Consider the following 132,859-nt stretch of genomic DNA (forward strand, 5'->3'; position numbering starts at 1 on the left):
TCATATTAACCGACCAACCCATAAAGCAAGTTCTGCAGCGGTCAGATCGCGAGGGGAGAATCGCAAAGTGGGCGGTCGAACTCGAAAAATTTGACCTCGAGTACCGCCCGAAGCCTTCGATCAAGGCACAAGTGCTAGCTGATTTTATAGTAAAGTCCACCTTGCCAGACGACCCCGAGACCGAGCTCACACCAAAAAAGGATACCCTGGAGCAACCATGGATTCTACACATGGACGGCTCCTCAACCTCGGGGGGTAGCGGTGCAGGCCTTATTCTCACCAGCCCAGATGGGGTGGTCACGGAACAAGCCTTACGCTTTGAGTTTCCTGCCTCAAACAACGAAGCAGAATACGAGGCGCTCATTGCCGGGCTTAAATTAGCAAAAGAGCTCGAGGTCAAAAGCCTGAAGGTATTCAGTGACTTCCAACTGATCGTGAGCCAGATCTTGGAAGATTTTGAGGCAAGAAATTCGTCAATGCAAAAATATCTCCAAAAGGTGTGAGATATCACCTCCACATTAAACACCTTTGATATCCAACAAATCCTCAGAGCAGCAGAGAATATGAGGGTTGACCAACTGTCTAAGCTGGCAACTTTCCGCATGAGCGAGCTCCTGAAGACTTCAACGCTCGAGTACCTCCAAACACCAAGTACCGAGGAGCCTGAACCAGTCCTCTGCGTCGAAACCGAGGCGAGCTGGATAAACGCATTCGTCAATTATCTGCAAAATAATATCCTCCCTAATGATCAGGTCAAAGCCCGCTGAATTAAATGCCAAGCTTTCCGATACCTCTACGAAGGCAAGCTCTATCGCAGATCCTTCACGACTCCGTTCCTCAAATGCCTCCGTCCCTTGGAGGCGGACTATGCCATGCGAGAGGTGCATGAGAAAATTTGCGAAAACCACCTAGGAGGTAGGGCCTTAGCCTATAAGATTCTACGTCGGGGATATTATTGGCCTACACTTCAGAAAGACACAGTAGACTTTGTCCAAAAGTGTGACCGATGCCAGCGGAATGCCAATATTCAACGCCGACCCTCAGTCCCATTGACCTCGATCAGTGCCCCTTAGTCGTTTGCCTAATGGGGAATCGACATCTTAGGACCTTTTCTCCAAGCCACCGGACAAAAGAAATTTCTCATCGTCTCCATCGATTACTTCACCAAGTGGGTCGAGGCTGAACCAGTGGCCCAAATCATTGAGCCAAAGATGCGAGACTTCGTTTGAAAATCGATAATCTACAGGTTTGGGCTTTTCTCTATCCTTATATCCGACAACGACCGATAGTTTGATAATGCCTGCTTCAAAAAATTTTGCTTCGAGCTCGGCATCGACCATCGCTTCACCTCAGTCGCTCATCCCCTGACTAATAGAGAGGCGGAGGTGACAAATCAGACAATTCTTCAAGGGCTGAAAGCCAGACTCGACAGGTTCAAAGGGCAATGGATCGAAGATCTCTACAATGTACTCTGGGCCTACAAAATTACATTCCGAATTTCTACCGGCGAAACCTCCTTCAACCTGGCTTATGGAATGGAAGTAGTCATCCCCTTGGAAATCGGGCTTCCATCGACAAGAGTGGAGAACAACGACACGGCCTCCAACTCGTCATGACTCTGAAGCAACCTAGATCTCCTTGAAGAGATGAGGGAAGCAGCTTGAATCCGCATGGCTAGGTACCAATGGAAAGCGCCACAATACTACAATTCCAGGGTAAAAGTCAAGCTCTTCAGCGCAGGAGATCTCGTCCTGAGGAAAACTGAAGCATCTCGACCTACGGAGCAAGAAAAGCTCGCCCCAAACTGGGAATGACCGTATCGAGTTGCTTGGAGCAAACAAGTTGGAGTCCTTTGATGGGACCCCCATTCTCCGAAGTTGGCACTCCAAGAACCTCCGGATGTATTATCAGTGAAGCCCTCCTAAGGGTCTCCAATGTTAGAAAACACAGCCAATAAAGCATTTCTCAGGAATTTCTCTTAATTATTCAACGCTTCCTCTAATTATGATCTGCTTGTGAACCTCAGGGTGACCCTGAAACGACTCGAGTCCTTAGGGAAAACCTAGGGATGCCCCGACCAAGCTCGGGATGCCCCAACCAAGCTCGAGATGCCCGACCAAGTTCGGATGCCCGACCAAGCTCGAGATGCCCCGACCAAGCTTGGGATGCCCGACTAAGTTTGGATGTTCGACTAAATTCGGATGCCCCAACCAAGATCGGGATGCCTCGACCAAGTTCGAGATGACCTGATACAATAACCTCGGGTACAACCTAAAGACGTCCGACCAAGCTCGGGATGCTCCGTTGCGTCGACCGTGAGCCCAGCCTCCCTCGACCTCGGGTCCTACCTAACGATGCCCCGACCAAGCTCGGATGCCCCGACCAAGCCCGAGATGCCTCGACCAAGTTCGAGATGACCCGCTATGACAACCTCGGGTACAATCTAAAGACATTCCGACCAAGCTCGGGATGCTCCGTTACGTCGACCGCAAGCCAAGCCTTCCTCAACCTCGGGTCCTACCTAACGATGCCCCGACCAAGCGCAGGATGCCCCGACTAAGCTCGAGATGCCCTGACTAAGCTTGGATGCTCCGACCAAGCCCGGGATGCCTCGACCAAGTTCGAGATGACCCGCTGTGACGACCTCGAGTCCTATCTAATGACGTCCCGACCAGGCTCGGGATGCCCCGCTATGTCAACCGCGAGCCAAAGCTTCATCGACCTCGGGTACTACAAAATGGAAACCAGGGCTATAGTCCGAAACTCCTAAGGCAGAAACTGTGGATCGAAAAGTACTCAAGTCCCAACGACTAAACAGCAACCCAGCCTCAACTCGCACTATAACTAAATCCGAGCCTAAAGACTTAGTGAAATTCTTAAAAAATCTAAGCTCGAAGACTCAGTAGAATTCTCCAAAAAATGTCGGAATCATATGCGAATGATACACGAAGTTCAACTCAAACGGTCAAAGACAAGGGTTCGTTGAAAGCACAAGTGGAAACAAGTCCAAAGACACGATGAGATTGAAGAAAACATGTATTTCATTAATGAAAAACCGTAAGGTTATGTACAAACTTTCGGCTTTGAGGCCAACCCACTTGGTTGCACAATGGCCTCGGTGGCCGAACTCGTTTACAAAAAGAGAAAAGAAAAACTAAGTCCTAAGATATCTTTAGGTTGCCGGTGGTCTCGACGTCGACCTCGGGATCTTTCACAAGAACCACCTCGAAATCTCCTGCAGGAGCAACCCCGGAATTCTTTGCTAAAGCAGCCCCGCGAGCATCTGTTGCGGTCTCGGAAGCAGACTCAAGAGCCTCTTCAGGAGCACCCTCAGCAACTTCTCCAGATGGGGCCTCGCGAGCAACCTACTCAGCCCCCCCAGTCTCGGCCTCAACGACCGCACGCTCTATCTTGGCTTCAGGGCTCTCGGGCGCACTGTCGAACATGTTGTCATCCTCAGGGCTTTCGGGTGCGTTGTCATCCACAGTGACCCCTAAACGAGGCTGAAGACCGTTGAGGTCGAGCTTAGGGTAAATCCTCCACATCTAGGCCCGAAAATCTTCGAATCCGTGGATGAGTCCTTCAACCGCCTCCTCTTCCAGCTCTTCCTGAAACTCAGCCGACTCACGAAAGATTTGCACGGCATTCGAGGCTTGCTCTAACGCCTTCATCTCCCAAGCTTCGAGTTGTTCGATCTTTAGCCAGAGAACTCCCGCCTCATACTTCTGGCCCGCGAGCTCGGACTGGGTGTCGGCCAGGCATGCCTCGGAGGCACGAAGTGTCGACCTAGCGAGGGCATGCACGGCCTCCTCCTCCTCGAGACGCTCGGCTGCAGACTTGAGCTCGAATTCGGCGGCCTCCACCCTCACGGTGGCCTCCCTGCATCTAGCATCGGTCTTGGTGAGCTTCTTCTCGGCATCCTCCTACCCCTCTGGCTCCTTTGGGTCTGGTTTTGACACTCAGCGGCCATGGAGACCAGCATATCAATTTCATTGAGGTGCTGTAGGGAAGGAAAATGAAAGTGAGCCGAGATCGAAAACTTAGAAGGATATGAAAACGAAAGCAAGAAAATAACTTACTCGGACAGCAGAGCAATAGGCCTGGTCGACAAAATTGCCGACACCACCAGCTTCGAGCTCGGTGCGATCAGTTGGAAGCAACGCGTAGCGAACGACTTTGCGAGCGACGTCACCATTATGGAGGGCCGAGTCATTCTCAAAGACCGACCACTCGGGACAGAAGGGTTTCCTTTCGGGGTGATCCCCCGCTCCCGACAAGCTCGGGATGTCAAGCCTCAAAGAGTACGGCAAAGGGGCATGAGAAGAACTCGGGACCCCGAGGTGGCTACCCGGCTCGGGTCCCGAGCGCCGCAGACAAACAACTTTGTGGACTTTTGAAGGGCCCGCGGACAGGCAAGCTCGGGCCGACGGTCCCTCTACGACCTCGGAGGGGGTCACGCGCTCGACGAGAGGAGCTTCCTCCGGTCTACGCTCTCCGGTCTTCTTCTTGTTGTTCTTCCGAACGAGCTCGGAAGTCTCAGCTTCAAGGTTCTCAACCTCTATAGGAGCAGAGTTCGAGGCCGGCCTAGCCCTCTTCTTGGGCACGGGGCGAGCTCCGCCTGCTTCGGCCGCCCTCTTATTGTCTCTGGCAAGGAGGGCCTCGCTGCTGGTCACCATCCCTGCAATGTCTGAAAAGAAAAAAGCACTCAAGTGTCAGACCGACTCCAAAAAGAAGGGGAAAAGGAAAAAGAATAAGAAAGAATAAATAAAACAAAGGATGACGAAATAAGGGAGGAGTAGTACAACCGCTCTTACCCACAGGGTGCGCCGAGCTCAGGCCGACATTTATCAAAGCCTCCTCGCTCAGGAGGTCGTTCAAAAGGATGTCCCTCTTTAGACCGCGAAGAGCCGCAAGGATCTTCTGCTCGCTCATGATTAGTTCGGGGGCCTTATTGTTGGCCTTGACTATGGGCAAGCCCCACGATGGGTTAAACCCCCATGGACGCTCGGAGGAAAGAAAGAAAAATTTCTCCTTCCATCCACGGATGGAGGTAGGAGCACCTCGAAACAACGGCCTACCTCTCCGAAAGGCGAAGTATAACCATCCTCTATCCGCAGGGTTAGACTTCAACATATAACACCCGTAGAAGACATTCACCGAGGTCGGTATCCCGTGAGCGAGGCAAAGAGACAGGAATCCAATGATTATCCTCCACGAGTTCAGGGCGAGCTGTGCTGGGATGAGGCGATACCTCTCCAAGAGCTCGTTCACAAACCCATGCTAGGGGCATCTCAGGCCGGCCCGAAATGTCTCCATATACACTCCGATCCAACCTGGAGGGGGCCTAGTAACTCGGTCCCACGGCCCCGCGAATTCAAGCTCGAACTCGAATGGAAAGAAGAATTGGGTTCGAATTGCGCCCAATTCTTCTTTAGTCAGGCTTGACCCACCCCCCTCTGGACCACGGCTCACCTCTGGCCTGAGCTCCATCCCGCGAGAAGAAGAAACCCCAGCAGTGGGAGAAGTGCTGCCCGACATTGTCTCTCTCATAGTATGAAAAGGAAGAAAGAAAAAAAATGGAGGAGCAAAGAAGAAAGACTGATAGTCCTCCAAGCAACATGAAAAGAAAAACCTACCATGGACCTCGCTAGAGAGGCTAACGGTCAAAAGCGAAAAACCAAAAGGAATCGCCAAAAAATACCTCGAAGCACCTCCGGGGAAGACCAAATAACGATCGGGAGAAAGGAAAAATGGAAAAGGAAGAAGACAAAGGCTACGGCGACCAAATAAAGGTCTTTAGGGCTAGCTCGAAGCTTATATAGACTCCTTCGACAGACCAGATCAACGAGAGCAGACCGCGCCGCCCATCGAGATCACACCACGTGCCAGCCTTAGGAATCGGACCAGTGTATCAACCTGAATCTTTGCTTTAAAAGCAGAATCGAAGCGGCGTCCTTTCAAAAACTGAAGCCTCGTCATGAACCCGCGGCTTGAAATTATCTCAAAAAGCAAAAAGCCGCTGCCTCGCGCTCTCATTGAAGACGCCCAAAAGTGCTTTTTCCCCTCCTTTCGAAATGACAAAATGATTTGAAGACGCTTGATCTCTTCAACATGACAAAAATGACTACTTCCTTCGTTCGAGCTCGAAAATGGCTCGAATTCGAAAGTCGGAGGGTAGTGTTAGGAAAAAAATGGAACACTCGGAGCACATGATCAAATCACCGAAGCCTAGTGACGAACGTGACGATAACAAACATGCTCTCAGCAACCATGACCTTAAAGCACCCGACCTTAGAGCGCCCAACCTCAGCGCGCTCGATCTCGGCACCAACGACCTCAGAGCGCCCGACCTTAGAGCGCCCCACCTCAGCGCGCTCGATCTCGGCACCGACGACCCCAGAGCTCACGACCTCAATCTCGGCATGACCCTGGCAGGTATGGTCTCGGTTGAGTCAAGCCCAATCGACCTCAAGGCCAAGAAAGATCCAGTTAAAAGGAGAAACTGACCCCCACTCCACTAAAAATCAAGTCCTCCATATCCGGAATCAAATTCCACAATCTCCGCCTCAACGGCTTTCAACGTTTGAATTCACACGATCTCAACGGATCGCCAGCTAGCCCGAAATCTCGGGCCATTTACGGTAACACATTGATTCACACAATCACACCCGATTGCAGGTAACCGCTATACCCCCTTCCTATAAAAAGGAAAGGGAAGCTCTAGGCGAGGGATCTTCTTCTGCTCCATGGCCAGAAAATACATCTCCTCTATCTCCATTATCTAAAAAAGCTCCTCACTGAATTAAGCATCGAAGAGCTTGTGCCGGAACCCCCGACCACAGGCTTCTTGTAGGTCTGTCGGAGACAGCCGTCCGCCGCCGCACCACAACCAGAGCTCCTCTTCCTTGGTCCGCGCTCGCCCTCAGGTCCAATTTCTAGCAACAAAAAATAAAACAAATGTCACCTGAAACAAAGAAAGCATTGCATCACAAAGCTGAAAAATAAATCAAAACCAACCCATATTTCAACTGAAGAGTGAAGAGAAAGAAATCATGTTCTAGATGGATAGAAATTACATCAATAAACACAAACTGTTTTCACAATGATTTTGCAAATCATATATTTTTTGCATAAACAGATACACAATCACAATCAACAAGTTTAAATCACACAAATGACAGAAAAATTACTTGAATTCCAGAGTTATGCATCAAACAGATTCACAAACAGATAAATCGAACTCCACGGTTATGCTTCTCTGTACAACATAACTATTAAACAGATTGGCAAATATTAAATATAAACCCTGTTCTTTCATTTGAAAAAACGGAAATGATAACCCAAGAAAAAAACATGAAATACATTTTTAAAGTATGGGATGCCTCTAGTAATGCATATTGAATTTTAGCATCTGGTTCCAACCGAAAGAACTAATGAAAGAGCAGGGTTTTCTGCCAACCGAAAGAATTAATGAAAGAAACCAAACCCACCTTCAAGAAGATTGGATTTTGATTTTTGGAACAGGGCTTTGTTTCCCAAGAGAGATAACAGCCAGATGATGCAATCAAAGTATCAGACCTCCAGTCACCAGAATACCCAGAATCACAAAGAAGTCAGCTCAAACAACGACAAAAAATTCGGAGGCGGAAGCCGCGGAACGGGGTTATGGGGGGACTCGCCGCTCGCGCCGCGCCCTCGCCGAGGAAGTTGTCGCCGAGAAGAGAAGCAATGGGGAACAGGGGAAGACGGGGTTTGGGACCGGCTTTGGGAAGTGGGAACGGCTGCGGGCTGCGGGCTGCTGCCTGGGAACTCAGTGCGAAGGAAGAACAAGAACAGTGCTGATAAGCTGATGAAGTAAAAAAGTGATAAGACAACACTTTATCAGCTTATAGCCATAGGTGATAGAATAGGTTATTAGGTTATACCAGGCTTACGGCTCACTAGCTTTACAGCGATGGGATTTCTTTCCCAATTCCCACGTCTCGTCGTCTTGAAGCCTGAAGGACAAGGAGCTAGCTTTCAGCCTTCCACGTCTTGTAGGTTTAGCCCTCCGAACGTCTTCTTGAGTTCTTTTCTACAGCACTTTCCCTCCCAGGTCCTCTAGTCCGTAGCGACCGGAGGCCTTTCTTTGGGCCGGGGCTTTAAGCAACTGCCTCAGTCTCCTAAGAGTTGGGCCGGCTCTGCTTGGTAATTTCCTATTTCAAGCCCTCTACATCAGCCACCCCATGTTCTTGGGCTTCTTCATGGCTTGTTGTTGCAGATTCTATTGTAGCATCCTCCTCTTTGCTGCAATCATCCGGCATGTTTTCTTGGCTGGTGGCTTGATGCTTTTTTCGAGAGAGTTTCTCGACCTCCATGGACTGTTGGTTGCATATGTGTCCAATACCTTCTTTGCCACTTGTGTCGCTTGCGATTGCAAGAATTTGGTGTCCTTGCTGTTGCAACTTAGAAAGTCAAGTGTGGATTTCCTTGGCCCCCTCTTCTGAAGCCGTGAACTCCTAAAATTACCCTCACTATCATTAGCCATCGCCCTCTCCTCCACCTATCCATGTAGTCTCTTCGGCTATAAGGCCTTCGAGCATGGAGAGGCTCCTCCTACGACTCGGTCTCCTCATCATAGTAACCTCTATCTCTCCTCCTCTTATCCATATGGTCTTTTCAGCCATCAGGCCTTCGAGCATGGAAAGGCTCTTCCTCAGACTCAAACTCCTCTATCCATCTTTCTAACGCCACTCTTCTTCCTTCTATTCTTCCTCGCCTCATGTTCTCCCTCGTGTTTTCTCTCATGTTTTTTCCTCTCATCCCTTGCCTGGCCCTGCCGTGAGGCGTGCGACCTGAGTCTCTCACCATGAGTCCTCCTAAGCTCCCTCTCTCTCTCTTTTACTCCACCAACTCTCCATCTTCTCTTCTCTTTTCTTCTCTATCTCTCCTTATATTATCCCTCAAATTGGTAGAGTTTCCCTTCCCCTATTCAGACGGGTTGTACTTTTCTTCATGAAGTCAAACCTTCGTTGGTGAGCGTTGGAGCTTGCACCGTACTCCATCTCCAAACTGCACTGCTGAAAAATTCAGACTGCTAGAAGGTTCTGTCCTTGCTAAAATCAGTCCCTATTTGCCACCCAATCTAACTTAATTAAGATCTTTTAGACTGTTGTAGGTCTGCCCCCTCTTGCAGGCCACTAAGTTAACACCAGCCGGACCCAACCCAAACCGGCTCACAAGTGTGCTGAATTTTAAATAACCGCAGGCTCCAACTCATGCAGAATTTTAGGAGTCAATAGACTCAACAGATTCAAATTCAAAATTCAAACAAATGATGTGTAGAAATCCAAGGCCAGCAGTTCCTTGATTTGCGGAGGTTAATCTCCAACTATCCCACTTAATTTCAAATTTCAAGTCCCCCGCTGATTTGAAGGATTTAAAATCTGGATCTTCAGCCGCAAATCCAGAATATGCAGAATTTTCAAAATTCAAATGGATCCCCTTATGCTGCAGAATTTTTCAAAGCCCGACAGATTTTCAAATTTCAAAATTCAAAATTCAAATTTCCTTCGACCCGAGGAATTTCCAAATTTGGATCACCAAGTGCCGATCCGGTATAAATGCAAAATTTCAAACTCCAACAAAATTTTAAATTTTAAATTTCAAACACCCACTAATCTGATGGATTTTGAAATTTAAATTTTCAAACTTAGATCCACTGCTCACCAAGCCTTCCGACCTACGGTCATTACTAAGGCTGCAAATGGATCAGGTCGACCCGCGACCCGACCCGACCTGACCCGCGTAGACCCAACCCGACCCAAATTTTAGGACCCGTGGGTCCAAGTCAGGTCCTAAAATTGGATCCGAATCATTTTCTGGGTCGGGTCTGAGTTACCGAACGGACCGATCCGACCCGAATAGACCCAGAGAGAGAGAGAGAGAGAGAGAGAGAGAGAGAGGGGGGGGGGGAGTAAAAGAGAGTTTTTTTATGTGTGTGTGTGGGTAGTGGTACTATTGGAGGAAAAGCCCTAAGGGGAGTAGGGTTCAAGCGTGGAAGGATAGCAACAAGCATAGGTTCACAGAATCCAAAGGAACCTCGGCCCGTCAGGATTCTCTCTCGATCTATTACACTGTTGATACCTTTGGTGTCTCGGTAGCTGGCTTTTTCTTTTTCCTTCTGTTTTTTGGTTTTTGTTTCTTTTAACTTTCGAAGTGAGAAAGTGAGGGAACACTGCACAGAATATGGCTCATGTGCCAGTTTTCTGCAATGGAATTGGATTTTGGAAGGTTTGGGATTTTTTTTTGTCCTCGTGAGAGGGGAGCTGGGAGACACCAAGTTCCGTCCAATCAGTCATATAGATAAAAAATAGTGTGATATGAAATTTGGCTTGTAGACGGACTTAGTAAGTCATGGGTCATCTGTTCCGACTGGAGGCCAATTGCAAGTCTTTCAAGTCATGGGTCACCCAGCACCTCATAATTATGATATGACCAAATTAGATTTGCCCAAATTCTTTCCCAAAAGCATTAAAAAAGGGACCCGATTAGGACCCGAACCCGACCCGACTCGGACCCGGATCGGATCCGGACCCGACCCACCCGACCCGATCTTCAACCGGGTCAGGCTGGGTCTAAAATTAGGACCCGAACAAAAACCGAATCGGATCGGGGTCGCTCAGGATCCGACCCGACTCATTTGCACCCCTAGTCATCACCCAACGGATGAGCCAACCCTGCCTTGGCTAACTCCCAAATCTACCACACACCTCCTGCGGTCGTCATCCAAAGGATGAACCGACCCTGCCTTGATGACTATGCCAGTTCCCTAAGTCAGCGTAGTTGGAAAAATAGCACAAGGTACTACCAGTAGCTTTCCTTTGTGCTATTCCTAATATTTCGTATAGCAAGAGTGTTGGGTCAAATAGCACAAGATACTACCAGTAGCCTCCCTTTATGCTATCCCTGTGTGAACTTACCAAAGTCAAAGATTTGACCTGCCCTTCACTTTGCAATCACAATCGGACCCCAATACAACTGATTTCAATGGCAAGCCAACATTCACAAGCAATTGATAATGATGCAGATATTTTTAAATCTCAACCTACTTGCAGAAATTTAAACAACTTCGAGTAGTCTACTTCAAATATTCAGATCTAAAGTATGCAAACTACTCCTCCACGCAGATCCAAATAATTGCAAATGCAAGCACCAATAGATCTAAGATCTGCCTCCGACTTATCTTAGCAAATCTAAAACTGAATTTCTTCTTGGTAGGGTGTTACCTCTTGAGAGATCTTTCTCTCGAAGATCTCAACGAAAGCACTAGATTGGTGGGGCGCATCGGTCGGCCGCTGCTACACCAAGCCTTTCCACGCCTTGGCCGCTGACCTTGGCGTCCTTCTTGAGTTTGGATGATGCCCCAAACGAACTTAGGCAACGCCGATGGATTTGCTGATCGAAACTCCTTGAGATCTTTGTCCAAGGATTGGGATTACTAACTGTAGCTTATCCCGAGGCTTGCACAAAAAGATCGGTAACCTTGGAATCCTTGTCTAAGGATCGAGATTACTGGTTGCAGCTTATCCCGATGATTGTACAAGTTGAATCAACACACAAGCACGAACAATGAGAGAAAAGATTATTCAATTCAAAATAAAACAAGAACAATCTAGTGGGGGATTGATTTATTCCGACACTAGCCCAGGATTGGTTTATCCCACACTAGCCCAAGCCTTAGACCAATCTAAGGCTGAAATACATAGGCACAAAGGCCTCCCAAGCCAAAAAGCCGATACACTCTAAGGTGGAAATATAAATGCTTAAAGATATCCTCACTAGCCCTATTCTATCTCTTAATTCGAAATTCAAATTCAAACATTTAAACAGAAAGGGCATAAATTCAAATGATGTAGCCTTGAATCACGCCCTCATGAAGAGTCCTTGTTGGATGACACTTGGCCCCTCCGAAGTGCTCCATCCGGCACACATCAAGGCTGCAATTTTGAGCGCCCATGATTGTTGCCCTTGAATGGAGTGGTCCATGTGCGTGGTTGATGACGTAGCTTGTACGCATGGCAGCCATTTGAATTTGAATGGTGCCCATGATTATCACCTTTAAATGGAGTGGTCCATGCACTTGTGCGTGTGGCGGGCATTTGAATTTGAATGATGCCCATGATTGTCGCCCTTGAATGGAGTGGTCCATGCACGCGGTCGGCTGATATGGCTTGCGCACATGACGGGCATTTGAATTTGAATAGCGACCAATGGTGAATCTCCATGGGCATAAAAAGGGCTGAAATGCTAGCCATCCAGCAGGATGATGGGCGCGTTGAGGTTGCACCTGCCGGGGCTGCCTTCGGTTTGGCTGAGCTTGGGCTAAGCTCCAAAGAACTCAACTGCCCAAAATATGTCCCTCACCCAAATTTAACTTACTTGACTTGGGATGCTACAGTAAAATTTAATAGGGTCATCATATTGCACAGATACGAAGTACTAATTTGAGAGGAGCGTAGAACCTCACCCAAATTCAAATAGGTAAATTCAAAGGACTCAATTGATACACATAAAATGCGAAAGAAACAATAAAATCTTTATTATAAAATCTCTAGATACTTACATGACACAAAACATGCCAACCAAACAATACTCAGATGTTACCACATTCAAAGATTTACAAATAATAACAAAGACCGGTTCAATTGAATTTGACATCCTTTGTTCTATCCTTTCCTGTAAACCTACTGAAATCCAAATGCTGACAAGATGGTATTCTCAGCCACCAAGTAAAAGAAAAAGGAAAACTGTGCATAGTCTACAACGGGTATTCACCGATGCTGCTGGTGAATGCCCTTCCTCTTCGATGCATTCCCAGTGTCAGCCAAACAACAGCGCCTCAACTCCAATGAGAAACTGAAAATAAGATGGCCTTCTGGAAAACCTTCTGAATAGAAATATAACAAATAAATTTAAGGCCGAAACCCCTCCATGATTAGCTAAGCACCTTCTAAGATGCCACCTCGGTACCAATCACACAGATTCCAAGCGCTAAAGGGTTGACTGTTAAAGGCCTAATAAGTCAGCAAGGAGCAAAACTGTATGGAAAAGAATGAAGGGCTACACATTGAACAGATAATTCAGATCTTCTACTGTCAGACGAGTCTGGCGGGAACCCGATTTATCTTCTCCAAATGCAGAAGCCACCATTTCCCTCTTTTTTTCCTAGAAAAAAAATTGATTTACACGTGATTACCACCATAAAAATAGAATGGAGTAAAGAAGCTATTAAGGGCCATATTTGAAGATTCCTGCAGAAATTGGGTCTGTTGGCCTGATCAAATATTGTTGGCCTGATCAAATATTGTACGTTCAAAATGGTAGCCATATCAACAAACAACTAAAAAACAAATGGCATACCTCCAAAAAATGCTAGTATCATTAGTATGACAACATGGATTGGGTTGTGATAGTGATAATCAATGTTAGCTGCACTCAAATATAGAGCACTGCCTTCAGTATTCCATGCTAGTGATTAAGCATTTTCATCAACCTGGTTGGCCTCATCACATATTCCACAAAACAGAATAGGAAAGAAAAGGTAAAGAAAGATGTGAAACATGCAGGAGATACCTGGAGAGCTAAGATGCGATCCTCAACTGTGTCATTCACCGTTAAGCGAGACACGGTAACAGGACGTGTCTGGCCAATTCGATGCGCTCTATCAATTGCCTGGTCTTCAGTTGTAGGATTCCACCATAGATCTAGGAGTAGCACATGGCAAGCTGCCACCATGTTCAGTCCAAGACTTGCCGCTTTCAAAGACATGATCATCACAGTTACCTGTAAAGTAATAAATTAGATGGAAAAGCGCATGGCACAAATCAGAATTTAGATTCAGATAGAGAAATTCTATTAAGTGGACATATTTCACAGGCAAACCTCTGGGATAGTGTTAAAATCTTTCACAGCTTTCTCCCTAGCAGCAACAGACATTGTCCCATCAAGTCTCCTGTACTGTATACAGGAATCTTTTAGTGGAATTTCCAACAAATCCAGCATTCTAGTCCACTGAGAGAAAACAATGGCCTTTTCTGTTATTTGACCAAGCAAACCTTCGATTGAGTCAGAATGTCTTCTATCATTTGTACCAATAAGACTCATTGGAACAGTATTATCTGCATTTTGTACAGAACCAGTGGCTGCATGACTAGAGTTGTTGAAATTACTATTTGAGGAGGAATGCTCAGATTTCGGCAGTGATTGTAAAATCTCAAGAGCAGCTTTTATTTTAGAAGAACCAGACTGTGAACGATTCCCACACAGCTTAGTTGCATCTACCAATTCAGGACCAGAATCACTGGAGCAACATGTATCGCCAGGTTGATCACATAGAGAGCTTCTTAATGTCCCTTTTGAAAATACTGAAGCAACATTAAGTCGGACATTGCAGTGGGCCAAGGGGCAGATATTATCATCCCCCGTAAGATGCTCACAGATGCACTGCTTGCAGAAAGCATGCCCACAGATAGTAACAACAGCATCTTCAGGTGGATCCTGCAGATATTGGAAGCATTTAAAAAAAAATGGACAAAGAATATATTTGCATTCCATTACCAAGACCATCAATCTTCCAAGCAAAACATCAACAAGAACAGATTTTTAAAGGTGGTGACAAGATAATAATTTAAAGAATTTGAGACGAGTAAAAAATAGCACAGAAACAAAATCGCTGGATAAGGAAGAAACACTTGCAAAAGGCAGAACATACAGGCTTAGATGACAAAATAAACTCTAATCAGCAGAGTGAGAGAGAGAGAAGGGAACGTGGGGAGAGGGGAGCAGGCCAAGATAATATTATGTTGTTGTTAGTCTTAGACATATCAAAATAAGCACATTCAAAACCAAGGTTCACTGTCTCAAAACCAGACCCCTTAGCCCTACCATGCTGGTGTAGTGTCAGTAGGCCCAGTACAAACGTCAGTTCGGTGTGACCAAGCCTTCGTTCAGCACCAGTATCATATTGTATTGCCCAGTACAGGGCCATATGCACTGGTATGGCGAGCCTTGTTCCAAACAACAATTGCTAGGAGATACTAAAGAGTGTCATTTTTTTTTCCAAGGGATATTACATTCCTCCCGCATCTTCAAGCAAAACTTCAGCAAATATATAGAATTTACTTGCTTTGATGTCTATCATTCATAGAATCACATGATCCGTATTTCCTAAAAATTTCTAAAATTTTACTGGTCAACAAATTTTTCAAGTGTCCAATCGCCTTATGAGCGAACAAGGCTGTTGGCAGTAGAGCTTTTAGAAATAAAGCTTTTTAAAATGGAGCTTTTATAAAAAGCTTTTTATTATTTGGTAACTACATTTATAAAGTGTTGTGAAACTTTAATAAGTGTTTAGCTAACAAACTGAGAAAGTACTTTTGGTATGACAAAATGACCATAAAGGACATAGCATAGTATTATACAATAGATCATAATAAAATATATGTATTAATGTATAAAAAATATGATATAGTATAATATTATTGTAATATAATATAATATTATTCTAATATAGTTAATATAATATTGCATATTATAGCATAATAATAAAACATAATTCGATATTATATAACATAACATATCAATGTATTATGGCATAATGTAATATAATATTATATTTATAGTATAATACAATATTTTGATATAAAATATTATAATTACTATCATTATTTATTAATATTTTATTAATATAATATTTTTAGGAACTAATTTTTGAAAAAAATATGGACACACAATCATACTTGCAAATGTGACATTTTACAATTCTTTTCTTTCCAAAGCTTTTCTTGTTCAAAATGATGGATAAATAAATAAAGAAAAAAAATAATACCTTAATCACGTGGCAAGGGATAAAGCCCAGGCCGATTAGGATTCCTTGTTTGTTGGGGCTCCTGCAGATTTTTTTCTTCGTGCATTATGATATAAAGGAGCACTTTCTGTAATTATATGATTTTATCGTGAATATTTTGGTCTAAAAAAATTATAAATCTAAAACAACTTTCCGACGCGTGCTAAAAGCACTTTTCTGAAAAAGCTCCATTTTGGAACTTTTTCCAAATAAACGTTTTCAACCCACCAATTTTTTTGCCGAAAGCTTTCTGGCAAAACTAAAACAGCTTTCCAATTTTTTTACCAAACACCCCTATTCCATCCAAAAGTACTTTTGGAGAGCCAAAAAGTGCTTTCGGGCCCACCAAAAGCTCTACTAAATAGGGACTATCTTTATCAAGAATTAGAAACTTATAGCGATGGAAAAACTTTGTTGCAAGTCTAAGAGCAAATATCTTGTGAATGCATTTTCACCATGTTGACTTCAACTTGATACAATGCTACCTCAAGTGGAGGAAATTTAACAACTGCATTCAATGTTCTTTCTACTAGCTTTCTCTCCCCATCATTTCCTTTAAATTCCTTTGAGAACAAGCATGTCATTCTCGCTATCTACACATACAACCCTAACATAAAATTAAAAAGATATTCCTCATCATGACTCACATTATGGAACCAAGTAAGAGCATGTATTCTCAAACATCTTGACTTTGCAAAAAATCTCTCTCGCGCACGCATGCGTGCCATGTTTGTACACAAAAACAAAGCCACGCATATATGTACATGTATCCAGACACACACACACATACACACACACACACACACACACACATACACACATATAAACACAAGAATATAAAGAGAACCTCTATGAATCATGAACACTTAGAACGAACAACTAGTGCACCTCCAAGTTGGCTCACATAAATTAGCTGAAGTACCAACTTATATCATACCCAACCCTACCTAAGCTAATCCCCCTAATACACACCTTACCAGCACTCTATTATTGAACCCAATAATGGTTTGGGTTAAGTTAGATTAAATCTAGTCAATCTATGAGCTACATGATTTAGATTATGAATTGAGAGCTTTGAGAGTAAATGATTTAAACCATTCACCCAAACACCTATAAAAGAGGTTTCCAAAACTTTGAAAGTACTAACAGTGAATCGCTGAGGCTATCAGATGTCAGAAGATTATTTATATTTGTCATTTTATATTAACTAAGGTTAGTTCCAAGGTTGGCCATACCACATCGAACCGCCCGATTTAGGGCGTACTGAACCGAACCGACGAGGAACCAAAGCGGTTCCACCCTGCCAGCTTAGTAAACAAGCTGAACCCTCACCAAAAACCCCCTCTCGGTCCAAGAGAAGCCCAAGCCTATTCGATTAAATAGGCCACCCCATCGCCTCTCGGATCGTGATCACCCCCCTGGCGGTCCTCGAAACCCCTCCTCTGACCCCTCTCCCCCCCCCTCCAAAACCTCACCTCTCTCCCGCCTCCACTCGCCTCAGTCAATGCTCATCTCCTTCCAACCTTTCTCCTGCTCCCCATCGTTCCCTAGCTACGGCCGCCAAACCTAAGACCGACCAATGGTGGTAGGTCGGTGGACCCACACCTCCAGGCATCTCTCCGGCTTCTCTACGAATCGATTCGCACCTCCAGGTGAGCCCCTCCTCTCTCTCTCCTCCCCCCCCTCCCTTTGCTCTCCGACCCTCTCTCTCTCCCTCCCCATGGTTCCAATACGCCGTGGTTCGATACGGCATGCAACGGTACCATACTGTACCGGTCACTAGCCAACATGCTTGTCGGTACCGATTCTGCCACCCTTAGTTAGCTCATCATGAGATTTTTCCTAGTTGGATCAAGTTATCCAACTTGACCTAAACCAAAACCAACTTAATGTGATTGGCATTCACAAAAAGCTCCAATATAATTTGAGTCCTTCATGTGCCAAATTCAACCACATACCAAGTGCAGCCAGATGTTTGGATTAACCCAACTGAAGCCATATCTAGAGCTAAACAAAGAGTGGGAGTGTGAGACCATGATAAAGCTTTTAATCTAATTAAATCATGGCATCTCAACCTAAAATTTACAACTTGTTATTGTGTTGGTGTGTGCTACCCAAGCCCAATTGAAGTTCATTATATCCTTGATTTGCTAGTCTAAACCCAGTCCAAGTTCATAGATTCGACTGCGCAATGAATTGGAGAACTGAGTCAGATCACATTTGAAATAACTCAACCAGAGTTGCACCCATTTCAAGCACAAAATTTCCATTCATCGATTAGTTTTAAATAAGTGGACCAAAAAAATAATTAACAAAAAGCTTGATCAGCTATAACTGAAGTTCAGTACTATCCCTGTGCTGGATAAAAAATCCAAGCAACAATGGAACAGTTTCCTTGAAACTATTATCAAGTCAAAGATAAGTAGAAAGAACGCACGCATGCATGTATTTATGCACATGCATACATGCTTTTTCCATTAGGAAATTTAAAATAATGCATGTCTTACATGGATCAATACTAAAAATTAAAAAAAACCATGGAAAGAGCATTCAGCAAAAGAAAAGCATCTTGCGAGATTAACTAACACTTACATTGCAGATTGTACAGATTGTCAAACAAGTTTCTAAACATTTCAAGAGATTTTCTATTTTCTCTCGGGGAAGTTTTTTTGCCATCTCCATAGAAGACCTCCAGATAGAGTCAAAATCATATCCTTTTACCAAAAGAGGATGATCACAAGCCTGCCGAAGCCGCAAGAGCATAAATAAAATATTCACATAATTTTGCTTAACAGTCCCAGCTGCTGCATATACCTAAGCAACAAAAAATATTTAAGTCTCGAGAAAATTCAAATTCAGTATTACAAATTTATACATAAACTAGACCGTTGGTACATGAAGGCTAAAAGTTACAAAACTTTGATAACAATGAAATTGGGCACAGAAAATAAAAGATTTGACCCAAGACATAGAATAAATGCGCAAGGCAGAGTATAAAAACTCTTCATGACAAATTGCATAAAAGTATATGAATAAAATAAACCTAGAGTTCAAGAGCCTTGCTTTCTGTTTGCACAATCAACATTAGCAGTAGTCAAGACTATCCAAATCCTAGATCAATTATATGTAACCATCCATGACCAGGCATAGATTAAAACTCAGTTCAATATATGTTCAGAAAACGTTGGCCACCTTGAATTGTTCCCGAGATTCAGCTTCTAAAGCAGAATAAATGGCCCGTTCCTCCTTTGAGAAAGCCACCTTCTTTAAATTGACCGTCTTTGGAGGCAAGATAATAATTGGTTTTCCATCAATAAGTGTGCCTATCAAAGAATTTACTGAAGTTAAAAGAAGTTGCAGAATATGAAACAAAAAGCAAATCCAAAAAATACTCCTTTGACACCAAATACATAAAAAAAAAAAAAGATTCAACCACTTACACAAAGGAATGGAGAGTAAGCTTCATATGAAAGTTAACAACTTTATGAAGCAAGAAGGATATTATAAATGGGACAGATACACCTAATCTTTCTGTGGGTATGATGGCGGCTATCTATATATTCATTAAGTTGTAATGATATCAAAAAGCCATATAAGAGCTTCTCCTTAGAAAAAGACCAGAACTAAATAAATGTAGGCTCTTATGAAAAATATTTGGATATACATGACCGCTCACGTTTCACGAAATGTATTTGATACACTACTTTGGTAAACGATGACAAAGATATAGTAGCTCTAATCAACAATTTGCAGTACATGGAAGGTCATACTAATGCACCAATTAGACACCTAAATCAACATGTGGCACGCTCAAAAAAAGTCAAGGACTTAGAACTGATCTTCAGCACATGCTATTCGCAGATAGTGCAGTGTTGGCCGATAGAGTATACAAGGTTGAGTATTATATTGGGATTACAAAAGGTAGCTTTTCGGTATAACAATCAAATCAAAATTTATACCAAAATAAAATTCATGAAAACCAAATTGGTCAAAAATCGTTTGGAGATGCAATTGAAAGATACAGACAAGAAATCTCAGCAAATAGATAAATGGGCATAAACAAGAATGTCTCATATAGGACTATTGCATGGTAAACAAAATGATGCACCTTTGTGACAGACAAACACCTCAACCAAAATGGTGACAAGAATTCATAGGAATAACTATGTTGTATAAATTAAAACACGAGGCATTGAAGAAACAATAAAAATTAAAACATAATTAGGGTAAGGAAGAGATGGGGGAATTATGAAAGATAGAATAAATATCGAGTGGAGAAAGTTTAATACTGGTGCTAATATATTATATCCCTAGGGTTAACTTTTTAAAATGTAAGACAAACCCTGAGGCCAAAGAGGGGCTTAATGGACGTTTACTAGAAAAAGGAATCTTCACAAGAAGCCAAAGCAGAGTAACTCTATATCTATTAGAAGCTCAGAGTAATACATGTTTATGGGAGTGTGTTGCTACATCCATTCTTGGATGCATGAGACAGCAATAGATTTCAATAACTATGTTTGGAAGTAAGTATTGCTAGCAAAGTGAAGTTTATAAATGAAGATTAAAGCTGGCAAAGAAGAAGGAATATGAAAAGAATTCAATGGAAGTAGTGGGAAGGGATTTTAAACAAACATAAATGGATTTAAAACGACAATAGGGTAGCATTCATATAGCAGAATTAATTAGTCAGGGCATGTTGGCTCATGAAGCAACTGAATAAATTTTATTATTTGTGAAAAAGGAGGACAAACTTTTGAGTTGCTTCCAGAGATTCGAAAGGATATCACACTTTCTCTGAGATACTCTGGAAATTCAAACCACTTGGTTCTAAGAAGTTTGTGAGTTGACAAAAAATTAAACAATGACCAGATTTACCAAAATTAAGAAAAGATAGAAGGATGCTTGAGAAAGGAAAGTGTTATCTTTTCTTTTTAACAATATAATACATGATCCCATAATTAAAGAAACTTGCATAAATTTGCAATATTGAGAACAGGAGCCATGTCATTCGCATGCAACCAGATGCATTCCTAGGCCTAACTCTTCATCAATCGCCCTTTTGGGCTTCCCCGTCAATATTTTAATCATCATCCACATCAAAAGCTGTCAACCTGAATGTTTTACACTATTACACCAAGCAAGTGAGCATCCAGCAGGTAAACAAAAGAAAGTTACCAGCATATTCATCTCATACACTTTTTGACTTGTGTAGAAATTTAATAGTTGATTATATCATTTTTGATTCAGATCAAACAGTAAAGCACCATGAATGCGGACAAATAAAAAGTTGTATGGTTGATAATAAAGATATTTACAAGGATTTCCCCATGCACGACATCCTGCAGTAGTCCAATTCAAATTCGAACATGAAGAGACTAGAAAGGGGTACATCCCATGGTTTCTCAAGAATGTGAAAATGGATATAAGAAGAGTTCGTCAAAGTGGGCCATAAATGAGCAAGTGCTAATAGTCAAGATTGCAAGAAATATAAGTTGAGCTGTTTAACAGCACCACTCATTTCCCTGCTTGCAGCACCAGTCCCCTGCGGCAGTAAGGGATTGGTGCAGTACAAAAAGTCACATGGGTGACAGGCAGGCCCCGTGTACCAGTCCACCAATTACAGTGTGGGGACTGGAGCAGGGAAATGAAGGATGATAGGAAGCTTCTTCCTCATAAGTATAAAGCTATTAAGATTCAGGGATGAAAGCTCTAAGTAGATCATAGAATTGAAGTTGCTCAAAGATTTGATATTTCATTTGAAGGTCAAAAGGAATGTATTATCCATGAAAAATACCAGCCCATATAGACCAGGAAATATGCTTTCCTGAGTTCACCTTTAGTGCGGCGCAGCATTATTGTCTTCAGAACAGCTTGGAGCTTTTTGTACCCATTAGCTGGATTTTTACTAATTGGCATCTTTATTGTGGAGCAGAATGACTTATAAACAGCATATGGATCATATCTGAGAAATCTGAAATAGCTATAAAGATCATCCACTGCATTCTGGATGGGCGTCCCAGACAAACACCACCTTCTTTTGGCTCGCAGACCCCAACATGCCCCGGCAACTTGAGTTCTGTGGTTCTTGATGCTTTGAGCTTCATCCAGTATAACTCTGAACCACCCAACTCTTGCAAGAGGTCTGGCACAAGACTCAAGCAACGGACTGTCCGTTGTGATACCATCCTTCAGATTTTTCATATTGGAACTAGAACTTTTCCTCTTTTTACTGGTTGTAGGACCTGTGGACACGGCTGACGCGTCAGGCTTTCCTTTCTCCTCCTCATCTTTATCAACAAGTGGCTGCTTTGGGACCTCCATGCTTACAATAGCATATGTTGTGAGAACAACATCATACTTGGTGAGTTCATTGGGATCTTTTGTACGATTACTTCCATGATATACAAGAAATGATAAATTCGCTTTGCTGGTGACTTTGTTTTGCAATTCTTCAGCCCATTGTCGAAGAACACTTGTAGGGCAAACAATCAAAGTTCCAGCTGATGGCCTGCTCTTCATCACCAGCACAGAGTTCTCTATTTTCACTGGCTTACTAATCACCACAGAACTTGAACTGCGAGGCTGCTTGATAATATTATGCTCAGAGACATCATCGTCATCACCAGTATCATCATCCAGATTCAAAGCTTCAAATTCATTTTGTTTATCTGTTGTGGAACAAGATCTGGATGATGGAGATCTTTCCATCAAGATAAGTGCTATAGCAGATATTGTTTTACCCAATCCCTGTAAGATAGACAGCAAGCCGATGAAGTCTATATGAAGTTCCCCAATATGATTATACAAAACAATGAAGCAAATCTTCCCAAAAAATAAACTATTGAGCAAAACCTGGTCATCTGCAAGAATCCCCCCAGAGCAGTGCAGACTAGTGGTCTCCTTTTGAACCATCCATGACAAAGCTATACGCTGTCCAAGAATGTTGCCTTAGTCAAATACAAGGAAAGGATAACACCAATAAGTTAACTTAAGAATTAATGGAACTAACAAAGCAACCCAACCCAGACCTGGTGCCTCAAGAGAGGAACAGCTAAAACTCCTTCAGGTGGGCTAGCTTCAGATTTCGGCTGAGAAAGATCCTGTCAGATAACTAAACTCCAGTTTCATCATGACTGTATGAATCAAAAGATACCATAGTAGAGACTAAAACAAAGGTATGAGAAAGAAATAAAAATCTGCATTCTTAAACACAACAAACAAGAAGAATAGTAGAGTGGTCTGGATTACAAGTACCATTAAATGGCACAGATGGGAAAATGAGAAAATTGGTGCAGGATGATAATAAAAAATCCCTCAGTTTTAAAAATATAAGATGATGATACGGCTCAAACAAAGTATCACCAAATTTGATCTAATCATTTCTTTTCTAACAGCAGCAACCAACTGAACAAAGTTTTTCCATTTTCCAGTCATAAGGACACATGTATGTTCCACATCCATTCCCCTTCAATTTGAAAAAGCGAATGTTCCATCAACCATTAGTAACTGAAAAATTGAGCATTTTAGCATTTAATGTAGGAATTAAAAAATTGCTCCTAAATCCTTCTCTTTCTGAGTCCATTAAAATGAGATCCAGCTGAGACCTGAAGTACTAGAAATATAAAATCCAAGTCATCTGGCAAGAAGAAATGGCATTAACCACAAGTACTTGATTGTCTGTTGCAAGTACGATAACCTCAATGAGAGTCCAATTAATAATTTGTATCACCATGGGCTGATATTTTCATATCAAGCCATCAAGGGGAAAGGTATTAACAGCTCATATATAGTATGCTATTTGAAAGTAAATGACCAGATAACCATAGAACAAGCAACTATAAAAGAGATGCCACTGAAAATTATATCATGTTCCATAATAAAGATTCCTGAAGATACAACTAACATAATCAATCATTTTTGGCACAAGCTTGTGCTATAGAGCATAATAAAATATAAACACAAAAAATTAAGACACATGCACAGGGTCAGATTACACTGACATATTCCTATCGATTAAATAGGTTTTCTGGTCTTCCTTGAAATACACCAAAAAATTTCGATCAATTTTCCACATATCTATTAATAATAATGGAAGATTACAAAAAGGAAAGCTTGGTCAATTTTAATAAATAGATGATTTAATGATTAATGAGATGAGGGCAAAGTAAATTTACAAATTGAAGCACATAGAATTCACAAAGAATAAGGGTCAAAAAATCAATAGATGAACATATGTATACAAAGTGCACTTGTAGTAGGATTGAAAATTGAAAATAGGTCCTCTTCATAATTGACAGCAAAAGAAGACCATAATCTAATTAACTTAACCAAATTGAGTATAATATAGTAAAAACAAAGAGATAAATGAAAACAGGTCTGAGAGAATTAGAGTTAGGTGGATAAAGTGAAGAGACATATCTGACAGAGAGTTGGGTGAAGAGTTGTTTTCGGTTGTTTCTGATCAACAAATGCATCACAAGCAAAAGAATATTTTAGGGATGAGAATGCACAAATATGATAGATATGTTGCAAACCTTAGAGATCTCTGTAAGGAATCAGCATATTGAAAAAAGGCACTCATATTACATCTCTTAAGGACAAAATGACAGAGACAGAGAAATGGTATTGGAAAGTGTAGAAAAAATTTTGAGAAGGCCCAAAAATGGAGAGGTCATTGATTCTATGTTGAAGATACAGGACACAAGACGGGAAAACAATAAACTGACATAATAAGTTGTGAAAATGGATTTGGAAAAGCATGCATTGAACTAATAAATGGTGCGGAGACATTCATAAAGTCAATCCAAAGCCTTGGAGCAAAGCTACATTTTTTTTGGTTATGACAATTCAAAGTGAAAAATAAGGACCCCGTGAAGAGGACAATCAAGATTCGGCAAAGTTTTAAGATTCCATCAAAAATGATTTTTCTGTCCAAAAATATTGTGGTTGTTCAGCATGTAAAGCTGAAAAAAGCCTGGTTGAAACAAGTAAATATCTACTTCATCTTTTTTACAGTTACATCATATGAAATCAGTTTCCAAAAAAACGTGCACAGATTTAGACCAAAAAAGCCAAAATAAACCTAAGACATTTAATTACTACACAAGTTCATGTTCCAGCATTTTTTTTCTAATTAATCGATCATTTTTACACATCACTTTAGTTGTGTTTTTTTACTTCACAAATCCATTGATTTGCCCTTTAGAGAACTAAGCAAGTCAGTATACACAATCTGTACAAACATACATCATAAAACTTTTCTAAAATTTTCATTATTCCATATATAGCATGTTTTAAGACCTCCAATATCCTCATATTTTTTATAATAAAATTGGAATTATATTCTTGATCTCAGTTAAATTTCTGATAATACCAAATCACCTAAAATTTGCAGATAATTTTGATTAAATTTTCCGAAGGAAGCAACAATGAAGTTATTAATTTGTGCCTAGATATTTAATTTTTTTTAAAAAAAAGAAAGAAAACAGAACATCTTTTAAAATAAAGTCGATTAAATATCTTAAAATAAGCCACAGGCTAGTTTTTAGGATAGCACTATCAGTAAACAAAAGAATATTTGGAAACCTGTAATGCAATTTGGAAAGTTAATCTCTCATCATCTGCCTTAAGTCTCATCCCTCCAAACCAAGGGAGATGAGGATCAGAAAATCCAGATCGCTGTGAAAATGGATGAGGCTCTACATGCACTGCTTGTACAGGGGGATGGGCAGGATCACTGATATCATCAAGAATACATATTTCGGCATCATCATCCACACTTATGCTGCTTCTTGAGAGATTCTTTTGGACAGTATTATAACTTTCTTGGGGAATATCCTGCTGTTTGTGATAAAATGCTAGCATCTGATCTTCTCTTTCATTCTTTGGGAAAGCTGTTTGCTTTTTATTGTGCAAATTTATCTTAGAATCAGGCACCAACTGCTTTGTTGTATCAACAGCAGATCTACCAACATTATCAGAGGCTGAGTTTCTGCTAGAGGGTAGTGGAGAAGAATCTGTGCTAGATTCACTCCTGAAACTCACATCCTCAAAATGATTGTCCTCATCAAATAGTGTGTCTTGCAATGATGCATCTAATTCTATGACAGAGGGTTCCAACTTTGGCTCGCTAGTTCTGCATGAATTCTGAGATGAAAACAGTTGATCTTCGATGTTATCCTTTATATGCCCCATTATTTCTTTTTCATGTGATGGAAATCGCTGAGAAAATTCACCTGGAAAGAACTGACTTAAACCATATTTAGCATCACCTGTTGCTTGTTCTTGATATAATGGTGGACAGCTCCCTCTTCCAGTGCCTATGATACCAGTTGTGTCACTAGTGTGCAACTCGACATGTAACGCATCTGGTAAAGTTGCATCAGAACCCATAAACGAATAAATTGAGAATGATGGACAGAGACTTCCTTCCAGCACAGAAGAATCTGGCACAGCAACTGTATTTATATTACTATGCACTGCATCACCTAAGCCAGGCTTTTCCATCAACATTGCACGTGATGAATCTGAAATAGGAATAGAAACATTTTGGTGATACAACAAAATATTCCAAACACAAAAAGAAGTTCATTGAGAAACAAGGATTTCACCAGTTCCACCATTTTGCAGCATATAAAGATATGGCATGTTATCTGCATCAGATTCAGACTCTTTGGCCCCCGTTAGGAACAAAATTTTACCTCTCATTTGCTCAAAGTCCTTCTCTTCGTCATCATCTGAGTAGAAACCATTGCCAAAGTCTGCATATGGTGAGTAAAGTAGTTCCTCTCCTTCGGCATTACCAGAAGGGGCATTACAATTTGATAAATTGTTCTGCAACTGTTGGTGGTCAAAATTTCCTGTCATCAAACTAGCAAAAGAGTTCTCATCTAAATCCATCAAACTAGTGTTATAGTCTGAAGTTGAAACACTTAACCGGTTAGGTGAAAGATTTGTAGGAAAATAGCAATAGTTCTCTGAGGCAGAGTCAGCATGCTGTATGGCATGACTAATCTCATTATTCACGGACAGTGGATGACAGCTAGAAAGTAAGTTGTTAAAGCTTCCTTCAGGCTTAAAAAGCAGCTCAGAGCCAGTTTCTTGCTTAAAATCAGGTGCCTCCATACACTTCGAATTATCCCACTGAGCTGATCCCAGTTCTCTACTGAAGTCTTCCAGAACTGCTGTGGATTCTGGAAAACGTTTGTCAAACATAGAGAGAAAGTGGCAACGGGAGTTAAGTGTTGCATATGACCTATCCTTTAGCAGGAATAACAATTTAACATAAAGATGCCAGATTCCACCGCAGGCAGAAAGAATAGTTAGATTCAACACAGTTACCTGCTTGAGTCTGAAAGGCCTTCTCAGGATAGGGCAGGCCAGGAGACGGTTTGCCTTGACCCAAACCTTTTAGAGTATCCTGAGGATACTATTCAGCATTTAGAACTGAGAAAACTTGTGAAGAAAACAAGCCAAACCAAAACAAGAAAGAGTATAGTAAAAATACACCTAAAAAGATTGCACAGTTCAAATTTCAATTTTGTTTTAGGGAAAAGGCCTTGTGTATCTGCAACCCACCCAAAAAAACAGTTACTAGAACTTCATAATTCCCAAAGACAAAAGTTTATCTAAAATAGAATACTGAAATAAAGTTGATGACTTTCCCTGGTTCTACTCTCAAATCTTTATCTGCTGAATCAAAATGTTTACTTCCAACAATACTAGGATAGCATTTTAATCCAGGGTGTTCTTGGTTGCAAATTTTTACAATTTTATGGGTTCCGTATGTTGGAGTTCGTATTCATGCATATTCAAATGATGCACTATACAACAGTCCCGATGCGTTTGCTTCTGCACAAAAAACATAATAGGAGAAATGATCTATATTGACTGGCACATTTAGAAATGTTATCCAGATGATTTTGAACAAGAAAATGAGTTAACAGAGTAGGGGAGAGTAAACAATTTTGCCATGGATAGGCAGAGGAGGTGGTGGTGGCAAGAGGTGGGTCAGGTCAAGTTCAAGTCTAGACCTAACCCAGTAAGACCTATCTAAAATACAAGTCAGATGAACCAAGTAATCAAATCTCAGGAAAAATCCAACTTCTGTAAGTTAAACCTTGATATTTGAACCATTTCTTGTAGCCTCTGATATGATAAGGTTGGCTCCAGTTTCCCATACTAAACCTAGTTTCGGTTATAAACCCCTAACTGACCCACTTATACCTACATATCATATTGGGAATGCAAGGTGATGAGAAGAGCATGCAAAACTAAAGAACCCTACATATGAACTGCAAAGGATGTTCAAATATTAAATCTACAACTTACAGCATTTGATTTTACAAACTTCCCCAAAAGAAAAATCGCAATGTCAAAGTACTACTAGAAACAAAATCATACAAATAATTTCCAGAACCAGTTTTGCACGCAAACACACATAATCAGGATCAAGACTATCACCACCCTTTTTTTGTACCATATGTAAAAACTAGTCATTAGCTCTTGGTCCAAAACAATGCATAGATTTTTGCTGTACCACAGAATCATGATATTAGCATGAGTTTCCAGGTATTTGGAACTAAAGATTACAATATTTCTGTGTTGCTAAAGACAGCCTAGGCACATAATTTAGCTAGGATGCCTGGGCCCCCACTTGCGTCCTACCTCTTTAAGGATTTCTTTTTCCATTTTCTTTCTCTATTTAAACCCCACGCGGGACACAGGGATGGTAGCTTAGGCTGCCAAACCAACCCAACATTGTCTGTGGGCTAACCAATGGCTGCTGATAGGTAAGCTGACAGTCGTAAGTAGCAGCAATGGCTACAATGAGCAGCACATCTCTTCTTCATCCAGCCATTTTTCTTCTTTTTTCCTAAATTTTCCCTTTTGTTCTACTTGCTAGCCTCTAGTTTGTTTGCCTCCTCCTTCCACCTCTTGCTAGGTGCTAGCTGCTTGGCTATGTTTTGTACCTTGCTAGACCCTCAATGTGGATTTTGATCTTTGGACTTTTTAAGTGTGAAAAATAGGCTCATGATCGCACATATCCTGAAAAAATAGTGAATAAGGAAGACATGTTTATTTACGTATATGATTAAAGTATGAATAACAAAAGCTTAGAGAGCTTTCCTCATTAGTCAAGCCACCTAAGCGTCCGTCTAAGCCATACAAGGAGTCCACCATCTGGCCTCACCTAGGCAATTTGACAACCTTGTGATATTTATACTGTGTATGATATTAATACCATGATTTTACATACATTGCAACTTTGAGTAGAAGGTTCCAAATCCACATTTTCTCTGAATATCACCTAAGCTTTTTCCATTATTGAAGCTCAACTTCTTTTAGCAACCAAAAAATTACTAAAAGGATCGCAACTTTCAAAATTCAAAAGTGTAAATAGAAAAGGAAAAAGGACAAAACCAAAATTTCAAATTAAAAATATTTAATCAAAGAGATAGTTACATTTCACATTTTCTTTAAAAGAAACATAATTGTGTGCTATGACTGCATCGGCTCCAAATTACATGTCTTTGAAGCAATGCTTCAGCAGTTGATGTGTGGAATATCACGACGAAAGAGGTTTTAATTGGATATAAATTACTGTCAATCATTTCCTCATTCAAACTCTGATTTAGATAATTCTAAATGTGTTCGAAGCTTATTTATCTCTAGAGGCGCCATTATCTTCCTTAATTTATAACATGTAAACCTTCTTGGTGAGCCAATCTTCCACGTACTATTCTAGTAGACAACCTACAGTATGCCTTAATCACCAATTTCTCAGAACCTTCTTGCCTCTTCCACTTATTTACGGCACTATCTGACTTTGTGTCAACTAGTATTTTTAGCTTTTCTATGATTTAATATACTCTGCTTACGCAATCACATCTAGATGCCCTTAATATTGAACAAGAGAAATGTAACTGCTATGGAGACAGAAATAAGAAAGTTCGATGAACCCGGTAGTTTTTGCCAACCTTTGCTTAAACAGGTAATTCCCCGACCCTAAAGGATGTAAAAGTGTAGCAAACACTAGCTTACAACTTAAGCTATCTATTTCTACGTGCTGAAGGTGTTGCATAGCAGTCATACAATCATGGCATGCCAAAAAGGATATGTGCAACATACTCGTTGGCCCATAAGCAGCCCTATCTAAAGCCTTGTCTCCGTTATCCAACCATGATAACTAGCAAGGGTTTCATCAGCTTAGTCTTCTGAGGGATAAAAGTGGAAAAGATATTTTCTAAAGTCCATTATCAAACAAGAAAAAGTAGGATTGTCAAAGCCCCTAAAAAAAGAGTCATGTGAAAACCCCCTTTCTTGTTCGTCAATCAAGAAGATTGTTATACTTTTCGACGAGGGAAAAAAAACCTCTCGATATTTAGAAACAAAATCATTGAAGCGAACACCGATTTACAATTCCCTGAGTCTAGATATGGCAATATCATGAATAGAGCATGAACTTACCAAAGGGAGGTCCACACGCGCTTTTTGCAGGTGACCCCTTTGCAAGAATTTTTCTTTTTATTTTTTACTTCACACTGAGCATGTACTCGATCCCGGTCTAGACTCGAGAAAATAAAGATAACCCCAATATGGAACGATGGTAAATGGATTCTCTTGCAAGAGATAACATAGCCGATGATACCAAGAAAACAGTTTCCCCCAGTTGGATCAAAAATTCAAACTGAATCCCAGAATTGAACTCCCAAGGACTCCAAATCAGAGACATACAAATCGACTATCAACAAGGAGAGATCGTACTCACCGAGGAAGGACCCTTCGAGGAGGTACCGCGGTCCTCGTCTAAGCCGTGCGATGGGCCAGGGTGCTCCGCGAGGATCTCGAACAGCTCGCCGATGGTACAGGAGAGATGATCGGAGTAACTGCCGTCCACGGCATCGGAATCGAAGAAGAAGGCGCCCATCGGATTCTCTACCGCGTCCCCCATCAGCGTCGCACAAGATCATGGGAAAGCGAAACCCTAGACTCCGCCGGCCTCCGCCCCGCCCCGCCCCCCACCGGGGGGTCCAGAAGCCCCAGCCCCGTCCCTTCCTTCAAGCCCTAATTCGTCCGCCGCGCAGCCGCACGGGTCCGAGGGGGTTCTCGTTGGCCGTCAAGAATACAAGAAGAGGAGAGAGGAAGAGAGAGAGAGAGGAGAATTAAGGGGTTGAAATGGAAGGGGGTGGGAAAGTTAGAGGGGAAAATGAGGTGGGTGAATGGGAGTGAGGTGGCTTCGGCGGAGGATAAATAGTGGGGAGGTTGTGGGAAAACAAAAGAGGAAAGGGTGGCCACTTGAGAGCAGAGGAGGTGCGATGTTGTGTAGAATTAACCATCGACTTCCATCCAGTGCGGGCGTGGACGCAAGAGCCAAGTCGTCGTTATCTCGACTGGGGCGGAGGACGAGTACGGGGGCGTGGAGGAGCCGTGTTTATACCGGAAAGCCACGCATCTTTTACTCATTCTCGCACCCATGATTCCGGTGGCCAAAAAAAAAAAGGGTCGCCGAAACTGAAATCCAGAGAGCCGAGGATTTGAGCGGCATTTTATTGTGGCCGTTGCCTTGTTACAAATGTAGCTTCTTGTGATTACTGACTTTACGGACTTTAGTTACGAAGAAAGTGCTGACCGTTGCATGCTCAATTCAAATGGCATTCCCCATTTGAATCCTTAGATTTCAAAAAAAATAAAAATAAAGGTAATGATAATAATAGGATGATGTTTTTACTTATTTTTGATGCATAGTAGAAAAAAATAGGAGGTTGCGGATTGAGTGGGGCTGACCACTCCAATGGAGTGCTCTAATATGATGCTTGCTTCGAGGATTCTTTAGAATTTGCTGTTTTCTAATTTTTGCGAATGTATTCACACTAAAATAATATGAAATGCATGATTTAGTATTAATAAAAAAATAAACAAAAAGATAGAATAGCGATGTCATAATAATTATTGTAAGTTATGTTTTTTTTTTTGTTGTTGCTTTTTGCTTTCGGTGGGTAGCTTGGGGGGTTGATGCGGTGGAGGACAAAGTAACATAATTCCAATGGCATGTTCATAATTATATGTTTGCTATGTTTTAAATGCTCATCATGTGCATGCATAACATGAAAGGGGTATGCTAAAGTTGTCATAATGGACACAAAAATGCATACACATGTTTTTTTGGTAAACCATTAAATTGATTTTGTGGCACTGGCATCATGATTAGATTTAAACCTTTTAATGTTATATACAGTAGCATGTAATATTTTACACTTTACAATAGTTGGAACATGCTGTGTCGGGCAATACTTGCTAGGACCTTTTGTTGATTATCATTTGTGATAAATATTTTTTATAATAGAGTTGCAGATAGATTTGTTCAAGGAATAACTTTCTTGATCTGTTAATATGAATATAGGAAATAAATGATGACTAAGTTTCCTTAGTATAATGTGTTGCATATTTAATCAATTTAATGTTTTAATTGCAATATACTCTTCTAGCTGTAATAATTAATCCATAGGAGCCTCATTAAATTAAGTTGCAAAGCTAGTGCCATTTACTTTTGCACAAACCGACAAAAGTACTGTGGAAATTATGCCACAACGTGTATCTGCCTAATGGAAACTTTCGGAGTTGGCCGCACAAAGAGGGCCTCCAATAGTGAAGAAGGAAGGCAAAAGTCTTGCGATGCCATTTTGAAATGTCCCGGGACAACCATGCTTTCCCCCTTCTCTCTTAGCGCTTGGCCAGCATGCTCCTACCACACCCACTTTTCAAGAACATACACATTCAGGTCCAATTAAATATTAAATAATAAAAAATATTATTTTATTTTTTACTTTCTGGATTTTTATTGGTCATCGATAATTTTTTTTTGCTATAAAGGATAACTCATATAATTTTAATATAAATATATCAAAAAAAATTAAAATATAACATGCTCTAGACAGCTCTCTCTCATCAATTCAAAGAACTCTCTCTCAGAATGATTAACTATAAAATAAGCCATCTAATTTGCAGTTCTATTGGCTTATTTATAAACATAATTAGCTCGAAAGGCAATATCTTTACTTACCATGCTCCACCTAGATGCAGTATATGCCTATCTTTTCCTTCCCTCTGTGCATAAGCACTATGTTTTCGGATGATATCATCAAATACAAAACTAGTATGCATTCTGACCGCATCATCTTAATTGTTGGCGTCCATGGTTGGTTCGTATTTATAAGTAAATGCACAACAAAATGTATTCATTTTTCTGTACTATCAAACTCATGTGCCTATAGAGTTCTAAATTCATGAACACCCTACGTCACTTTGTTTTGCAATCAATTTCAAACACTAGATGCGGAAAGTCTCGCTTGGGGGACCAGGGAGTACTTGTTTAGGTATTTTACCGAGAAGCGTTTAACTCCCTCCTGTAATCATCATCGCTCACCAATTTCAAGACATTCACGTTAAGCGCCACTCCCTCCTTTGTATTCTCCTCCCGCCTCTTTCCGATTTATTTTTCTCTGGTTTCTTGCTCTTAAAACCCTAGGAGAATCTTGTGAGAGGAGGCTTCTCGACTATTAATCAGGGTCATCCAATATTAATAGCAGGTAACTTCAATTGCATTATCGATCCCCAGAAGAAGATGGGAGGAAAACCCTTCACTTTTAAAAGAAAATTTAAGGAGTTCTGGAATTTTCTTGATTCGAATGGATTGGTTGATTTGGATTACTCAGGTCCGAGGTTCACTTAGTACAATAATCAGCAGAGGCAGGCCCAAGTATGGGAGAGACTGGACAGAGCTTGCGCTACGGCCGGATGGGTTCAATGCTTTCTAGATCATCATGTCAAATACTTGCCGAGGATTGCGTTCGACCATTGTCCATTACTGGTGAGCACCAAGACACTTATTATTGTTCGTTCTCCTTTTAGATTTGAGAAGTTTTGGCTCTGTTACCCGCAGTCCTAGGAGATGGTTAGGGAGGCTTGGAGTATGCCAGTCAGGAGAGATGCCATGTACCGTGTATCCCGAAGGCTGGAATTGACTTGTAGACGGTTGAAGAGATGGAACTGTGAGGAGGTGGGGAATATTTTCAGGAGGATTGAGGGCTTGGAGGAGGCCATCACCGGATTACTGTCTCAGGAGGCCCAGTGTAATAACCCAAAATTTTTTTTTTATATAAAAAGGGGATAGAATAGTCCTTTAAAATTGATATGAGGGGTAAAATTGGAAGGAATCAAAATATAATGGCATAGTTGTAGATGCGTTGAAGTGATAAGGGTAAAATTGAAAAGAAATCAAAAGTTAATGGCATAATAGTAGATATGTTGAAGTGTTAGGGGCAAAATGGAAATTTAATAATATTAAAAAAAGGGTGAATAGTATCTTGTGATTTAATTGGAGGGTTTGAGCTAGCTCACGGGAGTGAAACAGAGAGGAGAGGGGGAGGGCTCTCAGACGACACAGAGAGAAAGAAAAAGAGAAGGAGAAGAAGAAAAAGAAGAAGGAAGAGGGATTCGAGGTGGAAGGGAGTTTCGGTTGCGCTGCCAACTGAAGGAAAAAGTGTAGATCTCCTTCTCCTCTACGCAAGGACCTCGATTTCCAAAAAAAAAAGGGTAAATATCCATCCCTATCAAGTCTTTTGATGACATTAGGCTATACAAAGGGTGGATGTAGTCTAGAGGGGTCGGATAAGGGTTGTAGAGGTGGTTAAAAGAGGAAGAATCGGATTTTAACAAATTTTTTGGCACTACGGAAAAACTGTGCCGAAGTTTCAACTTCGACGAATTATTTAGGGGGTCAAACGGCCTCCGATGATGATGCATGTATCTCTTTGGAATTCTCTATGAGTGTAGAATGTTAGGTAAAAATTTCATCAAATTTGGAATCCTGAAAGTGGATCAAAATCGGGATGAAGTAACCCACTATCAGTCCGGGTTACTGTTCATCCGGGTAGAAAATAAGGGATTTCATGCTATAATAGAGTATTAAGCCTAGATCAAGCTAAAAGAGACCTTGTGCTCATGCAAAGGAGTCCCTAATACACATGAATGGTGAGCTAATTAATTAAAAAGAAAAAGAAGAAAGAAAAGAAAAGATTTAGGGAACGGGGGAGTTGAATCAATTAAAGTTCTCTATATTATAATTGGCACGTAGATTATGACCCTTGATACAGGACTAAATGTATTATAAATGCATGTCACAGTTAGGCAAGAAGCTAGGGGACAAGATGAAGAAGTTTTCCACTGCCAGCTGTAGATTTTTGGAGGCGTATCAGGGCTGTGCCCAATTGATAGGTGAGTGGGAGTTTGTACTTTGCACCATGAGCACATTTCTTATTCATTTTCATGAATGTTGCCAAGTGTGACTTGATTCCACCTGAGCTTATTGATTAATTATTGTAGTAGATTCCTCTATAATCTTGATTCTCCCTGCTTGATTATTCTGTACATGCATTTGAGGGAACATTGAGAGAAATTACGAAGAGTTGATGAGTAATCAAATTGATTCTGAATTGTGAAATGATTTCTTTTGTAAATTGATTTCATTTCCTCTATTTCAAAGATTTGTAGAGCCCTTTTCAGTGGTATATTGAGTTGCATTGCACTTCCTTGACCCTCACTCCTAACCCTGATGTTAGTTATGATTGGGTCGTGGCCGAGTGAGTGGTAGTCTTGATTATGCTCCTTTTTAGTAGAGTATTGGGAGGGTGCATTATGGCATTCATGCATGGCTTGGCAGTATCTGCAGGACACCTATAGTCGATGGGGGTTGAACATCGGCCTTTGTGCACATAGTAGCCTTCTGGGTGGGCGGAGCCCAGTCCCTTCCTAGGGGGGACACGGCCCTAGGCGTAGGATCGGCCGGTCCTACGATTTATATTCTGCTTGCCGCCGGGCATAGTAAGACCCCGCGAGGTGCAGTATGGCTTTCTGCGGATGTAGAATTCCCGCGAGGTGCCGTTTAGTATATAGATGTGAGATGGATTTCTGTTCTGGATACTGGCCGGCATTTACATCATCAGTATGGTGTCTTATCTTGCATATGCATGTGACAGTGGGGAGTTGTTGCTGGTTCGCCTGGGGCGTAAAACCCACCTCCCGACAGCTGTCTAGCATTTACATGATCAGTGTGGTATCTTATCCTGCATATGCATGTGACAGTGGAGAGTTGTTGCTGGTTCGCCTGGGGCGTAAAACCCACCTCCCGACAGCTGTCTAGCATTTACATTATCAGTATGGTATCTTATCCTGCATATGCATGTGACAGTAGGGAGTTGTTGCTGGTTCGCCTGGGGCGTAAAACCTACCTCCCGACAGCTGTCTAGCATTTACATTATCAGTATGGTGTCTTATCCTGCATATGCATGTGACAGTAGGGAGTTGTTGCTGGTTCGCCTGGGGCGTAAAATCCACCTCCCGACAACTGTCTAGTGATGATTTACATATTGGTGTGGTGTCATATTCGATGTATGCATATGGCAGTAGGGAGCTGTTGCTGGTTCGCCTGGGGCGTAAAACCCACCTCCCGATAGCTGTCTTGTTGATGATTCAGCCTATTGACACCTGATTTATATGATTCAGTACTATGACCTGTTGAGCATATTCATGAGTAGCATATATGTTGACTTGATTATTCCATATATGCTTCAGATGAGTTGATATTGATTGTGGTGATATTGATGACTTACTCCATATTCTCTATGTTGAGATCATGTTCATCTTGTTATTGATCTTGAGATTTCACCTCAAGCCATGATTATATCTGGTCTTATGTGCATAGTACTCTCTACTCCACTCACTGAGTATTTATATACTCACTCCCCAGTTTGGTGTTTTTGATTGCAGGGCAGGTATTGTATAGAGAAGAGCAGGGTTAGAGATTGCCTGCTAGCTGTGCCGCTCCATAGTATAGTATAATGTAGATAGAGGTTTATACCTTTTGGTGTATTATAAACCTTCTATTGTATATAGTGCATAATTACAGTCATAGATCCTGTTGTGGATATGGGTTTGACCATGGATGGATTGGGAAGTAGGTATATATATATGTGTGCAGATTAGTTGTGTGCCTGTGATAATGTATTGCTATATATTGTCCAGGTTTATTATGTGACAGATTATGTGATTGCTGCTCTGACAGGTAGTGTGTTGTATGTATTGAGAAAATCCTGACAGGTCACTATAGGAAAAATGATTATTTTGTGCATGCATCATGCCAAATTTTTTAAGATTTATTGATGATTGATAGATAGTAGGGTTCTACGCGGTGGCTGGTGGCCTTATGCCTATCCGAACCCTAGGACCGTCGCGGCGGCCCGCCGGGAACGGGGCGGGGGTCGTGACACCCAGAGTGGAGGCTTATCAGAGGAGGAGATGGGGGAGCTCAAATCACACTTGGCACTGCATGATTCTCTCCTCAGACAGTAGGAGATATTGTGGAGACAGAAGTCGATGGTTCAATGGATTCTAGAAGAGGATCAAAACACCAGATTCTTTCATTAGGCGACAATGATTAGGAGACATCAGAACAGAATTAGAGCCATCAGAGGTGAGGATGGGCTGATGACGGAGGATCCGGACATGATCCAGAGGTGATGACCCAAAGATTGATTCATAGATTGATTTTGATGATCACAAAACCTTGAAGTATAGATACTAATGTTTATGTTGCAAGGAGAAAGATATTTATTTTGCAAGGAACATAGCAAGTTGGAAGAACACAAGAAGGCCTCCAAAGCTCTCAAGTTGGAAGAAAGCTACAATTTATTGGCCCAAGCTTAAAGTTCAAAGGATTCAAATTGGAGGAGTAAAATCAAAAGAAAAATTCAAAAGAACAGTCTTCGAGTCGACTCCAGTGGAATTCGAGTCGACTCCAGAGAAGTATGAGTCGACTCCGGAGAAGTATGAGTCGACTCCTAGGAGTCACAGGCAGAAAAGTCAGAGAGCAGTTTTCGGGTCTGAGATTCGAGTCGACTCCAGTGGAACGCGAGTCGACTCCGATGGTTGGTAGGTCGACTCCGAAGAAAGCAAGAGTCGACTCTCAGCGGAACACAAGGAAAAAGTCAGAGAGCATTTTTGGGACTCTGAGATTCGAGTCGACTCCCGCATTGCACGAGTCGACTCCGAGACTCCGCGACCATCAACAGACAGAAAACCAAGTTACTGCCTCTGAGATTCGAGTCGACTCCCAGACAGCTCGAGTCGACTCCAAGGCAGCGCTACACCAAGATGGCAGAAGGTTGTGTTTCACAAACTGAGAGCCGAGTCGACTCCAAGGAAGTTCGAGTCGACTCCAAGACTGGACGAGCCAAAAGACAGAGGATCGGGAGTTCGGGGTCTGAGATTCGAGTCGACTCCCAGGACAGTCGAGTCGACTCGAGAGGACAAAATTCAAAATTGGATCCACGGACTTCAGTGGATGAGCCGACTCCGAAATTGCCAAGTCAGCTCCAGAAGTTGGCGAGTCGACTCCGGGTTAAGACGAGTCGACTCCCAGTCGAGGATGCACCATAATTCAAATTTGGAACAGTGGCCGAGTCGTCTCCAGTAAAGCACGAGTCGACTCCTGCAACAGGCGAGTCGACTCCTGATCGCGCGAGTCGACTCCGATCCCAACGGTAATATTGTCAGGAAGTGCAGACTGTGTCCAACGGCTCTATTTTTGTCTCTAACGGCTAGATTCTTGTTTCCACGCCATCTAAAGCTATAAAAACAAGAGGAGAGCTAGGGGAGAAGGCATGGAAGTGGGAGAGAACTTTTAGGGAAGAGATTCCAAACAGATTACAAGGGAAATCTCCCAAAAGCACAAAAGGGCCATTCAAAGTGAAATAGAGGGAAGAAGAGCATCCAAGTGAATCCCAAAGCTTCCTCTCCATCCGTGTGCTGCCTCAGTGATCCTCCACTTCGTGCCAAATCAGAAGAGGGTCAAGTAAAGAAGAAGTCGAGCTCCTTCATCTTCCAAACTCGTTTGAGGACTTCACTTTACTCTATTTGCTTATAGTGTTATATTTGCTTGTTTAAGAAGCTTTGATTTATCTTAAACTTTGTTATAATATCTTGTAACTTGATTCAATCACGGGATTGAATCAAGGGGTAAAGGTTTGTTGGTGAGCCAAAGGGAAAACCAACGGTGTAAGGTTTGTTGGTGAGCCAAAGGGAAAACCAACGGGGTTTAGGTTTGTTGGTGAGCCGAGGGTAAAACCAACGTGTAAGGGTTTGATTGTGAGCCCGGGAAAACAATCGGAGTGGTTCTAGTCGGTGAGCCTGGGAAAACCGACCGAGTTCGTTGTGCGCTCGTAAAACAACAAGTTGGGTTGTGAGCTTGTAAAACAACCGGCTGTAATCGCTAGGATTATAGTGAAATTCCCAAGAGGTCTTGGGGAGTGGATGTAGGTGCTGGGGTGCACCGAACCACTATATTTTTGTTGTGTTTGTGATGCTCTTTGTTGACTGACCTCCTCACTCACTTACTTAGATATTAAGCTTGCTTAACTCTTCTTCGTGCATCCTTTAGTTGCAAGCATAATCAATTTACTCAATCATTAAATTGAATAGCATACTAGGGCAAAATTAGACTAATCTTTTATTGAACCCACTGCTTAATAGTTGATTAGATTAGAATCATACTCTTGCTAAGGTTAAGCTTCACTAAGCATCCATACAACTTAGCATAATTAATCTAAAAGATTAGAAGTAGTTTAAAAGGTTTTAAAAGACCCAATTCACCCCCCCCTCTTGGGTTGTCACCTTGGGCAACAAGTGGTATCAGAGCAGGTGCTCAAATATTATTTGTAGTCTTAACCGACTAGAGCCAAAGATCATGACAACTCAAATAGATAGTTTTCTAGGAGAAGGACAATCAATTGATACACCACCACTATTTAATGGCATAAACTATACACATTGGAAAATACGCATGCGCATCTTTATTCAATCACAAAACTATTATTTATGGAAAATCATAATAAATGATCTTCACACACTCTCTCAAACTTTTAATGAAAAGGATTTAGCACAATTGAATGCTGATGCCATGAACCTTTTATATTGTGCATTAGATAGGAATGAGTTTAATTGCATATCTTCTTGCATGACTGCTAAAGAAATATGGAATATGCTTGAAGACAAATATGAATGCACTAACAAATCTGAAATATCATGTGTAGAAGGAGAGCAGTATCATATTGAAAATCTATGCTTGGTGGCACAAGAGGTACATGCTGAAACTGAAAGCAATTTTACATTTGATGAACTCCATGATGCCTTTTCTGATTTGTATTTAGAATATAAGAAACTTATTTGTAAGAACAAAAACTTGAAGATTGAAAATCAAATTCTAATAGATGAAAAACTGAAACTAACCAGTAAAACTGAAATCTTAATTAAAGAAAATCAAGAACTAAATCAAAGAGATCAACTTCTCACTGAAAGTCATGATAAACTTAAGAAAAACAATGAGTTACTTTCAGAAGATAACAGAAGATTAACTAAAGAAGTTGACAGATTAAAACCTGTTGTTGAAAGATTTACCCTCAGCTCTGAAAAATTGAACCTAATGATAAATGATCAAGGAGCTGAATTTGATAAAGTTACATTAGGATATCAACCTTGGTACACCCAAAAACCTTTTAAGAATATGTTTGTTAAAACAGTTTTTAATTACTCTAAAACAGATTCTCATAAACAAAAGCTAAGTAAAATCTCTTCTGTTGTCCCTAAATCTATACATTACAAATTTAATGAACCAAAAAGGGAGAAACAGAAAATTAAAAGTTTTCCTACTACTCATGTTCGATCTAAGTTTGTTAAATTCAACAAGAGGATACAGAAATACATCCCTTGTAATCCTAAAATCTGTAAATTCATGGACAAAATAGCTATTAAGAGAATATGGGTTCCAAAAGGAACAATTATAGCTAACCTACAAGGACCCAAAAGAGCTTGGGTTCCTAAGTTGAAAATATGATTATTCTTTCAGCAAGCATGTCTAGCTATCCAAGGTTCTAATGAAAGATGTTATCTAAACAATGGGTGCTCTAGACATGTGTTAAAGAATTGAATTTAAAATGTAATTAAAAAGAATGATTTAAATGAAAGAAAGGATGAAATAAGTAATTCTTACATCTTCTCGTATTGAAATTACTTTATTAGTTGATTAAAACATAACTTGAAAGTATTAATCATTTTTGTGATATAAGTGATATTTGTCTTTTTGGGTATGAAAAGAAAATATATTCAAATCACTTCATTTTTTTTGTATGCTCCACTCACTATTGGATAAGTTGCTAAATGATTAATTAATTCATTAAAAATAACTCTATGAACCCTCTATATGCTTGATTAAGAATTTTTGTCTATGGCATTATTTTTATTGATCATCAATATGATAATGTGTACTTGGTATGCTTTTGAATACCAAGATTAAAGAAACCATCCTTGGCACATAGAATCAACTCATGCTAGTATGTACTTAATATCAAAAGACCTTGCCATAGGCTTGTTTAGATTATCTACTTAAAGGTCAAAGTTTTGCTATGCATGCTAACTAAGGAAACAAACAAAAATCATTTCTAAATCTAAAGATGTTGTTTCCATCTCTAAGTCTTCAAAAGCTTACATTGGACTTGTTCTTGGAGAATAAAACTGAAGTATTTTTCTGTATTTACTAAATCTTGTAGAAGCGTTTCAAATGAAAAAGGTTTCCAAACTGTGAAGATCATGGCACAGTGTTGAAAACCAAAATCCAGATTAAGGTTATACAGAAAATAGTATTAAATTCAATTATTTCAGCTCCATGGACATCATAAGTAAAAAGGGGTTAATAGAATTCTTGAAGAAATGAAAAAGACAATTATGTATGATAGTCATCTACTTAAATAATTTTTAAAAGACTATCATCACTGCTTGTCATACATATGATTTCTATTAGATCTATTTCTGATGAAAATTTTGATCTTCTGAAAAAAATGAAAAATGAACCATTGCATATCTTTCATATTTTTCAGTCGTACATGTTATGCTTGATATGCTCTTATGAAAATAATGCCAAATCTGATAGAGATATGTCTATCCTTGGATATCATTCATCAAGCAATGCATATAGAGTATTCAATGAAAAGTTTTTAGTTGCAAAAATATCAAGGTATTTTATTCTTTATGAGACTAATGATTTATTATCAAGATACTAAAATTAAATTATGTATGTATATGGTTAATCTTTTACATATAACAATCTGAAAAACTTGTTAATAATTAGAACCAACTTGGATTTTCAGATATGCTCTTAATGAAGAAAAAGTGATGACTACTAAAAGACTAAATTAAGAAAAGATGAAATAGATCTTGATGAAATTTTTGCATGATTAGAAGTAAAGATCACCATCATCATTTGCTTGCTTTATGAGCTTTATAGTCCATCAAATGAGTGTGTAGAATGGACTCCTATGTGCTTACTTTATTAAAGAAGATATATGTTAAATAACCACCATATTTGAAAACACTCATTACAAATATGATAAAGCAATATATGATTTGATACAAGCATCAAGAGCATGATATAAAAGCTTAAATAACCTTTTTGATAGAAGGTAATAGTGATAATTCTTTGCATCAAAAAATGTGTGACACCTCACTTGCTCAAAGTATACATTAATGACATCATTTCTGGTTCTACTAATGAAGAGTTATATTGCAAGGTGAGTTTGAAATATGTATGATGAATGAATTAACATCTTCTCTCAAACTCCAAATTAAGACAAACAGGAAAGGGGATCTTCATTGACCAATGTTAGTCCACAAGAAAACTCTCATAGAAGATTGGCATGAAGAAGGTATGTCTATGACCCCATCTTGTAGAATTTGAAAAGAATGAGCAAAATAGATCTATTGTTTAAAGCTGTATTGAAGCATGATAGAATAATTATTTTATCATACAGCTAGTAGACCAGGTTGTATGCTCATTATGTGACCTTGTGCAAGACATCAATCTAACTTTAATGAATCATATTTTATTGATAAACAAATAAATCATAATCTGAATTGTGATAGAAACAACTGTTTAAGATAAGTTGATTAAAACTTAGCTAGCGTGCCTTATTGAATAAAATCTAAACTAAATTGATTTTGAAAATAAGAAATTGATTTGATCTTGATAAATCTACCTATTGCCTCACATGCTTGTCCTTGAACCATCTGATTTAATGAAACTATCTCTTTAGTTCAAGTGATATGTGCTTGCTTATATTTAGGGAATCTCTTGAGTAAAGTGACTCAACATGCAACTATTGTCATATCTTATATTGAGTCATCTAGTTAAAAAATATATATGTTGGATGAATGCTTTATATCTTAAAGAAACTAATAACCTTCCTTCAAGAAAGAAAAATGAGAAATTTCAACTTGAAGGATATCTTCATGTAAGATACACTAAACATTCACATGCAAACAAGAGAGAGGATCTTCTTCAGCCAAAAGTTCACACATAAGAAATCTAGTTTGGCTTGAAGAACATACAATGAATAGGTAACTTTAGATACCTTTCTCACAAATTAATTGAGCTAAGTCAATAACTTAAATCCTATTATGGCATGATTAAATTCTTTAATTATTAATTTTTGATATCATGTCTATATGTGTATTGACTGACTTATACTTTTAGAAATTGTTTCATGGTTTGCCCAAACTAAAATATATCTTTGTCTGTGTCATAACCATGAAATACACAAGTATATGCTTAAAATTTTGATGTAAAATAACTTGTGAGAAGTTATGAATCCTTGAGCACAATGAAAATGTTGTTTGCATATTCTTTATTCTGCTCTTTCATGTAAATTACTTGAGAATAACAAAAAGAGAGAGAGATAAAGAAAAGAAAATGGATGTTATTCAAGAGAAGTAAAATCTAAGTAAAGGCAAATACTTCAATCTTAAGGAAAAGCAAAACGAACATAATATATTCGGCACATTTGTGAGACTTGTGTGAGCATTCTTTTGGAAGGGATAAAATCCATAATTAATTACACTTAAACAGGGAGAGTTTGAAGTGAACATTTTAACCTTTCTATATTGCTCATCATAGGGATGGTGCCAATGGGGAGGCTAGTGGTAGTACCCGGCACTATTTGACCCAACTATTCGGTGTAGGGCATATTAGGGACGGCACAAGAGGGAGGCTAGTGGTAGTACCTCGTGCCCCTTCCCAACTCCACCGGATAGGGAGCAAATAGAGTATAAAGCATAAGAAAGTAAAAATGAATGACAAAGTAAATGAAAGTATATAAGAAGAATCAAGTCAAGTTTTAATCACTTGGAAACACACCTTAAGGATGAAATTAGTGGAAGATTATATTTAAATAGGGGGAGTTAATTCGAAAAGAATTGATTTCGATCCTTGACATGCTTGTTCTTAATATTTTAATGTATGACTTAACACACACTATATTTTGCATATAGCATGATATTTTAAATTATGGGTTCTCAATATTTTTTGTAGTTCCCCATACTTGGACAACTTGATTGAATGAAATACTACATAACATCTTTGTTTAGTTTTATTGAAAAGAAATTTCAGATTTGTCATTCACAATCATTGTTAAAATCTGAAAGCTAAATAAAATTGTAGAAAGGAGAAGAGAAGAATATCTCTATTTAGGGAAAATAAATTGATTTTGATCTATCTTTCTACTTGCCTAACTTTGATACATAATGTCCTAATACTTGTTAAAATATCCTTTATTGTGTATCGAAACTCAAAATTAAACACAAAGATTCTGAAAGTGCTTTAATGTTATTGAAATATGTATTTTTCAATCGTAACAATTTAAGATGAGCTACATTGTGAAAGATACATATCTCATATTATGACTTAGAAAGCTTTTATTGAAAATCCTATGTAATTCAGAATCTGATTTTGTATAAAAGCTTAAACTAAATGTAATTTTAAAATAAAGTCTTACTTTAAGAAAAACAGAATTAATTTTGATGCCTTTGGTGATTGCTCCGATACGCATCCGAAACATATCATTTCTTATCTTCAAAGTATACTAATATTGGTTCAAATGATGTGTCTTTCGATGATCTTGATTGCAAACAAAAATTTCTAAATATATGATTTTATTTTGATATTAAAAAGATTTATTGTGATTCATGTATACATCGCTGAAAAACTATCATTAAGAAATTGAGTTCTATAAATATATATACCTCAATGATCATCTATATGTTTTTCTCTCCTACATTCTTAAAGATTTCCATCAGAATATATATAGAGTGAATGATCTAAAAGCTAGAAATATTTCACCTCACTCAAATGACTCTAAAAGAAAGAAAATGTAAATGCTGTTGAAAGAAACTGAGCGTCAAATGAATCATTTTCTGATTAATATTTCAGTACATTTTCTCAAAGATTAAGAGGAAGCATAACTTGTTCTTGATAGATTAAAAAGGATGATTGCTATAAATTTTGAATAATTCTTGATCACTCTCCATTCTCGATATCATAGAATTTCAGTTCTATTCACGTTTGTCATTAAAATCTGAAATTCAACAAAAGAAAAGAATGATTAAAGAAGTATGCATCTTTTGAGGGGGAGCTTTAGATATTCAGTATCTTATCCTAAAGTTACTTCAATTTGATGTATACCTTAAATTTTATGGATTGATTTTGATGAACCTCCTTATATTACAAGACACGCTTTAATTACCTTGAGATGAGTTCTATAAAGGTTGTCTTATCTCAAACCTTGAGTCTTGTGAAAATAAGCTGAAACTTATAGAAAATATAGTTTTGAGATTGACAATTTTATTGAACATTATTTTCAAATTCTAAACTCTTAAATGGAATGATCAATAGAGGGGGAGAAAGAAAATTTCAGAAGGAGAGGTCTCACGGAACTTAATCACGTATATCTATAACTAAAGGAGAGAGGAAGAATACAAAATGAAAAATGATCCTAATACTCTCCAATATGTATCATCTGAAATTTAATCTGAAAATCTTTATGATACACCTTGAGGCGTGTTATTTGGTTAGTATATCTTATGCATAAATCATGAACCAAATTGCAAGTTGAGCTTAAAGAGCCTCTAACTTAATGAAAAAGGGGGAGAATAACGTGTAAAATTTTCTTGAGTATCTTTTAGAAAATCTATTTTGATATTCACTAATGAGTCCTAATTGACTTGATCTTTAAAACTTAAATTGTGTGCCAATTCATATTTTTATGTATCAAATTTTTTTTGGAATAAAAGAATAAAGTCTTTAAAAGAGCTTTAAAAGAACCTTCAAAGCCTTGAACTGTATGTATACTCTAAGATATATTATAAATTGCATGAATTCATATTTTGGTATTTATGCCACAATATTTTTACACCATAAAAGCACTTTGCAATCATACTTAATATATTGCTCTTATACTCAGAAAATTAGTTAAATTGCTCTCATGTTGATAAAATACTTAATAGATTGGGCACAAGATCTTAAATGAACAAGCTTTCACACTTATTATTGAAGAGAGGTTAGATTTCCACTTCTTGAATTAACCTAAGGAAGATTCCACCTACACTTGATTAGAAAACTATCTGTGGTATCAACTTAGAAAACTTCTTGAAAACTATCTTAATTGGCTCTGATCTGTGCTCACTAATCTGATTCCAATATTATTGCCTTAAGTTATATGATTCATATCCTTGCAATAATTTAACATTCAAATCAGAGTACAATAAGGGAAAGAAATATTTGAATGTTCTTATCTTTGTGCTTAATGTTTTCCTATCTTTTTGATGTTGTCAAAAAGGGGGAGAAATATCTAAGTATATGCAAATATCTAAGTATATGCTCATAATGCCTTTATGCTTTGAATTGAATACAAATCAGCTTAAATTGAAATATGTTGATTGTGTTAAGCTGATTAAATCTAAAGCATTATCATGAAGTATGTTTTAAAAATATATGTTTTCTACTTCATGCAACTTTGCTATGTATTACTTCTAGAAAACAATATCTTTTATATTGCATATACTCCAAGTTTTGTCATCATCAAAAAGGGGGAGATTGATGACCCAAAGATTGATTCATAGATTGATTTTGATGATCACAAAACCTTGAAGTATAGATACTAATGTTTATGTTGCAAGGAGAAAGATATTTATTTTGCAAGGAACATAGCAAGTTGGAAGAACACAAGAAGGCCTCCAAAGCTCTCAAGTTGGAAGAAAGCTACAATTTATTGGCCCAAGCTTAAAGTTCAAAGGATTCAAATTGGAGGAGTAAAATCAAAAGAAAAATTCAAAAGAACAGTCTTCGAGTCGACTCCAGTGGAATTCGAGTCGACTCCAGAGAAGTATGAGTCGACTCCGGAGAAGTATGAGTCGACTCCTAGGAGTCACAGGCAGAAAAGTCAGAGAGCAGTTTTCGGGTCTGAGATTCGAGTCGACTCCAGTGGAACGCGAGTCGACTCCGATGGTTGGTAGGTCGACTCCGAAGAAAGCAAGAGTCGACTCTCAGCGGAACACAAGGAAAAAGTCAGAGAGCATTTTTGGGACTCTGAGATTCGAGTCGACTCCCGCATTGCACGAGTCGACTCCGAGACTCCGCGACCATCAACAGACAGAAAACCAAGTTACTGCCTCTGAGATTCGAGTCGACTCCCAGACAGCTCGAGTCGACTCCAAGGCAGCGCTACACCAAGATGGCAGAAGGTTGTGTTTCACAAACTGAGAGCCGAGTCGACTCCAAGGAAGTTCGAGTCGACTCCAAGACTGGACGAGCCAAAAGACAGAGGATCGGGAGTTCGGGGTCTGAGATTCGAGTCGACTCCCAGGACAGTCGAGTCGACTCGAGAGGACAAAATTCAAAATTGGATCCACGGACTTCAGTGGATGAGCCGACTCCGAAATTGCCAAGTCAGCTCCAGAAGTTGGCGAGTCGACTCCGGGTTAAGACGAGTCGACTCCCAGTCGAGGATGCACCATAATTCAAATTTGGAACAGTGGCCGAGTCGTCTCCAGTAAAGCACGAGTCGACTCCTGCAACAGGCGAGTCGACTCCTGATCGCGCGAGTCGACTCCGATCCCAACGGTAATATTGTCAGGAAGTGCAGACTGTGTCCAACGGCTCTATTTTTGTCTCTAACGGCTAGATTCTTGTTTCCACGCCATCTAAAGCTATAAAAACAAGAGGAGAGCTAGGGGAGAAGGCATGGAAGTGGGAGAGAACTTTTAGGGAAGAGATTCCAAACAGATTACAAGGGAAATCTCCCAAAAGCACAAAAGGGCCATTCAAAGTGAAATAGAGGGAAGAAGAGCATCCAAGTGAATCCCAAAGCTTCCTCTCCATCCGTGTGCTGCCTCAGTGATCCTCCACTTCGTGCCAAATCAGAAGAGGGTCAAGTAAAGAAGAAGTCGAGCTCCTTCATCTTCCAAACTCGTTTGAGGACTTCACTTTACTCTATTTGCTTATAGTGTTATATTTGCTTGTTTAAGAAGCTTTGATTTATCTTAAACTTTGTTATAATATCTTGTAACTTGATTCAATCACGGGATTGAATCAAGGGGTAAAGGTTTGTTGGTGAGCCAAAGGGAAAACCAACGGTGTAAGGTTTGTTGGTGAGCCAAAGGGAAAACCAACGGGGTTTAGGTTTGTTGGTGAGCCGAGGGTAAAACCAACGTGTAAGGGTTTGATTGTGAGCCCGGGAAAACAATCGGAGTGGTTCTAGTCGGTGAGCCTGGGAAAACCGACCGAGTTCGTTGTGCGCTCGTAAAACAACAAGTTGGGTTGTGAGCTTGTAAAACAACCGGCTGTAATCGCTAGGATTATAGTGAAATTCCCAAGAGGTCTTGGGGAGTGGATGTAGGTGCTGGGGTGCACCGAACCACTATATTTTTGTTGTGTTTGTGATGCTCTTTGTTGACTGACCTCCTCACTCACTTACTTAGATATTAAGCTTGCTTAACTCTTCTTCGTGCATCCTTTAGTTGCAAGCATAATCAATTTACTCAATCATTAAATTGAATAGCATACTAGGGCAAAATTAGACTAATCTTTTATTGAACCCACTGCTTAATAGTTGATTAGATTAGAATCATACTCTTGCTAAGGTTAAGCTTCACTAAGCATCCATACAACTTAGCATAATTAATCTAAAAGATTAGAAGTAGTTTAAAAGGTTTTAAAAGACCCAATTCACCCCCCCTCTTGGGTTGTCACCTTGGGCAACAAGAGGATTGTGAGAGCTTCTTCAGAGCTAGGTGGACAGAGCAGACAAGGGGTGGAAGCCGAGTGGATATTTCGATGCCTCAGCTCCGGATGTCGGAAGAGAAGACTACATCACTGATCAGGCCGGTATCAGAGAGGGAAATTAGGGAGACAGTTTGGTCCCTTGAAGGAGACAAGGCTCCAGGGCCGGACAATTTTCCCCCGGTGTTTTTCAAGAGGTATTGGTCGATTGTGGGATAGGAGGTGACAGCGGCCATATAACAGTTTTTCAGTGCAGCTACGATGTCGATGGACTGGCAGAGAACTTTTATCACACTGATACCGAAATGGCAGGATGCTACTGAGCTGGGACATTTTCGCCCGATTAGCCTATCCACGACTCTATACAAGGCTACGACGAAGATACTTGCCGTTAGGTTGAGGGACATCCTCCCAAGGTTGATTAGTCCAAAACAGGGGGCTTTCTTGAGTGGGCGGAGTATTACAGACAATATGCTTATTGCCCAGGAGTTTATGTTTGATCTTCGTAGGGCACCGATGAGGAGGAGCTTGATAGGGATCAAGTTTGACATGGAATAGGCATATGACAGGATGAGATGGGACTTTGTAAAATAGTCCTTGCGGGGCTTTGGATTTTTCGAGATATGGATCAGCTGGGTGATGGGTTGTGTGCGGCATCCCTCTTTCATCGTCTTGGTGAATGGTACTCCATCTCGTTTCTTTGAGTCTACTGAAGAGTTGTGCCAGGGCTGCCCCCTCTCCCTTTTGCTCTTCATTATCTGTGCAGATGCGCTCTCTAGAGCTCTTAGACATGTTGTGTCCATGCAAGAGTTAGAGGCTTATAGGCCGGTGGAGGGGGTTGTGCCAATTTCTCACTTGCTTTTCGCTGATGATTGTTTATTGCCGACTCGGTTGACTCGACAGGCCGCACGGGTCATCTGCAGGATTCTACGTGACTACTGTGCAGTGTTGGGGCAGTGTGTCAATTTGTCCAAATCAGCGATATATTTCAGCCCGAAGACAAGGTTGCCAGTAAAGAATTCAATTTTGGAGATTCTGGGGATGCGCGAGGAGGTGGGCACATTAAGATATCTGGGGATTCCGCTCTCGGGTCAGCGGCTACGCAACAGAGACTGCACCTCTCTAGAGCTTAGTATCAGACATAGACTGGAGGGATGGCAGAAGCACACATTATCGATGATAGGGAGGATCACTTTGGTTCGGTTAGTTTTTCGTTGATTCCGACTTACTTTCTCTCCAATTCTCTTATCCCAGTGGCGGTTCTAAGGACTATTGAGCAGCTCTTCAAGAACTTTGTCTGGGGGTGGAGTAGTGGTAGAGGCGATATCCACTTGTTGGCATGGGAGGTTGTGTGCCAGCCGACCAGGGTTGGAGGATTGGGAGTGCAGTCCTTGGTGGTGAGGCGTGAGGCTCTAGCGGCGTGTCACATAGCTAGATTTATGCTAGAGCCTGATAGTTTGTGGTCCTCACTGATAAGAGCCAAGTATGGGGCTTTGGTGCCTGAGACACGGATAGGCCGGCACCACTCACCGGTCTGAAGGGAGATATGTGCCAGGGCCATGCTGGTGCTTTTGGAGATTAGATGGTCCATTGGGGACGGACGTTTGATCGATATTTTGGCGGACAATTGGGTGACTGAGCAGCCGATCAGTCGTCTGCCGACCTTGGTGGACTTGGCGAGATTGGATGGATACAGAGTCTGTGATCTATTGGACCCTGCTGGGGTCAGTGGAGGGAAGAGCTGACTCGGAAGGCTTTCGGAGAGCAGTTGGTAGAGTTAGTTCTGGCTTTACCGGTTCCATCTCGGAAGAAGTCTAACAAGCTAGTGTGGAGGCCATCGGGCCGGATGCAAGTACGAGCCAGGGATTTTCTTCCTCTGTTCAGTAGGGAGTCAGGCCGGCAGATTGAGGGAAGATAGATTTGGAGGATGCGGGTTCACCCGCATGTGGCACTCTTCATCTGGAAGGTGGCATGGGGATGCCTACCGACCAGAAGTTTGCTAGCCCGGCGAGGAGTGCGGGTCACGCAATGCTGTGTTATGTGCATGGAGATGGAGGAGACCGTTTATCATGTTCTTTTGTAGTGCCCTAGGGCAGAGAGATATGGAGCAGATCACCAGCCTTCTTGCCCCAGTCGGTGGAGTCAGCACATGACCTGATTCTTTTATTGAGAGTATCTATTCGAAGCCCCAGATTCTGGGAGGAGGGCATCTTCAGAGCATACCCGACTTATTATATTTGGTTGGACAGGAATGCTGGCATATTTGAGGGTAGGAGGCTATCACCGAGGATGGTGGTTGATAGAGCTATACTGCAGTCGGGGGAGGTTACTGCAGCTTCCGCGTTGTTCACTGCTGAGATAGTTAGGGACATTTGGGGTACTCTATCCGCTGTCACAGCGCCCAAATTCGCCCTCGTTTCTTGGGTGCCCCCACCCCCTTGATCATCTCAAAGTGAATTTCAATGGAAGTATGTCGGTGGATGGTATCTCTGGGGGTGTTGGATTTGTGATCAGAGATTTCTGGGGTAGGCTGGTGGCAGCCGGAGCTCAGCACACACCGGGACTCACAGTTGTAGGGACAGAGCTTCGGGCTGCATGGGAGGGGTTGTCATATGCGAAGAGGGTCCTCAGTGCCAAGTGGGTGTTTCTTGTGGGGGATTCTTTTGTGGTGATTGACTGGATCTAAGATGTGGATAGATATAGTGATGGCCATCCCCTCATTAGAGAGACTTGGAGACTGGCTCAGGAGTTGGGTGGTTTTCAGTACACGTATTTCGTGAGGCGAACAGGCAGCAGACTGAGTCGCCTCCTTCGTCGTCCGGCACTCCGGAGAGTTTCTCTGAATATTTATTGGAGATATTTCCTCCTCTTTGTATTCTTTACTTTATCGTGATATGGTAGGATGTACTCACTTTAGAGCTATATAATTTAAAGTTTTTTTTTTTTAAAAAAAAAACCTAGGATTCCGACGCTCGTGGCCCATTCCCTTTTCGTGCACTGTCGATCGAATTCGGCTCTCTCTTTGATTCCAGGAGCCACTGCGACGAGCTTGTCATCGCCATTAGCGCGGGCAAGACGAGACTACGTGATAGCTGCTGTTCTGAATCGGTCGTCCCTGGCCACTTCGATCCACTCACAGCGATGGTAATCCCCCCCTTACATCCCGTCATCATTTCCGCCGTTTAGATAGAATAATATCAGGTTTCTTGCGATAGAAAGAAGCCCAATTGCCGCAACCTTCGCCTCCCGTTCTGTTTCAAGTGCTGATTCCCAACATTCCGATCGCTGCGTTTCTTTCGTCGATTCTTGACGTATTTCTTTATTGGAAAAGTTTGGAATTTTGATTCTTTTGGTCATCGTTGGTATGAGAAAACCTTTGGTATCGTTCTTGATGTCTTCAGGCATTCTTTTGTTGGTTTTATATTTTACCTAGATTTTGATTCATTCGATTCACTTGGATAGGGAAACGTTGGGATTTCTACAAGAATCGTGCCTTCTTTCAAGGAGCCGATGCGGAAGACGATGAGTGATGACGAGAGAGGAACGGGAAAAGAAGCAAAAAGAGACGCATATTTGGACAAAGGACATGAATAAGCTGGTTATGAACTTTCTTCTGACTGGAGGTATTGCTTGCACCAGGAAGAAATTCTGGCTCGAATCTGGAAGTGAACATATCCTCAATTCCTTTTGGTGATGCATTTATTTGTATCAGTAGTCTTTATATATCACCTGCTCCATCCTGTTCCTTGCTCTTCCTTATTGGCAAACAGCACATACGCATTTCAAACAGTGGCAGACCACAAGGCTTTGACGGAGACTGCAATTGAAACAATCAATTGGAAGCCACAGGTGTTCTTTATATACTTTTAGTGATGATAAAGTTTTTGTGGTCCTTTAAATTTTTGAATGAATTAAAAAGAAGCCAAGTTAAAGAAGGGAAGAGAAAAATAGACCTAAGATACCAAGGAACGAGCTATTGTTATGGGTTAAAATCATGCTACACTTGTACCTTTGCATCTTTTGCTACTTAAGTATTTAAAATTAGGTATTTGCCCTTCACCTTGCCTTTAAAACGTTTTCAAACTCTAAAAGATCCAAGATGTGCTGGTCATGAACAAACTAGCAAGCTCTCCAGACTGTGATGCAAACCATTCCACAAGAGATCTATCTATTTGAAGAGAGGATGCTTCATGAACTAAATGATATTTTTTTTCTTCAATAAATTTCGGTAAGGAAATAAATTTGACAAGGAAGGATAGATACTGATGATTACTGAATATTGATATCCTAAAATGTTATGCATGATTGGGAAACTAAAATTAGTCTTCCCAGCGAAGCCAATTGGACTCAGCGGTAGTTTGGAAGTTTAACATTTATGTATTGGCTGACACATAGCTTTAATTTTTTGTGACCTCATTGCTTTTTCTGAAACATTCTGAGAATGGTTTATTTCAGCATGCTATGTTTCCGAAAAGAATAAGAACTGACAAGCTATTACAATAACTCCTGGCTTTTGACCATTTTCATGGTTTGATTTGAACCGCCTATTTTGCTACTTGTGGTAGCATTAACAATATATACTTGCATATAATGTGAATTTGAATTGCATTGTGCAAGAATTTGCCCTTCATGCTGGCTGCAGAATAAGACTGTACTAGCTTATAACCCACGCAATTCGCAGGACAAGAACTTTTTTCTTTTTTTAAAACTTGTTTTGTAATGTATAATACATTTGATGTAAATATGCTTACACTTGATATGTTTATTTAAAGTATATTAGAAAATTGAATTGTGTTATATGCACTTTACATATTCTCAAAGAAAAAATTTTGTTAGAGAATGCTGGCTTATAAATAGAGGGGAGGGTACAAATGGTACTCTACTCAACCGGAATAGTATAATGTATTATATAATTGTTTAGTGGCCGTTGGATTAGTAGGAAACTCTGATGATTGATGTATCTACATCTCTTTTGATGATTGGTCGGGGCGAGTATTTTAATGGAAAGACAAAAAACTTAAGCCCAGTTTTCCTAAAATGCCTAGAATATCCTTGGCTATGCATACAAAATTATGCCCCCTCGGGCGCCGAAGATAGGAAACGATGAGACCAACCAAAAAATGGATGTTAAAGGCCAACCTACTTGGGAACCAAAACCGTCATGGAAAATGGATTCATTAATATGACAGCCACGATCCTTTTATTATATTAAAAAAATATTTTTTAAATAAAAATAATTTTATTTTTAAAATAGAGAAAGAAGTGGTTTGATCAGAATAATGGATTTTTGTAAGGGGAAACTGATGCTTTTTATGTATAAGCACCAAATAAGAAAAAAAAATCGATAATTGCTTTCTTTTTGATTGAATCTGTTCTTTTGTCTACAAATACTTATGCCAATCAAAGTACTTCATGAAACTCGGCGTAATTTTAAAGATAGTCATAGAATGCTCCAGGTATACTTTTCATGCTTGGAAAGTGTCATCTGCAAGTTTTATATATTTTTAGTACACATTTTTTCTCTTTTATATTTTGGAGCGAAACTTTCCTGTGTGAAATTTGGCACCACCGGGACCACTCTGATTCTGTGTCTAAACACCCCTAGTGATCTTAAGTAATATCTAGCGGCAAATACATGGTCTATTAGGAGATATGTTTTGGGGGAGGTAAGCTCGCCAGAGGATAGGAGGTCATTTCAGTAAACAAAGAGAGACAACACCAGATATGATTCATGGTCCTGTGATTTAGAGCCCTTCCTTTCTCTCCTAAACTACAAAATTGTTTGTGTTTCCACATAGTATTAAATGTCACTTGGACACGTGGTGGATGAATACTTAAACATGTGACGAACGGAGAGCTCTGCCAACATAGAGCCTCCATTTTAATATACATACATACATATATATATATATATATATATGTGTGTGTGTGTGTGTGTGTGTGTGTGTGTGTGTGTGTGTATCTATATATGTTAGATGAGGGAAGTTGCACTGAGTGTTGATGATATTCTTGTTTTCTCAGCTACTTGCTATGACTTGCCAACTCGATTTCCATTTACAGCAGCAGTTGTTGATAGAAATAATTGCTGCGAAACAAGACAAGAGGCTCTGTAATTTGCTCGCAAGATTGCACCAAGGATTTTGGAGAATGTAATTCTCTGTAATATTACTATGCCAACCCATTATATATATGGTGTTGTCAGTCTCTCCCGTAGGCTTATTTAGGAAACTTCTGACCTTTTCTGTTCCCCTCTTTTCACTCTATATTGGTAGATATACTACATGATATTTATGATTACGTAGCCATATGAACCCAAATACTTGGATTTGGCTCATAAGTTATGCCTTAGTTGCAAGCATAAGTTGATGGAAACCTTGTATGCTACATAATCTTAGGGGATTGAGAGATAATAGAATCTGATATGATTGCATATTGAAACTTGAAGCGCATCTGCTTACTATTTCTCAAAGTGAAATTAGGTCTTTTGCAGTGGAGTTTCGAAAAAGGCTTTGAGAGGACAACGACAATGATGACATTCAAAGATGAAAAGCCAGGCCGTTATGAAGAGCTTCTGGATGTTTCCCAGCATGCAAAGACTGCAAAAGAGATGGATGGCCATTCTCACGAGTGAGGGCCATGAAAAAGGTTTGCAGATGATGTTGCTTTTTTTTTTGGTTTTGTTGAGGTGTACATATGGAAAAATGAAATGGTAATTAAGGCATGATCGGTACATATTTGTACCTTTCTGGAACTGTATGTCATCAACAAAAAATGACAAAGCAAGCTTCTCTGTATAATAAATTTGAATTGTGATGCACTTGAGAGTTCTGAGTAAGTGGTGGTGTTAGAGCACCATTCTAAAATATCCACATCCACTGTTGCTAAGCCCATTTGTGCATGGAGTATTTTAGGAGTTTTCAGTAATTAGAAAAAATTATTCTCTTCCTGGACTCTCTTTGAGTGTGTACTGGAAGGCTTTAGTTTCCTTTGAAGGCCATGACGAAGATCCACTGACTACTAGTTTTTATTAGCACCCACTTCAATCTCATTGCCCTTAGTACTAGCTTTGTTGTGTTTACAATGAATTGAATCATAATGTAATTATTCCTACCCCAAGTAGTACTTTGTGTGGATAGTTTTGCAGAATAATTATTTGTGTCATAGGTAATTCATGCATATGATATTAGAAGTATATTTTTTATATTTTTGATTCACAAAACAACAGTTTTAATACCTGCTAATCATTTTTTTGTGGTCTTTACTTAAGAAAACCTGAAAAGAAATGAAAGGAAAGCAAGTGGCAAAATCAAAGTTAGGTACACCTATATGCCAAGGATCATGTTTATGTGCTTTCTGTTGACTTGGGGCAAAAGAACAGAATTACAAAAAATAACACAATCAAGTGTTGTACGTGCAAATATTGTACACGGCTTAAGAAAGAGTATCATCATGCATTGGTATGACACCCGGATGTAAAGTCAAATAATGGAAAGAGAAAGAGGAGGAAATAATTTTCCCATATGCAGGGCAGTGAATCCAAGTAATGGTATTCTTTTAAAGGGGACCTGAAGGACTTAAGAAATGCAAAGAACCCATTTGATTACTGACTACAGATACCTGAACTTCACACATGCAGAAAGAAAGAGAAGAGGAAATAATTTTCCCACATGTAATTAGGGCAGTGAATAATAAATGGTATTCTTTTAAAAGGGCCCTGAACGACCTAAGAAATGCACAGAACCCATTTGATTAGCGAAAACAGATACATGAACTTCATACACACGGACAGAGTGGGGGGACACATACACACAGAGAGAAAGAGAGAGAGAGAGAGAGAGAGAGAGAGAGAGAGAGAGAGAGAGAGAGACTTGAGTCAGCTTAAAGAGCAAATATTATAGAATAGATCTCTCTTTAGATGTGTAATGGCAGCCCAAATGATGACAGTTTCTATCATGGCCAAGCAAATATCCTGTTTGCTACCTTTTAAATAAGGATAGCATGGCAAAAACATGGCATACATGAGTTCATGGGGCTAATTATTCTTTAGCTATTGAATGTCAAGTCTTACTGGTTCGCTGAAGGCTCCCAACATGTTTTCCTATCAGGAATTTACCCATGCAATTCTACCATGTCTTCCACTTGGTCTAAGTTTATTCTACTTGTTCTACTAGTTTCTATAGGAAATACTATTCTTGACACTCTATTTTGTTTTGCATGTTGCTTGACCATGGTTTATTCCGACTTTTCCTTTTTTTTTGGCCTGATGTTGTTCTCAAGATATCTCATTTTTCAAATCAGAAATTCTACTTCCATGATTTTATTTCTCCTTCATGTTTCAATTGGTATGCTTACAATTTGTTTAGATGTTTTCTGTTTAGCCTCTCCAAACATACAAATACGATGGATAACAACAGTTGTTAAATTGACTCATTGCTCTCAAGCTTGCTTAGGATGCTGATATGGGTCCAGAAGCAGCTTGATGAGAAGGTTGCTTATCCACACATCATCAATTTGCAGATAGCCTCGCTTGAAGAGTCGGCCATCTAACCCTATGAAAGTCATACGTGTTGAATCCAAGCCAGTGAAATGACGTTCTTTTCAAGCAAATGCATCGGTAATTTTCTAAACTTTGGTTCCATAGAGCATATGGATGCTAGTGTTTTCTTCTCCAGTATAGCTGTTTCTGGCTCCTTGTGATCCTTCATATGCAGCAAATAATTAACCTAGTTTGTGGATATCCTGATGTTTTGACACCCCACCTAAATATCTGCAAGATTTTTCTGCACTTGGTACCAGATTGTTATTGGTTGAAGGGCATTGTTATTTTAAATGTGTTTAATCCTTTTTCTTGCCCATCTTCTGCAGTTTTTTTTGTCTGAAAACAAACTGTATAACATTCCTGAGATAGTTGAGAAAGATTTATCCTTTTTATTATATAAATGGAATGTGGCATATGAGGCTTTGCTTTTCACTGGAAGTTAAGTTTCAACTGAAATGCCTCAGAGACCAAATTTGCATCGTTTTTTCATGACAATAAAATGTTAATACAATAAAATATAGAAAACAATTTCCAAGTATGGAAATATCTCAAGACATTGTCCAAGTGCCTTCCTGCATTGTGCTAAGGAGAGAAAGGAAACCAATTCTGCCTACATACTCTGCAGCAAACAAGAAAAAGAAAAAGGGGAAACAATGAAAAAGAGTTGCATGTTCTGGATGCATCCTGGTGGTTAATATTTAACTCCACCAAGTACCTCTTTAATCCTTCTGATGATATAACAGCTACGGCACATCAAGTTGTGACATATGTCCTATCACAATGAGCCAAATCAAGTCTTTAAAACATAATACGACCAAAGATGCAATTTCTTGCTTAATAATGATAATAATTTGAAAAAAAAGAGAATATAACAAAGGGAAATCCTAAATTACAACAAAGAAACTGAACCCAGAAGTGGAACCTCTATCACTTTTCATTTGATATTTGTTCTCAAAATTTTCTCTTGCTTAATGCATGATTTTCTGCAACTTGACTCTCCTCTTGCTTCCTTTCTTCATAGCTTTCTTGATTTCTGCATTCATCTTCCAGAAAAGGCTTCTAAAATGCTTCTTACTGCAGTTATTCGCCCATTTCAATGTCCTGCCCAGCTCATCTCTGTTGTTTTAGCACAAAGTTAGCTGCTTAGGATTCTGGCTGGAACTCTGAACTCAAAGATCTTGCCAACAAAACTCTCCTTTTCTACCTACCAACGAAGGCCTTAAAACTTTTTTTGGCTCTTGGGACTCCATTACTTCCTATTCCTGTTATTGATCTTCCGAACTTGGTCAACAGCTTGTATAGTTTCTGGCCCCACTACTTGAATAAGCTGTGGGGAGATAAAAAGGAAAAATAAAGGACCAGAAAATTGAAGATCTCTGATGGTGATGATGTATAATTTCTGACTCTTTGAATTGACTGCGAAGACACAATTATGCTTTCAATCATCAAATGTTCCTGCAAATTATTCCATCAGTTTCTCTGCTGCCTTGAATTTTCAGATAGCCTAAATAAAAGATAAGCCTTGTCCGACCGTCTGGAGCTTTTACCAAACAAATTCAGAAACATAGATATTCAATCTTTAGCTTACCGAACATATTCAGAATAACAGAATAATTCAAATTCAGAATAACAGATTTTCAGAATAGCAGATATTCAATCTTGAGCTTATCTCAAAAACAGATGTTCAAACACTTGCAGCTCTCCATCCAGCTTCATTGGTGTTTTGTCTCGGATATCTTGTGCTCGAGGTTCCTAATCTAACATTGTTGCATCCACCTAGTAAGTTATTGGGTTCTTAATGAGACCTTTGCAGATCAAACTTACTGTAAAAATTTGCAGGCGATTCCCTTGTATTCTGAAGCTGTTTTAAGGACCTTACACTAAAGCTGGTAAGTTGCAACAGCCAGGATCAGGACCCCAACATGCCATTGTTCCTGCTGGTTCTTGCTGATCAATTTGAGAAAGGAGTTGCAGCAGTCATCTGGTAACTTTCAAGAAGCTTTGCTGCATTCGCCCTTGCTTCCATAGAATGCAGTTATTGATGCATGGTAAAATCAAATACTTCCATCTCAAAAATCATATATTGGGCAGTGTGTCCATGTGGATCCTACGAGATTATCTTCTATCATTCATAAACTCATCACTCTGGCTTATCTTTCTAACCATGGGTCCCTCTCCTGAGCTGGAGCAGGAGCCAGAAGGAAACACAAATATGGTAAAGCAGTAGCTTCTCAAATGGTGGTTTTCTTCCTGGACCTTTATCCGTAATTCCCGATTTTGCCGAAGGTCTTGACTCTTGCTAATGTTTATACCATTCACGTGGGTAAGTAACACCTCGATCACCTTCAAGGCGGCTGCTCTTTAACCTTTTTCTATCCAATGTATGCCGCCAGATGATGACTTCATTCCAGTCCAATTATTTTGCTGCTACTTCAGGCAATAGCTCCCTCGATACTACACCCGTGACTGAATCAGGTGAAGACACATCAATCATATTTTTTTTCTTAATGATAAAAGGACTTGTTTGGTTGGCGGAAAAAATAATGGAGGAAGTACGATCAATCATATTTTATGAAAAAAAAATCCATGAAGGATACAAGAAAGCCTCTTTTCCAAAATTGTGATTTTTTTATTTTTTTCAAAAGTGCTCTTAAGCCATCATGCTAAAATGGATCAGGGTCTCTTCAAATAGTTTGAAATATGTGCAGCCACCTCCAAGACTTCCAATTATGGTAAGTGAAAATATTGTATCTAATTTTAAGGGTATAATAGATATTTTACATAAATTTTTAAGAAAAGTAGATGCTTAACCAAATATAAGTCACTCTGAAAAGTATGCGTCTTTATACCTTTTTTTTTTTATGATCAGCCAAATATTCAAAAACTATTTTTTTTAAGTATCATATACTCAAACATCAACTTTCTAGGAAATACATTAGTGAAATAAAAAAAATTCCATGAACTAGGATTTTTTTGGTTTGGGGAAGGGGAGGTGTTGGGAGAAACACAGTTTTCTGGCTAATTTCTCTAGAACCTTGCTGCAAACCTGGCAATGTCTCACATTAATTGTTTCTTCTTTCCTGAAGTATAACATACTTATGCATCATCATAGTCATTGGTTCTGGGTTAATCGCATAAGCCTGCTAGGTTATGCCCCACATAACGTGGTCCTAGACCGCATGACAACTCCTAGACGATTAGGAGCTGTCATAACATTTTCATCACAAAATTATGAGAAGTCATTTAACTGAAACACAAAAAAGTTTACATAAATGCTTTTCAAAAAGAATTTGACACATATTGCTTGAATTGAGTTTGCATAAAGTCCAATATGACTCACCCTACTTGACCCTTTGCCTCATGCAGAATAGCTATTTCTTCTTATTTACAAAATTAGTCACCATACGGCATATGCATTCCACAGAGTTTCTGGTTATACGGACGGTTGTGAAGTTGGATGGCTTAGATTGATTTATGCATTTTTTTTTTATTTCTTTCTTTTTTTTTCATTTTGATGTGCTATAAAGAGTAGGAGCAAAACTCATCAGGTGTCTGTGTATAATGCGTTAAGTTCTAGAGCGAGCAGTAGATGACTAAGTATGGCATGTTAAGGATATAACCTGCTTGACACGAGAACAAATCCACCCACCTGCGTTTTGCCTCATTCGTTCCCTGCCTCAGAAAGATCCCACTTAGGATTGTAACAGTCGAAGGCTTGATGTTATGCTTCTCCAATGCTGATGAAAGGATGGCAATGCATTTCTGTGAGATTCAATCAACTGTAAGTCAAATTTGTATTCTTCGACAAGTAGTGTATGGTCTGGTTGTTTGCTACCCTCGTAGTTAGTGTTGAGCATTGGATAAATTAATTTAAATACATGTAACTATGAGCTAGGTACCATCTGCTTATAATTCCCATCTGGTGAGAATTGCACAAGTAATGCATGTTAATCACACAAAATTTTTATCTGCCTTGGTCTCAAGTGCTAGTTGATCCAGCAATCTTACTTCTAAACAAAGGATAAACAATCCAAATGAAAGGTAAAATTTGACACCAAAAGAGAGAGAGAGGATAAGCCTATATATCGAGACCATCCCCACAAGATAGTTGATCTATCGTGGACGTCTACTAATCTAATACTTCAGCATTCCTATTCAAGTTGACGAGAGCTAGAAAAAGGTACAAAAACAACTACATAATCCCTGAGAGGAGAACTGTGCATTTTATGAAAATAGGAAACAGGGCTTCAACATTGAATGCCAAGGGCATTCTTAGAGTCGAGTACAATACACCAGTTATATGCTTGAACTATGTTAAAGTCTACGAAGTTCCTTTTTGAGGAAAGAAATAAAAAGAGCATATTTAATGGATTTCAGATGGAAGAAAACACTCCAGATCACTTACCTGTGTAAAAGACACTCCTCTACGTAGAGTTCTTCTCCTCCTTTTTCTTCATTTGATTGGTCTGTTTAGAGTCGCCCTCTCTCATTTCACAAACCTCTCTTGCATTGCCAACAAGTCATAATTTGTTATATAGGCGATGACATACCACATATTTCATGGACTTTAACATAAATTTTAACAAAATGAGAGAGATTGCAGGTGTTGGGATTTTATATTTTATAACTTTTAAGCTTGATTTTATGATGTTTCAAATTTTTATGTTATTGATTTTTATATTTTATTTATGTTCGTTTCTATGTGGATGTCTGAAGAAAACCTATCTCTTGGTATACATTGACTATCCAAAGAATATTACATGAAGAGATGCTTCTATATCTTCTTGTGGCAGCTATTTATTCGAAGACTCTGTCCCTTCATTTAAGAGTTGCATAGAGAGATGCTTCCAAAGCATCACATTTTTTGGTTTCATACCCTTTGGAAACTTGTAAATAGAGATCATACGATAAAATTAGGATATGTGAAGATGATGTGATACTCATTTTAATCCCTAATATTTGAGTTTTATTTATAGTATCTCTGTGTGCAATTGGGCGTAGATCTATTTTGATTTACCCTTGATTCATTTTATTGGAATGTGCTGTAAGACGATGATAAAGTATTTCATTATGGGAATAAACCACCATGAAATTATTTGCTCTAAAGCTGGTTGAAACCTACTGAAGGGAAAAATCCACCTCGACACACCTTGAATCAGTGACTTTTTCTAACTTATATGTATCTCTTTTATAAAATATATTTTACAGTAATTATATTATTACATATGTTTTCAGAGAATAACAATCATTTGGAACAAAACCAAGGGGAAGCGTATTAATAATCCTTTAGAGAATGGATCACTTCATGGACTCTAAAGAATTGTTCAAGATCTTATGATGGAAATGCCAACTCTTGCTTTAATTCTTATTGTGATGTTCCTTTCAAGGTACAAGCAGTTTTATAGTTCTTTGGATCGGCAAGGGAGGAGAAAGGGCAAAAAACTGATGAAAGATGGTCGGCACAGGTACTTCACAGGCTCAGTTTTTATCTTTAAAAAATAGAGAAACAAAAAATAAAGGAAAGAAAATAGATTGATCACAATCGATACAAATCCCAAAGAAGCCATGAAGTGGAACATTGGATTTACAATCATCTAACTATTTTCAACAATGGAGTAGGAAACTTTTTAACTGTTTGTAGGCTGGAAAATGAGGTCATAGAGGTATGCTGCGATGAGCAGAGAGTAAAACGAGGGTGCAGGTTTGCCCTATCTCAAGTGATTTGAAGCGTGACAAGATGCAATATATGTGCAAAAATTGTCATCCGAGTGACACCAAGGCTTCTCTTCTTCCATTGCCATTAGAAGAAAGATTTGATGGATGAGTTGGGGTTTTATAATTGTAGCTTGTAAGTTAAACCGATTGTTCTGGGTCATTTGTTTGTCTAATAATAGAAACAACACTTATTGGATATGTGATTGATCTTGTTAACTCCCTTCAAATAAATACCTATTGTGTGCATTGGACGATTGATTTTGCTTCTCTCTCATAAGAAAAATGCCATCTTGGGATCTTTGGTTAGATAACGTATTTTTTTTGCTCTTCACCTAGACGTGAAGCATTAGCATTGCCACCAAGGTGGTAGCATAGATGGAATATGGCTTTGTTTCCACCGAGATGATCCAGATTCGAAATGCGGGGCGTCGATTAAATTCGGGGACTGGATGCCCCACACTTGGATGCTTTCGGTGGGAGCGCTACTGGTCCGCTGGTACCGAGGTGGCGCTGGAGTGACGTACTCATACGTGGGTGTTGATCCCAGTGATAGGGAGCCCACAGATCAGAGAGGGTACGCGAAAACTTGCGGCCTGCATCGAACATTTTCTGGTGGAAGGGGGCCCAATGGAGGCTACTACGTGGGTGAGGTTTCCTCTCCCCCCCCCCTCCTATTTTTTACAAAAAAAAAGCATTAGCATAATTGGGAAAATTAGCAGCAAGCCATGACCATGACTTTTTTTTGCTCCCATTCGAATACTTATCAGAAGGTAAGGGTTTTCCGATAAGCTCATCTCTTTTTTCTTCTTCTTTCTTTTTTTTGGTACATCAGCTGCTCATACTGATCTCGCATGAGCATAATTAGCTATATCACTAGCAAGAAGGCTACATAGATAAAAAGGAACAAAAGCCTACTGGGTCTAAAAAAATCTTTCCAAATACATGTCTGACTTGAAAAAGCCCGTCTTTTGGATGGTGCCTTACCCGGCTTCATGCCGGGGACCAGTTTGCCTGACCCAAGGCGCGCGAATATGGGGTGTCCGGCCATGTATTTATCTCAAGATAAAAATAAAACATAAGCGTGAAAGCGATGCGTGCGGCCGCACGTACTGACAGGCACGTATCTGGTCCCCCTCTCCCGGCACGGGCTCCCCTCCCGGCTCCTGAGTTCCGAAGCAAGGCGCGTGATGGGACACGTGTCAGGCACGCGGCCCCACTGACAGCACTCCGCTCGAGCCTTTGACCCCCGGGAGCTCTGAAGATATCCCTTGTCCGGATCGTCGGATCCCCGGAGGGCACAACCTTCCTCCGCCGTCCGATCTCCTCTTCGGTGGAGATGTCGAGGCGCATTGCCCCCACTTGCAGCGCGGTGGGCCGACAAGGCGAGCTGGTATGTCGGACCGGCCCTTCTCCCAACCCAGGCCCCCCTGCCTCGCTCACTCCGACCACCCAACGACAGACACGTGTTCACCGCCCCCTGCCCCCACTCGCTTCCGCCACGCGTCGTGACCTCCGACAGCCCACTATGTGGTAGTTGGCCGGTCATCCTATGTGGCCCGCCATGTCATCGACAGCTCACTCATTGCTGGACTCGACGTGGCATGTCTTGTTTTAATTTTTTCCCTTTTATTTTTGGGTTGGGGGTGGGGTTGGTGGGGTTTGCGGGGGAGCGAAAATCCGGTCTTTCCATCAATCCCGTGAGCTCCGAGCCCAGTAATTTCGGCCACCCTCGGTAGGAGTTCTTCATAAGGCACCCCGGCTTTTGTCAAAATTGCAAGGCCTGCCACGGAGCGATTCCTGGGCTAACGAAGGACCGCATCTACCCCGGTACTTCGGCAGCATGACACACGTGTCCCTCCCAGCGCGAGTGATTATTTGATTTCTGAACGTGTATTAGTTGTACCTGCTTTATGGGGCTGGTGGCGGGTTTGGTACGAGGTTAGCCGCTAAGCATCTAGAGATTAGTTAGACACGAGAGAAGTTAAGGGGAAAAAATAGAAAGAATAAGAAAAAAAAAAAGAAAAGAGAAAGCAACAGATTCCATTGCTTCGCATTGTGGTGATTGCTTTAAAACTCCAAAAAATCAACAAATAAAGCAGTGGTGAGAGAGATAGAGAGGAAGGAAGGGTTTATTGCTGTGCACTATTTATTTCTCTTTATCTTGGGCCTTGGCTTTGTATAATGGAATTAATCCCTCCTTTTCAAGCAAGTTATGCGTTCAATTTTGTTTCCCTCCCTCCATACTTGTCAACCATAATGGCTGTTATAAGCTGATATAAGACCAAACCAAGCAAAGCGTGATTACGCGAGCAGCTTAAATTAGATGAGATGATAGGGGGAACCCCTGTCAGTGGCAGACATGGTAATTAAGAAAAAAAAGAAGGTGGAGTTGGTGGAGATGGGCAGCTCTATTTCTATTTATCCAGAGCTCGCCTCTCGAAGCAAAAGAAGAGCTCGCATCACTCCCATGGAGTCCCTCCCCCTCGCCCTCTCCTCCTCCGTCCCCACCTCTTCCCCTTGACCCCTTTCTCTCTCCAATCTTATTCTCTGGTGACTACTGGTCCTCCTCTCCCTAATAAAATTCAAAGGACCGAGTGGAAGCGAGCTGGACCTCTAGACAGAGCCATCATCATCACCACTTCATTCCCTATTCCCCTCTTTGGGGCCGACGATCTCCCGCCAAATCACGTCCGTGCCATCCTAGCCGTCCGCCCTGCATCGCACGGTCGCTGAGAGAACCAATGGCGCATCCGTGGTAGAGGGAGCTCGGCCCGGGAGGTTAGAGAGAGAGAGAGGAGTGGGAGAGAGATCGCGAGTAGGAGGAGGTGTGAATGGGGGAGAGCGGCGTCGGGGGGCCGGCGATGGCTCCGCTGAACGTGGAGCGTGGGGAGGAGAGGTGGAGACACTTCGACAACTCGGTGAATGCCGTCTCCTTCGGTTTCGTCGCCACCGCCATCCTCATCTCCATGTTCCTCGTCATGGCCATCTTCGAACGCTTCCTCCGCAACAGGTCCCCCCTCCTCTCCTCCGACGATGGCCGGAGGCGGAGGGCCTCTTCCTCCGCGGATCTCGAGGCGCAGCGCCGCCGGGGCATCGCCGGCAAGCTCGATTACCCTTCGCCCAAGGTAAGCTTTACCGCACCACACCCCCTTCCTTCTACTTCGATTGCTATTATTTTATTATATCTTAGCTACAAGGAGGAAGAAAATGGCCAAATGCCCTTTCGCTTTTGCGTAACATCCGTTGCTTGCTTCCTTGGCACATTTGAGCAATGCATGCCTTTCTTAATTATTTGGACTTTAAAAAATGGCGATCGACGGTGCCCATTCCTGCGGTCCTTTTGGAACTATACTTCTTGGCTTCTCTCCTTCTCCTCCATACCTTTTCTTGCGCTTCCTAAATTTAAATTTTCCAGAATCCAGAGTCAATTAAGATTAAAAAAGATGCAAAATCTAGTTTTCTAATGGAAAATTCACCATTTTTTTTTTGTTGTTTTCCTGAATATTAGCAGCAGTAGTACCATGGGTCCCATATAGTAGGGATTGCTTAAAGTTGTTGTTTAGTAGGAGCACAAGCATAATAGTGGCAACAAGGAGTTAATGACGGTTTGTCGGCCTTTGTTGGACCTGGGACGGGGGGCGTCGTCACACAAGAATCCAGAGGGAGAGGGGGACGGGGGGCGTTCTCACACAAGAATCCAGAGGGAGAGGGTGTTGTAGAGTCTCAATCACACCCAACACAAGAATCCAGAGGGAGAGGAAGAGGGTGTTCATAATGTTGCTGTTGGCCCTCTCCACTAGAAACTCCAACTAGCTAGTGGTCGGATAACCGTATAGGTCGAAATAGATTCGGAAGCTGTGGCGATCTTTCGTCTTGCTGCAAGCCTAAGCAGTATCATCAGCCGGGCTTAGAGCTAGTTGTAGCTAGCCATGGTAGCCCTTTGTCTTGCTACAAGCTCAAGAAGTAGCATGAGCCGGACTTTGTGCTAGTTGTAGCTAGAATATCACCCCACTACCAGAAATGTCTCTGTGCCTAATGTTGGTGTTGGCCCTCTCCACCTGAAGCTCAAACTAGCCACTGGTGGTCGGGTAACTAAGGTTGGCTGAACTGGCCTGAAGGTTCTGGTGGCCTTTCATCTTGCACATGAGTTGGATTTAGAGCTAGTTGTGGTCGTGATGTTGTTATATGCAGCAAGAGCTGGCTGCATATTTTCATCATTGCAATCTGTGGACAAAGAGATAGCCTTGTAGCAAATTTATTTATTTTCAACGAATCGAAGCCAGGGAAAAGAAGGAAGTCTTAAATGAAGTCATCAAATGCCTTCTAATTGGTTATAAATTTATTTTTAACATTTATAGTACTGGTACCCAATAGGTGAGTTCGCCTATCAAATGATTAGAAACCAGAAATTTCAGAATATCACTTTTTAGCTATTCTCTAACTTGGAAATCAATGGAAGAGAGCTTGCTAGTTACGTGATCAGTGAAATCCATAAATTTGGTTTTGCACACTTTAAGATAAAGAAAAGGGCATGCAAAATCTGTAACCAAGGGGTAAATTTAAGGGGAAAAAAAACTGATGTTTACTTCACTATTTTGGTTAAGACTTCAACCTATGAGATAGTCATTACAGTGTGTACGAAAGATTTTTAAAAAGAGGCTGATTTAGTGACAGGAGGAAATACAAGCCCTAGAAAAGTATTGTCAGACCTTTTTGCAGTCAACTGAGTTCAAGACACAATGGAATATTTGGAAGAAGCATAGCACTAGATGAGTCTAAGTTAGAATGTTTGCTGGGTACCTGAATGCACAGTACTACTTCAAGGCTCATCTATATGAGCATGAGAGTATATATACTAACGCTATATTAAGGTTGTATCGTAGAATGGCCCATTTTAAAACAATTTCCATAAGAAAAGTCCATATGTGCTGAACTTTTTTTGTGGTTACTCCAGTATTTAGGCTTGTTTTCTGCAGTTTTGGAGCCGTATTAAGAATTAGGTGTTTTTAGGTGGCCACATATTGATCCAGGTATGAAACTGAATAAAAGAATTGAAGGGAGGAAAAAAATGATATTGCTTGAGATGGAATAAGAAAGAAGGAATCATGCCCGGGCCACTGTTCGTAACTGCCTGATTCCACATGAAATGATTTGGTCTGGTTGGTGTTGACATTGAGAATGAAGGGTTTTGAGAGGATGATCCAACATTATCATACTGATTTCCTTTTACTGTATTGGGTGGTCGATCCCAATAGTCTGAGCACTCAGTGTTGGATGATTGTCATTGTTGGCATGTCATTATCATTAATTTTTAAATTGTTGTTGTTCTGCCCTCACCCAAACAAAATTTTAAAGCAAAACTGCACTTAAACAAGTGATGATTTAACAGAGTTCCATTTCGTGATTAATGGACGAGCAATAATATGGGACATGTCATGCATGCGTAGGCAACTCATTGCGCTAAGTACACCTCATTATTGTTGTATCTATGTTCGCTTGGTTTCTCAGCATTTGTGTATCGCACCAATGTAACATTATTTTATCCGTCTCTCTTAATTGATCATTGTCAAACGGTTATGCTTTTAGCAGAATGAGAAGTGAACCAACTCACAGTGTGGCCCACATTTTAAGCTAGAATTGTTTCTCATAATAATATACACAAGGAAAAACACTTGGGTCCAAGGCTCCAAGGAGCACCATGAGATCAGATGTAAAGGTTGAGAATTTGAGATTAAGAGACTGTTGTTTATGTATCATCTTGTTTTTCCACATTTCATTGAATTTGCTGTCACGTCTGCTAATTGAGGAATTTAATATCTTTATGTTGCATTTTTTAGGGAATAATTAATGTATGGCAGGGTAGAGATGTGTCCATTTGAGAAAGGACCAAAAAAAGGGTAAAAATTTAAAATAAATATATGAAGGTTTGACTGCTTTTGATAATGAGAGAAAAAAGATTAAGGATTAGTCCATGAGTCTTAAATGGCTGACCTTGTATTGTTTATCATTGCCAATTGGCTACAATAATTGCCTGGATGCCTTTTGGCATGATTGGTGATATTTGAAAGACCAAGAAGACTACGACGCAAGAATAAGACAAGACTATCAAAAATCATGAATTACTGATGCGATGAAATAGCAATATCACTTCTTGAATATGAAGAGGTACTGGCTTGAATTCTGGATCTTTTTATGTATAAATGATGTATAACATGTAGATGTTACAAAATTGGAGATCCCCATGGATTACTGAGCTGTCATTTACCATGACAAAATTCGCATTATTAAGATAACAAAATAAAGCCAATAGAAATATTTCTTTCATTTACAAAAAAAAAAAAAAAAAAACTCCGACAGATCTTCTCAAGAAAGCGACACTAGCATGCTGGAGAGAGAGAGAGAGAGAGAGAGAGAGAGAGAGAGACAGAGACAGAGCATAATCATGGCGTACTGGTCCACTTTCAATTTTGGAGAGGTAGTGTAGTTACATTTAGTTCTAAATTTTTGCAAACCTTAAACAACTAAATTCCACCCATGCAAGCATATTTTCTGTTTCAACCTGGTTTTTTTAATTTCTTATGCTCAAAAGTTCAGCCTCCAGAGCCTGTTCTATCCAGAAAGGAACCTACCATCCCTGAAACTGGAGAACTATTTATATTACATGCAGTTGACTTAATGGAAAGCTTATCGGTCGTAACTCATTATCAGTTTTCCACTATTTGGTCATTACTTGATGACAGTTGAAAGCATCTACTTCTGAAAAACTTTTACAGTTTTCTTTACATTTTGGCCAACTTAGGAGTATAAAACCATGAAGCAATTTCTAGATCCAGTGAACGTTGCATATTTTAGCTGTAAAGTTTGTCAATAGTTCTGGTTGAATGATTATTAGGGAGACTTGTCAATTGTTTTATCCTCTTGACATTGTGTGGCTCATGTTTTGCTTCTCTCTCGCAGATGTCAATCTATGCAAAAGGGGTTTCAGTCCTGATGCCTGGGTATGATATACCCACCTTCATCGCGCACCCTGCCCCTGCGCCTTGCCCTCCTGAACGAATCTCTTGGCCTTCTCATCAACATGCTGCATCAAATTTAAGTTAGGAATCTCAGAGACTGTTGTCCACTTCATCTTTTGTCATCCAAATTCGTCTCATCCCACAGTGTCCATTTGCATTTGGACACCATGTTTGGTTCCACCTGAGGCAGTTCGGGCAGCGCGGTTGCAACCCATGTTTTTTTTTATGTGAGCTGCTGCAAGACAGTGCTAGAATATGTATAGTTCACCTTTTCATGTGATCTTTGCTGCCCCTGTTCCTTCAGGGAATGGAGTGGTGGCTTTCTCAAGGACTCCTATCATTCTGTCCAATTATAATTGCAACTTGGATGTTTTCAAGCAGTGGGATTGTAGGTCCTTAAGTTTCAATCTGTCGGAGACTTCTGTGAGAAATCTTCAGGAGAAATATTTGGAGTTCTAGACTTGAATCTGGCTGTTCATCTCTCATTTGCATGGCTCGACCAAAAAGCAAGGTTTTGCAAATCCCAGGGGTCAAAACTCGTGCCAGAGCTGCATGCAGGTTTGGTATTGCCTTCAATCTATTTGAAAGGTGAGTTATTTCCCCGGCACACTAGGAAATGTGGTAGTGATGAATTTATGGGAGATCTTGAAGCTTTGAGTGGGAAAAGAATATTTACTTGACATTTGGTGCTTGAGTCATCTGGTGTTACAGTCTTTAAAAAAAAATGCTGTACAAATCCAACGTCTACAAGATTAAGAGATATGGAAGTGAATTTTTTTTTATTGGGTTTCCCTTTCTTTTCCTTTCATGAGGGGTTGGGTTTGTATCTATGGCTCGAAAGTAGGATTCAGCTTCCTTTACGTGTATCCGCCATTGGATCGCCCACTGGGCGGTTTGAGATTTGTGCAGGTGATGAATTGCAAAAATTTGGAGTACATTGAGATCCGTGTAGTGGGTGACAGGATGGTAGATTCGTACGAAGAAAGATAACTACAACCCCAACCCATGGCATGCCGATCCTTTTTTGCAAGGAAAAGTTCCATTGGAGGCTGAAAATATTGCACAAAATCCAGATATTATTGAAAAATTTTGGTTGTCAACCTGTCATGAAGGTATATAAGCAAGAAAGGATCGAGTTGATGATAGGGCGGCGTTGGAACTTTTGTTAGAATCGAGGTTTGTAAATCTGTTTTGAATTATTGCTATATGATTACATGATCGAAAGATCGGGAGACGCTGTTTCTAGGGTCCTGGGATTGCATGCAAATGGAATTTTCATTTTCTTCCTCCTGCTAGTGTCATGTACAACAAGTTTTAATATCGATCTCTGACCCATAGTTAATTTATGGATTAAGGTTCAATTATAAAAATACTTCAATTCGTTTCCATCAAATGCCAAAGGAGTTTAGTTACCGGTTCCTAGCTTTATGATTTTATCTGAGACCAGTTGTTTGTGCTACGGTAACAGTGCCTTGTTGCATAAAGTTATATAAGATGTTCTGCAATACCTTACCTTCCTCAATGCCCGAACTTGAGGACTTCTACATTATATCTGCAGCAAGACCCTCGATGGTGGAAGTTATAAATTTGGGGCTGTTGAGCGTTTATTATAGTATAACACAGGTAGTAACATGAACAACTTTTATTGAGTCCCCATGATGCATTCTCCTATATAGTCTTTAAAGTAATTTCTTACTAAGAAGGATTGCTATTAAAAAAAGAGAATTTTAAATTGAAGATTTCTTGATTTATATATAATACAGTTCTACATTTTAGCGCTGAACTAATGAATAGGGATTGAGCTTTACTCGGCGAATCGGAAATGGCATGACTATATTGCCCATTCTTGCAGTCATCTCGGAGGTGCATCAGCTTCTCCCTTCCCGTTTAATATTTTTTCCGATTTCCTTCCACTTAAATTGAGCGTCCAGAATTCAAATATGATTTAATAATGAAATTATTGACTGCTAATGCTAATTGTCGTACACTGCTTCATGTCATCTCATATCCCGACCTTACTGCTGCCAAAATCCGAGCTGAATCGTCCAGGCCAGACGGAATCCAGGTTGAAGTAGTCAGATCCATCAACTCGACTCCAAACCGAGCATATGGTGCTGGCAGCTACCAAGCTTGAACTTAGCTGAGAAGATTGCCTCACGCATCTTATCCAATAAGAAATCAGGAAGAAAAATCTGTTTGTCGGAGTTTGTCCGGCGGGGAGGACCCACCAATGCTTAAGCATGTGAGAATCGCAGGGAATGAAACAGTATGAGAGAGCTTAAAATAATAATAAAAAAACGACTTACCTCGGATCCCTTTATGGCCTTTTATAAAGAAAAAGGGCTGACCTCCGTCACGATTAAAGCAACATTGGGCTTTGCTGAATTCAAACCGAAGTGGAGGTACAATTTAGACGATCCTAAAATTAGCCGGACGGTTAAGTAGGTTAGTTGAGCTATCCGCACCTGTTGGGGAATTTAAGTCGCCCTAAAGCACGTGAGCACATCGATAGCACGTGATCTCGAAAGCGTCCGACCTCGGGCGCCCGACCTAGGATCAAACCGAAGTGGAGGTACAATTTAGACGATCCTAAAATTAGCCAGACGGTTAAGTAGGTTGGTTGAGGTATACGCACCTGTTGGGGAATCTAAGTCGCCCTAAAGCACGTGAGCAAGCACGTGACCTCGAAAGCGTCCGACCTAGCGCCCGACCTCGGACACCCTGCCAAGCGCCCAACTTCAGAGCTCCCGACTTCGGAAGTCCGACCTCGCCACTCACCTACCGCGGCCACATCCTTCTGTAGTTCGTTCAGAAACCATGCCCTGCCACCGCCCCTAGCATTTAATGCGTATGGCCTCCGCAGACCTTCGGCTTACTCAACAATTAATGCGTATCTCCGGCTTACTCAACAATTAATGCGTATTTCCGGCTTACTCAACAATTAATGCGCGTGGCGCCTGTTATCTACGAATCTACATTCCTCCACAGCAAATCAGCTCGGCTGCATCCAGTCGACCCTGACAACCCCCTGATCCCGAACTCCTCTCCGACGGCAAGGCATTAATTCACTTGATCGTGCACCAATTCATGCGACGTGCCCAGTCGTACGGCAACTTCGTCCCATCACATCACAGGTAACCCAGTACCCTTCTATAAAAGGAGAGGAAAAAATCTCTGAGCGGGGACTCTCTCCCTTTGAATACACTTGCCCCCTCTAACTTAGGCATCGGAGGGCCGGCGCCGGAAACCCCGGCCATCGGCTTTTTGCAGGCCCCTCGCGGAGGACGCCGCTCGTCGACGGATCGCCGCCCGCTAGTTCTCGCCGGAGCTCCTCCTTCCCAGCGGACCGGTCGCCCCCGGGTTCAGTTTCCAGCAACAGCACCAGTTTTCTCCACTAGGTGGTCTGCGAAATATTCACTTGCCAGAGAATTTCCGGCAAAAAACTCCCTGGTGTCTAAATCAGAATAACGAAACAACGATATGGAAGAAAGAGAATTTAGCAGAGGATGATCTCTCTGAATAATAGTGAGCGCTTATTATGCACGTACCTCAAATTTCCTAGGTTGCCTCCTTTATATAGGGGAGCGAGTCTTGTAGTTACCTGGGCTGGCGTAGCGTGCAATGATGCCAAGAAGCGGTCGGTAGTATGACCGCGGCACTGGGTCAATCCGCGTAGGTAGAGTGCGGCGCACGTTTGACCCGGAACATAGAGTTATCATGACTGCAGACTGTTAGGGTTGTCGGTTATTAAAGTTGTTAGGTCTGATTGATGCGTGCTGTTAGTTTTTCTCGATATATGACTGCCGGTTGGAGTTAAAGTCGTTCATTCAGGTTCATGTACAATCTTGATGTTCCATAATTTTCCAATGAGGCTTTAACTGCGCAACATACGTGAAGAGAATTAACTGTAGTAATCGTACAACAATAGACATCTTGACTTGATGGTACAAATCCGCATCTTGGTGAACACCGAAGTCAATAGTTTGGTTGATCATTGTGGCGAGTGGCTTAGTTAGCTACTAAGGTCTTGTTTGGAAGAGTTGTTGACAGTAGAGCTTTTGGAAGTAGAGATGTTGGAAGTAAAGTTTTCTGAAGTAGAACTTTTATAAAAAAACTGTTGGCTGTTTGGTTACTACATTTCTAAAGTGTTGTGGCACTTTAACATGTGTTTCGTAAACAAATTAAGAAAGTACTTTTATATGACAAAATTACCATAAAAGATATTGCATAGTATTATATAACAGAGCATAATAACATATAACATGTATTAATACATAAATACATGATATAGTATAATATTATTGTAATATAATATAATATTATTATAATATAGTAATATAACATTGTATACTATAGCATAATAATTTAATATAATATTAAATTATTTAACATAACATATAAATATATTATGATATAATATAATATAATATTATATTTATAGTACAATACAATAATAAAGATATAAAATATTATAATTATTAGCGTAAATTAATTTCTCATAATATAACATAAAATTAAATTATTTAATATAACATATTAATGTATTATGATATAATATAATATTATATTATATTTATAGTATAATACAATAATAAAGGTATAAATTTCGGAAGGATGGAGAAGAAATTATAAATTTTTTTTTCTAAAACATGATTCAAAAGGATGGATACAAAAATAGGAAAGAAGAATACCTTTTCTGCATAGAAGAGAATCTAATCCACTGCTATAATTTTTTTGTTGGGACTCTAGTAGATTTTTAGGATTCTAAGGGACAAAGTGTGTAATTGTTATATTTTCTTATAGATATTTTGGTCAAAAAAATAGCTTTCCAATAAAGCCTAAAAGTACTTTTTCGAAAAGCTCCAAGATGGAGCTTCTCCCAAAAGGTTATTTTCAGCTTTCTCGGAAAGCTAAAACAGTTTTCCGAAATTTTTACCAGACATCATTTTTTATCTAAAAGTGCTTTTGGAGGGCCAAAAAGTCCAAATAGAGCCTAAGATTCTGAGCTCGATTCATGCTGGGATCATTCTTTCGGTCAAATACCGAAGTCAAATTGGTTAATATATATATTATATCAAAAAGGATAAGGTTAAAAAGATTTTTTATTTTTTGATTTTTTTATGGATGTATTTAGTAATGAATATGTTTTAAAAAAGAAAAAAAAATGAACTCTTCGGGTAGTGATCACGTGTGCGTACACGGATCATCGTGTAAAATGAGCGACTCCCACCATTTGCAAAAAAATCTCGGAGCGACCATCTCCCATCCTTTGAAAAAAAATAAAAAAATCTTGGACCGGGATCCTCCTCGGTCCCAAACCGGAATAAGCTCCATTCAATCAATGTTATCGTGCCAATCCCGGACGTCCATGATTGGAAACAAACACTCTCCAACGTAAATCAGGATTGAAGAGGATGCGACCGTAAACGATACGTCTCTCAATCCTACTTATAGTCCACGGCCTTTCCATGATTCTATACTCGGTGCGAGGCTGGTGTTGAGCACAAATCACATCCTCGTTGAGAAGAACTCGGCTACGGTGATTGAAAAGATTCGGGTCGGAGATGTCGTGCGAAGAGAAGACCGCTACTCCACAACGTCCGCATATTATTGAAAAATTATGTCTTCTATCAGGCCACGCATGTATACAGAGAGGCAAACAATGCTACAGACTGAGTTGCCTCCTATGTAGTTCACTACTCTAAAGATTTCATCTGGACGAACCACATGTCGGTATCGATGCCTATACCTTTGTGTAGTCTTTTAATTTTTGATCTTATTGGCCATATTCACACCCATCGAGTGTAAGCTGCCGTTGTATTTTTTTTAAAAAAACAAAAAACTTTCGTATATACTCGTATTTTTGAGCAAGTGTTTTACTGCTCTTCCGTCGCTAAACCGGATTGAAGCACGTCCGCATATGCTTTTCTTGGGGAAGATCAAAGCTTCTCGAGATGCACGGGTTCGTGGCGGTCTTCCATAAGATAAAATAATTTCATTCCCCCAAATCATGCGCTTTAGTGAAGAAGTCAATGCAGATGGCATGCTTATCAGTTGCTGCAGATTGATAGTAATTAGAAAAATAGGAAAAGCCTTTTTACCATAAACATAACGGATTGTTTTTTCGTTTATATAGTTATTTGAAATTATAAAGTGGGCCTTTTTTTATTAAAATCTCATATCGCAAGGAACAGCTTTTAGCCCGTTTGGCATCATTTTTATTTTTTATTTTTTATTTAAAAAAACATAAACTAAGGCAAAAAAAAAATATGTTTGATACTATTATTAATTTTTATTCTCAAAATTTATTTCTACTATTTCTAAAAATTAAAAATTAATTTTAATTTTGTTTTAAAAATAAAAAAATTTATGATTTTTACCACGGCAAACTTCATTGCCTCCACTCACACTATTACTTTAGCCTTCAACTATCATATCGCTGCTGGTGCCGCCATCATTTTTATTTCCACCACCAGACAGCCACTGCCTCAATCATTTTTGTTGCCATCCAAATCACCTATATCACATTGCTAATCTCTATCATATCATCGTCAACATCATCATCGCTACCACAAATCATCCATACCTCCATCATAGCCCAAAACCTCATCAAAAAAACTAATCATAAAGTATTATTTAAGTTTCTTAATTCTCTATAAATATTTAAATTTTTTTCAACAAATAATCGATGTGAAACCAATTCTCACATAATTCTCTAGATTAAACAATAACATTCTCACCGAACTAAAAATCCAAATCCATTCAAATACAATCCCAAGTACCACAAAATCAATCATAAACATTACAATCAACCCAGTCCATGGCCAACTCAAACAGACCTATACTGCATTATCCTTTAGTCCACACGGACTATAAGCTCAATCGGCTCCAACACATTTAAAGACTTGCATGATCTCCTCCACCACCATCATCACAATATAGCCATCATATTTATATTTTAAATATAACTTAATATGCCAAATATATTTATATCTTTAAAATTTAAAATAAAATAAAAATAATATTTATTTTTTTATTTGTAAAAATAAGAAAAAGAAGGCGTGGCCAAGCACACATGGATTGATACAGTGACAGGACACAAGTCTAATAAAGTAACCCTGAGCACCCAGGAGGTTCCTGCATCCCTCAGGAGACTGCTTCAATGGCCTGTGGTGGCCTGCCGCCCACCACGGGATTCGATGCCGTGGCGTGGCGTGCCGTGCCCTGCACAGCTCCTCAACAGTGATATTATTAACTATCTCGTCTGCACGGAACCACTGCCCTGCTCCTTCCCTTTCTTTCCTTGCAATGGAGCCCAGGAAAAGACACCGCCAAGACCCACCCATCATCTGATTCGATTTGATGAGCTACGTCTAAGCAATCAATGGACCTACCTTCCCCTATTAACTATAGATCAATCAACGTACGTCCACGTGGCCACACATCTGATAAAGGCTATTTCTTTTTTCTATGCTTCGAAACTCATATTACCTTTCAGGAACAAAGGAGCACAAAAACGAAACAGAACACTAAGGTTAGACATATTATAACAGTTTAAGGAGAAGTTACAATACATTTATGGCGTACGATCAAGATCGAACGGTAGTCTCCAAGCCGGGGACCACGGTGATCCTTCCCACCGCCAAAATGACAACAGGCGCTTCCCGGCGGCTAAAACGGCCAAGAGGCCTCCCTCTCTCTATCCCCTTCCCCTTCCCCTTCCCCTCTCTTGCTTCATTTCCTTCCCAAGGATTTCGAAATGCTGACCCTAACAAAATACCTCTATCTTGTTCCTAAATAAAGAGCATGAACCTTAAATTTGTTAAACCGGAGACTGCAAACCTGAGTCGCCGCCAAAAGGGGAAGAGACTAGAGGAAGATGAAGCACTCCAAAGAGACATGGGGATTCTCCAGAGACTCCTTCCCCTCGCCGCCGTCTCCGCCGCTCGCCTCCTGCACCCTCTTTCCATCCCCAGCCGCCGCCGCCGCCGCCGTCGCCGCCGGCGGGGGCGGTGGGATCCTGCTCGGCGATGCCCGGCCGTTCGCCCTCGACGCCGGCACGACCTTGCATTGGCCACCGGCGGTCGCATTTCGCAGCACCGCCGCCCGTTTCGCAGCGGGAGATACCGACCTCCTGCTGGACCTCTCCACGGGGTCTCTACGGAATCCGTTCTCGACCGCAACCCGGTTCCTCGCCGCCCGCCCTGGTCCCGACTCCCTGGCAGAATACGTCCGCCCGACGGCCCCCTCCCTCCTTTTCACCGGCGACGGAGAGGACCTCCCACTGCCGCAGCCGACGCCGACGCCGGCGCTCCTTTCTTTGTTGCGAGCAATCTCGCCGGAGAAGGAGCGTTTCCGGTGAAGCTTCGCCGGCGACTTCTCCTCTCTCGTTCTCCTGGCCTCACCCTCCGCGTCCACTTCCTCCGCTCCTCTTTTCTCCGTCGCCGTCGTTGAGACGGAGAAGCCCTCGCTCATGCTGCAGACCTCGAAGTTCTCCTCGAACCTCTCATTGTAGCCGCCGTTGATGGAGTTAAGACCTGGACCCGCCTTCAAACACTTCTTGATCCCCACCACCTCCTCCTCCTCCTCCTCCTCCTTCACTTCCTCCCTTGGCCTCGCCCTCGGCTTTGCCGTCTCGGAGAGCACCTCCTTCACCGTCTCCTCCTGCGGCGCCTCAGGCTCCGTCGGCGGAGGACTTCTTCGCCGGCGGACCTTGGACGCCGCCTTGCCCCAGGAAGCAGCATCCCTTTTGCTGAAGAAGCAGCCCATCCTCCTCCACTAAAGAGGCATCTCTGGCGAGGACTTGGCCGGGGAACGAGTGGCGATGGCCGTAATCTGGGGAGCTTTCTCTTTGGCTCGTAGTCCGACCTCCGGGTACTGGAGATTTTTAAATCTTCCCTCTGCCTCTCTTTCCAGGCTCCGGAGAGAGAGAGCTGTGTTACTAGGACTGGGACTGGGGGCAAAGCTTGGCGAGTCTAAAGAAGAAGAGCATTTATTGAAAGGGTGGAGCGCGAGAGTGCTTACCAAAATGCGCGATAATCACGAAAATGCCATGGCCCTTTTTCTACAGTTTCTTGGAAAATAATAGTCGGCTGTTGGTAGAAATTCTCGGCATCCCATTAATATTTTATATTTATTTTTATATTCATCAAAATAAATAAACATAAATATGCGTAGACAACTCTGATTGTACTCAAATATCTGTTTTTATTTAATTTTATATAGTATTCATAAACTTTTAGCATTAATAAATAATTATATTAATATATTTATTATTTATTTAGTAATTATCTAACTTATATTTTTATTTATATTCATATCTCCCATATCTAATTTACAGAAATATTTTTTTAATATATATAATTATTATCTATAATTATTTTTTATTAATAAAATAAAATAAATATAGATATATTGATATCTGATTCGTATCTGAGCTGTTTTCAGTCTATTAATATAGGATAAATTGAAACCTCCTATCTACTGAATCAGGATTTCCTCTTGCGAATGAACATCGTCGAAGTAGGCCTATTAACAAGCCGAGCCCGAGCCTGGAAGACTTGTGCTCGGCTCGTTTCACAGAAGTTTGGACTTGGGTTCGGGCTCGGTACCAAGCTCTGTATTAGGCTCGAGCTCGAGCTTGCTTGGTAAAGCAAAGACTCGGGCTTGAGCTCGTAAAGCTTATTCCAATTACAAGCTTGTTATCGAGGCCGAGCCCGAGCTTGATAACAAGCTCGGGCTCGGACTCCTCCAAAAAAAAATCCCCCCGTTTCGCCCACGCTTCTCTCCATCATGCTACAAAACCCCCTTCTTCTTCTCCTCCTCTTCCCAAAATGTCCTCTCCCCCTCCTTCTCTGCCGACGACAACGCCACTGCTGCCGCCTCCCCTCCAACCTCCTCGTCCTCCTTCCTCCAGAACCTCAGCAACCTCGGCCTCGGCTACGCCGTCGCCATCGCCCTTAGCGTCCTTGTCCTCCTCTCGATCATCCTTCTCGCATCCTACGGCTGTTGTCGCGCCCGCGCTCGAAGTACGAATCCTAACCCTAACGGTGGCAGCGCCGGCAAGAACTTCAACGGCGTCGTGCTGCCCTACATAATCTTCGTCGTGGAGGGGGAGGAGGACGACGAGGACAACAACGACGAGGAGGGCGGCCGGGGCTCCGCACCCATCGGGCGGGACCCGGCAGCAATCAGTTCCTACCCGAGGTTCCTATTCTCTGCCGCCTCATTTTCATTGCATAATTCTACAGGGCTCCAACTATTGCACGCTATCAGCATGTTGTCCTAGAGCAAAAATAAAACAAAGAAAGGGCGTGATGCAGGACAGAGGTAGGGAAGGGGCGACAGAGAGGAAGAAGAGAAGAAGAGGAAAAAGGAGAAGAGAAATGAGGAGGAGGAGGAGGAAGAAGAAAGGAGGCTAATTTTCATTCATCGTTTATTAAACCCTAAACATGAGGATGGACCTATATATATAGGGTCACAAAATAACAAATAGGCCCCTACAAAGAAAAAAATCCAAAAAGATCCTAAAATAACAATATGCAAATAAACCCAATCAATATAACATAGACCCAACAAAAATAAATGAATCCAAAATAAAATCAAACTGGCCGACTGGCTGGACCCTATGGCGACCGTAGACTCGATGATGGCTGATCTCGCATTGGTGCCCGCACCAACTCTCCCAGGGTGGAAAGAAGTCGACCTCGACGAAAGCAACTTGGTGAAGCCCCGGTAGAACTCCAACAAGTCCGGGTCAATCGGCGGTAGCTCCTCGTGTGTGATCCAAGTCGAATCAGATGCTGGTCGTCCGCGCTAACGAACCAAGAAGCGTTGAATGCTCATGGCATCGAAAAAAATAGTCTCCTCGTCTAATATGGCATCAATGAGTTCTTTTTGTGCTGGTGGGAGAGGCAAAGGAAATGGAGATGGTATGGAACCAAGAATAGGGGAATCATCGGGCTCAAGAGATAGCTCAGCAAAATGGTCATCAAGAATGGATGGTGGACCCTTTAAAGCAACGAGATCATCAATATTAATAGTAGAGCTGATACCAAAATCAGATGGAAGAATAATAACATAGGCAATCGTGCCAACCCAATGCAATACCCGAAAAGGCCCAGCACTACGAGCCTGCAATTTCTTTACGGTTCCAGATGGAAACCGCTCAGGCCGAATACGTATTATAACATAATCCCCAGTTTGAAATTGCTTATCCCGCTTATGAGAATCAGCTTGTAGCTTATATTGAACATTACTCATATAAATGTGCTTGCTAATTTCCTGATGCAGAGTATGAATGTGTTGTGCAAATGCATGTGCAGACTCTAAAATGTGAATATGCGGTGACATGGGTAGAAGGTCGACAGGCTTTCTAGCTTTATAACCATATACTACCTCAAAGGGACTTATGCCGATGGACCTGTTGACTGAATTATGGGGATGAACTTCTTGGACAAATTGGGTAGGCATCAAAGATATATGGAACACTTTCCGCTCAAATTCAATAGGATGCAGGATATGAAGACCCCTGTCCATGGATACTTCGCTTCTCTTGTTCTTATCAAGTGGCTTAGGCGGTAAAGGATTGAGCTTAATCTTCTTGCCCTTGAATACGAAAGAACAAGAATTGGACCGACCAGAGATAGTAACATTAAGGTCGAACAACCACGATCTCCCCAATACTAGGTGACCGACATCCATCGGGATCACATCACACCAGATAGTGTCTTTATAAGAAAGAATTTGAATTGGTACGAGACACCATTCTTTGATATGGACAAAAGACGTGTCAACCCAGGAGACCTTGTAAGGTTGGGTCTAAGGGATTGGAGTCAAACCTAAACGGAAACCTTATAAGGTTGCACACCTCACTACATTCATAGTGAATTGGTCAGATTCGTGGGCAATTATCAGGGGTGTACTTCGGATATATCCTAAAGTGTCTGATTCTTCTTCAGATTCGTCCTCTACATCCTGAATATTCTCTAAATTTGGCCCATAAATTTGTTCCTCCAAATTATCTTTGTCATCCTCCTGTTCTTGTGCATCAATAACAAGGATCTTATTTACACATTGGGAGGCAACATGACCAAACCCTTGATATTTAAAACATTGAATTTTTGAGTTTGGCTTTGGAGGTTCACCCAAAACTCCTTTGCCTATAATATCTCGGTTTGGGATAGGAGTAGAAGAAGAAGGCTTAGGTGGAACGGACCCGATTGGGGGTCTAGGTTTAGAGGGTTGGGCACTAGTGGGAGTCCTTCTAGTGTCAGGGCGCCTAACAAATATGGATCTGGAGAATTGCTCATAGTTTTGCACAAACGTATAGGCTTGGTCTAAGATGGAGACTTCACGAAGGATAAGTTATTTCCTAAGCTCATCATTTAGGCCTCGTCGAAACCGGCTCTGGATCATCCGTTCATCTTCTGCTACATTACATCGCATCATAAATTCGCCAAACTGAGCGATGTAATCGGTAGCTATTCGGCTACCTTATCTTAAATTGTTCCATCGATCTAAGAGGTCATCTTGATAGCTTAATAGAAGGTATTTTTCTTTTAGTTTTTCTTTCATTTCTACCCAATCAGTAATAGCAGGTTAATGTCTCCTAGCTAACAGTTGTTCAGTGTTTTGCCATAAAAGCTTAGCTCGACCAAGAAGCTTTATTCTAGCGAATCGAACTTTTTTTCCTCGAACAGATTGTACCACTCAAAGAAGTGGTCCATTTTGTGTAACCAGTCTAAGAAAACTTTCGGATCAAGACGACCACCAAAAGTGGGGGCTTCAACCCTAATGCCTCTCACTATATCTTCATCAGGGTCACGAGGTTCTCTGGGCTCTACGTTATGTCGGTAACCTCTATCCATATTAGGGAAGGAACCAGATCCTCTAGGGCGAGAGTAGGCATGATGATGATATGGAACAGACCTATTATCAAAATTGCCCTGCCGAACAGAGCCTTGTTGTTCTAGGATTTGTTCTAGGGTTTCGTCCCCTTCAAAACCCGATAAATGGGAGGCACTAGCTTCCTTGGATTCAATAAACCCCTGAAGTGAAGCCTCAATTGAATCAAGCCGGGCATTAACCTAGGTGGACATTATGGTTAGGTCATGAATTTGGGTATTATTGGCTTGGACTTAGGTATTGGTGTTTTGAACTTGAGCATTAGTATTTTGGACTTGAGCATTGGTGTCTTGGATAGCTTTTAATAGAGCTTCGATTTTGAAATCCTGCCTAATTGGGACTCAGAATGAGATGTGACACGACCACTACATAGATGCATAAAATGAATGAAGATATGTATGATCCTACCAACTATAGAGGTTCCTAAGTAGACCTAATGCATGAAAGTAATTCGAAATTGTAAAATATATGCTCAATATAAACTAAAACTACTCCCTAGCAAATAATTATTTTAAACTGAAAATTAATTTAAGACACAGGTCAACAAGTAGCTGCAGTCAAGTTGTTGCCCAAGGTGACAAGCCAAGAGGGGGGTGAATTGGTTTCTCTTAATTTTTTACTATCTTACTTTAGTCAATTGATGAGTGAGTGAAATTAGAACAATGCACAATACAAACACACAAGAAGTATAGTGGTTCAGTGCTCTCCTAAGCACCTACGTCCACTCTCCAAGCGACCCCTTGGGAATTTACTATAATCCCGCAGATTACAGTTGGATTGTTTTCCGGGCTCACAATCCAAAAACCTTTACACTTTGGTTTTCCGGGATTACCAAGAACCTATATTGGTTTTACGGGCTCACCAACGAACCTTCACAATTGGTTTTACGGGTTCACCAATAAACCTACACCGTTGGTTTTACGGGCTCACCAACAAACCTTTACAAGGTGATTAAAAAGAAAGAAGAATGTTGAAACTCCTAGATGAGCAAATATAACATTTATAAGCTACAAAGAAGAGTTTAGAGAATAGTTATCGCTTGATGAAACTTCTCTCTTCTTTGTCAGGAATGCTTCGCTCTTCAAGGGTGGATGGAGCTCTTAATATCTCTTGGAATCTGCTCAACCACTTCCTTTTGACTCTTGAATGAAGCACTTGGATGAAGAAGATTAGGGCACTTGTCTTTCTTGTGTAAGCTTTGATATTTTGCAAAAGGATGTTTCCTCTGATGAATAGTGTCACTTTAAATAGTTTCCTTCATCCATTGGACAAGCCCCAATGGTTAGAATTCAAAAACTAGCCGTAACTCACTGTTAGGAGGTCTGAAAGTACTTCTACAGAACTAGCCGTTATGCTTCTGCCCGTGCTTGGGTCGACTCAACTTTTACTGGGGTCGACCCAACTTTCACTTAGGTCGACTCAAGCAACATTGGGGTCGACCCTCTTAGAAACCACAGAACCTTGTATTTCAGCCTTCCTTCACTTGGGTCGACTCAACACTTTTTAGGTCGACTCAAGGTTCAGTTGGGTCGACTCAACTTCCACTTGGATCGACCCTCTCAGGGTTTCCAGAGAACCTATTTTTGAATGTCATTGCCTTTGGGTCGACTCATGTTAACTCGGGATCGACTCAAGTTTGGGTCGACTCAGGTTTCATTTGGGTCGACCCTCTCAGGGTTTCCAGAGAACTGTTTTCTTGAGGCTTGTTGCCCAGTAGATACAAGCCAAGAGGGGGGGTGAATTGGGTCTTTCAAAACTTTTATGCTACTTCTAAAACTTTTTGATTAACTATGCTAAGTTGTATAGATGCACAGTGAAAGTTAAACTTAGCAAGGGTTTGATGTATAAACTTCGACTTGATTAAATATGCTTGCAACTAAAGGATGTGCGGATAAGAATTAAGCAAGCAATTTATCTAAGTAAGTAAGTGTGTTAGTTAGACAATAACTAGAGGCATTACAAACACACAGGACATATAGTGGTTCGGTGCACCCCAGCACCTACATCCACTCCCCAAGACCTCTTGGGAATTTCTCTATAATCCTACCGATTACAGCCGGTTGTTTTACAAGCTCACAACCCAACTTGTTGTTTTACGAGGTCACAACGAACTCGGTCGGTTTTCCCAGGCTCACCGACTAGAACCACTCCGATTGTTTTCCAGGGATCACAATCAAACCCTTACACGTTGGTTTTAACCTCGGCTCACCAACAAACCTAACACCGTTGGTTTTCCCTTTGGCTCACCAACAAACCTAACACCGTTGGTTTTCCCTTTGGCTCACCAACAAACCTTAACCCCTTGATTCAATCCCTTGATTGAATCAAGTTACAAGATATTGAAAACAAAGTATAAAGCAAAACAAAGCTTCTTAAGCAAGCAAATATAACAATATAAACAAATAGAGTAAAGAGAAGCCCTCAAACGAGTTTTGAAGATGGAGGAGCTCGGCTTCTTCTTTACTTGACCCTCTTCTGATTTGGCACGAGGTAGAGGATCACTGAGGCAGCACACGGATGGAGAGGAAGCTTTGGAATTCTCTTGGATGCTCTTCTTCTCTCTATTTCACTTTGAATGGCCCTTTTGTGCTTATGGGAGATTTCCCCTGTAATCTCTTTGGAATCTCTTTCCTAAATGATCTCTCCCACTTCCATGCCTTCTCCCCTAGCTCTCCTCTTGTTTTTATAGCTTTAGATGGCGTGGAAACAAGAATCTAGCCGTTAGAGACAAAAATAGAGCCGTTGGACACAGTCTGCACTTCCTGACAATATTACCGTTGGGATCGGAGTCGACTCGCGCGATCAGGAGTCGACTCGCCTGTTGCAGGAGTCGACTCGTGCTTTACTGGAGACGACTCGGCCACTGTTCCAAATTTGAATTATGGTGCATCCTCGACTGGGAGTCGACTCGTCTTAACCCGGAGTCGACTCGCCAACTTCTGGAGCTGACTTGGCAATTTCGGAGTCGGCTCATCCACTGAAGTCCGTGGATCCAATTTTGAATTTTGTCCTCTCGAGTCGACTCGACTGTCCTGGGAGTCGACTCGAATCTCAGAGCCCGAACTCCCGATCCTCTGTCTTTTGGCTCGTCCAGTCTTGGAGTCGACTCGAACTTCCTTGGAGTCGACTCGGCTCTCAGTTTGCGAAACTTGGTCTTCTGCCTTTTTGATGTGAAGCTGTCTTGGAGTCGACTCGAGCTGTCTGGGAGTCGACTCGAATCTCAGAGGCAGTAACTTGGTTTTCTGTCTGTTGATGGTCGCGGAGTCTCGGAGTCGACTCGTGCAATGCGGGAGTCGACTCGAATCTCAGAGTCCCAAAAATGCTCTCTGACTTTTTCCTTGTGTTCCGCTGAGAGTCGACTCTTGCTTTCTTTGGAGTCGACCTACCAACCATCGGAGTCGACTCGCGTTCCACTGGAGTCGACTCGAATCTCAGACCCGAAAACTGCTCTCTGACTTTTCTGCCTGTGACTCCTAGGAGTCGACTCAAACTTCTCCGGAGTCGACTCGGTAAACATTGGAGTCGACTCGAAATCCTCAGGAGTCGACTCGAAGACTATTCTTTTGAATTTTTTCTTTGATTTTACTCCTCCAAATTGAATCCTTTGAACTTTAAGCTTGGGCCAATAAATTGTAGCTTTCTTCCAACTTGAGAGCTTTGGAGGCCTTCTTCTGTTCTTCCAACTTGCTATGTTCCTTGCAAAATAAATATCTTTCTCCTTGCAACATAAACATTAGTATCTATACTTCAAGGTTTTGTGATCATCAAAATCAATCTATGAATCAATCTTTGGGTCATCAATCTCCCCCTTTTTGATGATGACAAAACTTGGAGTATATGCAATATAAAAGATATTGATTTCTAGAAGTAATACATAGCTAAGTTGCATGAAGTGGAAAACATATATATTTAAAAACATACTTCATGATAATACTTTAGATTTAATCAGCTTAACAGAATCAACATATTTAAATTTTAAGCTGATTTATATTCACTTCAAAGTAATAAAACATTCTGAGTATATAGCATATACTTAGATATTTCTCCCCCTTTTTGACAACATCAAAAAGATAGTGAAACATTAAGTACAAAGATCAGAGCAGAACACATCGAGTGTGAATTCAAGAGGTTTTTTAATTTGATACCACAGATAGTTTTCTAATCAAGTGTAGGTGGAATCTTCCTTAGGTTAATTCAAGAAGTACCACAAATGATATTCAAGGAAAAATATGAGTGGAAATCTAACCTCTCTTCACTAAGTATGAAAGCTTGTTCATTTAAGACCTTTTGCCCAATCTATTAAGTATTTTATCAACATGAGAGCAATTTAATTAATTTTCAGAGTAAAAGATCAAAACTTATATATTTGGAAAAACATATCATCATGTTGGATCATTAATTCTTAATGACTTCAAAGTTCTTATATGATAATAAGAGCATTGGGGCACAAATACCAAAATATGAGTTTATGCAATTTTTGATACATCTTTGAGCTCTTTTAAAGACTTTCTTTTATTCCTTTAGAAAATAAGCATAATTTGATACATAAAATAATGAATTGGCACAAAATAGAAGTTCTAAAGAGCAAGCCAATTAAAACTCATTAGTGAGGTTCAAAATAGATTTTCTAAGAGATACTCAAGAAAATTTAATACATTGTTCTCCCCCTGTTTTATTAAATTAGAGGCTCTTAAGATTTGTAATTTGGTTCATGAGTGATGCATAAGATATACTAACCAAATAACACGCCTCAAGGTGTATCATAAAGATTTTCAGATTTAAATTTCAGATGATACATATTGGAGAGTATTAGGATCACTTTTCATTTAGTATTCTTTCCCTCTCCTATAGATTTATGTAATTAAGTTCCATAAGACCTCTCCTTCTGAAATTTTCTTTCTCCCCCTCAATTGATCATTCCATTTAAGAGTTTAGAATCCTAAGATAATGTTCAATAAGATTGTCAATCTCAAAAATATATTTCAGCTTATCTTCATAAGACTCAAGGTTTGAGACAAGACAACCTTTATAGAACTCATCTCAAGGTATAAACTTATAATTAAAGCAAGTATTGTAATATAAGGAGGTTCATCAAAATCAATCCATAAAAATCAAGGTATGCATCAAAATAAAGTGTCTTTGGGATAGGATACTGAATATCTAAAGCTCCCCCTCAAAAGATGCATTCTTCTTTAATCATTTTAAATTGTTGAATTTCAGATTTTAGTGATAAACGTGAATAACACTGAAATTCTGTAATATCAAGAATGTAGAGTGATCTAGAATTATTCAGAATTTATAGTAATCACTCTTTCTAATCCTTTAAGAACAAGTTATGCTTTCTCCTAATCTTAGAGAAAATGTATAAAAGTATTAATCAGAAAATGATTCAATTGAAGCTCAATTTCTTTTAAAAGCATTTACATTTTCTTTCTTTTAGAGTCATTTGAGTGAACTGAAATATTTCTAGTTTTAAGATCATTCACTCTATTGATATTCTGATGGAAATCTTTAAGAATGTAGGAGAGAAAAACATATAGATGATCATTGAGGTATATATATTTATAGAACTCAATTTCTTAATCATAGTTTTTCACCAATGTATTCATGAAACACAATAAATCTTTTTAATATCAAAATAAGATCATATATTTAGAAATTTTTGTTTGCAATCAAGATCATCGAAAGACACATCATTTGGACCAATATTAGTACATTTTAACGATAAGAAAAGATATGTTTCGGATGCGTATCGGAGCAATCAACCAAGGCATCAAAATTAATTCTATTTTTCTTAAATTAAGATTTTATTTAGAAATCATATTGAGTTTAAGCTTTTATACGAAATCAGATTCTGAATTTCATAAAGATTTTCAAAGTCATAATTTGAGATATGGATCTTCCACATTGTAGCTTATCTTAAATCATTACGATTGAAAACACATATTTCAAGCATATTCAGAATATTTGTATTTATGTTGAATTTTGGTATGAGTTAGCACATTATATACCAAAGTTAAGCAAGTTGATGGATAAGACAAACTCAATTCATTTTGCCTAAATAGAGATATCCTTCTCTTCTCCTTTTTTTTTACAAATTTATTTAACTTTCAGATTTTAACGATGATTGTGAATAACAAATCTGAATTTTCTTTTCAATAAAACCAAACAAAAGATGTTATGTAGCATTTCAAACATTCAATCAAATTGTCCAAGTATGGGGTACTACAAAAGATATTGAGAACCCATAATTTAAAATATCATGCCACATGCAAAATATAGTGTGTGTTAAGTCATACATTAAAATATTAAGAACAAGCATGTCAAGTATCAAAATCAATTCTTTTCAAATAAACTCCCCCTATTTAAATATAATTTTGCACTGATTTCATCCTTAAAGTGTGTTTCCATGTGACTAAAAATTTGAATTGATTCTTTCTTGTATACTTTCATTTACTTTGTCTTTCTTTTAACTTTCTTAAGCTCTATACTCTATTTGCTCCCTATCCGGTGGAGTTGGGAAGGGGCACGAGGTACTACCACTAGCCTCCCTCTTGTGCCATCCCTAATATGCCCTACACCGAATAGTTGGGTCAAATAGTGCCGGGTACTACCACTAGCCTCCCCATTGGCACCATCCCTATGATGAGCAATATAGAAATGTTAAAATATTTACTTCAAACTCTCCCTGTTTGAGTGTAATTAATTATAGATTTTATCCCTTCCAAATGTGCCGAATATATTATGCTTGTTTTGCTTTTCCTTAAGATTGAAGTACTTGCCTTTGCTCAGATTTTTCATCTCTTGAACAATGTCCATTTTCTTTTTTTTATCTCTCTCTCTTTTTGTTATTCTCAAGTAATCTACATGAAAGAGCAGAATAAAGAAATAATGAAATGTATCGTATAGAGGTATATCATGCAAACACTATTTTCATTATGCCCAAGAATTCGTAGCTTCTCACAAGTCATTCTAAATCAGAGTTTTAATCATATACTTGTGTATTTCATGGTTATGATACAGCCATAGAAATATTTTAGATTGAGCAAACCATGAAACAATTTCTAAAAGTATAAGTCAGTCAATACACATATAGACATGATATCAAAAATTAATAATTAAAGAATTTAATCATGCCATAATAGGATTTAAGTTATTGACTTTGCTCAATTAATTTGTAAGAAAGGTATCTAAAATTACCTATTCATTATATGTTCTTCAAGCCAAACTAGATTTCTTATGTGTGAACTTTTGGCTGAAGAAGATCCTCTCTCTTGTTTGCATGTGAATGTTTAGTGTATCTTACATGAAGATATCCTTCAAGTTGAAATTTCTCATTTTTCTTTTTTGAAGGAAGGTCATTAGTTTCTTTAAGATACAAAGCATTCATCCAACATATATATATATTTTTTAATTAGATGACTCAATATGAGATATGACAATAGTTGCATGTTGAGTCACTTTACTCAAGAGATTTCCTAAATATAAGCAGGCACATATCACTTGAACTAAAGAGATAGATTCATTAACCAAGATAGTTCAAGGACAAGCATGTGAGGCAATAGACAGATTTATCAAGGTCAAATCAATTTAGTTTAGATTCTATTTGCTTAAGATAATTATCAATAAGATGTGTTAACTAAGTTTTAATCAACTTATCTTAAACGTTTGTTTCTATCAAAATTCAGATTATGACGTATTTGTTATCAATAAAATATGATTAATTAAAGTTAGATTGAAGTCTTGCACAAGGTCACATAATGAGCATACAATCTGGTCTACTAGCTGTATGATAAAATAATTATTCTATCATGCTTCAATACAGCTTTAAACAATAGATCTACTTTGCTCATCCTTTACAATTTCTACAAGATGGGGTCATAGATATACCTTCTTCACGCCAATCTTCTATAAGAGTTTTCTTGTGGACTAACGTTGGTCAATGAAGATCCCCTTTCCTGTTTGTCTTAATTTGGAGTTTGAGAGAAGATGTTAATTCATTCATCATATTTCAAACTCACCTTGCAATATAACTATTCATATAAATTTTCATTGGTAGAACAAAAATGATGCCATCAATGTGTGCTATGAGCAAGCAAGATATCATAGATTCTTCTTTTTGATGCATAGATTTATCACTATTACTTTCTATCAACAAGGTTACCTGAGCTTTTATATATCAAGCTTTTGATGCTTGTTTTAAATCACATATTGCTTTATCATATATGTAATGTGTAATTTTTAAATATGGTGGTTATTTAACATAGATCTACTTTTTAATGAAATAACCACATAGGAGTGAATTCTACACATTCATTTGACAGAATATAAAGCTCATGAGTCAAGCAAATGATAATGGTGATCTTTACTTTTAATCATGAAAGAATCAAGATCTATTTCATCTTTTCTTGATTCAGTCTTTTAGTAGTTATCAATTTTTCTTCATTAAGTGCATTTCTGAAAAACTTAATTTTGTTATAATTATTAACAAGTTTTCAGATTGTTATATATAAAAGATTAACCATATATAATTTGATCTTAGTATCTTGACAATAAATCATTAGTCTCATAGAGAATAAGACGACTTGATATTTTTGCAACTAAAATCTTTTCATTGAATATTCTATATGCATTGCTTGATGAATGATATCCAAGGATAGACATATCTCTATCAGATTTGGCATTATTTTTCATAAGAACATATCAAGCATAACATGTACGACTGAAAAATATGAAAGATATGCAATGGTTCATTTTCCATTTTTCAGAAGATCAAAGGGAGTTTTCATCAAAAATAGATCTAATAGAAATCATATGTATGACAAGCAGTGATGATAGCTTTTTTTAAAAAATCATTTAAGTAGATGACTATCATACACAATTGTCTTTTTCATTTCTTCAAGAATTCTATTAATCCTATTTTACTTAAGGTGTCCTTGGTGCTGAAAATATTATTTTTCTGTGCACAACTTAACACAAAATTGGTTTTCAATCACTATGCCATGATTTCATAGTTTGCAAACCTTTATCATTTGATCGCTTCTTGTGAGTTTGTGCCAATGCAGAAAATATTTTAATTTGAGTGCCAAGAACAAGGCTAATGTAAGCTTTTGAAAAAATTAGTGTTGGAAACAACATCTCTAGATTTAGAAATTATTTTTGTTTGTTTCCTTAGTTAGCATGCATAGTAAAACTTTGACCTTTAAGAGGATAATCTAAGTAAGCCTATGGCAAGGTCTTTTGAGATTAAGTACATACTAGCATGAGCTGATTTCATATGCCAAATATGGTTTCTTTAATCTTGGTATTCATAGTGCATATATTCAAAAGCATACCAAGTACACATTATCATATCTATGATCAATAAACAATAATGCCATAGATAAAAACTCTCAATCAAGCATATAGAGAATTCATAGAGTTATTCTTAATAAGTTGATTAATCATTTAGCACCTTATCCACTAGTGAGTAAAATGAAATGATTTGATTATATTTCCAAAAGTATTTTCTATATCACAAAATTGATCACTACTAGCAAATCATATCAAATACTAAAGCACAAATAATGATGAGATGCAAGAATTACTGATTTCATTATTATTTTTTTTGTTAATAACTTTTTAAGTTTCTTTATGTTCCATGGGTACCTTGGTACACCTATGTGTACATCCTCATTTTCTCATTTTGGGTACCCAAGCTTGCTTGAGTCCTTGAGAGTTAGGACATATGGTTCCTTTTGGAACCCATATCTGTTTAATAGTAATAACTTTACCATTTGATTTAATTATACTAGAACGATAGGTAAAGTTGTTATTCCCATCCTTTTCATTTTTGAAATAAGTTATCTTATTTAATGGTTTGCTTGGTAAATTGATAACCTTTTTCTCTAGAGATTTATGGCTAAGTGAAGGAGTCAAGCTAAATTTTGATTTATCAAAATCAGCATGTTGGCTTTCAAACATCATTTTTAATCTTTCTGAGCTTACGGTGAATTTGTTAATGCAAGATTTTAATTGATTAATTTCTTCGCTTAAGTTTTGATTTTCTTTAATTAAGCTATGATTTTTCTGAATCAATTCTTCTGAAAATGACCTTAAGCATTCATTTTCAGAATTTAGTTTCTCTTGTATTTCATCATTAGAATTTCTTTCTTTTGAAATTTTCAGATTTAGTTTCTTAAGATTTTTATTCTTTACAGCTAATTTTCTACATTCACCATACAAATCATGAAAAGCATTTAATAATTCATCATAAGAAAATTTTTCTTGAAAATTATTTGATGTAAGAGTAGATTCAGTTTTTACCTTGTCTTCTTGTGCCATAAAGCACAAGTCAGTTACCTCTTGTAGTTTCTTGGAGCTAATATCATCATTGTCGCTCCTAACTTTTATTTTCTTGCTTGATTGTTTCTTGGTCAAGGCTTTCTTCCTTTTTATCTCTTTCTTCCTTTCTTCTTGCTTCCTTTTCTTCTTTGTCTTTAGGAAGCTGATTTGCCTCGGAGTCGACTCGGACCTTATTGGAGTCGACTCGGTGAACTTGAGAGTCGACTCTGAGATACTTGGAGTCGACTCGACTGAGGGAGATTCAACACCATTTTCTGCAGTCTCATTGTTAGTATATATTTGAAGCACATGTGAGCTAGTCTGAGATTTATCATAAATATTTTCTAAAGTATCCCAGATCTCCTTAGCAGATAAGCATGCAGAAATTTCATTAAATTTCGTTTCTTGAATAGCACAATATAACATGTTCATAGCATTAGCGTTCAATTGTGCTAAGTCCTTTTCATTAATAGTTTGTGAGAGTGTGTGAAGGTCATTTGTTATGATTTTTCATAAATAATAGTTTTGTGATTGAATAAAAATGCGCATGCGTATTTTCCAATGTGTATAGTTTATGCCATTAAATAGTGGAGGTGTATCAATTGATTGTCCTTCTCCTAGAAAACTATCTATTTGACTTGTCATGATCTTTGGCTCTTGATCGTGAGATCAATAATTAAACTTAGAGTACCTGCTCTGATACCACTTGTTGCCCAGTAGATACAAGCCAAGAGGGGGGGTGAATTGGGTCTTTCAAAACTTTTATGCTACTTCTAAAACTTTTTGATTAACTATGCTAAGTTGTATAGATGCACAGTGAAAGTTAAACTTAGCAAGGGTTTGATGTATAGACTTCGACTTGATTAAATATGCTTGCAACTAAAGGATGTGCGGATAAGAATTAAGCAAGCAATTTATCTAAGTAAGTAAGTGTGTTAGTTAGACAATAACTAGAGGCATTACAAACACACAGGACATATAGTGGTTCGGTGCACCCCAGCACCTACATCCACTCCCCAAGACCTCTTGGGAATTTCACTATAATCCTACCGATTGCAGCCGGTTGTTTTACAAGCTCACAACCCAACTTGTTGTTTTACGAGGTCACAACGAACTCGGTCGGTTTTCCCAGGCTCACCGACTAGAACCACTCCGATTGTTTTCCCGGGATCACAATCAAACCCTTACACGTTGGTTTTACCCTCGGCTCACCAACAAACCTAACACCGTTGGTTTTCCCTTTGGCTCACCAACAAACCTAACACCGTTGGTTTTCCCTTTGGCTCACCAACAAACCTTAACCCCTTGATTCAATCCCTTGATTGAATCAAGTTACAAGATATTGAAAACAAAGTATAAAGCAAAACAAAGCTTCTTAAGCAAGCAAATATAACAATATAAACAAATAGAGTAAAGAGAAGCCCTCAAACGAGTTTTGAAGATGGAGGAGCTCGGCTTCTTCTTTACTTGACCCTCTTCTGATTTGGCACGAGGTAGAGGATCACTGAGGCAGCACACGGATGGAGAGGAAGCTTTGGGATTCTCTTGGATGCTCTTCTTCTCTCTATTTCACTTTGAATGGCCCTTTTGTGCTTATGGGAGATTTCCCTTGTAATCTCTTTGGAATCTCTTTTCTAAATGATCTCTCCCACTTCCATGCCTTCTCCCCTAGCTCTCCTCTTGTTTTTATAGCTTTAGATGGCGTGGAAACAAGAATCTAGCCGTTAGAGACAAAAATAGAGCCGTTGGACACAGTCTGCACTTTCTGACAATATTACCGTTGGGATCGGAGTCGACTCGCGCGATCAGGAGTCGACTCGCCTGTTGCAGGAGTCGACTCGTGCTTTACTGGAGACGACTCGGCCACTGTTCCAAATTTGAATTATGGTGCATCCTCGACTGGGAGTCGACTCGTCTTAACCCGGAGTCGACTCGCCAACTTCTGGAGCTGACTTGGCAATTTCGGAGTCGGCTCATCCACTGAAGTCCGTGGATCCAATTTTGAATTTTGTCCTCTCGAGTCGACTCGACTGTCCTGGGAGTCGACTCGAATCTCAGAGCCCGAACTCCCGATCCTCTGTCTTTTGGCTCGTCCAGTCTTGGAGTCGACTCGAACTTCCTTGGAGTCGACTCGGCTCTCAGTTTGCGAAACTTGGTCTTCTGCCTTTTTGATGTGAAGCTGTCTTGGAGTCGACTCGAGCTGTCTGGGAGTCGACTCGAATCTCAGAGGCAGTAACTTGGTTTTCTGTCTGTTGATGGTCGCGGAGTCTCGGAGTCGACTCGTGCAATGCGGGAGTCGACTCGAATCTCAGAGTCCCAAAAATGCTCTCTGACTTTTTCCTTGTGTTCCGCTGAGAGTCGACTCTTGCTTTCTTTGGAGTCGACCTACCAACCATCGGAGTCGACTCGCGTTCCACTGGAGTCGACTCGAATCTCAGACCCGAAAACTGCTCTCTGACTTTTCTGCCTGTGACTCCTAGGAGTCGACTCAAACTTCTCCGGAGTCGACTCGGTAAACATTGGAGTCGACTCGAAATCCTCAGGAGTCGACTCGAAGACTATTCTTTTGAATTTTTTCTTTGATTTTACTCCTCCAAATTGAATCCTTTGAACTTTAAGCTTGGGCCAATAAATTGTAGCTTTCTTCCAACTTGAGAGCTTTGGAGGCCTTCTTCTGTTCTTCCAACTTGCTATGTTCCTTGCAAAATAAATATCTTTCTCCTTGCAACATAAACATTAGTATCTATACTTCAAGATTTTGTGATCATCAAAATCAATCTATGAATCAATCTTTGGGTCATCAAGGCTTGAGGATTGGGTCGACTCATCCTTTGCTTGGGTCGACCCAAGTACTGTTCATCCGTGCCATTTTTGCAGAAGTATGCCAGATGATTTCTTGATGTGCCGGGGTCGACTCAATCAATCTTGGGGTCGACTCAATCCACACTTTGCTGCAACTTAAGGTTAGATTCATCCATATAATCAATGAAATAAATTTTAAACAATTTTGAATATATGTCATGGTAGTGCTACATACTCCAAACAATAAAAATTACTATTGTCCACTTAAGAGTATGTTTCAATTGAAACTTTGCCAAATTAGAATTTAGAATTCACTATCCCTTTCCTATCGCAAATTTTATCTTATTAATAATCATTGAAATACATCTTAATCTCATTATACTAATGTATCGAGAGTGACGGACTTATTAATGATGTATCGAATTAACTTGTAACATACTCTTAATCATTGTATTAATCATCAAAATATCACTATCATCCTCACAAGTAGTACTAAGTTCTCGTATTTTGCAAGGTGTCACAGAGCCACGTAGGTCTCCCAGATATGATCTAGCTCTACAATTAATAATAAAGAGGGCTACTATTAGGGTGTATGTGTGTTTCGTGGGATATGTGAAGCGTGTGTTTTAGAATTTCTGGGGTAAACCACCAAGCACAAACAGTAACTATTAAATGTCAAATTTAAATAAGCAAACTAAATTTCCAGAAAAAGACAAACCTGGCCCGGTGGAGGGCGACGAACAAGGTGCGGCAAACGGCTCATCAACCAGCACGAAGCACGGGAGGGGAGGGGCTGCGTAGGCCTGTTGAAATGGTCTGCTAGGCCGTGGCTTAGAGGGAGGAGGAAGAGGCAGGCTGCAGTGGGCTCTACAGTGGCTTGGAGGCCTGTCGGCTTAGGCTCGTGAAGAAGAAGTCGAGGCGGGCTGAAGTGGCAGTGCGGGCCTTTAGTCTTGGCCCATGAAGATGAAATCGGGGCGGGAGATGAGCAGTGGGCCTGTTGGATGAGTCGGGCCCGTGGGAAAGAAAGACGGGAAGGGCGGTGGGAGGTGGGTTTCGGCGGAGATTTGGGGGGATGGTGCAACGGGCCGGTGCAGAGGGGCGGTGGGCTCATGGAGGGAGAAGACGGAGCGGTGATCTTCGGCGCCGCGGAACGGCGGAGCTTTGCAGTGGAAAAGCTCGGACAAGTAGTTGCGAGGGCGGTGCTGCAGATGGCTGCGGTAAGAAAAAAGAGAAAGGTGAGTAGCGGAAGGAGAGGAGGATGGCAGAGCTCGGGCGGCAAGGCGGGTGGCGACGGCGGACGAAGGCGGTGGGGAGGGTGCTCGCGGTGAGGAAGATGAACAGGTACCTATTTTTTTTCTTTTTTTCTTTTTTTCTTTTTTTCTCCTTTTTTTACTTTTTCTTTTTCTTTTTTTTCTTTTGGAAAGCACATGTGGTCACGTGCGCGCCTGCGCGTGTGACTCACGTGCGAGTGAGCACGCGCGGTTTACGTGCAGCTTGTCTCTTTTTTTTATCCGGACTACCGGATTCGGATTAATGGGTTTTGTGACTTACTCATTAATCTTTTCTTCAACCTCCTAATGATTTCGGGAGGAGGGCTTCCGATCCTTGCGGCTGCGGCTGCAGGGGAGGGTTGCGGCGGCTATACCGGCGATGGGCGACTCCGGCAGGCGGCGGCATCTGGTGGCGAGCCGACGGCAAGGTGGTCACGGCTCCGGCAGGTGGCTTCCGATGGCGGCCCCTCTGCGGGTCTGACGATGGAGAAAAGGGGACGGTGCGGGATTTTTGGCGGTGGAAGGAGAAGAGGGAAGGGCTCAATGGCAGTGGTAGTTGGCAGTGGGTTTGACGCTGAGAGGGAGGGTGGCGGTAAACCAAGGGGCAGATGTGGCGTTGTGAGGTGGTGGCGATGGTGGGAAGCGGGGAGGGTGGTCTACTGCCCATAGGTTGGTGGCCACAGAAAATCCGACCGAGGGAGTTGGGGTGGCTCTTCCTTCTAATGAACATATTTGATAGAGAGAAGGGCTCTATTTTTTATGTTGGTGGGAACCGAGGGAGAGAACAGAATCTGGATCGTGGCTTTGGCAGCAGGGGTAAAGCCAGCCTGCTCTGATACCATGCTGATGCAGGACGAAGGTAGGGAAGGAGAGACAGAGAGGAAGAAGAGAAGAAGAGGGGAAAGGAGAAGAGAAAGGAGGAGGAGGAGAAGGAGGATGAAGAAAGAAGGCTAATTTTCATTCATCGTTCATTAAATCCTAAACATGAGGGTGGACTCATATATATAGGGTCAAAAAATAACAAATAGGCTCGTGCAAAGAAAACAATCCGAAAAGATCCGAAAATGACAATATGCAAATAAACCCAATCAACATAACATAAATCCAACTAAAATAAATAAATCCAAAATAAAATCAAACTGGCCAGACTAGCTGGACCCTGTGGCGACCATAGACTCGATGATGGCTGATCTGGCACTGGTGTCCGCACCAGGGTGAATGGTGAAAAATAAAAAAATAGAGTCGTGAATCGTGAGGGCTGAGAAAAGGTGCGGAGCCGTGATACTCGTGTAGGTCTTTCTCCCAAAAAAAAATGAAATATATTACAGTCGGCGAATGGTGTGACTCATGAGGGCTAAGAAAGGGTGCAGAGGTGTGATACTCGAACAGGAGTGCATATGATGCGGTATGAGACCCTATCACCACCATGTCATAGGTCAAGTCACGAGCTCGTTTGGGCTCGTGAGCTGCTCGGACTCGAGCTCGGATTTAAACAGGCCTCATTTTGATCTTAGGCTCGAGCTCGTTTGACTAACGAGCTTTTACCGAGCCGAGCTTTTACCGAGCCGAATAGCTCGGCCTATTAACAGCCCTACATTGAAGGTCGTGGCCATCTTTTCATTAATTTGGGCTTTTAATTAACTAGGGCCGGAGGGATAAGGCCTAGGATAATCGCCCAAATTTTGAAAGCTCGTGGTCGTTCAATCAGAAGGAGCGCTGTCTAAAAATGATGGACCCAATGGGGCGGGTCCGGTATCTGATCAGCATCAGCGGCATAGAATTACTGCGTCATTACGCGTTAGACAAAAAGGTGGCAATCTTCTTCTGTGGCCTCATTTATGGGAGGTAAGAAAGCACCATGAGGAGCACCCTCTTGTCGGTGGAGAGAGTAAACGAATACGTGACAGCGATTGTAGGGAACGAAATCTAGACAGCGATTGTAGACAATGAAATCTACCCTCAGTTCCTGGTTGGAGAATGATATCAAAAAATTAAATCTCGCTCTCTTTCGCCACTATAACTCGTGTTACATATATGCACTTGACTACGTAGAAATTAAATTATCGCAGCCTCTGCTAATAAGAGCATAAAATGCAACGCGACATGAGCCACGAGATAGACAACATTGAACAACATAGACTTAGGATTGGGAGAGAGTAACGGCAAGGAATAGGATATTAGTGAAGCACATGGTTCAGTTGGATGGTCTGCGTCGAGAGTCCATGGTCCCATTGGATGGTTGTAATAAAATATCGGGTTCACGCTGTTGACTTTGATCGACAGCACCACAAAATTACGGGATCTAAAGTAGAAGTGTATGAATTCTATCGCAGAAAATTGAAACTTAGAATCAAATGTATTTTTTTTAGTACAATGATAGGATGTGAGTGCAGATAACAAAATTAAAAATAATAATAATAATACAGAGAGTGAGATATTGACACGTGGTCTACTGAGATGAATCCTCCAAAATGATGAGCTGCAAATGAGGCTATCCAATCAGCCACACTATTCGCTTCCTGTAGATATATGTGATCCGAGAGAGTCCACACTTGTCAAAGAGCCTACGAATATCGTGGTCTAGACTCTAGAGCAAGCACTGAGTCCCTGATCCCGGTCCACCCGATCACCGTGGCGAGAAGAATGCAGTTCGCCTCGCATAAGTGACATTCTTTCATGCAGCTCTAAGCTTAGCACCGACTATAAATGTGTCAAATCAAATACCCTTTTTGGTTGTCCCACGTAGTGACAATTTTGTAGTTGTTTGTGGGCAAGAATGATAAATCGGTGCACCATGATGGGGTGAAATGATAAAATGCCTTGGGTTGAGAAATGAAAACTCGCTAGAGTTGAAATGGACTCGCACATGCTCTTTTTGTCCATTTTTAAAGGGCTTTGCAATTCATACAGACGTCTAGTAAATAAGAGAGCTGGATGTTATAATTGCATGAGCCCATTTAGCTAAGCACGTGCGAAGAGCGTTGAGCCCATTTAACCAAGCACGTGCGAAGAGTGCCGCAATGGCATTGGTTACATGTAACGCAAAATTTCTCTGACATGCTTTAATTTTAAAATATTAGCAGGCATGAGCGGAGAAGAGAGGGTATCATCAAGAATGGCAGCCAATAACATAGCATTTGATTACTTTAAAAGCCATAGCAATATAGCATGGTATCTGATTACTTTAAACGCCATAGCCCCACTTCGAGCCGGCCTTTAATACGCTACAAAAGGTCACGAAATTTACAGTTGAGATCCTATCAGTAATTTTCGTTTCTCCCCTTTGGGAAGAAAAATTAAAAGGTAGGTACCACTAGATAATGTTCGTAGAGAGCTTGTGGTGTTCCGGCGGAACAGGATCAGCAGATGTTGGCCCGCCAGTCGAGCGGCAGCAGCGACTCCATTCCGGCGGCGGGGTCGAGCGGCTTCCTGAAGGAGACTATGTGGCTACCGACCATGTAGGCGGTGACCCGATCGGACACCCGAACGTCCTCCATCCGCATCTCCCTCAGCCGCTGCGCGTACTCCGGCCCGGACACCAGATCCCACACCACACCCATCCCGCCGGGCTTCAGCACCCTCACCATCTCCCCCAGTCCCCGGCCCCTCTCCGCCGCCGCCGCCGCCGAGGCCGGTGATTTCCCACCCGCCCGCCGCCCCAGACCGCTCAGGTGCACCGCCGAAACCACCACGTCGAAGTACCCGTCCGCGAAGGGCAGCCGCCGCGCGTCCCCCTCCCGGCACGTGACGTACTCCTGGACCCCCTCCGCCCGCGCCCGTCGGAGCGCCGCCACCGCCGTCTCCCTCCGGCCGTCCAGTCCCACCACCCGGCCCCCGCTCCCCTCCTTCTTCATCTGCATCGCCACCGCGTTCAGCAGCATCCCGCGGCCGCACCCCACGTCGAGCGCTGTCCGCACCGCCGACCAGTCCGGGACGGCGGCCACCATCCGCTGGGCCATCTCCCAGCGGAGGGCGAGCGAGGAGTAGAGGACGTCTGCGGCTGCGTAGAGGAGGCAGAGCGCGGAGAGGGCAGCCACGGAGCCGACGAACCCGGCGGCGAAGCGGAGTGCGGGAAGGGGGGCAGCGGGGGCGACGGCGCGGAGGAAGGCGAGGACGTGGGGGAAGTAGAGGAGGAGGAGGAGGGAGAGAGAGGCGAACAGGGCGGCGTGGAGGGCCAGGAAGGCCACCGTTTGCCACTCATCCGTGCCGTAGATCGCGTGCAGCTGCGTCCAATCTCTGCCTCCTGCCGCCGCTTTCCCCATCGATGCGTCGGTGATTCTCTAAATCCCAATTCCCTCCGATCCCGCCACAGATAGATCTCTCGCTCTGCTCGGCTCAGCCTTGGATTTCTATTTGAGAAGCAATCAGGGCCTGCCAGTGATAGGCCAGCTGCATTTGAACTAACGGCGGTAAATCCGGCATGATAAAACTATATTCGACGATAAAACAATATAAGATGCGAGTTTGAAAGAAGTGTCATTTAAAAATAAAGCGAGGAAGTGGAACGAGGATTAAATAGAGGAAAGAGGTTGCTTTCGCCGTTGCCTGTCCGTCCACCAAATCCGTCCGGGGGGTTGGTCCACGAGTGGACTTTTTTTCCCCACGGAAAAGAAAGAACGTCCCCAAGTGCCGGCAACCGCCGGATTTTGACCAAATTTGCCCCTGGATTTCGGGGATTGCCCTTTCTGCAATGAATCTGCTTAGATTGGCTGACCGAGCCCGTTCACGGAATAGCAGAAGCACCAACCGTCTTTGGTCGCGGCTCCTCAGGAAGTCGAGATACAAGTTTCGGAGGGTACGAGTTGAAGCCACGTTAACGAAAAGAGGCCGACGCTGTTGGAGACGGAATATTTGATTAATGCTCAGTGACGGTGCTCCTCGAGTTGGTTGGAGCTTGGAGGGCAGAGTGATATTTTTCGGAAAAGGACGCGAGACGACGCGTTGACGTGGCAGACCGCCGTAACAGGGGACCGGAGATTGAGGTCACGATTTCCCACCTTTTTGTTGAGTCCTTTGCCCAAAGTACCCTTGTCTTTTAACTTGAAACTATAATGATGTCACCCATGGTGGTAACAACGCGGAGAATCTGGAAATTACACTGATCGCCTAGATTTGGTTTCTAACCTTATGCATATCTGATCTCATGGGCATTAATTTTTTCTCCCAAATATGAAGTTTATTTGCCAGAATTCATGATAATCTCAAATCAGAGTCTAGTATTGTGTACAATGATATAAAGAAGCTAATGTTGCCATGAATGATGCTAACATTTATTATTAATAACATGGAGGAGTAGCACTTTAAGCACTTTAAGTAGGTTGTGGTTTTCGAAGTTCGAAAATCAACTATTAAATTATGATGTTCGAGGCACAAAAATAAACTTTTAATTTCTTTTTTTGGTATTTGCTTCATGTTATTTGTTGTGATTTCATTGTTAATGAGGAATTGAAGTCTCAAGGCAAAAAGAAACATGCCCAAATATGGAGGGGAGATTAGTATAATTACTAATTTACTTTTTTTTTTTTTTTTAAGAAAGGCACTAGCTCTACGTAGGAAGTAGAAAAGGAACATGCCCCACTTGCTAATATCGGTCAAGTTCAACTTGAGCATATATAGAACCAAACAAACAAAGTAGTTTATTTGAGTTTCAAAAAGAGTTAGAATGAAGAAATACGGATGCCAGTCGAATTTATTTATGACAAGGATAATTGTTTCAAAAAAAGATATATTTTTACATGCACTGTTTTCATTTTAGTGAACAAAAATTTATCAAAACGGAAGAAATGGAGAATTTAACATGCTAGCAGATGGAAATTGAACTTTTTACATGGAGATGAAAGTGAAAGAAATCCAAAGGCATAATCAAATTCGTTCAACTATGAATAGACAACATAACCAAAGTTGAAGAGTAACTAAACTGCATTCCAACAAAAACTATAAGCTGAAAACCAGCGTGAGAATTAGCCTTTGTATTGCTAGCTTGCGAGTTGTTTGAAACATGCACGGCTTCACTTGGCATGAGCTAAGGACTAGCTTATTTTACCAGCTGGCAGTTCTACTTGGCAAGTGTGCTCCCTAATGTTTTATTTTTTTTAAAAAAAATCATGCTATTAATCATACGTTCACAAGAGCCAAAAAATTAAAAAATAAAATATATAGCACAAGAGTCAAGAACAGTAAAAAGGACGCTTGCCCCTTGCGAGATGATCCTTTTGTTTGAAGTTACTCAATCAACTTCTCTTCTATTTATTATTTTCAATCGTCAACACTGACAACAAGATGCTTGCAAAAGCTCTTCTTAATTGAAACTACCTAAAAAGCCAGTATACATATCAAATATTATTTTACCAGAGTCCTGAAAGAAATATATTTTTTCCCTAAAATATCAGAAATTGACAGATTTGTTCCCACCTACATTAGTGATAAAAGCATGCAAATTTAAGCATTTTTCTGACAGAAATGGCACGAAATTAACTTTTGAAGAACTCTTCTTCTAAAAGGAGAATTTTTTCCTAACTTGTGCAGCACCAACTTTTGAAGAACTCTTCTTCTGAAATTAACTTGGTCATATAAAAGTACCAACTTTTGCAGCTTTTTCGAGAAAGCACTAGCTTCTATATGACCATGTATGTAAGAGTATGACATTTGAAGCCATCCGTGAATTCAAAACCCTATAGCTTTTCTTTTTGTGAGTGTATCGTGTGTGTGTTGAGTTTGTCACTGAATGGTCCGACATGGTAGGCCGGATCTGAGTGTCTTTTAGTGCTGGCCCAATGAGGTTATACTCACTTGGCCCATGAAGAGTCGGCTCCATTAGGACAAAGATGGGCCGACCTAGTTGTCATTCTTGACCTGGTAGATAGCGGCATGGTGATCCCAAATCTACGACTCCATACCCAATCACGTGCCATCTCATTCAAACGAGGACCACTGCCCAATTTTGAAGTAGTTTTTCTTTTTCTTTTTTTTGTCATCTCATTATTGGGTGTTTGATATGAGTTGGTTACAAATTGAGTAATTTTAGTACCTGGTAGGTTGGGAAGGAGAGTAAAAACTGTATTGTCAACCAAGAAATTAATAAATGTCTTATATTTGATTGAAGTTTTTATAAGGAAAGATCGAAAAGTAACTTTTTTTTTTATTTAAGAATAAAATTTATATATTTCATAAAAAAATTTATATTGGACATAAATAAATACAATATTCACCAGCTGAAAATTAGAATAATTTTTTTTATTATTCTTTATAATTTATCTAAAAAAATAGATATGAGCTATTTTGTAGTATGCTATTTTATTATAGTCAGCCAAATATATAATAATTATTTTTAAAATATTATATTTTTAGCTAAAAAATATTTTTTTAGAAAATTTTTTTTTAGACCTTCAAACTATTTTTTTTCGTCATCTAATTGTTTGGTATTTAATAAGATTTGCTCCCAAATGCGAGATCAACAAGTTATCCGTGCACTAAATGGCGACGACGAATATTAGCATATAACAAGTAGGCCGGTCGGTCCGGTGGAGATCAGTGGGTCGAACCACCCATCACCTTTGCCGTGGGTTCGCTGTGCATGATGATGGAATGCTACGTGACCGGCTGAAGCCATTGCAACCTTTTTTTTTTCCTGAAAAATGAAAGCTAAGCACATTCCTAGGAACGAACCTCCTCAGCCACTGCTCTTAGTTACAACCACTGCTCTTTCCTCATAATTTTTCCCCTCCTTTGTATGGCCTGGTAAAAAAATGTTGATGCTGTTGGTAGCTGTTCTCCAACTTTGTAATTGGGGCCAGTTCCTCCTCCTTCTCCTCGGCCTCCTCTGACCTGCAACATCAAAGCTATCATGGAAAGTAGATAAGATTCAAATATTTTTTCCATCATGATAATTATTGTCATGTTTGGTGATTTTAACGTCTAAAATGTGCCATGTATTCATGGTTAAGCAAGCGTATGTTTGCATGTAAAAATATTCCAGTCCATGTTAGCATGTATTTAAGGGGAAAAAAAAATAATCTCGAAGTTCAATGTTTTTACTTATAATCTGATATTTTTGATAAATAAAAAAATAGCTGTATCAGGGGGGTGCAAAAAAAAAAAAAAAACTTGTCCATGTTACTAATTATGCTTAAAAAAGAATGTAAATGTTTGTAAAGTTTCTAAAGGCATCCTCCAAAGGTCCTGAAACGTTGACAGCAAAGCAAAAGTTTCGCATCTAGATGCTTTTTGACTCGGCGACATCTTGGTGCCCTACCAAGAAAGTTGGTCCAAACTTTTCTGCCCAAAAACAATTTTATATATATATTTAAATTTAGGTCAACATAGATATATCCTATATATGGCTGATATATTATCTTCAGTCAAAATTTCATTAAGCTTATATTTTTGACCGTTCCTGTAGCTAAAATGGATCCTCTGTATGCTCTTTTTTTTAATAATTTCAACGTCAACGCCATGTCACTATTGATTACCTAGTTCATCCGCCTTCCAAATCTGTCTTGCCTTTAGATTCACAATCTAATCACATGTGACGAGTTATTGGTTGCCCATTGATGCAAGCAGTATTATAATAATAGATGGTTGCACAAAACATTAGATGTTGTCTTACATTGCAATAGATTGAACATGAAGCTGGCAAATATTTAAAATATTTTATACAAAGTACTGTTTCTTTTTCCGAAACAATGGATATTCTACGGGTGCAAGAATTCTGAACGTGTACACACACGCAAAAAAAGAAAAAGAAAAAATCTAACATGCCAACATAGCTATTTGCCTGAGATAAACGTTGGATCCGCTTTCTAATGACATCATCTAACCAATCAATAGTAGCTCACTCTGAGACCTCCATTAAAGATGCCATGAAGATGTCTAAAACTATTCTAATGGGTGATGGTTACAGCTTAGCCCAAAAAAAAAAAATAGTTAAGTTCTGCAACATGTGAACAATTACCGAACAGTTAACACACATCTTCTTTACTCGATAATTGATGCTGACTCTTATCTTATACAAACAGCATTCATTCAGAGGGCTTTAAGTATGTTTGTTCCTATTTGCACTTTGCTATTCTTATTTTTTAATCTTTTTTGCTCTTTTTTATTTTTTTTAACTTAGGCATGAAAAGATTCCAGTTCGGCATTCTTTTAATGGTTTTTTATTATTTTATATCACACAACGGGCCTTTTTCATCCAAATACGGCCAAAATAATTAATATAAATATATTATTTATTTATTCATATGGTACTCTTTTTTGGAATTATCCAGTGGGCGCTTGATTAGGTTAACGGCTTAAAATTTTGAAAAACAAGGGAAGCTATCTCTAATTGACTATGGACATGACAAGGGAAGTAATCTCTAATTAACGGTCTATTCGGAGGGCGGTTTGGATACATACCTTTCTCTAAATCAACACTCCATTTATTAGAGTGGTAACGGGGGAGCACATTTGGGAACAAAGGAGTCTATTTAGGAGGGTTTGGGTTGTATCTCTAATAATTGGTCTTTCTTTCTCGACATCAACTGTTGGATCACAACTTAGAATAGTATGTTCCGACGGATTGGATGACATGCAACCTTTGGCTACAAAATAAGTTGAAGTATGGTGTTGAATCCTTTTCGATGATAGAAAATTTGATGATCTTTCAATCAAGAATATGAACGATCGGACAGTTACATTGGCCAGTGTGCTGTGGCAGGTAGCCAGCTAGTTACTAGCCATGAAGGAGTGACGATCGAAGTTTGTCCTGGACGTCAATACCATGAGCAGCATGGTGCTGTGGTTCCGATTGCCATGCCCCCCTTCCTAGTTTTGGGAGAGGCTTCCGCAATTGAGATAGCTGAATTAATGCCCATTTATTGGAGAAGTGTTTGGATACACACACTTCTCTAAATTAAAGTGCATTTATTCGAGTGGTAATGGGGGAGTGCATTTGGGAAACAAAGGAGTCTATTTAGGAGGGGTTCTGGTTGTATCTCTCCCGCAAAAGAATGACTGGCCTTCCTTTCCCAGCATCAACCGTTAGATCGCATCTTGCACAGCTCTCGAAGCATTCTAATCTAACCTCTACACAGATCTCAAGGCGGAAATTGCGCGATCCAACGGTTGCGGCTAAAGGAGGTGAATCATTAAAAGATAGAACGGGAACGATGGAGTCCCGCGCCGGAAAGTGGAAGCGGCTTTATTTGTACGTATATCTCCGCTGATTCCATCCAGTGGAAAAGAAAAAGAAAAAGAAAAAGAAAAAGAAATGAAACCAAAGCGCAAGAAACTCCACCGTCCCACTCTCCCCTCCTCCAAAAGACCCAACCTCACTCCCTCGTATCAAAACGCCACTACCCCCTCCCCTTCTCTCTCCTCTTTGTTTCTCTCTCCTACTCGCCTCCTTTTATTACCTACCCCTCTTTTTATGATCTAGACTAGATATTTTGTGGAATCTTAGCGGCGAAGTCTAGCTCGGCCTGGGAAAGGCGGCGCTTCCTAGGTGAGCTTCTCCAGAATGAGATAGCTTTTCGGGTTTTCTTTGTTTCTTTTTTTTTTTGTTTTCTCTCTCTGTTTTTTGTTTTTTCTTTTTACTTCCGTCTCGTTCTTTGGGTTCTTTGAGAGCTTGGTTGTATTCTTTGGGCTCGGGAGTGGTGTTTTCGTGCCCTTGGCTGCTTCTGGTAGTGATTTCTTGAAAGAAGTTAGGGTTCTGTGCCGTGGGATTTGCGGCATTGCCGTTTGTCGGTGCTTTGGGTCTAGATCTTGGAGCTTTTTGTTTTCTTTCTCCAGAAAGAAGATTTTGGTGCTTGTTAGAATTTGCGAGCGATTCGGAAAAGAATTCGATGGGTTGGGTTATTTGGGATTTTGCTTCGATTTCTTATCTATCGTTTCTCCTCCTTGCAAGTTGCAAGCCAAGAACGGGGCTTTGATGAGCGAAGTCTTCGTACGTCTCAAGATTCTATTTTTCGTTTTTAATTTCCCGTATCTTTCTACTTTCCTTCTATTTTGTGGTGTAACATGCTTGCTACTTAATTTCTTCTGAGATTAGAAAGAAAAGAGCCTCATATCTGAAAAGATAGCGAACCTGTTTGAATTTCTAGTGGAGCGGCGAAGGATTTGGCAATGAGTAGGATAAACTTGTTTGAAGTCATATAATTGAACGATGTTTGCTTGGTTCAGAAACCTTCTTTTTCCCCAGTAAAATTGTTTTTATATGCTGATCTTCCTCTCTCGTTCTTCTGTTTCTGAGCAGGTTTCTTAAGTTTGGTGTTTTAGAACTGCAAGTGTAATCAGCGCATCATGTTGTTCGCTTGGATAGCTAACATTGGCTTGAGAATCTCGGCATGTCTTGGTGCCGGGTTGATGGTAATTGTTATCATGCCATTTTCCCAAGCATACACTAATGAACGAGATGGTATGCTATACACTTGGCTGTCTTCGCTCTGTACATTTTTTTCTTAACATTGGAAACTATGTTGTTTTATTTGCCCTTTACTCTGAAGCTTTAATTCTGGTACGGGTTATCTAATGGTATTACTTCTTCAAATAAGATTTTAAAAATGTCATTTCTTTTCATCTACTTTCTGTGAGCATTCTTGTTCAAGCATCAGTTGCCTTTATAACGGTTGCTGTGCATCCTAAGATGCCGGGTGCACGCCTTTAATTGTCTAAGCTCCCTGTGTGTGTGTGTGTGAATTTAGATGCTGGACAAGTGTCAACCTGTCAGGTAGGATACATACATCTCAGCCTTCATTGTTGGACCCTTTGGACCATGTGTCGGCTACAATTGATGGTCCAATTTTATTTATTCTCTAGGGGAAGCTAGAAAATGAAAAAGAAATTGTACGATGGAGAGGTGATGGAAGTAGGTCTGTCTGGTTGTGACAGCACATGTAGATGAAAACTCCGGGGAAGAATTTGTTTCTCATTCTGGTTCATGGTTTTGGCTGTAACATTTTTAAGTTATAATGTGTTTCACAAGCTTTACTTGTAAAGATGAACTTTTTTTCCTTAGAATTGTAACAAATGTGTACGAGAGAACTCAGAGGAGTGTAAAGATCGTTAATGCAGAGGAAGTTACCACACAAGCAATAGGATAAAGGTAGATAGCCCTTGAGATACTTCAGATACCAGATGCAGGCGACATTTTGACGTAGGTAAAAGGTCAGTTTAGATGAAATGCCTTGGCAGGTGAAGACCTGCTATCAATAGATGTGGAATTATGTAGAAAATTTGAACCCTGGAACTCTTTATGCAATCATATCCAAACAAAGGTTTTATTTCTATTTTTATGCATGTAGCTATGCTGTTTGATATAAGTGGAATATATTAAAGTTTGTATTTTTCAATTACAAGCTGACAGCAGGAGCTAAAAACATTCATTCAGTGGAACTATAAATTTTATGTTGTTTTTAATTCAAAGTCGTCCAATGAATGAGAGAGCATGGTCCAACAACGAATTCAGGAAAATATAATGTTTCTTCTTCCTGTTGCTTTTCTTTGTGAAGTTGACTGTGTAAAAAGGTGGTACCATAAAGGTCACTTATATCTTCCTGTTGCATCAAGTATCTTTTATAAATTCTTATTTAAGTTTGTTTCTTTTTGCTAATGTGTTATGTTATATTGATTGCATGATTTTATTCTTAGAATAACACAAAGTTATGGGTTTTTATTTTGTCTTATGGGGGACACACACATATTATGGTAGTTGATTTTCAGATTTTCTTATAGCTACACATTCTGTTTACAGTTTATATCTTCTAAATCTTGTTTTCCTTTCAGTTTATGCCATAAATAGCTTGTATGCTGCACTGGGCTCGCCTCCTCTTCCTGGATGGTTCTCAAATGGAGGAGACCCCTGTGTAGAGGCCTGGCAGGGTGTCCAATGCATGGACTCGAATATAACTGGAATGTATGGTGATTTTCCTGCTAATGATTTTTTTCTTTTAAGAAAGCTTTAGTTCATGTTTTCTCATTGATTTAATTTTTGATAGAGTGCTCAATGGAGCAAACTTGGGAGGACAACTTGGTGATGGATTAGGCAATTTTACTTCAATATTAACGATGTAAGTTGCGTCCCCATAAAATCTCAATTTTCTATAAACATGATCAGGGAGTTGATTTTATGTTGTCATTGCATCATTCTGGAGACAAATTACTGCACAATGCCTTTTCAGCACCAAACATTCATTTTGTTGTTCATGTATGTCTGGATAGATCATCATGGATTAAAATGTTTTTTTTTTTTTTTTTTGCTGTAGAGATCTGAGTAATAATAATATTGGCGGAGGTATACCGGAAAATCTACCTGTTACCATGCAGAGATTGTATGTCTTGACCCAAATCATCAGAATCCTGTGAGAGAATTCTGTTCAGTCTTTCTGTGTTGTCATTTTGATTGGAAATTTGTACTTTCTTGTTTGTGGCAGTTTTCTTTCAGCTAACCAGTTCACAGGAAGCATCCCAAGTTCTTTGTCAAAGTTAACACTTCTGACAGACATGTAATTCATTCAAACGATTATAGCTTCAGCTATCTTTCATATTAGTAGCTGCTATGGGTAGTTATCCTTTTTTTTCTTCTGATTTTTGTACCCTCCAGGTCAGTCAATAACAATCATTTAACTGGAGAATTGCCAGATGCTTTCCAGTCTCTCACTGGCCTAATAAATTTGTGAGCTGTTTTACCCTACACAAGTCATCTTTTTTATTCTTCGGCTTTTCTTTTTACTTTACTGACTACTGGCATTTTAAAACTTCAAACTAGTGATCTTTCCTTTAACAACTTGACTGGGCAACTGCCATCGTCAATGGGGAGTTTGTCATCTTTGACAACATTGTAAGTATTTTCGTCGTTCTATCAACTAATTTCATTTTCATGAACATATTAATCTTAAGAATCTTTGTTTTGTAGGCATGTGCAAAACAATCAGCTTTCCGGGACCCTTGATGTATTGGCAGATCTTCCTCTCAAAGACTTGTACTTTCCACACTTACAACACCCCCCCTCCCCTCCCCTCCCCCCCCCCCCCCCCCCCAAAAAAAAAAAAAGAAAAAACACACACACACACACACAAATCATTGCTTCTTTTGCCAGTGTCTTAAGAGGTGGAAGAAACCAAAAAAAAAAAACACCAACACACACACACACAAATCATTGCTTCTTTTTGCCAGTGTCTTAAGAGGTGGAATTGGTCAAGGCAGTTGAACTCTTAAGATCATAATTATGTCTATGGGAGTGTGGAAATCTATGATAGAATTGGGACTAAAATCCACCTATTTGCTTATACATTAGTGTAGTTCTGAGAAGAGCTTATGCATTAAATTTAATGTACCGAAATCAGTAAGCTCTTTTATTTTTTAGTCTTCTTGGCATTGAGCTCATGCCAATGTGAGCCCATTTCAGTTGCTCCGTGATTCAGACTATCACTGGAGTAGGTTTTTCCATCAAAGTGGTCAAGACCATCAGACTGGTAAGGTGGTTGGTTTTGGCTACTGGTTTCTGTCATTTTTCATCAGTTCAGCCAAACCACTTCACTTTACTTCTGACATGTAATTTTCTGTTTCACTTTAGCAATGCCCAGTTGGCTTCTATTTGAGAGCAATTAGTTTCGGATATAGTCATAATAATTGACATGAGCCTGAAGTAGGTAAAAAGCTGTTCTGGCATCTCATTATATATAGGCATCTAAAGGGGGGAAGGAATTTGTGTAAAGTAATTGTTTTATATGAAAGTTTTTAGTATGAGCTCTCATGCATGAAGTCCATCTTGGAGACCTGCTTCTGCCATAGAAAATCATTAAAGAATTTAGGCATGTTTTGTTATACCATTCTCTACCCTCTTGTAGACTTCTACATTTTCCAATTGTGGACTAATCTATAGATCAACCCAAATGCTGGAAACAAAAGATGTTGAAAGTAGAAGCGTAAGCATCTGAAGAAGCTATTACAGGTACACGGTATCTTCATGTGCTTGTGGTGGTGGCTTGTCAGCAACTCACAGTGCCTTGTTTACCTTTTCTTCCTCCTGAGGGTTAGAGAAATATATTTCTCCTCTCTACAAGTGGTGCCTTAGAACCCTTCAATGTTTTAAACCTGAAGCCTGTGGATACTTTCTTAGAACTCTTCCTCCTCCTCCTCCTCCTCTGTGTCCTTGTCGTCGTGCATTGACTAATCATATTGTTCAAAGCCAGCTCTGATTTCAAATTTTATGAGCTTCTGAAAAACATGTAATGTTTGAGCATTCCATGTTTGTTCCTCCTTGTGCAATGCATGTGCCTCAGCACAACTGCCTCTCTCTTGCACCTCATTCCATGTTTTAAAGTCACTTTGGCTACCTTCAGTGCACCTACAAACTGATGCACAGGTCTTTTACTTATAGTAGCTTTCCCCTTATGTGTTTTTAATTTTTATTTTATAAACTTCAACAGGAATATAGAAAATAATCTGTTCTCTGGACCCGTGCCTGTGAAGTTACTGAGTATTCCAAATTTCAAGTAAGAGCGTTGTTGTATTTGTATTTTGTTTATTTTTTTTCTTGGTTGATATATTCTATTTGGATGTGCTAGAATCATAATGAATGCTAAATTTGAAATTCCAGTGTACCAAAAAATATCCACCTTGTTTTCTATGTTAATTTTTAGCTCATTTTAATCATCCTGTGGAAATCCAGTTAACTGCAGAGCACAATTTTCTTTTTTGCAAACTCTCAGTTAATGAATCTGCTATGCAGAGAGGATGGGAACCCATTTAATACCAGTATATCTCCATCATCAATGGTGCCACAACCATCATCGCCTCTTTCGAAGGCACCACCTGCTCCTGGTACCATGCCTGCAAACTCTTCTGATGGACCATCTGCTCAGCAAAGTGCCCCACCAGGGAAAAAGAAACACCTTTCAACCATGAGGGTTATCGGATATGTTCTTATTGCGGTGGTTTTATTTATTGTTGTAGTGCTGATGGTGATCTTTTGTATGTCAAAATACCAAGAACGAAAGTCTAAGCATGGTGAATTATATAAAAGTCAGGTAGGGAGGGTTAGCAAAGGATCTAAGGAGCCTCGAAGCAAAGGGCATTTGATCATGCCAAAAGATGAAGCTAAAGAAGGTAAGCCTTCCACCCTCCATAAACTTTGAATTATTAGTTTTTCTGGTTCCGTTTTTTTCCTTAAACCTTGAATCTGGGAAATGATTGTCAGCAGTTGCAAAGGAGGTTCCCGAGGAACGGAAGAAGGAACCTGAAATGGATACGAGGATTACTGGTGAGGTTCACTGTAGTTGATCATCTGTCAGCATTTGTTACTTTTGCTAGTTCAGCTACATAAGAGAGAACTTATAAATTATCACTGGCAGTTCCAGAGGAGACATCTGCAAAACAGAAAGAACATGTAATTGAAATGGGAGGGACAAGCATACTTGTAATGCCACCACCTCCCGTTGAAAAAGTTATTGTAAATCCCATTGCCTCTGCTGAAAATATTGCAAGGAGTCCACCACCTGAAAAGATATGTCCCCCAACTTCTGCAATATCCTTTTCCGTTGCATCTCTTCAGCAATATACAGACAGTTTTACAGAAGAAAGACTGATCAGAGATAGTAGGCTGGGCAAAGTATATTTGGCAGAGCTTCCTGATGGAAAGGTACTCCTGAGTATGAATTTCACATTTTTTTTCAAAAAACTTGGAAACATTCTATCGAGTAGAACAGGGAGGTGTTGTCTGTTGCATTAATTCAGATCTGGTGAAGCTTATCGAATCTCCATAGTTCAAAAAATGTGGAACTTTTAATGTTTGTTCAAACATGGGCATTATCTTGATAATGAACCCTCAATTTTAACAAAGATTATTAAATCCTAGCTATGAAAATTCAATGCTTCATAAAGTTCATTATCTTTGATCACTTATTTTTGAAGATCGTAATCTTAATGGTTGGATTTTCTCTCTATGATGTCACATTTAATCTAAAACGGTAAACTCATGAATTTTTTAAATTTTTTTACCACATGTTCCATTATGCACTACTAGTCTTCTATAGCTGTAAACCTCAACTTTAAGTCCAACTTTTCATGGCTAACTTTATGCGTACTACTGTTCTGTTCGGTTTGGTAATCCCCCATCCCCCACCTTATCACCACCATGAAAAAAAAAAAAAAAGAAGGGATGATTTTTTTGTGCATATGAATTAGCTGCTTTCTCATTTTTTGGGGGGATTGTACCACCGCTCTTACATCTAAATCTGTGGCTACTCTCAGTATGCACCATTATTGGTAAAATTTGAAATATTAATTCACATTATGTAAATAGGAATGCAACATCAACTCCACAGCCTCTCTAAAAGATGACGATGGTTGTTATCTTCTTATGGTCATAAGAGGTGATATTAGTGCCCTTATCTTATAACTATTTTTACCGTACAGCTATTGGAAGTTATGAAGATTGACAATGTGAACTCAAGAATACCAGTTGATGTGTTTCTAGAGCTGGTAGCGAATATCTCTGAACTTAGGCATCCTAATATTGTTGAGCTTGTGGGTTATTGTGCGGAGTTTGGACAGCGTTTACTTGTCTATAAGTACTTCAGTAGAAAGACCTTACATGATATACTTCACTGTGGAGATGATCTCAACAGGAAATTATCATGGAATGCCCGTCTCCAGGTGGCCCTTGGAGCAGCAAAAGCATTAGAGTAAGAGGGATTTTTCTTTTGTTAATAATGGTTTAGAATTATTTTCTTTTATTTAACTGTTTGCTCGACAAAAGTGTAAACTCATAGACATAGAACATCTGATTTTGTCCTGAAGGTATCTTCATGAAGGCTGTGAACCACCAATTGCCCATCAAAATTTTGAGCCTGCCAATGTTCTCATTGACGATGAGCTTGCTGTACGTGTTTCTGAATGTGGCCTTGCTTCACTAGTGTCATCCATCTCAGTGACTCAGGTGAGCTTTTGTAATAAGATATTGTGTATATGGGTCTTACTGTTTTATTTAATACATGATTGCTTAATTTAAATCTAAATGATTGTTTTGGTTGAAGAAAATCAAGCAACCATAGCCTCATAATTAAGATTCTAAATAAATTTCTCAAGGACATATAATTGGAATTCAACAAATACTTTGTTGAAAGGAGTGATAAGATTGATGTGACCTGCTACATGAGGGTGGTGATACATGTATAGGCCCTATTCTGACCTTGACCAAGCATACATTTATAAGAATGCTACAATATGTTTGACATTAGGCATTCTATGAGGACATCGATACATGTATTTAATGCTCCTTAACCTTTGCCAGCAAATCTTATATGTTTGACTTTATAGGTCTATATACAATCTATCAAAACTTGAGAATGTTGTATTACTTGCTTTTGTACTCAATCTAAACCCTCTACTGACCATTCTTGAATTCATAAGGACGGCAATTTTGGAGCTAGAGGACCTTCCATGAAACTTCTACGAGCCATTTTGAAGGTGTAAATGTGGAATAGGGACATATAATCAATAATAGGTTTAGCAGCTAAAGCTAACGTAATTGGAGAGCAACCCTCCAAGATACCTCCAGACTTGGAAAGTCTAAATTGGAAGGAAAAAAATGCTAGTTTTGGTATATGGATTTGCATTAGTCCATGATTGCACAGTTCATAAGTGGAATAGCGAAATTTGATGCAAGTCAGGTGGCTTATGAACCTGTGATTTAGTAAATTTCTGGATGTAATGCATTAGCTGCCTTTCTAGAGGCATTTGAGATTTAAGCATGCGATGATGCGGATGTTCCTTTAGAAGCTACAAGTTGATTTAAAGCTCCAATATGGGATTAGAATAGAGTATGGCTCCTGTTAGAAATAAGGTATTTAATACTCTTTGGATAGGGTCAGGAGTCCTACACACTATAATTTTTGGTTGAGAAGTGTTTGACAAGTATTCTTGTTGATTATAACTTGTTTTGGTAGCTTGATAGATTGAAGAAGCCATGTATTCATTTATGATGAATATATTTCAATTACGCAAACAAATAAAATTACCTTTGCATCGCGGATTGCTTGAAATCATGAGGGAATTCACTTAACCCCTATTTTTTTTCTTCCATTTGCACTATCTGGTATAACATTTGTTAAAATGCACCAATATCATAACTTTTAGATGATGATGATAATGGAAAAGGGGGGCTCCAGAAGAAACAAAAAGATAATGAAAAAGGGGGCTATCTATTAATGAGATTTTCATGCATGTTTTTCCATATAAACCTATTTGGAATCATACACAATGTCACGCTCCAAACTTGTCATTTGGGTTGGCCACGTGACACGGCTGCATGAACCCTAGAGCGATGCCCTAGAGATCATGCAAGGCTTGAGATGAACAAATTCCAAAAACTCAATAATTAATAGCCAAATAATCCAACTAAATAAATCCACCATATTCAAATAATCAAACTAATCCACTTACAAGATATTCAATTGTTCATTTGGCATCAGAAAATATACTAATAAAAACTCTATCGCACAAACTCTATGTCGATCTATTTGAGACTAAGGGCTCGTTTGGTTCACGGAAAAAGAAGGGGGAAAAGTGTGGTCAACGGGAAAGTAATGAGATGCCTCTTGTTTGGTTGGAGTTTTCAAAGAGAGAGATGGAAAAGTTGTATTCCCACGGGAATATGATTGCCATATTTCATGGAAAAGTTACTTTCCCATGAGGCGGGAATCACTACATTTTTATTTTTTTCCAAAAAGGCCCTTCAGCATTAAAGAAGCATTAAAGACCTAATTTTTATTAAGGGCATAATAGGAATTATACATAACTTTTCCAGGAAAGTGGATGGCCAACCAAACATAAGCACTTTGTAAATTTGTCACTTTCCCATGGTCAACCAAACATGCTAAAAGTACTTTTCTAGGCATCCTCTTCCTAGGAATTTGTTTTTCAGGAATCATATTCCTTGGAAGGAAAATGCTTCCTGCGAACCAAACGAGCTCTAAGTGTTATGCAACTCTGAAAGAAAAAGAAAAGAGGTGGTGTGAGCTTTACAGCCTGGTAAGAATTTTCAGACACCCACACTTTTATAATAATAATGAGTGATTGTCAAATAATTATTACTTATGTAAACTCCATGCCACAAAATACCATGATCATAAAATGTGCATAGCAAACACATCTTTTAATACAATAGGTTGCATTAAGTAATCATCTTAATTTATCATATATCGGATTTGATAATATTTAGGTTCTCAGCTCTAGACTACTACAACCATGTTTCCGGCCCATGGTGGGATATCAATAGTACTACATTTTCGGCCTGTGATGGAGCGTTAATAGCATGACGTTTCCCGCCCGTGGCGGGATATCAACAATACTACATTTTCGGCCTGTGATGGGGCATCAATAGCATGACGTTTCCGGCCCGTGACAGGCATTAACAATACCACATTTTCGGCCTGTGATGGGGCATCAGTAGTATTGCATTTTTGGCCTGTAACGGGGTATCAACATTGTGGCTAGTTCGGAGCACTACAACCAACCATGCAAATATACAATTCAATTACATGCTTGTTATGTGAATATAACTCAACATCATGCTCTTTTACAAAATTCGATACATGCAAGTATCCAAGCCCACACAAATCAGAATCGGTAATATATGGTGCATTCTTTCATAAAGATCCACACATACTTAACTAAGTATATCATATATAACCATCATATACCATACAGAGCAAAATCATTGATGCACAAAATAGTTTATATATATAGGCGATTAATGCCCGAAAATTCTTACATGTACCGGTCTCAGACTTAAGAATCGCGAACACCGATCCACTTCTTGATCTACAAACTCGGAGGCAAAGTGTTCTGCTCAACACCTTCTTGCCCAGACGATTTCTCACCAACAGAGTTAGATCTTATCATCAAAATAATCATAACCACCCATGGATTATGGGAGATGATCATAACAAAGTCAGCCCGAACCCTCTGCTAGAGCCGCATAATGCCGATCCGGAACCCCCCTAGGGCCGCATGGCTGACCCGGAACCCTCCTGGGGTCAAAGGTCATCTAGGCCCATCAAGATGTTTGGACCTCCGCAGGGCCGTAAGATTTCTAAATGGAGGAAGAGTGGTGAAAAGAGAGAGAGAGAGGAGAGAGAAGGGAAGAGCGAGGAGAGAAAAAGAGAGCTCCCTCTCAGAACCCAAGACTCCAGTTAGCGCTCAACTGAAATCTCTAGTGAGCGCTGTGAGCCAAGGCCGTTGGACGCCAAGGGGAGAAGAAAGGAACTGGCGGTGGTTTAGTAGTGGCGATCGGCAAAACCTGTCGGTAGTGAGGCAAAAGGGGGTGTGAGGATCTTTAAATAGCTATTGGAGGCTCTTGTAGAAAACCAGGATGGAGGAGAAGAGTCCGTCTCCTACAAGTCGAATAGGGTTCTATTTTTTTTTTCCATCTCCTACTCAAACTCTTTCATCTGGGCCGGTCAAGTGGATTAGGCCCAGTTTCTTATTAGCTGGGCTGGGTGTTACACACAAACCTTCATACGATGATGTAGGTATGCTTATACATCACTAGGCATGGTGATTAATTTAGTGATGTTTGTTGAAGAAGCCAACTTCTCATATAATCTTAAATAATTAAATATAGAACAATTAATAAACATATTAGATTTTATGCAATTGTTCCATAATTTTTTAGTGCCATCAGTCTGTCATATCAATGTTAACTACATCATCATGCTCAACATATGAAGTCACCCTTTTGCAAAATTAGATAAAAAAATATATTCTAATTTCATCAGGAAATCCAAGTACACCTCTTTGCTATATGTCACTACCCTGTTAATGGTATATGTTGCAAATGTGTATCATCAACCACAATGCTAGACTGGAAAGAACATGTATCCTTGAAAGTAAAGAAATGTCCTAATGTTGTTGGTGCAGATGATCAAAAGTATGTTAGAACTGGCGGGGGTGTGAATGCTTTCCAAATTAATCGGTGAAACTCGCTGAAATTTATAGAAATTAAGTAATAAAACATGCCACATGTCAAGCAATGTAGAAAATTGCATAAGGTTTGGGATTGCTATAACTGCCAACAAAATGGGCATTTTGTAAAAACTTAATGAAATAAACATCATAAAAATAATTCACACTTTATTGCATCATATTGTTAGAAACAGATATAATTATTGGAAAGGAAAATGCAATGGAGATGCATGACCATGGATAGAATTGAACATGATTACAGATAGTGAACCAATTGAAAGTATGGAAAGATTAAAAAATGCTTTTAGGTGCTTGCTTCTATGATAGCGGGATTTTGAGGTCTTGGTAAACTAATGGATAGCTTTTATCCTGTAATTACATGAGAAAGAAAAACAACTACAAGCAAAAAAATCAGAGGACCGTACTTTTAATAATAAACCGATCAAACTTCTGTGAATGTATAGAAGTTCTTTAAAAAAATTGATACTGCCTGACATATCAGCTTTTACAAAACTGAAATTAACATGTAATACCTGATAATTCAGAAGCATGGATTCTGAATTCAATTCCAAAACCATTTATGCATTAGTAACTGTGTTGTCATGTGAATAGCAGTTGTCAGGTCGTATGCGTGCATTATACAGTTATGAAGCCCCAGAAATCAATGAAGCTGGGTCATGTACCGATCGGAGCGACGTTTATAGCTTTGGAGTTGTCATGTTAGAGCTCCTTACTGGACGGAAACCATTTGACAGGTAACAAATATGTGCTTTTGCCCTAGGAGAGCGAGACTTCAATTGGCCATTGACTTTGTTATTTTTCTTTAGAAAATTCATGAGGATTTGTAAACTTATCTGTTTTCTTCCCTAAATTGTTGCAGTTCACGACCTCGCATAGAGCAACATCTAGTGAGATGGGCCAGTTCTCAGCTTCATGACATTAACACCTTATCAAGGATGGTGGATCCTTCTATCGGTGGAAAATATTCTGAAAAATCATTATCACGGTTTGCTGACATCATTAGCCGTTGTATTCAGGTAAAGTATTGCTTTTTCTTGCTTGGACACCCACCTCACAAACATGGATGTAGTTGCTAGGGCTCAACTATGGTGCAAACCTACTTTCTGGATTACCGTTCTCAAGCATGCTTTCAACTTGATCTGCTTTCATCTATAAAAATTGCGAAGCAAGCTAGTCTTTTTTGGGAAGAAAAAAGGATTCTTCATTTCTTAGAAAATTAATTCAGGAAGAAAAATAGTGGTAGGCATCTATCTTCCTCTTATCTCTCTCTCTCTCACTGCAAAAGGTTAAAGGCGTGAGAGAGGTGGGAACCCCTTATTTCAGCCTTATGATTTTTTTTATCTCTATAATCTCAGGGGAGGGTAAAACTGGTTTATTATTAATCATTCGGGTATTTCTTATTAATTCCTTTGTTGAAATGTATGATAATCGAAACACACAAATGCTCATGCAGGCATGTGCACATCGACATGCAAACTTGACATGAGATCTTTCTCTTGACATTACTGCAATTATATAGTATAATTCTTAAACATAAAGATCTTTCATGATCTCCTATGTCTGATCATTTTATGACATCTCTTATGGGTGTTTGGTAATCCGAATTTGATTTAACAGCTGTAATTTTGCAATCAACTACTCTTTCCAAAGATGACCTAAAAATGGAGATGCAATGTTCCTAACAGATTTTAATTCTCATTGCCTTCAGAAATAGCTGAACTTCATGTTAATTTATGTAATCTGCAAGCATGGATAAACCCTTTTAACTATTCAAAGAATATACAATACAGAAGGTTTAAACATCGCGGTCTTGATGAAAGGCATTGATATCAGCATCATCGTGTAAGATTTCAGTGAAGACGAAGATGAATGAGTAGCGAAATAATGTAAATAGTGGAAATAGTTTTGTGTGCAATTTGAACAACACATTCATCGTAAATGGTTCTACATGCTATCAGCATATTATATGGAAATTTTGGTTCTAATGTTAGATATTATCATGCAGCAAGGGCCAGAATTCAGGCCTCCGATGTCTGAGGTTGTTCAAGATCTTACTCGCATGGGAAAGTATGCGAAGGCGGCTTCAGATCGAGACTTACAAAGACGTTAGCTATAAGCTGATGCGATTGCTGAAGGTGAAGAAATACTTGGCTCCCTGCTGAAGAGCTGCTCGCCAAATGTAATTATTTGTGGGCACGTGGCTTCCCTATTGACGTGGTAACGAGTCATGGTCTGGTCAAAGCCCATTAGGACTTTGACTTTGGCATCGCATTCATACTGTGCTTCATGATGCTTGTGGTTCTTGTATGCTTATTGATGTTCCATTTGTTTATTTGTATCCAAGCATAACTTAATTCGTTATACTTCTTTTATTCGCCTCCGCTGTCGTTCTAAAGAGTCGAGGGGTCAAGAGGAATCATCTTTTTTATGATATATAGGAGTGATGGGATTGGTTGACGAGTATCAAGCAATTTCTATAATTTTTGGGCATCCCGGTCTCATGTAACGTCAGCTCAAGATTGGCTGAGATTGAGACTGGGTGATCTCTTGGAAATTGCCATCCGATCCATCCTCAATAAAATTTTGGCTGTAAGGTTGACTCGATGCATCTCATCGAGGGGAATAGCAAGAGAGTTGCTTAGAATCGGCAGTGTCACCGATAACCACAGAACGGTGGAGCTGGACAAGGGTTCTGGGCTCCTAATTGACCTCCTCCTTCTGGTCAAAGTCGTGGAAACAAGATTAACTAATATATATTATGCTTGATGTGTAGCTCCGATGTCGATGGATGGTTCATCTGCAATGATGGTTCCATCTAATTAGTGTTTATGTGGGGACAGTTATAATCAATAGCTCACTCTATCTTAACATCCAAATCCGAAAACGTGCCAATTCTTAATTTTTTTTTTATGAATATTCTTCTAAAAATTTAGGTTTATATAGATATTTTTTGAAAATTTATCTTCATTTTGTATTTTTTTAAAATAATGTTTTTTTATGAATGTCCATAATATTGCGATTTTTTTTAACATTATTAATAAAAATTATATTTATTTTAAGTAAAAATAAAATAAAATTTTAAAATTATTTTTTTTTGTCTCTCATTGCAATCGTTTTATAAATATTTTTTTTTGCGCATCTATGTATTAAGAGTATTTTAGTTATTTTAATTTGAAATTGTGGTATAGATACATATATATAAAAATAAGGATTAAAAAAATAAAATAGTAAAATAAGTATTTTATGAGAATATGCATGTAAATATTAATTTGGAAGAAAAGGTATTCATGCAAAATTTAATATTTAGCAGAGTATTAATAAAAAATCTTTCATTAAATTGATGTAGTTGTTTAGAGTTATATCAAGTGATCTCGGAATCAATTTGTCTTCATTAAGATTTTGGAGAATATATTTGAGAGCTGGCTTGTCTATTATGCTTTTGCATATCCTTTCAAAAAAAAGATTCCAGTGATTAAAAATCCAAATTAATGTCTGTGTTTTTTTTTTTTTTTTTTTTTTTTTTGGCACAAGCAGGGTTTTTTGGAAAAAATAATATGCCTAGACAGAAAAGGAAATTTTAAAAAAAGTGCGGCTAAAAGAGCGTGTCGGTTGGGATGCCGGAGCTGACCGCCGCACGGCCAGGAACCGGCTGACGAGACCTTCGGGATTTGGGGACATGAATGTCATTTTAGAAACAAATCAGGAGAAGGGAGTGAGATCGTAATTTCGTGAAAGGACAAGGGTAAGGATTTTGATAACCTTGCTTCTATTTTCTATCATTTTATTGGGAAGGAAGGCTGCGAGAAAGGCGAGAGATTTCCACGGTCGCTGAGAAAAAAATCAAAAAACATAGGCTGACCGGTTAGCCTCACCCACCGGTGAGAATAACCTCAACCTTGAACCCAATTAAATACGATGATATTTTTTTTTAAACGGCCTGAGTAATAATTTAGCCTAGTTTTTCTCCGTCATAGCCAAATTTAATATAGTAGCCATTATTTTTACTTCCTCGTGTTGCAATAACATTGTGACAATCTTGACTCCTTAGCAGCTTACCATATATTTTATTTCATTCAAAATTAAGATTTGAAAATTAGTGAACGCTCCTTGACAATCGACGTTTGAAGGTATCGCGTAAAATAGTCTAATCGAGGTCAAGATCCTATAAGACGTTCAAGGGTGAAATTTATAACTTGCTTTGCCAATTAGACTTGCAACCAAGCCAAGTTAAATAAATTTAAGTTCAGCGTAAATAGAATTTGGTTGTAGACAAGTCGACTAGACTCATTTATTAAATAGGTTCGATCCATGTTTAAAGTTTCGATCCCCATTTAATGTTGGATTAGGTTGATCCAGTTAATACATGATCTATTTAAAATCTATTTAGCTCATTTAAACTATTTAGGACCTGTTCAACTCATTTAAAGCTTATTCAACTTGATTTGATCTATTTATTAATGGCTTACATGACTTGGTTTATATTACCTATTTAACAAAGAGATCACATTTTTGAATTTTAGCTATATTTAAATAGGTTAGATTTGGATTGATGAATTTTTAGTCTAACAGATATCTAACCTAATCTGGCCTAACTTATTTGCCATCTCCACAATTGGTTCAGATATTTTGATATATGCTAACTTGATATGACCTAAATGAACTCGATGAAAAGTTTTGATATGGTTGAACATTCAACTTTAACCTTTTATACTAGACTCAACTTAAATCTAACTCAATCTAATTTTGTCTAAGTGCATATAAGTTATATTCATATCTAAATTATGAATCTAAAATTAGTTAAAAATCAAATTTACATTCAATCAACTCCAACTCATCTATCTTGTTGGTGGCAATAAAACCATGTTCAAATAAAAAGCCTTTCCAAATCTTGAAAAACTTAACTCCATCTCTCGATATGATCGATATTTAACATTGTAGCTGGTTGGCTAGAAACTTTATATACAATTCTTTATTATGCTAGCAATTTAACTTTTAATTCTATTTATAAATATATAAAAATAATATTATATATATATATAAGCATATCATAAATGTGTTAAAAGAACCTGGCCATTAGAATTAATGTTGTGGAAACTCAATGGCAAAATGGAAATAAAAACAAAGCTAATATAAGAAGAAATTATTAGTTGGATCAAATCTATTGGTAGACCAGTCGAATCAGAAAACAACATGGACAAAGAAGCTTTTTGGTCTTCTATTTTCTTTAGCAAATAATACTCTAACCATGCACCACACGCCAATCAACTCATTTTCTTCTTCTAGGCCAATCATAGAGACGAGCGTATAAAATATTAGTCATATAAAAAGAAGGAAATATGATTGGCATGGTGCAGACTATAAAGTGCATGAAAAATTTAATATATATATATATATATATATATTTATTTATTTATATGAATATTTAGCCGTATTAGTTGGTGTTGTTTTTTTGGTTGTCCGCTATTTGTTACCAAACCGTATTACAGCGCTGACGAGAATTTGTGTCGGGATAGAATTAGCATGTGGGATGCAGCAAGCGGCGGTGACGGGATCTCCAAATTCGGCTATTTTATACCCAACCACGGCACGTCCGTCTCTTCCTCTCGTCGGGAAATAATGGGAAACTAAAACCACCACCATCCGTCACTTCCTCGAACAAAAAGAATAGCAAGGAAAGGCAAAAAAAACAAGGAAATAAGAAGACGGAAGAAAACCACCACCTTTGGGAACCGCCTTCTCTCCTCAATCCCAGACGCCCTTTTTGATCCCTCTCTCTTCCCGGCTCTTGATCAAAGACACGTGCAATCCATCGGATCGGGCCCCCCAGGCCGACGGGCGGCTGGTGATGGCGGAGGCGGTGAGATGGGGAACGTGGGAGGAGCTGGTCTTAGGCGGCGCCGTGCTCCGCCACGGGGCCGCGGCCTGGGACGCCGTCGCCGCCGAGGTCCGGGCCCGTACCCCCTTCCCCTACCTCTTTACCCCTCAGGTGATCGATTTATTCCCCTCTCATAACCCTATCCCCATCCCGCCTCTTCGCTCTTGTCCTCGCCAACCTTTTTTTCAAACAAAGAATTTTCTTTTTGAAAAAAATTATTATCCTCATACCGTCTCTCCGATTTCTTGCCTTCTTCCTCGTTTAAATCTCTCCCTTTTCTTTTCTTTTTTTTAATTATCCGAATTATCTCCTCTCTTTTTTCGAATCGTTTTCCGCTTCGACCAGCTTTTTTTCCTTTTTTTCTTTCTATTCGAATTACAGGCTTTTCGATATATATATATATATATATATATATATATATATATATATATATATATATATATATATATATAATATAAACATATTAATCATATATATTTTTTTAACGAAAAGGCCATTGTTCAGGGCAAAGGCGACTTTTGTGAAAAGCTAAGGGTATTTTGGTCATTGTGCAAGTCGTTGCCGCCGTGGAAAGTTGTCTTTACTCTTTTTCCCTGCAGCTTTATTCTACCAACCTTTTCTTTATTCATCGGAAACTAATCGTCTTTAGGGAAAGATATTGAAGGCCTTCTTTTTAAAAAAAAAATTATGTAAATCTCAGTAGATACGCTTACTGATCTACTCCTCGTCTTTTCTTTTATTCGTTTGAGAGATTCTCATACCAAACTAGGAAGCTATATATATATATATCGCATTATATGGGAGACCGTTTGATCTTGCACAGATGGTTCTGATTAACCTAAAATGGCCGCGATGATCTCCTCTTGCAGGAATGTGAGGCCAAGTACGGGGAATTACGAGAGCGATACTCGGGATGCGAGTAAGTGTTTAATTATCTCTTTTATTATATATATATATATATATCCGTTGCCCTTATCTTCTTCGCTGTGAATGCCGTTACGGATTTCTAAATGTGGTATGAAAAAGTTTGGAAGAAGAAAGCGGTATGCGTGCATCCACCTGTCTCGGGGTTGTCGTTTCTGTACCAAATATAGCAAATTTGTTGTTTCAAAGAGGAACCCTAAGCTGTTTACCCCCACCAAAAAAAAAGAATCCCAAGCTCAAATCTTCTTTATTTATTTTAGATCTTTGAAAACCTTGAAAACTTATATAGAAAAACGAAATGCTTTCTTGAAACCTTATATAGGATAGGAAAAGCTGGGCTAAAGTTGAAATGGCGAAATGCGGAGGCGGATGCGGATGCAAGAACGAGTTCGTAGTGCTTTGAGATCTGTGAGGGGCTTGATTGTGAAAGAAGACCCCAACCCTTGATATATTCCTTACGAACGGACCTTAAACCTTTTTAACTGGAAAACTTTCTCAAAAAAGAAATTCTAATCTACACAGCACAAACAAAGGAAGAAGGATTGTTTAACTTGTAACTCCTCAAAAAATGTCGATGTTTTACAACAATTTTTCGACGTGTATGTTTGACTGTAATATACAATTTGAGTTGGTATTTCATTGGACGAACATTTTAGTGCATCATGCTAGATTTTGTAGCATACAGTTGGAAGGTCAGTGAATTCATGGGCAAATTTGATATGTTTAAATTGCAACATTCAATTACATTATCGACAACCAAAGATGGACTTAGTTACATTATTAACGCAATGATGAAAAACAAAAATATTTTGGATTTAAATAAATGAAGCAGACACTCGATGCTCTTGATAGCATTGTCCTGATTGGCCCAATCAAAGCTCTTTCAAGGAATTGCTATTTTAACCGGCGCATTACAGAGCGCCTCCCATGAGAGTTGCTCCTTTTGCAAGTCATTGGTACCTATCATTGCTTATAGACGAAGAAAGTCAATGAACAATATAGGTGCTAGTAAGGTTTGGTGTTAAAAGTCTTAATATTGCTAAGAATAGAAGCTACCGTACAAAATCATTGATATCATTGATGCTCTATTTGAAAAGAGCTTCCCTCCTATCAATCTTTATTGGTTATATGTGTAACAACTCAGAACTTCACTCAAAATGGCTAGCCGAAAGGTATTATTTGGGATGCTTGATCCTTTATAAGTATTCAAGATCTACCCATCGAATAATCGATGTGGGATTAAACACACGCCCGCACGGGTCCTCACAACATGTAACTTTAATGTTCAGACAGATGAATCTGTATCCTGAGAGCGGTTCTGTTTATCCTTTTCATTGTCTTCTTGGAATTTCTATTTTAATCTTTGTCCCATCATGCACGTCGAAACACGTTTTTTTTATATGTAATATCCATTTATTTAACTCATTTAATTCCAATAAACCTATAGACCAATCCTCAATGAGTATCTTATTTTCATGCACAAGGAATCTAACTTTCCAAAAAGGATGAATAAGTGGCACATGTTATTTTGATTTTATTTAATACATAGTGATTAAAAAATAAAATATCTCTTGTAAAGCAGAAGTGTACATTAAAGTGTTGGTTTTAGGTTAGTTTTCTAAACTGCAATAATCAAATGAACACAAATAGGACAAGACAACAAACCAGCATTAACAGAAGGATATAGAAGCGAAACAAGAAGACTCATCTTATTGTAGTTGCTTTTGATAGTCTGAAACAAAAACCTGGAAAAGTGAAGAGTTTCAACATAAGTACAGGAAGTATGCTCTGAGCTTCAATATAATGGAGGCTGTAGTTAAATTCCTATTTGAGAAAATTTTTTTTTTATGCTTATCTATGGATATTGTAATTCCCTTGTACTACATACATGAGACATGAAAAGGCCCTGTAATAGAAGTGCATATTTTTAAGTTTAATATGTGGACAACTAGATGATAAGGAATTTCATAAGCATTGTAAAAAACTCACTGGATTCTTCACATGATTTAGATTGTTCATCCAAAGGGATCGTTTTGTAGAGTTTAGCTTCATAATTGGGAATATTCACATATTTCCAGGAAACAGATAGTGATCACAAGTTCTTGCTTCTTTTCAAAACTTTTGCTGCCAAAACTTTTCAACTTTATTTTAATGTCTTCATATTTTTTCGTTTCATTTTTCAGTGCGTGGTTTGAAGAACTACGGAAGCGGAGAGTTGCTGAACTAAAACAAGAGTTGGAAAAATCGGAAGACTCTATCGGGTTGGTATTGAGTTCTTATTTGTGTGAACCTATGAAGGTTTCTGCCATCAGATGCTTGCAAGCCTTAATATATGCCTTTGTAGCTATATATTGCCTATTCATATGTCTAAATCTAGCAATTTCTGTGGCTCATCTTTATAATGAAGGAGCTGATGCATTACTGTTTCTTATTAATGATGTTGCAATCTAATTGCATATATTGGAAACACTCAGTTGGAATTAGGAGCACGGTTGCAATAAGCTGTATTCTGTGGCTGTCAAAGATATGTACCTGTGGTCTGATATTTCAGTTTAATTAGATGATTTGGTTCTTGGGATCTTTAATGCAATAAGACCCAGAGATGATTAGAGATAGGAAAAGTAAAATGGAAGAAACTATGTTCCAACAGTTAAATGATATCATTTAATGATGGATACATCTATAGATATTTTTGCTTGTTTCTCTTTTGAATATTTTTGTTTTATAGTTGTGCTTAAAATCTTTTCTTTTAAAAAAGCTTCTAAAACTTCTATTAGTAAGTAGCATATAACTGCAATTCCTTATTGGATTTGATGGCATTAGCTATCTACCTTGGCCTATGGGTGCTTTTATTCTTTATTGTACAACAGCATGTGAGATGTTTTCACTTATGGCTTTGATCTGGAACAGATACTGGGATTTTAGAGAATGTATTCTTTGGGCAATTTTAAACATGTTTTTTAAGAATTTTTTTATAGTCTAGACTCTAGTGCTTAATTGGTTTTTTTTTAATAAAAAAATTGAAATAGGTCTTTGCAATCCAAGCTCGAGAGCCTTAGTGCGGAGAGACAAAGCGACTGTAATTTTGAATATGATAGCCGCCGGATGGAGTCACCCTCTCCCACTGAAAATGCTGGTGATATTGATTCTTCCAGCAAGGATATATCCAAAGATGGATCATCTGCTGGTAGTTTTACTCTTGAGACCGGCGGAAATTGGTCGTCAGGATGCCAGATCTTAGCTTCAGTTTCATCTCAAGAGAATGATTTGAAGATGGAATTGTCTGCGGACTCTGGAAAGGACAAAGCTGGGATCAGAAACTTTGAGAGTGGCCTTGGAATCGTAAAAAAGAAAAGGGGAAAGAGGAAGAGAAGGGATTGTACTATTGTCAAAGAAGTGAGTATGGGGTATAGTGAGACAGTGAGTTCGGCTGCATGCATAGATAGAGAAGGGTCATCTGAAGGTTTTAAGCAGGATGTTCTACCCTTACATGAGGAGTCCGGTGCCTGTGCAGGAGGTGAAAATACAAATGTTGATCTCGCAGGCATTATGAATTCAATTATGGAGCACAAGGATGTTTCGATCTTTCACTGCCGACTTGAAAGCCAGGTAAGGTGGCAAGGATATATAAAGCTCATTTTAGTACTTTAACACCAGAAATTATCAGGTTATATACATACATACATGCAAGATTTCATGCGAGTAGTATTTTCTGCCATCATACTTGCAATAGCTGTTTTATAGTTCTATGACCACTCCAGAAACCTTCATGTCTTGTTACTAATATCTACTTTTTAATTTTTTAATTTTTACAGAAGAGAGCCAGATACAAGAAGATGATCCGCCAACATGCTGATTTCCAGACCATAATCTCAAGGATCAGCAATGGATCAATCTCTTCAGCCAAGGAGCTCTATAGAGACTTGCTACTGCTCTCAAATAATGCCCTTGTCTTCTATCGAAAGGACTCACTGGAGTACAGATCTGCGCTCACCCTTCGAGATCTTGTGAGCGAATCACTACAAAAGAGTGCTGAATATCTTTCTCAGGCATCTGGGGATCATGGTGTCACACGTTCTCTTGTTTTGGGCAAATCAAAAAAACTTCGAAGCATGCAACCTTGCAATCGCAGCACCAAGAGGAATTCGGTGGTTTCTGGTGAAAGCGCTGGAACTCCAATAATGGAGAATGTCAAGAAAGAATCTTATGTGGAAGAACCAGATGGGACTCTGGCTCAGAAGAGAAGTATCGGGCCACCAGTGAAGGGTAGCCAAAGAAGTGGCAGGAGACGACAGGAGAGCTCTAACAAAGGAAGGAAAAGAGCTCGAAAAAGGTGATATTGTTATGGGCAGGATATTTTTGGTTTTCTTGGTTCCCTCAAAGGGATTTTCTGAAGTATACCTTTTAAATTTACTGTCAAAGGGTTTGCTAGTTTCTTTGGCTCTTCTGGATCTAGCTGGCAAGTTGTATAGTCTAACCATATGATGAAGAAGAAACTGATGGTTCTCTTGTTTACAAGGAAAGCTAATTAAAATATGTATGGTAATGCTTGTTCCCAAGATGTGATACAAGCTTTGCCTTTTCAGTTAAAACTTTCTGATTTATCTTTCCTCAAAAGATGTAACTGATCCATGGTTGTGTTGTTGTGCATCCGTGCAACGTTTCTCAAGTATGCAGATGGCGGGTCATGGGCACACATATTACTACTTAAGTTTGCTAATGATTTTTTTTTTTCTTTCTTTTCTGGAAGGAAGTTTGTCAATGCTTAATTTCTTACATTTTGATGTTGATAGTGTAACCACACTTGGATAAAAAAAACATCTCAGGAAAATATTGGTTCTACTGGAAGCTCTCCATTTGATTCTCGTTGCTCGGTGAAGTCCTGATGTTGGCAGATTGCTGCAGATTCTTTTCTGGACTTGCAATAAAACAGGGTTAGAGTGACATATAACCATGTCCCATATCTAAGCTCATGAAAAAAGAAGGAAGTTGGTGACGTATAACCATGTCCCATATCTAAACTCATGAAAAAGGAGGAAGTTGGTGACATATAACCATGCATGTCCCATATCTAAACTCATGAAAAAGGAGAAAGTTGGTGTTGCATTACTTGGATGATGGTTGGGTTTTTGTCCTTCATGTTTTTTTTTAGTTCTGAAAGCTATAAGGATGTGGCACGTTGATTGTATTCATAAAAACCATTGCAGGGTCCACATATGATCTGTTAAGTCATCATTTATGTTCTTTAATGAAGCTTTGGTAGATATCGGAGAAGAGAGGATACATAATGCTAGAACGGGGAAGAGATGTGGTTTACATAAACTTGGCATGCCCACGGTTTACATAAACTTGGCATGCCCACAGGCACGTCGAATGTATTCAGGAAAACCATTTCAGTATCCATATGATCCATAAGTGATCATCCATGTTCTTTAATGAAGTTTTGGTGGATATCAAAGAAGAGAGGATATATAGTGCTAGAAAGGGGAAGAGAGAGGTGCTTTACTTAAACTTGGCATGCCTGCAGGCACATTGTCTATATTCAGTAAAATCATTTCAATATCTATATGATCTATAAGTTATCATCCACGTTCTTTAATGGAGCTTTGGTAGATATTGGAGTAGAGAGGATATATGATATGGTGCAAGAAATGGAAAGAGATATGCTTTACTTAAACTTGGTGTGCTCACAAAACTTGTGCATGCCAAAGAAGAGTTTTGTTTTACTAACGACCACATTAATGCAGTTTTTTTTTGCTAGATTGGTTGCTTTATAAAACCATTGTATGAATCCAACCGCGTGCATCAGTCAATAGAATATCTCGGAATTGGCTCGATACCATATATCCTGCCACGTGTGATGCTACCCAATCAGCCACCTTATTAGCCTCCCAAAAGATGTGTCTAACAATGCATAAAATAATGCTCAATTAAAAGTTTCCAAATTTTTATCATCAGAAGATGATTAGATCTCTAACTTTATAAATATGTAGTAGTCTAAGAAATGACAATCTTCGAGTCCCCTCTAATTGAATATGATCCGCCATAAAACAACAATAGCATAGAGAACCCTTATGCCTCTAGATATTGGTGGGGAGATATTCTTCCCAAAAAAAAAAAGAACCAAACCAGATCTAAGATTCAAATTGCTGGATCCGCACCGATTAGTCAATGTCTCTGTTTGACCTCACATCAACGTAAGGTTAATATTTCTCCCATGTATGACATGCGGGACCCACTTCCCTCCGCGGCTGCAAGAATCCAAGCGATTCCACCACCCTCTGTAATCGTGTCGGCCGCTGAACAATTTTATTTTTTTTTTCTTCTTTGAATCAAAATTACATACCTAGCGAGTGCCAAAATTTCAGTACTAGTATCAAAAAAACGTGTTTGAAATGCCAACTGGCATCCCGAAAAGGGTAGGA

General features: G+C 39.7%; 6 protein-coding genes and 1 long non-coding RNA gene across 28 annotated transcripts; 4 read left to right on the forward strand and 3 right to left on the reverse strand.

Moving 5' to 3' along the window:
* Positions 1-12,556: 12,556 nt before the first annotated feature.
* On the reverse strand, positions 12,557-31,283 carry LOC103723980 (helicase-like transcription factor CHR28). 5 transcript variants are annotated; one of them, XM_039125736.1, is made up of 12 exons: positions 30,657-31,283; positions 27,227-27,314; positions 26,497-27,078; positions 25,472-26,412; positions 22,915-22,986; positions 22,739-22,816; positions 21,721-22,633; positions 19,079-19,209; positions 18,479-18,700; positions 13,924-14,538; positions 13,615-13,824; positions 12,557-13,206 (listed from the first exon to the last, which is right to left on the reverse strand). In XM_039125736.1, exons 1-12 carry the CDS (start codon positions 30,837-30,839, stop codon positions 13,102-13,104), a joined length of 4,140 nt encoding a protein of 1,379 aa, XP_038981664.1. In that variant the 5' UTR covers positions 30,840-31,283; the 3' UTR covers positions 12,557-13,101. The 5 variants fall into 5 exon arrangements, with proteins under 5 accessions (XP_038981664.1, XP_038981665.1, XP_038981666.1 ...); XM_039125737.1 differs by having other exon boundaries at positions 12,690-13,206; positions 27,227-27,305; positions 30,657-31,282; XM_039125738.1 differs by having other exon boundaries at positions 12,690-13,206; positions 26,587-27,078; positions 30,657-31,282.
* Positions 31,284-52,069: 20,786 nt separating this feature from the next.
* On the forward strand, positions 52,070-63,581 carry LOC103721462. 12 transcript variants are annotated; one of them, XR_005511599.1, is made up of 8 exons: positions 52,070-52,244; positions 52,563-52,949; positions 55,591-55,745; positions 57,542-57,714; positions 59,479-59,687; positions 59,831-60,114; positions 63,027-63,104; positions 63,259-63,581. It is a non-coding gene; the product is annotated as an uncharacterized LOC103721462 (long non-coding RNA). The 12 variants fall into 12 exon arrangements; XR_005511601.1 differs by having other exon boundaries at positions 63,281-63,581; XR_005511603.1 differs by having other exon boundaries at positions 59,831-59,962; positions 60,033-60,114; positions 63,027-63,581.
* Positions 63,582-65,760: 2,179 nt separating this feature from the next.
* LOC103721463 lies at positions 65,761-71,151 on the forward strand. The gene is made up of 2 exons (XM_008811686.4): positions 65,761-66,479; positions 70,312-71,151. The coding sequence occupies exons 1-2, from the start codon at positions 66,186-66,188 to the stop codon at positions 70,453-70,455; spliced, it is 438 nt and encodes a 145-aa protein (XP_008809908.1). The 5' UTR covers positions 65,761-66,185; the 3' UTR covers positions 70,456-71,151.
* A 6,348-nt stretch (positions 71,152-77,499) lies between these two features.
* On the reverse strand, positions 77,500-79,423 carry LOC103721464. The gene has a single exon (XM_008811687.4). The coding sequence runs from the start codon at positions 79,137-79,139 to the stop codon at positions 78,240-78,242; it is 900 nt and encodes a 299-aa protein (XP_008809909.2). The 5' UTR covers positions 79,140-79,423; the 3' UTR covers positions 77,500-78,239.
* A 21,355-nt stretch (positions 79,424-100,778) lies between these two features.
* On the reverse strand, positions 100,779-102,260 carry LOC103721465 (malonyl-[acyl-carrier protein] O-methyltransferase). The gene has a single exon (XM_008811688.4). It carries the CDS (start codon positions 101,932-101,934, stop codon positions 101,032-101,034), a length of 903 nt encoding a protein of 300 aa, XP_008809910.1. The 5' UTR covers positions 101,935-102,260; the 3' UTR covers positions 100,779-101,031.
* Positions 102,261-107,900: 5,640 nt separating this feature from the next.
* On the forward strand, positions 107,901-122,010 carry LOC103721466 (protein STRUBBELIG-RECEPTOR FAMILY 3-like). Of its 6 annotated transcripts, none has more exons than XM_039125741.1 (18): positions 107,901-108,152; positions 108,903-109,064; positions 110,432-110,561; positions 110,644-110,715; positions 110,911-110,976; positions 111,079-111,150; positions 111,249-111,320; positions 111,414-111,485; positions 111,561-111,626; positions 113,077-113,142; positions 113,379-113,755; positions 113,847-113,909; positions 114,001-114,287; positions 115,064-115,332; positions 115,448-115,586; positions 120,230-120,369; positions 120,495-120,651; positions 121,641-122,010. In XM_039125741.1, the coding sequence occupies exons 2-18, from the start codon at positions 108,950-108,952 to the stop codon at positions 121,743-121,745; spliced, it is 2,268 nt and encodes a 755-aa protein (XP_038981669.1). In that variant the 5' UTR covers positions 107,901-108,152; positions 108,903-108,949; the 3' UTR covers positions 121,746-122,010. The 6 variants fall into 6 exon arrangements, with proteins under 6 accessions (XP_038981669.1, XP_038981672.1, XP_038981673.1 ...); XM_039125744.1 differs by having other exon boundaries at positions 114,007-114,287; XM_039125745.1 differs by having other exon boundaries at positions 107,902-108,152; positions 113,850-113,909; positions 114,007-114,287.
* A 3,223-nt stretch (positions 122,011-125,233) lies between these two features.
* Positions 125,234-131,084, forward strand: LOC103721472. Of its 2 annotated transcripts, none has more exons than XM_039125747.1 (5): positions 125,234-125,621; positions 126,380-126,429; positions 128,618-128,695; positions 129,464-130,043; positions 130,250-131,084. In XM_039125747.1, the coding sequence occupies exons 1-5, from the start codon at positions 125,481-125,483 to the stop codon at positions 130,769-130,771; spliced, it is 1,371 nt and encodes a 456-aa protein (XP_038981675.1). In that variant the 5' UTR covers positions 125,234-125,480; the 3' UTR covers positions 130,772-131,084. The 2 variants fall into 2 exon arrangements, with proteins under 2 accessions (XP_038981675.1, XP_038981676.1); XM_039125748.1 differs by having other exon boundaries at positions 125,234-125,579.
* Positions 131,085-132,859: the final 1,775 nt, after the last annotated feature.

The sequence above is a fragment of the Phoenix dactylifera genome, chromosome 4 (genome assembly GCF_009389715.1).
Source record: "Phoenix dactylifera cultivar Barhee BC4 chromosome 4, palm_55x_up_171113_PBpolish2nd_filt_p, whole genome shotgun sequence".
NCBI classification, from domain to species: domain Eukaryota; kingdom Viridiplantae; phylum Streptophyta; class Magnoliopsida; order Arecales; family Arecaceae; genus Phoenix; species Phoenix dactylifera.

Coding starts and splice junctions, on each gene's coding strand:
- LOC103721466 (XM_039125741.1), top strand. CDS start 108,950: ATGTTGTTCGCTTGGATAGCTAACATTGGCTTGAGAATCTCGGCATGT. Junction 110,562..110,643: donor GACTCGAATATAACTGGAAT/GTATGGTGATTT, acceptor AATTTTTGATAG/AGTGCTCAATGGAGCAAACT. Junction 113,756..113,846: donor AAAAGATGAAGCTAAAGAAG/GTAAGCCTTCCA, acceptor AATGATTGTCAG/CAGTTGCAAAGGAGGTTCCC.
- LOC103721464 (XM_008811687.4), bottom strand. CDS start 79,139: ATGGGCTGCTTCTTCAGCAAAAGGGATGCTGCTTCCTGGGGCAAGGCG.
- LOC103723980 (XM_039125736.1), bottom strand. CDS start 30,839: ATGGGGGACGCGGTAGAGAATCCGATGGGCGCCTTCTTCTTCGATTCC. Junction 27,079..27,226: donor GGCCTTTCAGACTCAAGCAG/GTAACTGTGTTG, acceptor AACGTTTTCCAG/AATCCACAGCAGTTCTGGAA. Junction 13,207..13,614: donor ATCGCATCTTAGCTCTCCAG/GTATCTCCTGCA, acceptor TTTTTTTTCTAG/GAAAAAAAGAGGGAAATGGT.
- LOC103721472 (XM_039125747.1), top strand. CDS start 125,481: ATGGCGGAGGCGGTGAGATGGGGAACGTGGGAGGAGCTGGTCTTAGGC. Junction 128,696..129,463: donor AAATCGGAAGACTCTATCGG/GTTGGTATTGAG, acceptor AAATTGAAATAG/GTCTTTGCAATCCAAGCTCG. Junction 130,044..130,249: donor ACTGCCGACTTGAAAGCCAG/GTAAGGTGGCAA, acceptor TAATTTTTACAG/AAGAGAGCCAGATACAAGAA.
- LOC103721465 (XM_008811688.4), bottom strand. CDS start 101,934: ATGGGGAAAGCGGCGGCAGGAGGCAGAGATTGGACGCAGCTGCACGCG.
- LOC103721463 (XM_008811686.4), top strand. CDS start 66,186: ATGGGGGAGAGCGGCGTCGGGGGGCCGGCGATGGCTCCGCTGAACGTG. Junction 66,480..70,311: donor TCGATTACCCTTCGCCCAAG/GTAAGCTTTACC, acceptor TCTCTCTCGCAG/ATGTCAATCTATGCAAAAGG.